General features: G+C 40.5%; 8 protein-coding genes across 11 annotated transcripts; 1 reads left to right on the forward strand and 7 right to left on the reverse strand.

The window, feature by feature from the left end:
- Positions 1 to 23,671: 23,671 nt before the first annotated feature.
- eefsec (eukaryotic elongation factor, selenocysteine-tRNA-specific) lies at positions 23,672 to 35,907 on the reverse strand. Its single transcript, XM_034082240.1, has 7 exons — positions 35,118 to 35,907; positions 33,043 to 33,250; positions 32,690 to 32,786; positions 32,100 to 32,264; positions 29,632 to 30,276; positions 28,022 to 28,178; positions 23,672 to 24,520 (listed from the first exon to the last, which is right to left on the reverse strand). Exons 1-7 carry the CDS (start codon positions 35,419 to 35,421, stop codon positions 24,339 to 24,341), a joined length of 1,758 nt encoding a protein of 585 aa, XP_033938131.1. The 5' UTR covers positions 35,422 to 35,907; the 3' UTR covers positions 23,672 to 24,338.
- Positions 35,908 to 36,058: 151 nt separating this feature from the next.
- Positions 36,059 to 42,708, forward strand: ruvbl1 (RuvB-like AAA ATPase 1). The gene is made up of 11 exons (XM_034082241.2): positions 36,059 to 36,335; positions 36,922 to 37,008; positions 37,382 to 37,514; positions 38,535 to 38,686; positions 38,996 to 39,085; positions 39,668 to 39,817; positions 39,929 to 39,992; positions 40,097 to 40,295; positions 40,409 to 40,511; positions 40,822 to 40,913; positions 42,338 to 42,708. Exons 1-11 carry the CDS (start codon positions 36,195 to 36,197, stop codon positions 42,495 to 42,497), a joined length of 1,371 nt encoding a protein of 456 aa, XP_033938132.1. The 5' UTR covers positions 36,059 to 36,194; the 3' UTR covers positions 42,498 to 42,708.
- A 16-nt stretch (positions 42,709 to 42,724) lies between these two features.
- mustn1a (musculoskeletal, embryonic nuclear protein 1a) lies at positions 42,725 to 46,035 on the reverse strand. The gene is made up of 3 exons (XM_034082242.2): positions 45,079 to 46,035; positions 43,983 to 44,109; positions 42,725 to 43,488 (listed from the first exon to the last, which is right to left on the reverse strand). The coding sequence occupies exons 1-3, from the start codon at positions 45,085 to 45,087 to the stop codon at positions 43,382 to 43,384; spliced, it is 243 nt and encodes an 80-aa protein (XP_033938133.1). The 5' UTR covers positions 45,088 to 46,035; the 3' UTR covers positions 42,725 to 43,381.
- Positions 46,036 to 46,153: 118 nt separating this feature from the next.
- On the reverse strand, positions 46,154 to 50,317 carry rft1 (RFT1 homolog). Its single transcript, XM_034083405.2, has 10 exons — positions 50,052 to 50,317; positions 49,886 to 49,971; positions 49,652 to 49,774; positions 49,144 to 49,435; positions 48,928 to 49,062; positions 48,557 to 48,817; positions 48,338 to 48,482; positions 48,121 to 48,226; positions 46,991 to 47,240; positions 46,154 to 46,505 (listed from the first exon to the last, which is right to left on the reverse strand). Exons 1-10 carry the CDS (start codon positions 50,112 to 50,114, stop codon positions 46,341 to 46,343), a joined length of 1,626 nt encoding a protein of 541 aa, XP_033939296.1. The 5' UTR covers positions 50,115 to 50,317; the 3' UTR covers positions 46,154 to 46,340.
- A 1,195-nt stretch (positions 50,318 to 51,512) lies between these two features.
- prkcda (protein kinase C, delta a) lies at positions 51,513 to 66,944 on the reverse strand. The gene is made up of 18 exons (XM_034084180.2): positions 66,808 to 66,944; positions 63,902 to 64,031; positions 63,576 to 63,775; positions 63,421 to 63,487; positions 62,518 to 62,674; positions 62,015 to 62,046; positions 61,773 to 61,858; positions 61,115 to 61,244; positions 60,932 to 61,032; positions 59,712 to 59,808; positions 58,578 to 58,708; positions 58,161 to 58,334; positions 57,966 to 58,057; positions 55,593 to 55,655; positions 54,645 to 54,783; positions 54,313 to 54,501; positions 52,691 to 52,819; positions 51,513 to 52,568 (listed from the first exon to the last, which is right to left on the reverse strand). The coding sequence occupies exons 2-18, from the start codon at positions 64,008 to 64,010 to the stop codon at positions 52,410 to 52,412; spliced, it is 2,055 nt and encodes a 684-aa protein (XP_033940071.1). The 5' UTR covers positions 64,011 to 64,031; positions 66,808 to 66,944; the 3' UTR covers positions 51,513 to 52,409.
- An 8,317-nt stretch (positions 66,945 to 75,261) lies between these two features.
- Positions 75,262 to 101,350, reverse strand: fgd5b (FYVE, RhoGEF and PH domain containing 5b). 3 transcript variants are annotated; one of them, XM_034084178.2, is made up of 21 exons: positions 101,152 to 101,350; positions 97,651 to 100,186; positions 93,358 to 93,511; positions 92,708 to 92,766; positions 92,580 to 92,610; positions 91,741 to 91,892; positions 91,482 to 91,638; positions 88,956 to 89,040; positions 88,817 to 88,867; positions 87,454 to 87,512; positions 85,717 to 85,788; positions 85,441 to 85,509; positions 84,104 to 84,187; positions 83,787 to 83,866; positions 83,544 to 83,640; positions 82,782 to 82,919; positions 82,530 to 82,632; positions 81,765 to 81,898; positions 81,514 to 81,639; positions 76,753 to 76,907; positions 75,262 to 76,348 (listed from the first exon to the last, which is right to left on the reverse strand). In XM_034084178.2, exons 1-21 carry the CDS (start codon positions 101,159 to 101,161, stop codon positions 76,312 to 76,314), a joined length of 4,389 nt encoding a protein of 1,462 aa, XP_033940069.1. In that variant the 5' UTR covers positions 101,162 to 101,350; the 3' UTR covers positions 75,262 to 76,311. The 3 variants fall into 3 exon arrangements, with proteins under 3 accessions (XP_033940069.1, XP_033940070.1, XP_033940067.1); XM_034084179.2 differs by having other exon boundaries at positions 81,541 to 81,639; positions 88,956 to 89,043; XM_034084176.2 differs by having other exon boundaries at positions 88,956 to 89,043.
- A 16,502-nt stretch (positions 101,351 to 117,852) lies between these two features.
- Positions 117,853 to 123,828, reverse strand: ccdc174 (coiled-coil domain containing 174). Its single transcript, XM_034083100.2, has 12 exons — positions 123,738 to 123,828; positions 122,074 to 122,235; positions 121,770 to 121,877; positions 121,313 to 121,413; positions 121,177 to 121,235; positions 120,947 to 121,091; positions 120,597 to 120,692; positions 120,372 to 120,508; positions 120,164 to 120,258; positions 119,731 to 119,866; positions 119,457 to 119,609; positions 117,853 to 118,695 (listed from the first exon to the last, which is right to left on the reverse strand). The coding sequence occupies exons 2-12, from the start codon at positions 122,113 to 122,115 to the stop codon at positions 118,001 to 118,003; spliced, it is 1,767 nt and encodes a 588-aa protein (XP_033938991.1). The 5' UTR covers positions 122,116 to 122,235; positions 123,738 to 123,828; the 3' UTR covers positions 117,853 to 118,000.
- Positions 123,829 to 130,033: 6,205 nt separating this feature from the next.
- Positions 130,034 to 137,760, reverse strand: tatdn2 (TatD DNase domain containing 2). 2 transcript variants are annotated; one of them, XM_034082288.1, is made up of 7 exons: positions 137,390 to 137,760; positions 135,091 to 135,395; positions 134,566 to 134,958; positions 133,307 to 134,272; positions 133,097 to 133,224; positions 131,073 to 131,256; positions 130,034 to 130,573 (listed from the first exon to the last, which is right to left on the reverse strand). In XM_034082288.1, exons 2-7 carry the CDS (start codon positions 135,382 to 135,384, stop codon positions 130,433 to 130,435), a joined length of 2,106 nt encoding a protein of 701 aa, XP_033938179.1. In that variant the 5' UTR covers positions 135,385 to 135,395; positions 137,390 to 137,760; the 3' UTR covers positions 130,034 to 130,432. The 2 variants fall into 2 exon arrangements, with proteins under 2 accessions (XP_033938179.1, XP_033938178.1); XM_034082287.1 differs by having other exon boundaries at positions 137,384 to 137,760.
- Between the last annotated feature and the right edge of the window lie 5,935 nt (positions 137,761 to 143,695).

Here is a 143,695-nt window from a genome sequence, read left to right on the forward strand (position 1 = left end):
TCAACATCCAAGACGTCCCTTCCAACGTACACAATGGGACTCCATTCACAACCATGGGAGGACAGAGAGAAAGGAGGAGAGGAACGTTCTCTCAGACATCAGACTCCTATCGCTCCATCTCTCCATCATTTCCCCTCATCTGTCTGAGCAGAGCAGACACTGCCCACATCCTCTGACAGTGACCAGACCCCCTGTCTGCTGCCCTTCTCTCAAACAAACCCTCTCAGCCCATATCCCCCTGCTCCACAGGACCAGGTTGTACACTGTGTGTGTGAACCCGTGCCAAAGCACACTGAAAACAGCCAGCAGCGCAGGGCATGTTGAACAAACTCCACCATGCGAGTTTGTGTTGTAAAAACACACAACCCATCTTTTTCCTGAATAGCAGCTGATTCCTAAAGCATGTGTCACCTGCTGCTCTGTGTGAATTCAGCCCGATGCCAGTGATAGAGTGGGGTGGTGGTGGAGGGGTGAGGGAGGAGAGAGTGGACCCTTAGGGCTGGGGGGGGCAGTGGAGGACGGCAGTAGAGGGTGCACAGGGCTGGTGTTGATGGGTGGGCGGGGAGGCAGTGAGGATTTAAATGGAGATTGACGCCCAAGGGGTAACCTGGCAACAGGCAGGAGCTGCTGTCAGATTAGGATCTGAAAGAGAGAGATAACCACTTTACTGCCCCCTGGACTGAGGAGAGCTGGAGGGCTGCAGCGTGTGTGTGATTGTGTGTGTGTGTGTGTGTGTGTGTGTGTGTGTGTGTGTGTGTGTGTGTGTGTGTGTGTGTGTGTGTGTGTGTGTGTGTGTGTGTGTGTGTGTGTGTGTGTGTGTGTGTGTGTGTGTGTGTGTGTGTGTGTGTGTGTGTGTGTGTGTGTGTGTGTGTGTGTGTGTGTGTGTGTGTGTTTATATGTGTGTGTGCGTGTGCTTAACCTGCAGTGTCATGTAGCAGGAGGCAGCTGCAGAGTTGTTTCTAAAGAGCTGGTTAAAATGCCACACAGCAAAGCACATCCATCTATCACTGACTTCTATTTCTGAGATAAATAAAACTTGTATAAAGAGCACACACACGCACACAATGTAAGCACATGGAAATATCTGATTATGTGCATTTGTGATACTTCACGTGCTTGATTAAAACATGGAAGATCATTTACTTATATAAATACAATCTCTGTCTAGAGTTTGACATTATGACAACATAGACAATAGACCACCAGCAGCCTGTATTTACATGACAATAGCCTATCAGCATGGTTTTATAACATCCTAACAACAGCAAAGACAAACAGCAACCTCTTTACGCAGTGTGAAAGGGCAAAGGTCATGCCGTAAAACCCTATTGAAACACTCTCTATGACATCCATAACTAAATTGTATTATAAACATACCTATAAAGCATTATATTCTGATTATAGCACAGTACATATTTTGAAAATTGAAATATTTTAAGAATGATTTGATAAGATTACATTTTAAAGGGACTTTTTTTTATAAACTCTGATATTGGTTTTCCTCTGACTTTTTGCCTCTAGCAAAACTGTGACATTTAAAATGATGGTTTTAAATGTTCTAACAATTATTGGATTGATTTCCCCAAAAAGACATTCATCTTATAAACGTGGTTGATCCCCTGACTTTTCCTCTATCTCCATCAAGTACAAATATTCTACTTGTCCATTTTGGTTTACTAAACTCAATACAGAAAAACAATTGAGTCAACAATAAATGGTGCAGCATATTGGATTTTACAAACCTAATTTACTAAACACTAGTCTTTGTGCAAACTTTTTTTAACTAAGAAAGGAGATAAGATGGATTTATAGGAAGACTGGTCCACCAGATAGACATATTGATTAATTAAGATTGACAAACTGATCAGACAGAGGATTGATGAATGCAAAAAGCTGGCCCAAAACAAACTTGTATCTGATGTTCAATACACTGAGCTGCTCTCCAAAAAAATCCATCAATCGAGTGTGTGATTTTCTCTTTTTAAAAGCAGTGATCAATTAGTTCTCCTCTTGATCCGGAGGACAAACAGCATTAAAATCATCATGAATAGCTATGAAGAAAGGCTGCACACACACACACACACACACACACACACACACACACACACACACACACACACACACACACACACACACACACACACACACACACACACACACACACACACAAACACACACATACACACAAAGCCCGTAAAAGATACTGATGCACACTTCAGACCCGAAGACACACACTCAGGCTCACTCGGGGCCTGCTGGCTGGCGGATTGAGAGGGATTTGTTGGACGGCACGCGACTGTGTCATGGCAGCGCCTCCACCTCCTGTCAGCTGTGTTTGTGCAGCGACTGGGTGGGAGGAGGGGGGGGGGGGTCTACAGAGTAGGACAGTCTCTGTATAAAAGAGCCAGAAAAAAAGCATGTAAATCTTCTCGACAAGGAAGAGGGCTGGAGAAAGAGAAAAGACAGAAAAGAGGGGGCACGGGGCAAAGTTGAAACAATCACTTTTTCTTTTGTGCAGGTGTTTTTGTGTGTGCACGAGGGTAAAAGAGCAAGGGAGAAAAGACGGCTGTGTGGAGGGTGAATGGCACAGACAGACTTAATGGCATTAACCAAATAAGCCGAGTTTCTATCTGCATTCTCCTTTGGTTTAACTTTCTGATGATTTGCATTTGCCCTTTAGCGACTGCTAACACTGAATATATGTGTGAGACTGTGTATGTGTAAAGCAGAGATGAGTTGTTTAGCTTTAATCTTTTTAATGCAATAATTTAAGGCCTTTTTTCTTATGAGGTCGTATTATTTGATTATTCAGAGCTAAACTTGATGATATTTGGATTTGAGGCCCATGTCCTGTAGCAGCTGTTTCATAAAAATAAGGCTGCAATAAATGCCATGTTCATAAAACAATCTCACACACACACACACACACACACACACACACACACACACACACACACACACACACACACACACACACACACACACACACACACACACACACACACACAAAGGCAAAGACGAATCTGAGCCATAACCAACATTACAACCATTAACCAAATGAAGACCAATAAACTAGCAGAGAATCAACAGACATCTTAATAAGAATAATATAGATAAAGTGTTTCATTGTGAGCTATAAAACCTAATTTATGTTTTGACTATAAAACCTAATACACCATCAGAGCCATGACTCTGGTTCGAGAATATTCAAAGTACAAGTTTTATTTCACCGTGTGTCTGTTGCTATGTAACGGTGTACCTTTACAAAAAGGTATCCGTGTGTGTATTAGTGTGTTTATTAAACACAAGTACAATAGTCAATAGAGTGCCAAAGTCTAAAAATGACCCAGCAAATTCAGTTTAATTGGCTAAAATAACTTGAAATTATACTTTTTTGGGACTTCATTGTGTTGTGAACAGTATTGATTAGGAGTAATAGCAGGTATGGATCAATCATACTGTTACCATACATAATCAACGCTGTCTCTTTTGCTACTGCTGTAATCAAACACTTGAACAACTTGTCTTGAATACATAAAGGTTCAGTTCGACTATGGACACAACACAGTAAAACATCTCAAATCAAATTAAGATGCCTTCAAGAGTACTCAAGCACTGTAGTTATGTACAATTCTGACACACTTGAGTATTTAAATGTCAAACTACTTCATACTTCTACAATTCAGAATAATATGGAACTCTTTAACCCTCTCCAGCCATAGGACTTTTCAATGCATAAAGTCCTGCAGTAAATTAAAACAACCAACCACTTCTTTACTAGAGTAGAATGCTATAACCTTACGCATAGTAAATATACACTGCTGTAATGCTGCTTTAACAGAATTAGATAATTGTAACCTCTGATAAAAAACAATATAATCTGACACAGTGATTATAGGCCAAGAAGCTCATTCAGCAACTATTTTAGTCACAAAAACAGTTCAGTTGTTCATGCAATGAATGTGAAAATAAAGTGATTTAGCTCAAAAGGAAGTCACCAAACCAGCTAATACAGTAAAGCGTGTACAACAACTTCATACAAAATATGTGAAGAATAGCATTCATAACAAGATCGTTTGCTGTCCGGTATTTTAAAGACTACAAAACTTAATTCCGATTTACACACATATTGTAATTATCAAAAACAAAATCAAAAAGAAAGGAAGAGAAAGAAAATTGTAATGTGCAACAATTCTGCAGCTCAAATCCCAAAATGTAATGCGAAAGCAGAAAGTATTTTGTCACAAATACAGTAAATAAGGTGGATAATTCCGTCATTTGATTATCAATATTCAGCAGAAAGCAGGGATGGGAAGCAGAGGGTCGTAAAGATGGGAGGATAAAAGAAAGAGAGGCCACTCTGGTTCTCATTTCCAGTCTGTGGACATTACCGCTTCATTAGCAGGCAGCATGTGCTAAATATTATTCTGACTCCGATGGCTATCACACTCCTATGTAATGAGATACAAGCCGTCTGAACACACACATTTTAGACGTTTTCTCTTCCCCTCCAACACCTTCTGACCCTCCTGTTACCTCTGAGCAAGTGTGCACGCTATTGTGTCTGGAGTATGAGAGGATACAGTGAAGGCTGTAGTGCAAACAGCTAGGAAACTTAAGTGGTAGGAGAAGGAAAAAGGGAGATGATACAGATCCCTGAACTCTAATCCATATCATATAGGCTACTACAGTACGTCTTCCCCACTGCGATACCCAGATCTCATTTCAGCTCCAGGACTTTAGGACCTCGCTCTTCACTCTCATATCTCCCTCTGGCCGATTTAGGAGAATTATTCAAATGAAGTAGAAACTTCGTCCGATAAAGAGCCTCAGATGTTCTTTTAAGGACCTTTGAAGGTTGCAGATGGAAAATGGATTCCTCCAGAGTCATTCCCTCATTAAGAAGGATAATTGAGATCTGGATGCGTTTGATATACACCATTAAACTAAAGGTCTGAGCCGGTTACCGAGGGAGAGAATAGTTCAGGGCAAAGAAAATGTTCCACCGTGGAAAAACCTTCTGAGCATTTAAATGATTTCCATTACACTGTTCAACTATGTGCAATATGTTCTACTTTATTACACAAGAAGACAAAATACGTTTGTAATATTAAACAGAAGGTTCTCATACAAATGTATTAAAATATAGATTAATAAATGGCTGTCTTACTAATAATATAATGTACAGCTGTGGATATAGTAAATTCACATACAGGCCAAGGACTGACAAATTATCGTCTCATTAAAACAGTCGACAACACAAAGGACATGTTGGGCTCTGTCTGCCTTACTGAAGAAAAAAACCTGCTGCCTTTAAATTCTCACCTCTTAGTTTAAACTCATCAATGCGTGTCATTTTTTTTTTTAATATATATTTCTTATGTCAAATCGACTAATAACTTAACTACAAGTGTGAAACAAATGTAGTGCATCCTATTTGCTTCTGAAATGTAGAAGTATAGAAAAAGCATACAATTTATAACTTCAAGCTAAGCCTAAAAATGTAAACATCTTGATATTTTTTGTATGTATTTAACTTTTCTTAAAATTATTTTTCAAAAGGCAACATTTGCTGGAATGTCGTCATCTGCACATCTCTCTCTCTCTCTCTCTCTCTCTCTCTCTCTCTCTCTCTCTCACACACACACACACACACACACACACACACACGGATGAACGGACACACACACACACACACACACACACACACACACACACACACACACACACACACACACACTGGGGGAACCATTCTTGATTATTACTTCCCTCTAGAGGTTCATATTCTAGTATAGTCTTAAAAAACAAAAAAGGAAAAAGTAAACTTTCAGTGGTGACAAAGAATAACATTTCATGAGAAATGAGATGAGAGAACAACATGTACAAACAAAGTATTACATTTTGGTGGATTGAGATTTACAGTCAAAAATCTTTGTTCAGTTTGGCTATGATACATTAAGGCTAATACATAAATTATATAAATACGATATGAGCTGTTATAATGAAGAAACAAATCTGATGTAATATAACTTCTATGAGCTGAAAATCTACAAATCAGGGCAAAGCCACCGACTCATTTGGAGTAAGGATATAGAAAATATCTAAGTCAATTAAAGTCACTTAAGCAAAAGTACTGGAATATAAAAAAATACTTCATATAATTCAAAGTAGATGTAATACAAATAAAAGTCTTGAATAAAAAATGGCACCAGTAAGTGTAAGATATTATTTCATATTTATTATGTATTTTAATTAAGTTATTGTAGCATATTACTTGTGTCGTTTGTTAAGGTGGAGCTAACTGTTACTACTTTATATACAGTTGAATAGTTTACTATTTAAATATGCATCATATTGTTTAAGCTTTTCAAATGTTTTGAATGTAAAAATTCTAAAGACGTCAAATACATAACGTTTATTTGTTTATCTGAAATGTTGTCAAGTAGAAATATAAAGTACCACAAAATGTAAATTACAAGTATCTAAAATGTGTACTGAAGGTTACTACAGTTACAGAACAGACACTACTTTACTCTTTATAAAAAGCCACATTTAGTTTATAAACGTATTAAATCTCAGGTTGAGTAAACATTAAAGCTGGGTGGGGCTGTGTACGGATGCAGAGGATGAGGGTCTGGTGGTGAGGGTCAGGATATGTTGAGTATTATCAGTGTGTTGGAGCTGAACTCTGGTACCAGTGTGTTATCAGGCTATTTATGCTCTATTGCAGTGAGGCGTTATGACCTCCCTATCAGAGCCGGGCTCAGAGATAACGTCCAATCAGAGCTCGGAGTGCCGATAAAAGCCAATCAGAGAAGTACAAAGTGATAAGAGAGCAGAGCCGGCCCCGCATGTAAAGAGCTCCGGCCTCAGAGCCATGCAAACCGCATGCAAATAATACACACACACACACACACACACACACACACACACACACACACACACACACACACACACACACACACACACACACACACACACACACACACACACACACACACACACACACACACACACAGAGAGAGAGAGAGAGAGAGAGACACACGCACAGGCAAATCTTTACCATGCATACTGTATATATGATAGCAATATTTAGCATCTTGAATATCATATCCAGGTCAAAGGTTAATGTTTTTCAATCAAAGTTGGTTCAATACAAATATTAAAGTTTGTCCTATGGAAGTAAAATACATTACAGAGTAAAAAGTTTGACTTTTGAATCTGAAATTATCTTTACATGTAAATGTGCTTGACATTTTCAGTAGAACAGTTCTTACATTTAACTGTGATCTTAAATATAATATTTTTTTAAAGTGTGTTTAATACTGAGTCAGAATTACAAAAGAAAACGTTTAACCGTCTCACCATACAAATGTTGTCCAAAACTTTTTTTAGACATTTTAATCCAAATGTCGAGTGTAATGTCGCCTGATGCAAAGTCTTTATAAGTTTTATACAATTTTGATTTGATGAACATTATGAGATTAAAACACTGATTCTCTTTGGATTGGGATTCTCAAACGTTCTTGTAATGTTAAGGAGAAGTAGCAACAGCAAAACAGCATACGCTTAAACCATGACTTTGCTACACATCTCATCGGTTCTGCATGCCTCTGTCTCAGCTAGAACAAACTTACAGCGAAGCAAGTTTTCTTTGGAAAGCTGTGGGACTAAAATATATTCAAAGAGTCTCAAATACCAACCCCCCACCAGTGTACTTCATTCAAAACTTTGGCAGAGCAGCAGTCAGCCAACGACAGAGATGTCAAGCCGAATACAACAACAATCAAACACTATCAATATTGATTCACCGTTTGGCTGGTTACTTATTATTTAAGCTATTTACAATAATGGCGACGTTATGTAAGGTCCATTCAGGAAAGAAACTGATCTTTTCTTTTAAAGTATCAGACGTGAAAGGGTTGAAGGGTGAAAACAGAGTGAAGGAGAACATTTTAAACAACTTTTTAAAAAAAAAGGAAACTCAGCCAGATCACAGGCTGCAATTACCCCTGTGTGCCGCGGTGATGGAGGTGATAACATACGCTCTGGGGCGAACAGAAAGCTGCCACTCTGAACCTCAGCTCACCCCGTCTCCCTCCACCTCGAGCCCAACGCGGCCGAGCAGAAGTCCTCCACTTCTTTCAAAGGGTTTTCCCAGAGGTCAGGCAGAGGTCGTGTACAGGAAAGAGCTGGGAAGTGCACGACGCAATCAGAACATCTAATTGCAAAGCCTGCTTCAGGTTTTTGGGCTTTTCCATTTTAGTTGATTTTTTCTGTTGTTGTTTTGGTGGCTGAGACTTTTTGGCCGAGATCCTCCATGCAAGCTTTTACTGCAATGAGAGGACTACTTTCTTTAAAATATGATCAAAGTGGAGGTCAGTTACAATCAGCTGTTGCAGGAAGCAGATTATCTTTCACAATTTAAAACTATTTTCTGGAAAATGTGGTTAGAATTAAAAAGGGGCTCAAAATGTGTGTGCATAGTGTACGTTAAAACAGAAATCAAAAGGATGAGCCACGACATCATCCATTATGTTCGACTTAATATAAATTAAGGGTGGCATGGAGAGTTTTCATGTATACAAAGTTATGCATACTTTCAGTGTTACTTTTTGTACTCTTTCAGTCTATCTTTGAGGGCTGACAAACATGGTATAATAATAATTATAATAAGGATATGAAGTTGAAACTGTCTTTGTTTGCACCCTACTATGTTTTTTTGCATGGTATCACTGCCAACTGTTAACAACAGGATGGTGCATCACGTCACCCAGCATGTGAATCCTTATGCCTTTATATGATCTAAGTAAAGTGGGATGCACTCCAAAAAAGATTGCAGAACTACCAGTGGTCCAAAACACCAAAGCGTACCTTTAAATACTCCATCTCACCACATGCATAACAACACATACTGTAGATATGGTTTGCCTGTATGTGCACACACACAAACACACACACAAGCACACACTCACTTACAATTCACCTCCCTTTCACCCCTCTTCCCTGGGTGGGAGTCCATTTCCGTCTCCTGATACATAAATAAATAAAGGGGTATATAGTGCCCCAGGACTGGGATGGAAGAGACGGAGTGTTAAAGCAAGAGGGAGAAAGAAAAGAATAGTGGCGGACAGATGGAGGAGGAGATGAGGAGGGGGAGCTGTAATTGTTTCCCAGCTCAGGGAAGTTCAGTCCCGATGCAACCGGGCCGTCTCTCCCCACGGAGCCCACCTCCCCTCTCTCCCAGACACGAGAGGGAGGCCTCAATCAAACATATGAGCCACAGAACATGACCTGGCAAGTTCAGCAGGGAAAGAGGGGAGTAGGAGGAGAGTTAGTGTGTGAATTGATTGAATTACACTTGGCCAAAAACACCATGTGTGGGGCTGAGTGGAGGAACTGCGGCTAATAACAACTCTATACACTGATTAAAGCAGTTGTTACCACCGCTGTTAACATTGATGATACTCTGTTAACAGTATAGCAGTTATAACAGTGTGTGCGTGAGTGTGTTGGATGGAGTCTTCTAGAAATACTGAATTAAGGACGAGAATTGAGGTTAATTTAGTTTGTTTTGTTTGGAGCCAATCTAATGGCGGGTAAATGAAAGCTTTGCCCATCGGGGACTGAAGGAGTGACACAGAAGAAGTGAAGATTTAGAGCAAATACATTTGTCTTCTAGGGATCATATATCCTTTCCCTTTCTCTCTTCTCATCCCTCACTTTCCCATGGAGGAGAATAATAGCTCAAAGCACAACAAATAATTAAGTTTCCAAATGTAATTATCTAATTTAAAATGGCCGTCCGCGCAGAAGCATTGTACATGGTGGAAAGGGTGCTTCATTACGCTAATACTCGCTGTAAGTGTTGTTTGTGTTCGTATCTCTCACAGTCGTATCAGTGTGGGCAACAGAACATGCCAATCATAAACAACCCAAAAGCTACATTCATTAAACAGGATCCATGCTATTCTACATCAGTGAAATACAGTAACTGCATCCATGTCAACACAAAGACTGCACTATAATATATCAAGGTCCCAGAAAACTTCAGATCTGCTCTCAGTTCTTGAAACATTGTGAGTGCAAGTTAAACTTTATAGCTTGCACTGCATTGTTATATCTAATCCAATGTCTAAATGTCTCACCTTCTATTAAGTTGACTCTTTTTAGATGTCCTTCCGTATTATTTTATATATTTTCTTATTGCCATTCTGTCTTAAAGCACTTTGAATTGCCTTGTTGTTGGAAAGTACGATACAAAATATCTATCCTTGCCCTAAATATAATAGGAGTCAACAGATGACGCACTGACTCACACACCTGGAGTATTTGCTTACATTTGCATTGGTCTTATTTTTGGACTGGGACATCTAGACCACATGAAGCCTCTATTGTTCAGGCCGCGGGGTCTGCTGGAAACATACGTAACTGTAAAATAGAAACTGCCGTCAAGCATAAAAGTAAAATTGAAGATTCAGTTTTACTGAGAAGACTGACTTGACTTTTTAAACTCAAGTATAGTGCAACATTAGTGACAGAGTGCAATAGCCTTGTTAAAAACTGGGCCATAAAATATTTTTTTTGTCCTGTAAGAATCTAAAAGATCCAGGCCAGCAGTCATCTCCAAATCTCCAGCATCAGTGGGATATTGCGGTTTGAATGTAATTAGTCTATGACCACTTAGTTCAGGCTGTCACTGCTAAGGTCAAATGAATAAGCCTCCATATTTGTCTCTAATCGAGCCACTAATCTGAAAGATCTCAGAGCCTGAATCAATCCTCCATTCTGCCTCTATTGATCTCATCTCCTCCGTCTACCATTTTCACTCCCGCTTTTTCGTCTCTGTCTCCTCCCCAGCATGCTTTTTGCAGTAATAGATACTGAAGATGTCAGGCAGATTTAACATTTATTGCTTATTTAAAATGGCCTCTGACCCACACACAATACCCTCCACCACGTCCCCGCAGACATGCATTGAAAAGAGAAAGCAGTAAACGTTAAGGGGCTGTCACTCTTGTTGTTGCAGTAGCCATGCAATGATCAAGCTTGGCTAATGGCAGCCTTATCTCTGCACCAGGTTTAATATGGCTTTTCAAAGCCTGCTTCTCCAGGTGGGAGTTATGTCATTAAGCTTCTATATTACACTGAGACAGACCACAATAACCATATGGTCCGAGCTCAGAGCGAGATACTGAAAGGTTTTCAAAGCCCGGAGGCCTGGACCAATGCATCAAAGTAGGACAACCTGATTGTAAATGTCTACATGTGTCCGTTCCTCCCGTGGTAGCAATTATGTGCATGCCTATTTGTGTGTTTACAGTCAGTTACACCCACGTTGCTTCAGCTATTGCCTGCAGTGTTTTCTCAGGCAGCTGTATTGAGTGAAATTATTATTCAACATGTTCTAATTAATCAAATTGCACACGGCTGAACTGCAGCACTTCATTCATATGTATACAAAAGCAACTGAGCTTTTGAAACCCAGGGAGGGAATCATCCATGCTACAGAGAAACAAAATACAGCGGGGGGACAGAGAACGCAGGCCTGAGCCACAGCCTCACTCACACAGCCCAGGACTAAAAGGCGGAGGAAAGAGAGGCACGCAAAGCTTGACTCATAAGGGCAAGTTTGTTGACAACTAGAAGGGATTTCAGTTTGACTCAGCTCTGTTGTTCTTAATAAAATGTAATAAACATGCAGCTAAACAAAACACATGTAGGCTGAACAAAGGTGCATAGTATAAACTATGCTTTCTACCCTCACGCTTCTACTAATTTTGTTTGTTTTTCGGATGTATAAACTGTCTAATTGTTGAAATAGTAGAATAAAATTAAATAAAAAATAAATAAAAAGGTAAGCAGACAAATGTAGCTTTAAAAGTTCTTGGGGTAAATAATGTGCATAACCCTACTACTGTACTGTATATGCATGAGATGATGTGGAGAATGGACATTATAATTCTCACTAGCGAATATAATTGTGTCTTTGAATAAAAACAAGAATGTGAAAATAAATGTTTGACTTTATAATAAATCTTGGACTGAAGTTGAGGTTAAAAAAACAGTTTTCTCTAAGGTTTCCAATACAGAGTTAAAGTGTTGGTTGGAGAGGATTTTCCCACCTGACAGGAATCTGCACTGGACTATAAAAATAAAGTGTTAGAAAAGAAATGAGGCGAAACAGAAAAGGAGGAGGAATTCGTCCACTGACAGAAGAAGAAGGATAAGAAGAAACAGAGCAACACGTTTGCGTTTGTAAACACAAAGAATGAAGAGGAAATAAAATGTTAACAAAGGGAAGAAAATGTCATCTTCAATATCCCTATGAGTCAGTCATCTAACACTTCCCACTGAAATTCCTTCTTTGGAATTCATCAAAGCTTAAGATTCACGGCACATTTGATCAAACAGACTCTGTGATTATAGAGAGAAACACGCAGAGAGCGGTCAGACCTTGACAATGGCCATCATGTTGTGGTGAGTGTGGTATTTACATGAACTGTAGGCATCCAAATCACTGCTGCGAAAACACACAGTGCCAAACAAAAACATACAGAGCTGCAGTGCTAAAACGAAATGTGTCAACCTCAACCGCTCCGAGACGGTGGATGAGGGACAAACTTCAGTTTTCATTCTTAATGTTTACAGAAAACAAAGCCATTAACACAGTCTGTGTACTGAGGGTGTTTTACAGTTTGTATTCATCATGGCAGTGGCAGTTCAGGCCGTTACAAAGCATTCATACTTTGTTTTGCCTGAAAACACACTTTCTCTCTACTTCCTACTACTGTTTGTTATTCTGTGTTAAAGCTATTATTTATTAAGAAATAGTCTTCAATGTCCTTATTGGATGGGTTACAAATCATTTGTTCTCGGGCTGCCACTAAAAGAATACTGTGTATAAAAAATCAAGCAACAGGGGGACTTCTAGTTTTGTTTTGGTTGTCTCTTCTAGTTTTGTCATATTAAAGGTTTAACAATGATGATTATTTTCTTATTTGAGAACCTGAAACTGAAAAATGTCTTCCTTTTTCATTTGGTCAATGACTTCTGATACTTAATGGATTACAATAAGCTTTGATGATTATGTCATTTCGATCTCTTAATTAATGACGGATCTGGGATTCATAAGCTACACAAGTTAGGGGTGAAACTACCAAAAAGAAAAAATGCCAGCCCAAAAATCTTCCTTTCTTTCTAGATGTTATGCAGCTATGCTTCCCAGTAGATTTGCTTGTTGTGGTTTGAGAATGTTTTGGTGTTTCTGTGCTGCTCATCTGTGTCTAAACTTCATCTGCCCTCATCGCTGTGTGTGATAGCTCCCCTCCTCGCCGTCTGAATCACAACTCACATCAAAGATCTGCTCAGAGCATCAATCCTGCCTTGGCGCTGGCTGATAAAGCAACACCTCATCCGTAACTCCAACCACATCCCTCACTTCGGTGCAATCTGCTCGAAACCAGCCTGTACTTGTACGTCTGGGTTTTATTTTTTCATGAAGCAAAACAAAACTGAAGAGCAGTGCTGGAAGGTGGAGAGCTACAGCAGAAAAGAGAAGGCCGGTCAGAGAGTCACACACTGAACTTTCCTGCTACGTCTGTGACATGAAGAGATCCAGTTACATGCTTTAACTTCTGTCTGGGCAAGTCGGAAGCATTCAAGACACTCAACCCCCTCCCAGATATTGCTGATTAAATAAAATAAAAAGCAAGATAATCGAAGCTGCATTTCTATGTATGAAATCTTATTCACAGGCTGGTGTACCGCGGGGGATGATGTCTCGTCCCCCTAAATCATTCCCAAACAGTCGGCCTGACCCCATGCCAAATGCAGAGGGAAAACGGTAAGGAGAAAAATAAATACATCCTCAATCTTAATGGCTCATTTCCGTGGGACACTACCCAGACAACCCCTCAACCCGGATCCTCCATTAAATCTTTCCATCCACACACACTCGGAGGAACGCATAGAATTCAGGAGTGTATCTACTCCGATGTTTCAGACTGACGGGTGAGGGCAGGGCCGGTGAAGCTACCGGCCCAAACAGGCTGAATTCATGATTTGTTATTTCTGTGCTTGCTCGTCTCTGTTTGTTTTTGTGTCTGGGAAAATTAACCGAGAGACTATACAAACTGAATAATTAAAAAACATTTAAAGAGATAAGACGTAACAGTGGTGGTTCATTAATTAGTGTAGCTTTTTTTCTCAATGATGTGATTTAAGTGAGTTTCAATAGTACTTATTTCTTTTGTAAAACTAGTCATAAGTATAATAATTGTTAGTGGACTTTGCAAAACATAAACACAAAAACATCACAAGATCAGTTTATTTTATATAATGATGAAATGTTATAATTTCAGTATTTTTAAGGTACTATCTCTTAAGCACCCTATGAAAGCCATAAGATGAGGTGGAAAGCTTTACAATAATTATTATAAGTGGACTTCAACTTAAGGCGACCTTTTCTTATTAGAAATGAAATCATTTTCTTTAGAAAAAAATTATGAATTTCTTCAGAGTTTTTGACACATTTAGAAACGGTTTAAACCTCATGAACGATTGCACACATTGGTGTAAAGAGAGATTAAAAAATGTTTTCTAAATCGCAGTAAGAATCTGATCATTTCTTTAAGCTATGTTACAATGTGTTATCAAGCACACATTATGGATGCTTTGAAAGGAATTGTTTGAAAATAAAGTAATAAACACCTTAAAATGGCTGTAGATTAAAAGTGTGTCATATAACATGTGCGGCTAGCTTCCAGCAGCGTTAACCTACATTATTGAGAGTTGTAATAAAATAAACATTAGCCATTTGATGCTTCAGGACGCAGATGTGAAATCAGATGAAGAAAATAGAGAGGGGAGATATTTTTCTCTGTGCTATCAGTCACTATATCTGCCGTTCAGTGTCATCCTCCAATGGCCTCTGCTCCTGTTGTCTCCTCGCAATGATGTTATGTACACACACCTGATGATTAATATGCAGCCATGAAGCAGTGAAAAGAGGAGCGATGGGTAGAGAGGAAACAGAGGGGAGAAAGGCCTGATGGGAATCTTTTCGGGACAGTAAACACTGCATGAATTAACCTATCAGAGCTGACAACGTGAGGCGTGATCAGCAAACAAATGGAGAGAGGGCGAAAGGAGAAAGAATATAGTATATACACAGATTATATAATTTACTTAAAAATAGGACAATAGAGCTTTTGAGAATGTGTATATATTTAAATATAGATGTATCCTTTATTGGTTCAGCTTCAGGTCGTTCTTAGTGTTACTGCTATTAATAAAAGTCATTGTTTTCCAAAATGCTGCGTCTGCATGTGTGTAATAGTGTGTTAAGTGCGTACTCAATGTCAATCAAAGCAGTTTCTAATTAAGAGTTGCTGTGCAAGGTTAGCGATTGTTGCCAGGGAAGGAAATCACTATCAGCGGACCATTTTCATATGAATGAGCTTATTTAATTAAACTGAACAGCTAATGAGAGCCTATATCAAAAATAATACAATGTTTTACCAGCCATGTAAGAAGGGAACAAAAAAAACCCTGCGATGGTGACATATAGAACGAAAAGGAGCTGAAGAGAGAGAGACAAACGGAAGTGAAAGGCAGGCAGATTAACTGGTTCTGAGCAGAAAACAGATATCTGTTGTCTTTGAACCTGTAATGTTATTTCTGTGCCGACAGAAGCTCAAAGAATCCAGAGGCCCAGATTGAGTTAGACTTTGGTGCACAAAAGGAAACGAGGAGGAGAAAGAGAGAGAGAATAAATGTCGACTTGCATGTTGTAAGTCTGAACCACGTCGGAGAGCGAGAGAAGCAGGAAGGGAGATCTCAAATGAAAAGCAGAAAAAAAACTCTCTTCCATTGTCGGAGTCTGTGTTGGTGTGTGTGTGTGTGTGTGTGTGTGTGTGTGTGTGTGTGTGTGTGTGTGTGTGTGTGTGTGTGTGTGTGTGTGTGTGTGTGTGTGTGTGTGTGTGTGTGTGTGTGTGTGTGTGTGTGTGTGTGTGTGTGTGTGTGTGTGTGTGTGTGTGTGTGTGTGTGTGTGTGTGTGTGTGTGTGTGTGTGTGTGTGTGTGTGGCTGTCAGGCATGCACGCATACTTGTGTGGCTGCTATAATTTTTCCATTTGAAGGTTAATTAACGCTTGAAGTAAAAGCTACAGGACTGCAAATCAAAGACAGTAAACAGTCTTCCAGCCGCCTCAGGGGATTATTAGAAAAATAAATGAAAGCTGCGTAAAACAATTAAAATATTTGAAATGTGAACTTTTTCTCTCCGCTTCACTTTGATAACACTAAAATGAACAAGGACAAGTCACTGCTCTAGATCAATAAGAAAACAAGGTATACAAAAAAGTGAATAAAGAGTAAACTGCAAAATGATGCGTACGTTACATTACATTACATTTAGCTTTTATCCAAAGCGACTTGAAGAAAACAGAATCATATAGTACATCAGGTTTCATAGAGCTAAAACATTTCAAGTGCTACTCAACTAACTTTAGATAAGCCAGTCCTTTATTAGTATATAAGTGCTTTGTTAGTAATTCTATCGCTCGAAGTGGAGTCGAAAGAGATGAGTTTTCAGTCTGCGCCGGAAGATGTGCTAAGATAGAAGCTATCTGCTGTCCTGATTTCAATGGGGAGCTCATTCCACCATTTTGGAGCCAGGATAGAAAACCCACGTGTTTTTGCTGATGGGAACTTGGGTCCCCTTCGCAGTGCGGGTGCAGCGAGCCGTTTGGCTGATGCAGAGCGGAGTGCACGCGGTGGGGTGTATGGCGTACAAAATTAGATACATTTAAAATATATATATGACAACCTAATAATCATAGAGGTTCCCTTTTTTGATACTTCAAACTGAAAACTACAGATTAATGCAGGAGCCAGTGGGCAAGCAGCAAAAAACACAAGGGGGAGGCACAAAAATGCAATTTAGGCTCCTTGAAAGTAGAAGAAGTGACAAAGTGGGTGTTATGTTAGTGGTTTGGAGGGCAGTGTGTATGTTTGATTTGCGGCTGTGCTGCGTGCATGTCAACACCCTCAATCTGGAAAACCAGAGGGATATGGGCTAATTAAGACGGGAGACAACCGAAGGGGCAAAACAGGGAAGAAATCAAATTAAAGGAAATAGGGGGATTAGTGAGAGAGGGAAAGTGCTTTCTACTTTTTTCTAGAGTTTAGCTCAAACATTTGAGAGGAAAAAACAAAGTGGGGCGGTAATCGGGGAATGAAGTGTTAGATGAGAGCTTTTGCTAAAACTGGCTTTGGAAGTTATTTCAGACCACATTTGCATCACATGAACCCCCCTGCCTTGTTTTTACATTCCCTTTATCTTTTGGTCCCTTTTTAAGTCTCTTTCCCTCTGTCTATGTCTGTCTTTCTGTCTCCTTTTAGTTCTCTCAGAGGAGCTGTCCCTGTCCCAGCCCCGGAGCTCGTATCTGATGGGCAGCGGGCCACTGTTTTCATAAACACAGTTTTTGGAGGGCTAGCATACATAAACAGCAGCACCACAGGCTGCAGTGTCAGATCTCCTCTAAACCTCCGTCACTCACTCTGCTCTTCTAAAAGCCCCATCAGGCAGTGTTTGGGCCAGCCTGACAGTCCCGGGCTTTCAGACGGGTCCCAGACAGAACCAGCGCCATGTTTGGGTCGCCCTGCCGACACTGAGCCCCCCGGCCCGTCAGAACCCCGCCTGTCAGTCCAGGATTAACTCTGTATACACTGGTCCATTACAGTACACACAGCGTAGGCCTCAGGGCACAATAAATAACCTTTAATCTGATAACCTTGTGTTTGCTTAAAAAAGTATAGAGGGCTGTGCGGGTTTAAAATGTCATGTTAGCATCTTACTCTATGAAGAACCTTTACATCTCTAAACAGTTTTTTTTCTGATAAAAAAAAGAACTGTGTGTGGTTTCCTACAGCTGAGAGTCTGAGGTTCCTACGTGTGCTTTGGGTTTTCCGTGGCTCCAAAAACCTCTGTGTGGCAGTGCAGCGGCTGTATAATACATACACACATTAAATGAATATATATTTTGTATATATCCACCTTCATAACAATAAGCCTACAGAACAATAGAATAACTTTTGGTAGGCTTAATCATCCCTGTTTCAAAATCCAATAAAATAATTTGAAGCCGCTATTAATTAGCCATCGTCATTAAAGATGAAATGACAACATTTATCTGTAAGGTTTGGGACAACCAAATAACTATGACTCTACTCTGCTGTTCTGGTCAGCTAATGGAGCTAATCGTTTTTGGCTAAAGCTCAGTTCACCGTTCTCAGTCATTTTTGCAGCAGCAGCTGTTAATAGCACGAAAATAAATCTCTTTAAACCCGATGCATCACAGAGTTTACAGACAAAGTTAGTGACTAGCTGTTATAGAGTGAATATAGTGGATATTCTTTCACTATTAAGCACTTTTGTGTTCGACACATTGACGTGAATAAGACACTTCACTGGTAAATTAAACAAGTCGCTAAATATATTTTAGGCTCAGCGGATTTGGGAAAGCTAGCGATACAGGCTTTAGACACATAAGGAGTGAGTTAGGACTTTGTTTATGACTATCATGTTTGGTCCCTTATCTAAACACAACATCTACCTCTGGGTTGGAGCAGACCAAAAGGACTCCCCTCAAGACATTTCATTAGATTGTGAAACAAGCATGAAAATCCAAGAATAGCTGACATCTCTTTGACATGTCTTAAAGTGGAAGTGACTTTTTCACATGACCCTACACATCTCATGACCCCACCAGCAGCACTTTTAGTTGAACTGCACCCCCAGTTTAAAGCGCACGTCCCCGAAGCAGCCTGAAGTCTCCTCAGCAGTAACACAACGCTCAAAAGGGAACAGCTTCAGGCTTTTCCTTCAAATTCATTACTATGTTGGTTTAGCATAATTATAGCGAAAAATGTTGTGCCGACAAACAACCTCAAACTAAAATACAGTATTTTAATACTAGTTTAAGCTCTACACTGAGCTGAACGCAATCTTGACAGAAATTCAGACAAAGAGAGTATAAGTCGAATCAACTGAATCCTATCGTTTTGCAGACATTTTTTATTTGCTTGGGAAAAAAACCCATTTTGAAAGACTTCAATGATGTTGGCATTTGTTATCTGGGATGTAATGTTTAACTTAATTTACATTCAGATAGTTTTAATAGTTATAAGGGATTATTGGCCATTAGATAAGTGACTATCAGTGTGTAATATGACATAACTGTCCACTTCATTAAATTAAAATAGAGAACAGAGTAATTTATAACATACGACTTGGCTTGTTTGATCATTTAAGCATGTACTTTTCTTTGTTTTCTGTAGTGTGTATTTCTTTGTTCTATTTCATGGGACTAAAAAGGATGTGTTATTATCTGGTGTAGTAGAATAATAAATAAAGGGAGGCTGTAGGAGGTGCTTCCTCACTATTTCGCTAGTGTGAACATTTATCTGTGCCTCCTCCTCTTCTCTACAGTATGTGAAAGTGAGTGACAGGGTACAGGCTGACATTTTTTAAGGTGATGCTGCAGGCGACCTCTGACCTGAACATCTGGACTCTGCTGAGCTCAGCTGTAATGATCGCTATTCTTCCCCCATCAGCCTCTGCCTTTCACTGACTGTCCTCTCGTCCTGAGGTGACGAGGAGAGAGATGAGAGGTTGACAGCAGCAGTGAGAACAAAAAAACAGTCGTGTGTTTGTGTGTGTGTGTGTGTGTGTGTGTGTGTGTGTGTGTGTGTGTGTGTGTGTGTGTGTGTGTGTGTGTGTGTGTGTGTGTGTGTGTGTGTGTGTGTGTGTGTGTGTGTGTGTGTGTGTGTGTGTGTGTGTGTGTGTGTGTGTGTGTGTGTGTGTGTGTGTGTGTGTGTGTGTGTGTGTGTTTCAGGGTATGAAAGCAGAATATCAATACATTGCTTTTATTGAGGTGCCAGCACTAATTAGCATTTTCTTTGTCTGCGTAAATGAGACTAGAATAGAAGTGCAAACAATACAGTGGTTTTGTCTAAAACTAACTGACACACTTTGACTCAAAGAATCTGCACTGATATTAAAAATAGGTTCATTTAGAAATGTGAACAATGCCATAGAGAGACAAGTTCATTTGGAATTTAAATATAATTATAACTAACTCTATTAACGCTGTAATACCACAACTCATCACTAAGTGAGGCAGATTGAGATAGATTTGTCTCGATATTATTTGTATAAGCAGATCTACAATCCATGTCTGACTGTGCAATCTGATCATATAAATGCAAACCCACAGAATGCAGAAAGACGTTACCAGCAAGTGCTATCTGACAATGAAGCCAAAATACATTATATTTAAACAGCATAAAATGTTTTCTCCCAAAACTGCGTGTGTGTTAAATGATATTTTGGTTTAAGTTCAATAGTTTAAAAAATGGTTTGTAAATTGAATTTATTTATTCACATTTTCTGATTTGTGTGCTGGCTACAATTATTCTATCCAATAGCAGTTACAACAACTATAAGCAACAACCTGACCAGCTACACTGCACGCACACAATAAGGCATCAATAAATAAGTGTAGTATCATTAAAATCCTTTTGTTGCTAAAACTTAATGATTACTTTGAATGCAAGACACTTATATTTTTGATGATCTAACAAACTAAAAAATCATTTCAGCAACAGTGAAAGCAAGTCTGACATTGCACATCAATAAAGGTGTTATTGGCAGGCCTGTATTTACGACCAGGATTTATAAAAGGCATTTAAAATTTATTTTTTTATTTTTTAAATTCACAGCTGATGGGGGGTGGGGTAGGAGATAAGCAGTGCCGGAAATGGAGGAGGCGCCTGAAAGAGGCTGTGGCGGTATTAATTAAACAATGCCCTTTTTAATCATAGCTAATTATATTTGCAGGCGAGGGTTGAGAGGAGCGAGGGGGCTGAGGGTGATTCTATCTGCGTCTGTGCTCATTAGCACGGTGGAGCTGTCTGATACAGCTTCTGTCATCATATAATCAGCAATAAACATAATCTATGTCCGAGGTGATACTGTTACAACTAAGACTAACACCTAACATAGCTGGTAAGAGATCAACCACACATATACCACCAAACAATACAAACTGCGAATATAATAGTCTGAAGTAAGACAGGAATATATTTTAGTGATGAGAGCATGTTCGCAGCCTAACCATCTCCCCACTGGTTCAATTGTTAATTAATGTTCCACCCATTTATCAGTCAAACGAGTCTTTTCAATCTCTTCTGCCTTGAACCACAATGTAAACTCTATTCTTGCCCTCCTCCTTCTCCCTGTCAATATTCCTGCCTCTGTTCCCTTCCCTATGTTTCTTTCTGCCTGTTATCTCTGTTCATCAGCGACCGTTTCACATCTATAAACATTCGGGAGCTCAAATGTTGACCCTCGACTCCTGGCTGACCTGGAGGTCACCAGCAAAACGGGAACAGGGGTATTGGAAATAAGTCTTATCTTAAATCTTGTCTTAAAGACTTTTCTTTTTGTCGCTGCTTTTAATTGAACTATTCATATCTTAAACTGCACTGTAACTTTTATCCATGTATTTTTTCTTTTAATGTTTATTTTATTATCTTTTCTTTTTAATGACTGATTTTAAATGCCATTTTCTTAATGTCTTTCATTTTTTGTAAAGCACTTTTAATTGCCTTGTGTTGAAAGGTGCTATATAAATAAACTTGCCTTGCCTATCTCTGGAGTGAAAGAGGAGCCATTTTTAAAAGGAGAATATATGGAGTCTTATGGGGAATGATCTGAATCAAGCCATAAACGCAGGTCAAGATGAGCATGAGGAACAGCAGGTGTGTGATCACGTTCCCATGTCAGGTATAAACCTCTTGCCCTGGCTTGTGTGTGTGTGTGTGTGTGTGTGTGTGTGTGTGTGTGTGTGTGTGTGTGTGTGTGTGTGTGTGTGTGTGTGTGTGTGTGTGTGTGTGTGTGTGTGTGTGTGTGTGTGTGTGTGTGTGTGTGTGTGTGTGTGTGTGTTGAGCCAAGGTGAGAACACACTCCCAGATGCAGTCCCATAGCCTTCCTGTCTTTAGCCTCCTGCCACAATCAGCTACGGCTCTAAAAGCAGCTTATGAACTCACCTAAGCTCGGAGAGACTGTGGTGTCTCTCTCTCCCCACACACACACTCTCACACAGACACAACAGGATTTGCAAGCATGTTAAAACATAGTGGGGAAACGCGGTACACAGCCTTTGTGTTAATGAAACGTGAGAGGATCTTTATCAGACAAGGCGGTGGAAAATCATCATCTTCTTACGAGACTCATTGGCAAATTGATTCAGTGTTTACAGTTATATCAAGAAAGAACTCAAATAAGTGTGTATGAAATATTTTAGTTTTAACATATTCTTCTTAGATATTTGATATTTATTAAATGAATAAATTGTTTTTTTAGATCTAAAATACTTCAACTGACCGTATTGCATCAATGACATCATATATGTATATGTGCATGGTATTATTCTACCTGTGAAATTATGACATTAAGTTAAATATTTAGGAGCCTAAAAGACGATTTATATGACTGTCTCGTGAAGAGACGTCAGGCCAGGAATGGGCAGAGAAAAAGGTTTTAAATAAAAACTAGAGAGAAAGAGAAATTGGAAAGACATAGGAGTAAAAAGCTAAATCATTTTTTTCCCTGTCTGGTTTTCTATAAGAGGAACGAGAGGAGATAAGACTAAAAGGACTGTCACTCAGAGGAACAATCCTTCCAGTGTCCCCTCTTGCTCCTGCGGCTCCTCCCTCTCTCTCCAATTTCCACAGATTCCTGCTAAGATAGAGTCGCTGTTCACAGGGACAGTTTGCTGACATCATCCGCTACATACCGAGCGTCCTGCACTCTCACTGCACCGCCCCACGACACTTCTGAGACAGGATGGACACACACATACACAAAACACTGACACAGGACTGGCTGATGAATAGCCCCATCAATATGTATTTTCATTCTTACATGTTTTGTTACTCTTAACAGTTTTTTCCTTTTTTACTAATTCATACATGGTAAATGAGAACATTTGCAAAACAAGAGGATGTCACGTGTACATAAAACAGCATCAATCTCTTAATACTCCAGTGTACGCTTCATTTATATGTATTCACTCTTCTATAGCCACTTCAAATCCAGTGACAAAATGATTATATATTACACAAAAACTACACAATTACCAGAGATTATTTTTGTAAGACCATGTATTGATCATGCTTTGCAGACCAGCGTAATATCATTCAGTAGTTTCCAACAGCATGCCTCTGTAGTAAGTTCACTTCTTATGGATATTAGTTACCGTTGGGATTGTTTATATATCAAATTGATTCTGGAAAGAGTGTAAGTGTGCATGACTCTCTTAAAATGTGCCCATTATGCTGTAAAGTACAGATGACAGCATTACAGTGTGGGGTTCACTATGAATGGGAATAGTATCTCTTTTGACTGCTGTACATATGCCACTGTTGGTACTGCACCAACAAACTGCAGCTTGCTGGAGTGCTTCATATTTAAAAAGTATATATTTTGTACATAAACACTGTTTTGGGTTTTTTGTGGGGTTTGGGCCACAAGTATCTCGTCCATTTTTAAAGTTTTATTATGCAATATCAATGTTCACACAGAAAATATCAGTCAGAAACACATTTTCAGCAAAGGTTTGTTTTATTCGTTTTTCTGAAATCACTCGTTCATCTTAAGAAACTTCTAGACTGGGATAACCTCTATCCTCGGCCAAATGAGGCTCTACAAACTGTCAGTAAAGTCAAATGAAATGACAAAGGGAAATATTGCAATACGAACAAATCCTTTTGAAATCACACAGTCAATAAAACCCAAAATAAAACATGACCTTTATGTTCATGACCAGAGAGCAAGAAGCGAGTGGAGTGACCTGTGGAAATCCTGGAGTCAGTATTTCTGTAATTCTAGCTGATGTGTTTTTGCCAATCAAGGCTCAGCGAAATCAGAAACATAATGAAAAGTCAATGCTGCAAGTCAAAATAATTGATTCAGACAACACAGTACTGATTGGTTAAGACAACTCAAAAGCATCGGGAACAAAAAAGCTGCTTCCACCCTTGTGATGAAGCAAACTGGATTAAGTCCATCTCCATGAAGGGAGACAGAAAAAGGAATTGTTTCACATGCATTCAGCATTCCACAATCATTGCATTTCAGCAGACTGTCACAGGAAAATTATCATACCCCTGATACAGAGGCCAGTATTCCCTTCACCTCTACATGACCTCTGGGACGGCCCTGTCTGAAGCACTAGGACACCATGACAGGGTGAAGTGAGGGCAACACTGGTCAAGACTGGACCATCTTTTTATGGGGATCGAAGACATACCGCTTAAAATGCAAGTGAATGCTGACCGGCTGAGAATCAGTTTTGGGCTCCTCTTCATTTGCTGCTCCTCCTTTGCTCCCACCCTTCCCTTTCTTCTTAGAGGTGGAGGATAACAACTGCTTGGTTTCTGGGCTGAGACCCTCTGAAGAAAAGATAAACAGGCAGGTCACGTAAAAAGGTTGATTACACAAAAAACAAATCCCCATATGTAATACATCTAGATTATAACTGTCCTACACTATGTGCAGCATTTAGGCCATCTCTGTGCGTATCTCTGATGCTTGATACTGATATTTTCTTCCCCGTTATGTGTGCAGAGGCTAGGCGCTGTATCAGTGGAGCCTGTTCAGTGTGCTGACCTCGAGTTCAACTGATGCCTTCATCCTCCTGATGTAACGGATGAAAATGTGCAGAGGTCTCCTCAAATATCTGCGTTAGTCTGGCTCCTCCTGACTCTCCTCCTCCTCCTCCTCCTCCTCCTCCTTCTCAGCCCCGCTGAGCTGTTCACCTCTATGCCATCACACTCTCTTGTCTTTGTTTTGCACACGGAAAGTTAGAAATGTTAGACTCCTTTACACACTGGCTGTTTGACGTGACGCACAATGGCGCCAGCATTCTTCTTATCGTTATGCCAATGTGAGGGTTGTTATGGTTTCCGCGCAGACAGAAATCTCTTCTTGTTATCTACCATCAGCTGACAATGTCCGCTTACCACCACGGAACACACTCACACACCCAAACTTAAAGGTGGGGTAGGTAAGTTTCAGAAACCGGCTCGAGATACACTTTTTGTTATATTCCATGGAATGCTCTTAACATCCCGATAGCAATGAATATCTTAAGTGCTTTGACAAAAAATCCATAAAAAAATGTCATCTGTGGAACCCGTAATACTGTAAAAAGTACCGGCTAAACGGATTGGATTGCCGCCCTGTCTGTCAGCCTTCCATCTCGTGCACGCACAAATGTATCTCGTGCCCTCATTGGGCGTGCATGGCAGCAGTACTTTAATGACTCGCCAGCAACAGGCGGCCACTTTCACCAGTCTGCTGACGCCATGTGCGCGTTCATGTGTGAGGAGGAGGTGCTCTGTAAGGAAGTCTGAAGGAAGGGGCGGATTCTTTTCGGCTGTGTACTTTCAAACTTTTACTGCACTCGAGCCGGTTTCTGAAACTTACCTACCCCACCTTTAAATGATGCGTGTTCAGATACAAGTGATAACAAGTTCACCTTTACACGTTTGTCCTCAAATAAATTACTTAATACAGGGTTCATACACTTTTTCACCAATGATTTTCAATGACTTTCCATAACCGTTACCTAATTTTCCATGACCAAAGAAATTACTCTTTTCTCAGCGGTACCACTGAAAATGGTTTATTTTAACATGGAACAGGAAAATAAGGTCTGCATATGAAACATGTTGTGCCTATCGAAAACAAATCAAATAGTTTACTAGCTTCTACACGCTAAAGCCACTAAAATCTCTCACCAGCAAAATACCTCGACAGTTAAATGCCATTTTACGTTTCATTACTATACGATACAGTATTTATTATCATTATAGTATTACTATTTCGGCGATTAGCTAAAATATTAATTATATTTGATGCAACTTTAGTTACATTTCCATGACTTTTCCAAAACTTTGGGAAAAATATTTAGTTTTTAATGACCGTAAGAACCCTGTTAATATTTATATATAGAAATGTCTCAGTTTTCTTTCATAACAAGAATACTTTTCATATTTAAAAAGGGAACGGGACTCTGCCTAAAGCTTGATAATCAAGTTAAGTGCATTTGTAGCATTGATCATTTGATTAGAGGCACACTCAAGGCAGTGTCCAAAATATACGATGGTTATAAAATGGCGCTGATTACTTAAGTGGCCAAGTTGGCAGCAGGTTTATTTTGGAGGAGCAATTTCATACCAGGTTTAAAACAGAGAAGAGGAGGGCCTGATAATCTTACTGTCCCTGTAAATCCAGAGACAGAAGATTGCCAAACACAATCTAAATCTATCTTCTCTAATGTGCAGATTTACAGATTTCTTTATTTAATTTTTTGGGTCAAACAATGGTAATGGTATCCCCTGAAGCTGAAGGAAATGTTGGTGAACATTTGTGGACCAAACCATTTTAATTGAATAATAGAGAAAACCAGAAATAATGCAGATATGAGCAGAGTGACAGAAAATCAAGTAAGTCTGCATGAAAGCCTTCAACCTTATGTAAGCATCCTTATTAAAAGACTGAAAGTAAAAGAGAATTGGATAGAGCAACGGGAAGTCAACAGAAACGGGTACTGACAATCAGCAACAAGTCATGCAAAGACAAATATGTATTTATATTTAAAAGGAAAAGCAGAGTTGCAACATGTACATACATTTGAGAAGTAAATAAATTGTAAAGCTTTAAAAATGTCTAATTGCCAGAAAGCAAAACGTCAGAGTTAAAATGCCAGCAGTAAAGGTTAGCTGCACCTAAGACATTATAACATTGACGTTGGTGAAAAGTATTGTAGGATATTAGATATATTGCCATCATTTCACCTATTTTTGCCCCAAAAGGGAGAAACTATGAGGTGTTATGTTTATATAGTGTTGGGCGATATGAGAGGAAGTACTGTGAATAAATGTGTCCACCAGATCAGGCAACACAGTTTCCACAGGGGTATCTATTGTCGCATGATTTCTAAATCTTGCTGATTCACGATGTAACGTGGGTTGAGCAGACATGAGAGCAAAGAGAGGTTGATACAGAGCAGGAGGAGACATCGCACCCAACTCATGATGAGGAGGAACTCTACTACCAGACACACACTGTAGTGTCTTTGACAGTGCGTTCAGAAATAAAGATAGAGCATATCCTGTTACACATTGTGTGAGTTTTAAACTGCACGTTGTAACGTCAGGTTGTTATTTATTTGTAGTTAACGTTACATTCTGTAGCACTGGAAATTATACCTTGTTTTCAGGAAGCCCAAATCTAAAATCCCTAAATATTTGAGTGTTGTCTTATGTAAGCTGGTTTTTTTTGTTTGTTTTATATTGAACGTCCATAAAAACAAAGTAGAAAATATGTTTGTTAAATGAATGTACAGAATAATAAGGCTACTACATTGTGATATGTGACATCTGTAACCTGACATAAAAAAGTATGTTCACGTTTTTGTCAAATCGACTCACCCCATGTTCATGTGTGACGATGCGTGTTAGTATGTTTAAGACTTTTGAGTATGTGAGTCAGTGAAAAGGATGTAGGTGAGGTTCTCTTTCTAGATGTTTTTGTTTTCTCTTCCCTCCCGGTGCGGAGCAGTGGGTCCGAAGCAACAGAAGGTAAAACAAACACGGAACAGACTTCCCCCGGAACACGAGGCAATCCCCGGAGGAATTCTGGGAATGTGGCTCAGGATGTCGGGCCTACCACTCTTACCGCATCCTGAAAAGCTGTCCGCAGAGCCCCCAACGTCCAAGGAAAGATAGAGAAAGTGCTCTCGGTGGGAGTCTTGATGAAGAGGGAGGCTATGCAACATCACCAAAGTCACAGGAGATTGATTCGCCTGACTCCGCCTGCATTGAACAGTGTCAGGCGCTACAGTAGTGGGATTGGTGGTGTCAAGTCTCACCTGAGGTCGTTCTTACCTTGCACTCGAATCTTGAACTTCCCGCTCTGTCCAAACCCACCCTCGATGACACCAGTCTCGCCCGTTGACAGTGTGACCTTTAACCCGATGAAGAGCTGGAGGTTGGTCTCCTTCTTGAACAGGTTGCGGCCAATCACAGTGTACTCATCGGTCACCTGAACACAACAGAGAGGAAGAGCGCTCCGTGAGCTGCAGGACTAATGACAGTGATTAGAAGCACTTGGTGTGGAAGCATGTGATCTAATCAGGGCTGTGAAAATGTCAGGATGTGCTTTAGTTTGATCTCATATTTCCTTCCTCTAATCTGGGTCTTGTGGGTTGTCATGATTTCACTGTGTCAGCATGGCGGAGTGAGGAAGAAGAGCTGATCTTCAGTCCTGTGTCCTCATCAACTGCACCACTCGCCGCAAGCCGCATTCCTCGAAGCTCGCCGCCTGGATGTCTGGCATCCTCTCTTTCATCCCCCCTGCACATTTTATGCTATATTTGTTTGTATTTCTTTCTTATCATCCATCACTAAGTCGATTTTACCCGCCACTAATCTGATAACATGAGGGCACCGCTCTGTCTCCGACTCACCCCCTCGCGCCGGCTCTTCCTCTCTCTACTGCCTAACCCTCATTCATTCTTGAACATTTGACCCCGACATCCCTCAAGCATGACTGATGCGCTGATAAAAAAAAAATACTGTTGCTGTTAAATGTCCAACAGACCGTATGACTTGTGACTGTATGAGCCCGTCATATCTCAACAATGCCAGCAATGTGTTCTTTTACTCAAAGTCTAGAAACATAACTGGCTCTTTCTGAGAGACATATGAAGTACACATGTAACTTACTTTACATGACCGAGGACTGACCTCTTCTCACACGCTGTTTGACTCCTGAGTCACTGACTGGAGCTGTCAACAGTCTGAGGTGCTAACAGCAGGAAACTAGTTCACACACTTGACCCCTGACCTGAGTCTGACCCTGCACGAGGGCGCACAGAAAACCTTAACTGTACAGTGCAGTATGACGAGTCATTACAAAAACATAAACTGGGAGGAGTTAGAGAGTTATAACACATTGAAAAACTCTTATATCTTATGTTGATTTCCAGAAGAAAACAACAGCATTAGATTAGATGAGACATGGATCGGTATGAACTGGAGACAGCAGTAAAACAAGAACAACAAATTACAACGGCGTGTGTAAGAGAGAGAGAAAACGCTGAGTCTGATGGACTCACTCACACAGGCATGTGGGTATTCCTGATACCGCCGCTCAGGTGTGTCCAAACAGTGCCAACGTCTAACCGCTAGACAGGACGAGTGGCGTCAGTCTGCCACCCACGCACACCTCTGTGTCACAGCATCTGCTAAGGCATGCATACACATTCATGCCTCAAACACTGATCACAAGGGCGGTGTGTTGTTTGGGTGCCTGTTTGTGCAATAGGGGCTCTGTCTGAGAGGCACGCTCCATTGACGCCAGCAATGACAAACATCCAAAGAAGAACCAGAGCACTACAAGGTGATAGAAAGGGGCACGGGCAACACTCCGGGGTAAGGAGAGAGGACAGTAAGGAAAAAAAACATTTAAATAAACGTCTGAGAGTTCAACTCACCCGTTCCAGCTGGCCCTCCTTGTGTTTGGTCTTGTAGATGTGCAGGCGAGGCAGGGCAGACTCGGCATAGCCTTTATCTTTAAACCCGTGGAGGAGACGGCCTTGGAAGGCCAAGCGGCATGCATTGGCGTGGATGTCTGTGTCCAGCTTTGAGCCAATCACCAGGCAGAGTAAGGGGCATGTGACTGGCCGCTCAAACTCCAACAGGGCCCATTGCTCTGGGTCACACCCTGGACTCGCCTCTCCCTGAGCGATGACATATTCATCCTGGTGGAAGTACTCCCTCTCGAAGGTGAAGGGTGTATCCAGCGGGCAGGGCTTTGATGGAGGTTGGTTAGTGACTGAGGGGGGCTCTGAGGCACCCAGGGGTGGCAAGCCAAAGAAGGTAACCCTCGCCATGACTGTCTCATGACCCACGGTGATGTGGAACTTGGCTCGGGTGGATAGAGAGCCCTTGAAGTAGCCGATCTTCCTCACAGAGATGAGAGCTGCATAGAGGGTGCGCAGGGACCCCGGGGTGCACACCACACCCCGCTCTAACAGTTTGGGGTCAAACTGTGTCACGCACACACCCACGCGATCCCCCTGCATGGCCCCCGACACCGGTCTCCGAAACATCTGCACCGACTTTATCTTCTTGGTCACCTGATGTCAGAGAGCATAGAAATATAATAAATAATCATATTTTTCATAATCAACACACAGATTTCCAACAAAACTCAGAGAAAGATTTAAAGTAGGTTACATTAAAGCTGCTAAATGTGCAAGTGTTTTTCTGTTCTTTTTGGTTTGAATTCTTTATATTTTCAAAAAAGTAGAAACTGTATCATGGAATTCCGCATAAGATTAAATAACTGAATAACAGTTATACTTTCAATGAAGACCACATCTCTTTAGAGTGGATTAACGTGCATGTATTATGCTTTTTGATTACACTGCATCTACGGTGCAACACATCCATTGTCAAAAAATAAATACATATTGATGCATCAATAATAATGCATGCTTAATCATAATGTTTCATTGTTAGAGGCGGGTAAAGAGCGATGTATTTTCATTAATTTAAAAGCATTTATGCTGCATCATCAGTGACTATTGTGTGTCTTCTTTAGCAATAAAACCCTTAAAAAAGGGACAGCTCACCCTTAAATTACATATTCATATTTTTCTCTAATGTATTTGTGGGTGCTTTGAACCAATGTACTTCTAACAAGTGAAAGCAGACCTGCACGGCCGGTATTTCAAACCCTGCAACTCACATCAACAACAAAATGTTGATCCTGTGAACTGTACCTTTAATGTATACAAATGAAATAATCAATCATTATAGAAAAGCAAGTTTAACAATCTGTATTTGTTCCTTTTCTTACTTTGCATGTATCGTATTGATTCTTTATACCTTAAAGATACATTTCTAAAGTAGAACCGTATACCATTTACCACCAACAATCAAATGAAATGATGAGTTTAAACATTATTAGAGATGCATCAATATGTACTATACTGTTGTAGTTAACACATACAATGATACTTATGATACTGCATAGACTAATATTATAAAATATGTTATATTTATTTATTAATTTTATCAGTTGTATTCCACTCATGGCAATTATTATAAAACAAAACATTGGACACTTGAAGCAGTTTTTTTTGTAGACCATGAGTAATGACGTTCATAGAAAGTGATATGAAAGTATCTCCACTGTACAGAGATGTTTTATAATATATTTAAAGGAAAAGGGGTTTTGAAATTAAATGCACATACTTAAGTTTACACCTAATTAAATATGGACCGCTAGCAGTTAAGCTACGGTACTTCTTTCTTTAAAATATCACAGAACTACATTTCAAAATACTGCATTGCCCATAAATGCACATATTGTTTTGATCAAATTGGTCTTTAAAAATATATTTATATCAAGTTTTGTTAACTTAATTAAAGATAGTGATGTTTTTTTTACTGTACATCCACAAACCTTGTTACGAATGAACGATTTAAAGTTATCTGTCCTGCTACATGTTTATCGTTCCAACTATGACTTGGGTATTTGGCATACCAAAACATTTTCTGTTTGTTTTTGCTGTCCATCAAACACTGACCAACACAGCGGTATCTGCACAGGTTAAGGCTCCCTATCAAATGACTGCTAGTTTAGCCATTTGCTGCCACCTAGAGGTGAACATGAAAACTGCAGACAGTTTTCTGAGCCTGGCTGATGGTGTGCATCTGCTCTGAATTACCAAACTCCTGGGCCGCCAACCCCCCCCAGTCCCCTCATCCTCTCCTCACATTAAACTGACACATCCTCTGCACCCACTCGGACACCCCTCCCTCAGTCTGCCCACTTCCACTCAACTCCTCAACTTCCGAATCTCTGTGGTTTATGGAAAGAATTTCTAGCACTCAGTTACCTGCTTGTAAATATCAGAGATTCAGAATGAATGTCCAAGTTTTATAAACATACCTTTAGTGCTGGGATTTCCACAGTGTCATTGATGGCCAGCGACCCCTGCAGGATGGTGCCTGTCATGACTGTTCCCTGACCACGGATAGAGAAGCAATGGTCCACAGCCATCAGGAGGTCACCTTTGGGGTCTCTCTGGGGGAGGTACGTCTGTTTCTTCAAAAGCTGATACAGACCACCAAGAGGGCAAGAAGAAAAATATATTTGATCACACAAAAGATAACCACTGTCATTATTCTGCAAGGGTACACGATTTTAAATGTTTTTTCTTTATTTTAGTTTGGGTTCTTTAGTATCATTTCCTAAAGAGAATATGAATATATTATATATGATATATAAAACAACAAATACAGTGATTAACAGTTTGCCTTTAACCTCCGCCATTTTTTACTTTCAGTGTTTACTTTGTTGATTGAACAAATAATCTATTATGTTTTTTCCTCTGAGGATTTTCTTAAGCATTGTATCACCAATTGACAATGACATCTGACTCGCAGCACTTGTTCTTAAGTGCATAAGTGAGAACTTATGTGCACTTTTGAGCTAAATTAGTAACAATGGAGGGGGACCAGTGTGTTTCCGGACTTTACCTCTATTAACTCTGGCACTGCTTGTGGCTCCTCTGTGTCAGGAGCCTCCGGGCCCCCAGGCTTCGCTGCCACAGCAATCACTGGACATTCCTTAAATCTGGCCAACAGAAAAACAGTTGTATTGAAAATATTTCATGCTTTGATGTTGAAGTAATGGATAAAGTTTCTTTGAATAAGAAACAAGTGGGTCTGACAGACAGACACTGGAATGCAGGCAGGGAGACAGAATGTGTAATGAGTGAGGAAGTCTGACAGAGATTCAGTCCTGCCGGCCACCGGGAGTACGCGGGATGCCATAACCCACACTTCCACAGAATTCCCCACCATATTATTAAACTTGCATAAATGCAGACCTGGTGTTCTCCAGGGTTTTGTGCAGCCTCTTGGTCATTTTCTCAATGGCACTCTGTCTTTTGTTGGGAGGCAGCAGGTCGATCTTGTTGAGAACAACCACCATGCGAGGGCAGGTCAGTTCTCCTATCAGCAGACACTCTGCAGTCTGAGTCTGCACGCCTTTCACCACGTCCACCACCAGCATCATCAGGTCAATGATTTGGGCACCTAGAGAAGGCAGAAAAAATGAAAAATGAAAAAACAATAATCAATAGGATGTAAGATATAACTGTCTTGGAAGAAAAGCCGCAAGCAACTCTGAAAAGATGTAGGAACTGTGAGTAGAGACTATGAAGCCGACAACAGCAATATAAACAGGAATGGATATAGATACCTAAAAATAACAGTTGAACAAGAAGAGAAATTAGGGGAGGGGTGCACTGAAGCAAAGAGATGAAAAAGGCTAGAGGGTTGAAACCAGAGCTGCAGCTCACTTGGTTGTCTTTCCTTTCCCTGGCACACTCTCTTTCCTGTGTTCTCCTCTTTTCTCTCCTTCTATTTGGCTCCCTCTCTTTCCTGTGCTCTCCCCACTTGGGACAGAAGGGGAAGTTTAATGCATACCCCAATCCCCACACTTTCCTTCCTCCCTAATCTACAGCATGTGCCACCCCACTGGCTCATCGATTTCATTTAGAATGTGTGCAACCCTGCACAGCAGTATGTATTAAGTGCATTTAGTCTGATTTATTACCATGACTTTGACTTATATCAGAGTCTGTGTATATTACACTCTTTAGGTTTTAATAAGTCTGCTTAGAGAAAGCAGGTAATAGAGAAAGTGTCCCTCTGAGTTTGCGTGCTCATTTATCTGCTCTTGAACCCAGTGTAGTTTAGGGCTGCTCAATTATTCATCTTTTAATCGCAATTACGAGTTTGGCTTGCAACGATTGTGAAAACAACACTATCGAAATAAAACGATTATTTATTTATATTTTATTTATTTTTCAGTTGAATTATACTTAAAGTTCAGGGTAATCAACTGTTAAAAACATACTGTTCACATTTTTTTTTTTCAATAAATGGATGTTTTCAAAGTAAATGGATAATCGTGATATCAATTATTGACCCAAATAATCGAGATTATGATTTTTGCCATAATCGAGCAGCCCTTATTTCTAACAATCCCAACATCTAAGTCAATATAGCAGGATCAACCCAGAGGCTGGAAGAGAAAATACTCCCTCTGCTGGATAGGTTCATGTGTGTGTGATAACAGTGAGGAGGATGTCTAAGCACAATGCTACTGTCACCATGACTGCAGCATTTATTAGACGAACACAGACATTGGACATTTGTATTATTTTATGTTCTACTATGATCTGTGATTGACACACTGGTACTTATACGTAATACGAAAAAAGTTTAGGTGAACTTTATAACCTTCACAAAATGTAAAATGTATGTGTTAGGGCTGTTGTGTTGGACTGCATTCGTGTGTACTTAATATACAGTGTGTGGAACTGTGTGTGGAGGGTGAGGTATGGTTGCTGTGGCCTCAGCTTGTACTATATACCACTAGTATCGGTCACCATATCGTGACTTTATCCTATTTGTTTACCATTCTTTTATTTGCTGTCATTAGCAGTCTTGATGGAAGTAGTTAGATGTTTGACTTTAGTGAAACTGAATACCACACGGTGTACTCTGTTGTAAAAAAAGTCCTGCATTGAAAATATAATTTAAGTAGAAGTTTGTAAAAATGTACTAATGTACTTAAAGACTTCAAAGTAAAGGTGGTCAATGTAGAACACAATGAAAATAGTATGTTCTGTTAAACAGCTGGTCGATTATATGACTAATTGTTTCAACTCTACTGGTTTACGATGTAGGTAGTGTAGTTGAATGTACAACAACATCGTAATCTATAAACTAACTAGTAACAAAGTAGAAGTATAAAGTAGAATTGAAATAAAAGGATCAAGTAAAGCACCATACATGTGTACTGTACAGTTCTTGTGTGACTGCACATAGTTACATCCCACAACATGAGTGACATCTAGCACCAACACACTTGCAGAGAATTCAGAGAGCTCACCCCCAATGATAGTCCGAATAAGAGAGGCGTGTCCCGGACAATCCACCAGGGTAAACTGCAGATTGTCATACTGCTTCTGGCCTTCGCTGTCCCGCAGGTGGTCGGGAAGCTCCACCGTGAAGGAGGAGAAGCCGAGGTCAAGCGTGATGCCTCTCTCCCGGGACTGCGGGTTCTTGTCGAAGGCAGCCGTGGAGGCGGTGCTGCTCAGCGACCTGGCGAGCGATGTCTTCCCGCTGTCGACATGTCCGAGAACCCCAACGTTGAAATTCAACGTTTTTGTCCGACTGTCAGCCGACTCTGACATTTCTACACCAGTTGGATGTAATGTTAACCGGCTTGCGAATGTGGTTTACTTCGAGCTGGACCTTGAACTCGGCTCCAGCGTAAACTGAGTTATTTGCTGTCTTTTCATTTGTTGACACACATAAAACACCTTCAACAACACGCTTTTGTAATAAGTATTGGCTTACAAAACATATACAGCTATAAAAAAGACTTTAAAGTTACTATAGCATTCAAACACATGAGATAAACGTCTTCCTCGTTGTCAGTGCTCTCCGTACTCGAGACAACATGCTGAAGCGGAACGGTTGTGTTCAGGAGCAAACAAATATAAAACAGCGGTTAACTGACCTGACATAAAATACACTTCATTAAAACGTCGATGTACAATTTCAATGGTGAGATTGAATCCTCTCTATCAATAAGTTCTGCATTCATTCGAGACTCTTATTTACACTTTGACAAGTTTCTAGCTGTTTCTACTACGACAAAAGCAAGTGAAACACAAGCGGAAATGAAAATGTCGATGACAATGATTGGCGTGGATTACAGCCAATAAATGTGTCGCGTCAGCAGACATCAGCCAATAGTTGTACTTGACGGAGTTGGGCGGGACTTCAGGGTATCACTTCCGCTAACTTTCCCTAGTTACCCACATGGAAACCAATTTCCCTGTGTTTTGAGTTTCGGCGCCGATTGCAGCAGCGATAATTACCTGACTCACGGGGGGTATTTGATTCGCCGTAAGCCAGCCTTACCGTTTTTACTCCTCATATTTGTAAAGTAACAGTAACTATGAAGATCGAAGAGGTAAAAAGCACCACTAAAACTCAGCGGATCGCGACTCACAGTCACGTCAAGGGACTGGGGCTAGACGAGGCCGGGAATGCTAAACAGTCAGCATGTGGTCTGGTCGGCCAGGAGGCTGCAAGAGAGGTAATGTTCATGTTTCACTGCACTCGCTTTACTCTTGTATTGTTTATTGGACCGCCACTAAGAGCTGAGGATATTTTGCAGCAATGATTTTGCTAAGAGCAGGCAGGTGCACCACCAAGCTAGTTCCGTTAGCACTGTGGTGTCGCTGTTTCACACTAAGGTCAGAGGTGAGCGAAAGGGAAAGCACCTTAAATAGAAATCACATTCATATTTTATTATAAGAGAATGCATATACTATTAATAAGTACATATTCTATTTATATAAAGAGCATATTCACAAGTTGTCAACAGATATATAAATCTAGTCATCTTGATGTTCTGATTTCCAGTCTAAGGAGACACCTGACTTCTTAGGAATGCAATGCTGTCTAAAATATAGTATCTCAGATGGATAGATTGGCCAGGGGTTTATTGTACTTTGGGGACAAAGAATACATTTGAGTATAGTATCTAAAAGCTATCAGCTTTGAATTCAATTGTAACTTGACTCAGACTGGGTATCCCACAACCAGCTACTTGTATTACATTCAACTCCTGTTTTCCATTGGATGTCTATTCATTATGTTTAATTGTTTCCACTCTCCAGGCTTGTGGAATCATTGTCGATCTGATCCGTTCAAAGAAGATGTCTGGAAGGGCAGTGTTACTGGCAGGGCCACCTGGTACAGGAAAGGTAAGTGTGTAGTGTTCCTTCAATGGCAATAGTTTAAAGTTTCAAGGCTTTTATTGTCATTTGTGCATAGCTACAGTGTAGTTATGACAATGAAAATCTTAGGTCACAGGCTCCTCCAACAGTGCAACACAATAAACAGATAAAATAGTACAGGTAAATAAAATAGAATATAATAGAAAGTGCAGAATAGTCTATATACAGTAATTGGAATATTGATATATATGAGTTGCAAACAGATGAATGTTATGGATGTTCTTTCAAAAGTTCAGGTGTTTAGCAGTCTTGTGACCTGTGGGATAGAGCAGTATTGCTTAGTTTAATGTTGCCTCTTGTTGCTGCAGATGCTGACTCTTTTTTTTATTTGATCCTCCAGACTGCCCTCGCGTTGGCTATGGCACAGGAGTTGGGAAACAAGGTGCCTTTCTGTCCCATGGTTGGCAGTGAAGTCTACTCGACAGAGATTAAAAAAACAGAAGTATTGATGGAGAATTTCAGGAGAGCTATTGGTGAGTGTCACTTAAATAAGAACTGGCTTATTTCAGTCATCACTTATATCCCCCCAATCAGTCACTGGAACTGAGGGTTTGGGGGTTTGACCCTGATCTGTCGGGGCCTATCAAAAGTCTCATCGGCTGAACACAAGGGCCATTTTTAAATATGGGCAAAGATTTTATCAAAAGCAATAATAGTGCCATCTTAAAGCAAATGTTTAAATGAAGGAAAATGCAGATAATAAACGGATGTCATCTTATCACCAGACTTTCTTAGTCGAAAAAGGTCTAATTTTAAACCACAGCAGGGTCCATGGATTATCCTGACCTCTCCACTTCGTACAGAGTATGACTAGATTACACTCGGATTAACCAAGGTTTATTTTCAATTTACTCTTCCTCTCTTGGTGTCAAACAACTTTATACAGTATGTTTAACTTATTCTTTCAGGGAAGAGTCATTGGGCAGAGAGAGCATGGTGTCCTCCTAACACACACCGTTCTCATCAGCTGAAAGGCGAACTTGGCCGGGTGTATGAGAATGTTGTTGAGAAGGAAGGAAGGCTGGATAAAGGGACGGGGTTGGTCTGACTGCTGATGGTACCTGTCGCAGGGTAGGAAATGGAGCTTAGGTAGAGGGAGCGGTGGTCATCAGCACCTTTTGCTCCTCCCCTAGAACAGGATACAGAGGGGGGTGGGGGTTTCATTTTGAAGTTGTCATCACTCTGCTGATAAGAGCGGACACTCCTCGCCTTACTTTGCTGTGTGACCCTCCCCACAGCAGATCAGCCACCTGTGTGCTGCTCATACTCCGTGCCGGTCTGCATGAAAGAGCAACAAGACTCGGATCACATTACACAAGATGATGCCCGTACATATTAGTGGCACACGCACACATGCTCCCCTCTCTGTAATAAAATGCTTTTTCAGTAGACTGAAGGAAGTGGCGGCTTAGTTGACACAGGAATATAAAGACCAGATTGAGCTCTCACTCTGCACTGCGCCTGTGAGTGACTGTAATGTCGCCCACATTCAGGACTGCGTATCAAAGAAACAAAGGAGGTGTATGAAGGGGAGGTGACAGAGCTGACCCCCTGTGAGACAGAGAATCCCATGGGCGGCTACGGGAAAACCATCAGCCACGTCATCATTGGTCTGAAGACGGGCAAAGGCACGAAGCAGCTCAAGGTCAGACTGGAGCTGTAATCCTTTCCTTTCTTCTTTCTATTTACTGCATCTAAAGCACACAAGATGGTGCACTTATACACCTAGTCAAAGTAAATACATTTATGGTACGTCGTCATTTTTTAAGGTACTTTGCCCATGTGTTTAAGTTGTATATCAGCAATAACATTCATCTTGCAACCAGATTGTGTTCGATTTTATTCTCTCTTCCTCCAGTGGTATAGAGTATTCTTAAACCCTTTTTGTCCCCAACACTGACCAGTTGTTAAGGAGCTGTTTCTTACATGAAAACGTTTTGTCTTGTTTCCTTAGCTTGACCCTAGTATTTATGAGAGTCTTCAGAAAGAGCGAGTGGAACAGGGAGATGTCATCTACATTGAAGCAAACAGTGGAGCTGTCAAGGTATTTGTGATGTCTTTCATGTGTTCATCCCTCCCTACTGCTGTCACACATTTTATAAAAGTAGAAAGAGATGTAAATACAATGCTTTAATTTAGTGATATGCCACACATGCAACATTAAGACATATTTGATCAATTCAAATGTCAGTGTATTCTGTCATCTTGCCTGTCTTCTTCAGTCCTTCATGGTGGTGTCCTTTCATCTCTTTCAGCCCTGCTGCATTTCTCCTGTACTCTGAATCAAGCCTTTCTCATTCCTGCAGCTCTTCATGCTCCCTCTATCTCTCCATCTCCCTCAATGCTTCTTTGACAGGCCACAATGACGGCTCCTTTAGTCGGTGCAGGTGGGCTAGGGGCGCAAGTCAGGAGGGCTGGACAACACATTTGTTACTGTTGAAAGCTGTATCATGAGTGCCCTCTGAAGCCCTTTGATCCCTCAGCTGCTCCTGGCACTGGGTTCAATCATACACCTGCTCTGGCTCCTTCTCTTCTTTCACTGTCCAGAGCAATGTGGCCATTACTCCCTGTGGGTCAAATGTAAATTAATTGTATTAATACATATTGTTATACTGTGTCTTTACAGAGACAAGGTCGTTGTGACACCTTTGCTACAGAGTTCGACTTGGAGGCAGAGGAGTATGTGCCGCTGCCTAAAGGTGATGTCCACAAAAAGAAGGAGATAGTCCAAGACGTCACACTGCATGACCTTGATATTGCAAATGCCAGACCCCAGGTATGTTACTGCAAAAGCCTTGTCATTTACTGTAGCTGCTTACATAAACAAAATAGTACCAGTTTACAGCTATTCCCTACAAGTTTACAAATAATTACTGTTGCATTTCAGGGAGGCCAGGACATTCTCTCCATGATGGGACAGCTGATGAAGCCAAAAAAGACAGAAATCACAGGTAAAGGAAACCTGAACGTGTCACAGTCTAGTCTACACCCCCAGCTGGATTAACGACTAGTTGACTTGTGTTTGATTCATTACCGTTTTCTCTTCTGGTTATAGATAAGCTTCGTAATGAGATCAACAAGGTGGTGAACCGCTACATCGACCAGGGCGTAGCTGAGCTGGTTCCTGGTGTTCTGTTTGTGGACGAGGTGCACATGCTGGACATCGAATGCTTCACATACCTCCACAGAGCGCTGGAGAGCACCATCGCCCCTATCGTTGTGTTTGCCTCCAACAGAGGAAACTGTTTAATTAGGTAGGAGGTCTAAAGCGTTTTAGGAGGAAAGAAACAACATTTTTAAAACACAACAGAAATGATATTTTTTGATGTAAAATGTGTAGTATTCAAAGTGATTTGTTTCTCAACAGGGGAACAGAGGACATCTGCTCTCCACACGGGATTCCTCTTGACTTGCTAGACAGAGTCATGATAATCCGCACAATGTTGTACACATCACAGGAGATGAAGCAGGTGAGTCTTGACATCGAAGTATCTCCAGTTCAGTGTAGAACATTCAGGAAACATTTGGGTAGAAACTTTTTCCCTAACAATAGGGGCGTTTATAAAATATTGGGAATAGTAATTAATACATAAAGTGACTGTTTTTAAATTGAAAGCCCTGATTATTATTAAAAACATAATATTGCTGTTCCAAAGAGAAGTGGCCGGCAATCACTTGCATGTCCGGGAACTTCTAACAAGAAATGTTGTCCCTAAATCACAGTTTTTTGGTGCCTTCTGACATTTCTTAGGGTGTCACTAATGATGTTGTGGTTTGTAGATCATCAAGATCCGTTCTCAGACTGAGGGGATCACCGTTAGCGAGGAAGCACTTACACACCTGGCAGAGATCGGCACCAAGACCACCCTCAGGTAAGACTAAACTTTGCAGAGTGTGTCATAATGGAGTGAAGAAGTTGGCAGCTTTACATTGATTGCCCACAGTGGTTTCATAGAACATATTTGAACACCTGAACAGGCAATTATCAAGTAAGGCATAGTGTTTTTTTTACCTAAACATTTTTTTAAATATACTTCAAGAAACGTTTGACGCTTGATTAAACAGTCTCAGTGTAGTTCTGATGCCTTTGTATATGGCCTTCTGAAGTAAACAAGACGATTGACAATTTCTATATACAGTAGTTATTCTAAATGTTAGTTATTGGTGTCACTGGTAGTTCTGGTACATTCAGATGAAACTCCTTCAGCTAAGTATCATACATTATTATCAGTATCACATTTAGGACCTGCATCTTCTCCTTGAAGTTTGCTTATAGTGTATATCAGGGATGGGCAACTTTGATGGTGGTGGGGGGGCCACATAATTGATGTACTGGCCACCAGGGGGCCGCAGATTCACTTGGAACAGACACAAATTCCATGTGTTGTATGTAATTATTAACAAATATACTAAGTCTGACATCTTCATTGACATTTTACAATCAAAGGGAACATCCCCAACAAATGGGAACATCCCCTAATAAGCTCACTAAACAAATATCAGTTCACAGAAATGTTATTTCATTTTTACAAGTGGCATGTTTGTATTGAACAGGTTATTAAACAGTGGAATAAAACTATTACACTACTAAATGTACTAAATGTACTAAATGTGTGTGTATTGAGATTAACCATTAGATGACATACACATGAAGTCATGAAGACTAACCCAGACATTAGTTGTCTAACTTGAACCTAAAACACTTGTAGCCAGTCTCTGCATTCCCCTTATTCCACAATAAGGGGAATGTCAACACAGACACCTGTCAGCCCGCACTCTGCTGTTCCTCAGCGCCACTCCCCCTCCCTCCCGCTGAAATTATGAATGAAAAGCGTAGTAATCATAGATAACACGGCAGGGTCCGTGACAGTTTGTTTTCATCTGATTTATAAAATTAAAAAAAGTCTTGGTTTTAAGAATATTAAACTTGTTTCGCCAAATTCAGATGATAAAAACAACTGTTAAGCTTGTAAAGGCATAATTACAAGAGGCAACTTGACGTCGCAGCAGGGATAACAACAGCCGGTGTTTCTTGTGAGGGTTTCCCCGGGAAACAAACACAATACACACAAATGCGTCACAGATTATTTTGCGGTATTTTAAATCATGTACGCAGCTCGCGACGTAACTAGGAGTCTAGTGGACGGTATCAGTACTACAAGTAAAACAATTACGTTGTTTATAAATTAATCTGAGGGCCGCAAAAAGGAGGTGGGGGCCGCATGCGGCCCGCCATTTGCCCATCCCTGGTGTATATGCATGTGAGATCATACTGTTATTTCCTGTTTCCTCTCAGGTACGCTGTCCAGCTGCTGACGCCAGCCAGCCTGCTGGGCCGTGTTCAGGGAAAAGAGAACGTGGAGAGGGAGCAGATAGAGGAAATCAACGAGCTGTTCTACGATGCCAAGTCTTCTGCCAAAATCCTCCAAGATCAACATCACAAATTCATGAAATAGACTAATATCATCTTTTTCTTTCACGACTCAAAGGGCTGGTGTTCATCCAGCTGTTAAATGTTTCGCTTTGATTCTTTTTTCTCAATCTTTACCCTCCATATGGCTCATTCTAGAGTTGCCGCCTCATCTACTGTAGTAGTTTTGTTCTAATAAAGTTGTATTCATTCAGTACGTTCATGAAAATATTTTTTGGAATAAAAAGAAAAAATAACTCATTGTCATTTATATGTTTTCAACGGTTTATTACATCAATGGACAATTATAATATTGCTGGCACTTCTTACAATGAAAAGTAGAATGGGTGAGACGGAATGGGAAGTCTTGTCACAACAGATTTCCAAAAAAAGTCTTGCTGTTTCTCTCCTATTTCTCATTATTACCCTGCACCCGGAAAGAGTAGATAAATGCTTTGACAAAAACTGCAATAATTAAAGAAAAAAATTTAAAAATCTAATTATTTATCTTTTGACAAAATACTTCTTTGCTCTTAGTCTTTTAACACGAAGGATTGTAGTAATTCGACAGATCTGAAGTCATCAGAGCAAATGTTAGCATTTAGCTAGCCAGACCCGCCACCGTGTGTCCCTAGGAAAACAACTTTCTTACTAATCTTATTTCTTTTTTTAAATGAGTAGAAGACCACCCAGTAGAATCTTCCTTTGTCTGGTTTATACAAATAAACACGCTGAAAATGTGTTAGCTTTCTCATTAGTTCAGGTAGAAATATTGAACAACTGAAGAAGTTAACTATCACTATTCCATAACCAAACATAATTAAGTGTTTAACACAGGCTTTAGAATATTGAAGAACACAAAAAAAGAAGAGGCTTTTACCGAGGCTTTTAGTGGCCTAAACATGTGTTGTCCAAACATGGTCAGGGAGCCTACTTCTTCTTCCTGATTATTGGTGGACCTGCGCGTGCGTTGAGAACAGTCTCCGTTCCTGACCTCGCTCCACTGAACACAGAGGGAGATGCTTTACCAACTTTCTCTGTGAAGAAGGACAAACAACAATTTCATTGTTAATGTGGGAGAGAGAAGGGCAATGTCATTTTGTATATGCTCTGTATTATCTCACACACACAGTCAGTTTAAAAAAGTTGTTCCCTTGATGCTTTCACGCAGTCAGTAACTGTCGATCAGCAGCTCTTGTTAGAAGCTTTCTTCCAATTCAGTCCACCATTCCATTTCATTTTAAGTGTGTTTCTTTCTGTATTTGGGCAAGAGCCGAGTCCACGATACACACACACACACACAATCCCACTGGGAGACTGTTTGAAAAGAATCTCCCATCATTAAACCCCCCCTGTTCTCTCTGTATATGGAGTGGAAACTTCAGCATCATGAGGAAACGCCTCTCGCACAAACTCACTGCCATGGTGTGATTCAACCAGATGCAGAAAGAGAGCTTTCCATCTGTAAGACTATAGTGTCAAATCATGATTCCATGTGTGTTTATCATGGTGTTTATGTGTGTGTCCTCACCGCACTCCTGCATAACTTCAGTCGTCTTGCTCTTCGCCGGCCCACTTCTGCCAAGTTTGTTTATTGTTTCAGTCAGATCCTCTTCGCTCACCTCAGGACGCTGCATTTCATCTTCTTCCTGCCCTGGCTGGAAGGAGTAAAAATATGAGACATCACATACAGTTGCAAGAAAAACCCTTTGGATTCTCCACACATAGCGTTGTGTGTTCCTTCCAAACAACTCAACTTTGGTTTCATCTGTCCACAGAATATTTTGACATCCAGGTGCTCTTTTGCAAACTTCAAACGTGCAGCAATGTTTTTTCTGGACAGCAGTGGCTTCCTCCGTGGTGTCCTCCCATGAACTCCATTCTTGTTCAGTGTTTTACGTATCGTAGATTCGTCGACAGAGATGTTAGCATGTGCCAGAGATTTCTTTAAGTCTCTAGCTGACACTCTAGGATTCTTCTTCACCTCATTGAGCATTCTGCGCTGTGCTCTTGCAGTCATCTTCACAGGACGGCCACTCCTAGGGAAAGTAGCAACAGTGCTGAACTTCCTCCATTTATAGACACTTTGTCTTACCGTGGACTGATGAACATCAAGGCTTTCAGAGATACTTTTGTAACCCTTTCCAGCTTTATGCAAGTCAACAATTCTTAATCGTAGGTCTTCTGAGAGCTCTTCTGTGCGAGGCATGGTTCACATCTGGAAATGCTTCTTAAGAATAGCAAATTCAAAACAGGTGTGTATTTTCTATAGGGCATGGCAGCTTTAACCAACACCTCCAATCTCGTCTCATTGATTGGACTCCAGGTTGGCTGACTCCTGACTCCAATTAGCTCTTGAAGAAGTCTTTAGCCTAGGGGTTCACCCTGCACTGTGAATGTTTACATGGTGTGTTCAATAAAAACATGAAAACCTATAATTGTTTGTGTGGTATTAGTTTAAGCAGACTGCGTGTGTCTATTGTTGTGACTTAGATGAAGATCAGAACACATTTTATGACCAACTTATGCAGAAATCCAGGTAATTCCAAAGGGTGCACATACTTCTTCTTGCAAGCGTAGAGACTTGTGCAGAAAGTCTTTAATAATATAAGCGAGTGTCCTCCTACCTGAGACATGTTGGTTGAGCAGTTGTAGAAAATATCCTCTCTTGTCAGCTTTCTCTCTCTTTCTCTTGTGAGTCCAGCCCAACACACACACTGGCATATATACACACCCAGGCAGTGATTCTCCAGAGGACAATAAATCTGTTCTTGAGACTAATAAATGACGTAATAGGTGTATACGCTCCTCCTCCTCCTTTCTGTCTCTGTGTGCTCATGTTTCTGCTGTCCTCCCTGCTGCTTCAAAAGGAAATGATGAGATCACTGCTAGTCTGCTACAACCTTTGGCATTACTTTTCCTCAAATAAATCCCAATGATGTAAGAATATGACAATGTCTCACTCTACATTCACCACCTGGTAATTAGCAAGCCAAGCCATTTGGACTCAAAGTTCAAAAGGTATGACTCAAAAGATAAGTAACTTTCTATCAAGCTTCCCAATAAAGTTAGACCATGGCTGACTCAAGTGCAAATACATGTACAAAACGAGCACAGAGAAGAATGTTGTTCGCACCCCTTCCTGCTCATTCTCCATAATTACATCATGATTCAGCCCTCAGGGACCCTTATTTCAGCGGCCATAAGTACAAAGGAAGGATTAACGAGTAACAAAAGGTGTTTCCAAGCAACATGTCAAACAATGGCTGAACTGAAAGCTCTACGGTCCATAAAGTACAAATATGTTAAAAAGCTGGTGCATATTCCCTTACAAAAGATATGTGTAGCAATGATTAACCAACATTCTAACAGTTTAGTGCCATTATGCTTTGTCAGTGGAGTTCGAAACAGATGTCCCCCTGCTTATTTCCCTTGTCGAAAACTAAGAATGTGAGCAAAATAATGGATGTTAAGTTTAAAATAGACTTCCATAGAAATTCAAGGTTGAATTTTACAATATTCCATTCTCAAAATACATTCATCTCATACAACATATATATCACACACACACACACACACACACACACACACACACACACACACACACACACACACACACACACACACACACACACACACACACACACACACACACACACACACACACACACACACACACACACACACACACACACACACACACACACACACACACACACACACACACACACACACACACACACACACACACACACACACACACACACACACACACACACACACACACAAAAAGTTGTTCCCTTGATGCTTTCACGCAATCAGTAACTGTCAATCAGCAGCTCTTGTTCGAAGCTTTCTTCCAGTTCAGTCCACCAATTTCCATTTCATTTTAAGTGTGTTTCTTTCTGTATTTGGGCAAGAGCTGAGTCCGTATGAACTGAATTAGCCGAGTCTCTGTGAGAAGAACAGCCACTAACACACCGAGAAGACACGCTGCTCCAACACTGATATGGACGAGCCTTAGCAACCAGCCGCTGTCACAGCAGAACACGCCCTGCAGCCAGAGAGTAAAGAAGCACAAGTTAGGGCTCTGATTTGCACAGGCTCCACTACAGATTAGGCATAAACAACATTAACATCTCATGTCACGATTATCCTGCCCAAAATAGTTTAAATTCAACATATTATCCGAAATATGCCTACATCTTTAATAATGACCCAATAACTTACTGGAATCATTTGAACTAAGATTTCTGTTAGAAAACAATAATTGAGTATGCTTTTTAGTGAAAAACAATCCCATGGTATAAAAAGAGTATAAATACTTTTCAAAGAAACTTTTTGGGAGTAAGTTCTTTTTTTGGAAACCAGGCTTTACTTTTCGCTTTGCTACCATAAAAGCCAGCTAGACAACTTTATTGCGAATTCCCCAAAAATCATGTATCGTCCCATCCCCAAGAGTGATTATATAGAAGACATAAAACTGAAATGCATTGGTTGATATTAAGAGATAAAACTTGTCACACGACTCTCTCGTACCTCAGACAGCGCTGTGACAACGGCACTGACAGCCAGAGCCAGCAGGAGGAGCGGGGAGGGCAGCAGGCCCCGCAGAGGTTTCCACTGACTGGACAGGAAGTAGCGGTGAATGTAAAGAACACTGTGCAAGATGCGGAGGCCCATGTTAAGGCAGTTTGCCAGTATGAAGCCCACACTGCCAGCCCACCATGTCAGCATGTAGGACAGGAACAGGAAAGACAGGGAGAGAGCCAGCATCACCAAGTTATACCTGAGGACAAAACACAAATAGGGATTTAACTTACAGGTTACATGACAATTTAGAAATACTGAAACCTATGTAATCCCCCTGCATGACATTCAGAATGTAGGAAAATGAGAACACATCAAGCAAAAGCCAAACATAAAAGTAATAAATACATAAGTTAATATAAAAACAAATAACATGCAAATATAGGAGGTGATATCCTCTAGGCCAGTACTTCTCAAAGTGTGGTCCGCGGAACACTGGTGGTCCGTGAGTGCCCCCTAGTGGTCCGTGAGTATATTGGTAACATTTCACATTTGAAATAAATAAATACATTTAAGTTTTCCGCACTCTCGCGGGAATATCTCTGCAATGCAGCGAGCTTAAGTTTCTTTCGATTGCATGATATAGCCCAGCGCAACACCTTCATCACACATGTTGCCACTTGTTTGTACAATTTTCAGGCGATTTGTAATCTGTTCTAGAAAAACGATGTGATTTTGGATATTTGTGGAGTTAGGTGGTCCGCGAGTGTTTTTTTATCGGTTAAGTGGTCCTTGGTATGAAAAAGTTTGAGAAACACTGATCCAGGCAGATGAAACAGATAAACGTGCAAAATATCACGAAAATCTGTGCATCTAAATATTTTAAATAACATTACTAAAACAAATATACTATATTTGGAAATGGCAAGCTAACCTTGAGGGGAAGGCTGTTAAAAAGCAGAAGGCTGATCACCCTTGGTTTCCATTGTGGTCAAGAAACAGCTAAAAGGTTTTGATCAGCTGATCTTAGGGGCTTGGCTGTAAAGTCGGGACATTATTTAATGTAACCGCAAGCTATACCACGGATGGCCATGTAGGTAGTTTATATCAAACTGAATGTATATTTCTACATAACTTACTTGTCAACCTCTCCTTGGCTCATGGCAGCAAATACAAAGCACTCCGTTACACCATTCACAGCGAGAAGGAGAACATAGCTGCTGTAGAATCGCAGCAAAGTGGGCCCTTAAACCAAGAAGAAAAACAAACAGAGAGCAGTGACTAAGAACGCTATACAAAGCTAATTTTGTCACATACTGTATATCCAATACAACGAGTTGGTTGAGGCTCTGTTACCTGCCCCACTGCTTAGCAGCGAGCCACCATAAAGGTCCAGAGCCAAGTGAGAGTAGGCGTAGCCGAACACTGAGATGATCAGACCGACCACCAGCACCAGTTTCAGCAGACACTCCAGGACCTCTGCTGCAATCGCAACGTCTTCCTGTAAAAGAAACCCACAACATCTAAGTAACCCAATGCTTCATTTCTTGGAAGGATCAGAATCTAGAATCACACCTGTTTCTGACTTTTGACATCACGTCCCCGCTCCAGCACTTTGGCAAAGAAGATATAAAAGCTTTCCTCGATAGGCAAGAAGATAAAGCGAGCCACCATGGAGCCCAGATTGTTGACGATATCATAAACTCCCTGGTCTCCGAAGCTGAGGACATTTAAGAAGGTCATGACGTAGCGCTCTCCCTCTGTCAAGATCTGCTTTAAGAAGGACTGCTTGAAGAAGCTCCATGTGAGCTGGGCCAGACTCCAATCAACCAACGGCTATGAACAGAGAACAAGATGAGCATTAGTATTGTATGGTAACTTCCAGGTTGGTTTTATAAAAATAGATTATGAATATTAAATAGTGCTTTATTGTGTTGCCGTACTACCTCTCCTTTTGCTCTACGGGGCAAGAGATCTTTGACACTGTGCAGGGGGAAACCCTTCTCCTCTGCTTCTTTAGAGCCCAAGAAACGAATGAAGTAAACAGCGTAGCACAGCACCAGGAATCCTGTGTACACCAACTAAGAAAAAAACGGTTCAAATCATTGCATACAGAGTTAGTTATTACAGGAATAATGGGTGATTATCAGCTAATGTCTTACGTGAGCAGCAGAGAAGATGTAAAGGCCCCATTCACGGGCAAACATCACCATCACCACAGTTATGCTGCACTTAGCGATCATTGCTAAACTCTCAGCGACCACTTTCAGACGGACAAACATGTGAGCTTGGGCCAGGACCCAGAGGGGCTCGGCCAGGAGCTCCTGCACTCCTGACAGAGCAAATAGCACCACAGCAGGGCCGTAGTAAGGGATGGTCTGGGGGTCCGGGACCTGCAGCAGCCACAGCCATACACAGATCAGCAGGGCAGCCCACAATGCACCAAGAGGCAACCTGAGAGGTAAGAAAGACAACACAAGACACGCAGGAAAGCATCAAAGCTTAATAATTTGTTCTACTTTCAGACATTAACTTACATAAAACACTCCCAATAAGAGGTGAAATTGTATTATCGTTATAATGATTTTGCATCTTTATTATCGTGCAGTAGAACTAAACCAAATACACAAGTTTAGAAGCACTTTACCCATTTCATAAAACCCAACTCACGTCAGCCATAGCAGGTTCATAACTTGTCTCCAGCTGTGGTTCTTCCCAGAAACCCCACTTAGACAGGCTCTTCGGAAAGCTTCTCTGGATAGAAACACTAATGTGGAGTACAGGAGTGTAAGCCTGCACAATAAAGACACAGACACACAATGTTACAGCAGCTGATGCATGCTATTTTTCTTATATAGGCTGGTTGCCCTGTTCTCACAACTCAGCACCTGTCAGCATCCTTACCTGACGTTGACAACACCTATCAGTTCTTTGGACACAAACCGCAAGGTAAATGCATTCAGGAAGAAGGTGAGGACACGGAACATCACCTAAGATAGAACACATTATATTAGTCGTCGGTAAATGTAACACACTGGGCTGATAAATCCCGACTGTGAGCCCCCTGTACCTGTAACAACACATTATACGATGCAAGAGTGGACGCATTCTTCAGCACATCCTGAGAACTCATCCTGGACTTCCTCTGACTCGACTTAAAAGCGTTAAGTCAACAACTTATCTGCTGCTTTCTACAAAGAAAACTCAATATGGAGTCATGCTGTCAACCCCGTCTGTGGTGGCAGCTTTAAAACGTATAATGATAGCGCATTAATCCTAACGAAAAGTTTGAAATGAACAGCAGCAGAGGCTAGAAGCAGCATACTAGTAGTAACATTTCCGTACACATTTTACGGAACTACGTTGCGCGGTGACGTCAGAGAGTGTTACGTCCAATGAGGTGTCGCTAGAGGGCGTAACCTTCCTTTAGGTCAGTGAAGTCTGACAGAAAAGGAGAAATTACTTGATTCTTGTAATAACTTGCAGTGTTGGCTGCTTAATATGTATCTTTTGGGGGGGGAAATAGCACATAAACTTATATGCATTTATGTTAAGCTAAACTTAAATTTATTCACCATTTCCTTTTTATTTATAGATTAATGGCAGACAGTCATGTATTGTGCCTACAATAACCATCCCTTTATTTAAATGTGATCAGTAGAGTTTTACCCAGGTCAAAAAGTAGTATACTTTAGTGTATTAGAAATATAATTTAAGTATACGAACAAGTATACTTTTACTTTTTGTGCTTAATTGAAAGTATGTTTAAAATGTACTTTTAAAAAGAGTGTAATTCAAAATAGATGTAATTTAGTTCAATTTCAATGTACTAAAAATTAATATACTATTTCTGAAATACTTAAAGTGGTATTTCAGTGTGCTTATTAAAAGTGTTCTCGAATCTAAGTGTATTGTGAATTGTAAGTAAGTACACTTTCGCTACTACGTACCAAATCGCAAATACTTATAGTGGTCATTAAGTATACTGATCGAAAGTACAATTATTTTTTTGTATTTTGTTCCTATTAGCATTTTATTCATTATAAGTGTATTTAAGTACTCTTTTAAAAAGTGCACTTTAATATACATTTTTCTTAAATTGTACTTCATTGTACTTTTAAAAAGTATATTAACTTGCAAATACTTATAGTGGTACGTTAGTCTACTTTTGAAAAAGTTAAATATATGCAAGTCCTTTGAAATACACAAGGAGTATCCCACTAATACCAACATTCTATAAATATATTTATAGAATGTTGGATATCTTATTATTCCTACTAAAAATGTTATTAGAGAAATGTTAAACCAACATAAATAATTCTGATATAAATACATTTTACATCATTTTACATTTTTATCATATGCACAATGATATTAAAAACACATTTAAAATGATACCAAAATGAATATCCAAATGGGATTATTAAAATACAACAGTGAGAAACCTTCATATTACGTGTCAGCTTGCACCCTCTGAAGTTGCATCTTGATTTACGGATGTTTTTTATTTCTTTTAAATAGCACACCAGACTTGGGAGTTGATTGTTTTTTAATCAGATGTAAAAGATGGAGACAGTAAAAAAAAAAGGACATCCTTAAGAGAACCAATATACATGTTACAGCAATATACATATACATTGTCTATTTACAGCATTTAAATGACTCCCCACTCATTGTTTGAAGTCACGTACCTTTACTTGACCTTTTGTACCCGACTGCAGCCCCCCTACAATGACAGGGCTTTCAACTCATCTGAGACCAGCTGTTAAAATGTGTTCTTTACATGGCACTGGAGAGTCTACCCTCACAAGTTCTTCTTGTCATTAAGACGTGATTAATCCAGTCAAAGACAAAAATAGGTAACAATCATCATTAATCTGTATGTATAGATTAACAGGGTTTGGTTGCTCTGAGATTTGTATACATGCACTCAACTCATTCACACAAAAAATATCTACATTTTAAGTAAACAGTATAATTTATTCCTATAGGTTTCTATCCCTCAAATACATATGTATTCCCATTCAAGTTGAATGAACTGTTACCAAAAAAAGAACATACAATGGCTGCAGATGATAACGCTGATGTCAAGTGCCAGGTAAGAATTTCAAGGGCAGGAGATTGAACTGAACCTCTTCCTTTGAAATCCTTATATTGCTCATATTATTACTCAAAAAGGCTTTAACGACCTAGACATATAATAAACATGCACACAAACACAATAACATCAATATGCACAGTAAAAGGGCCTCATTTCTACTCTCATTATTTCTACACGTACCCAAGGAGAATAGTTTGTGCTTAAAACAAGGTCACAGAAATACTGATAGTGGAACAGCTCACTGTACTTCTAACAATGTGACAGAACAAGAGGAATGCTCGTAAGCAGGAGCGATGTTACCCAGGTCTGTCAAATGTCATCACAACGTCACTTTTCCAAAAGTTGCTCCATCCTAGGGTTGATGAATGAAAAGCCAGCAAATGCCGCCTGATCCATGGAGTCTATGAAGTTCTTATCGCAGTAGGAGAGACGAGGCTTCTCGCTGAGGAACTCCCGGTCAAAGTTGCTGCAATCATTCGGTGCTTTCTGTAATTTGGTAAAAAATGTTTTTCAGCAAAATATAAAACGGGCATTCATCGTAAAGGATAAAGCACATGATTCATATTTTTTCATAATTGAATCCTCAACGACATGATTCTGGGGCTTACCACTTTGGGTTTGAAGGGGGGTTCAATCTCTCTCTTCTCTAAGGCCTGCCAGTTGATGGTCTTGAAGAAGGGGTGTAGTCGGATATTACCCACGACTCCTAATCTGCGAGTTGGGTCCCTCTCGAACAACTGCAGGGAAACAGAGTCAGTAAAAGTAAGTAACTGTTTTATAAAATAAAAAAAACAGCAGCTTTTAATACATAAATAACAAGTTTCAACAGGATTTGAATAGATTTCTTTAACCAAAGAACTGAAGTATTCTCCTAAAGGGGTAGTTTGGAGTTTTTGAATGAGGGTTGCATGAGGCTTTAATACGTCCTTATTGTATAGTGAAGGGCAGCACGCTTTGAATTAGGAGAAACACACAGTATGGGCAAGGAGCTGAGCACTGTACTGATTTGGACGGGGGCAGCAGCAAAAAGATTTTTAGACAACTAAAGGCCAACAGTTACCTAAAAAAAAAATCAATATCAGTCAAAAACAGTATTTTCACCCGGCAGAACACTAACGGCCCGTCCACACACAGGCATGAAAAAAATCTTTCAAAGCTTCGCCCATTCACTTGAATGGGGTGACGTAGAAGATTTTGAATCTTCGCTGAACTGCATTGTGGGGAGCGGAGCATGGCTTTGCAAGCATCGTGAGCATCAAAAGTTGAGCAATGTTCAACTTTTGATGCTCCCGATGCTTTCGAAGCTGGCATCAGCCAATCAAATCCCGTTTATGCAAATCCCGCCAGTACAAGTGCTAGCCAATCAAACCGCGTGCAAGCTGGGAGAGCTAGACCGCAGTTCATTTCCTCATATTCCAAACGAGAAATTACGGTAGCAAATCACCCGGTTCTTTACGACCAGACTATTTACCGGGATTCAAACCGGAGGAACCAGGCATGGAGGGAGGTGGCAGAGACAGTGGGTGAAACTGGTAGGTTTTCGCCTGTTTGGGGATTTTATATCGAGTTTACTTCGTTTTATTGCTATTGCTTTGTATGTCGGGGGCGGGAGATTCATGTGATTGGTTGTTGGTCGCCTTGGGCGCGTGAAATCGCCAAGCTTCAGACACGCCCAGCATCAAGATTTTTCAAGATTTTTTTCATGCCTGTGTGTGGACGCCGGACGGGCCGTAATGCTATGTCCAAATCTGCCATGAAAGGTTTTTTTTCCGTGATTCAAAAAAATAACTAACTAATCGAGACAGCCGAACAGGCAACTGGTCTGAAAGTGAAATTAGTGGGGTATTTTTGTTAAATGAGTCTGGTAGCTGTGACAAGAACATTGATTGATGTAACAGCTTTAGTTCCCTGTAGGAAAGGAATTGTTTTACAGCTAAATAAAACTGTAGAAATGTTCCTAATAAAGCATACTCTAAAACTAACATACATTTTTGAAAACTTTGCTTAGCTCCCTTAATGTACAACTGTCTGTTTTTGCAAACTGGAGGCTTACTGGCAGCCTTCTACTGTAGGTATTCCAGGTTATACCATAAAGATGGAAAAGCACCTCATACAACCCCATGTCGCTTTAAATCCAAAACATAAAATAATCAAAAATGGAGACGCCAGATTAACCCAGGAGCAGAAATGGTGCCCTTTGACTTCAGTATTGAAAGGTTGTGATACAGACCCGCTCAAGCAGGTCCTTGGCCTCCTTGTTGATCCAGCGTGGATAGTGGGGGGTGTCCATGCGGATGGACTCAAACAGTTCATCCTCGTCATCTCCATGGAAAGGCGACTGACCGACCAGCATTTCGTACAGCAACACCCCAAACGACCACCAGTCCACAGAGAATGAGTATTTCTGTCCCAGCAGGATCTGAGTTGAAACAAAGTATTATAAATAAGAATAATTTAGAAATTCAGTGACACATGTTTTTTATGCTGAATTATGAAACCAAATCAGGTGCACAGTTAAATATGTCAGGACAAGAAAGCAGATCTGAGTATGAAACACTATACCTCTGGGGCGATGTAGTCAGGAGTACCGCAGAAAGTTGTAGCACGATTCTCTCCAAACACGTTCTCCTTGCACATGCCGAAGTCGGCGATTTTTATGTGTCCCTCATGATCCAGCATCACATTGTCTAATTTAATATCTCTGGAAACAAAGAAAATCACATCATGATTGGTAAACATATCAAGTTATTTGAAGATGGTAATAACTTGGTAGTTTGCAATTATATAACGTTCGATATGACAGTTTTGGTTTTATCAGAATTAACTTAAAATGCCACTTAATGGTTGCATCTTTTAAATGGAAAGAGGATTTAATATGGGATAAAAAAAGAGTGCCTAAAAAGTTCAGCAAGTGGGGAATGTGAAATGAAACACCACTTGAGCCAGAAAACCATATCAGTGAGTTTGAAAGTCTTATGAATTAATTGTTGCATTTAATTGACAATTATTTTCAAAGCAGACCTTAAAATCCAAGTTTACATTTTATTAAAAGGCAGCCGCTGGTTTAACTCCTTTTATCACAATTATAAAAATAGAAATGTTACAGACATCTAAATCTTACCTTGGGTAGATAATCAATCAATGTGAATATTTAGACCACTGTTCGTGTTGTTTTTTTACTAGAAACTGTAGAAGTTATTAATGCTCTTACATGTTTATGTGATGTTGAGATAGCTTTTTACTGCAAGAAATGAACAAATTCACAGTTTCCTAAACAGTCCTTGTTCCCAACTGCATGACGACACAACGGTAATGAAACTTTAGAAATAAAATGTGTTAAAATGTGTGGGATTACTTAACAAGCGAGTTTGTAGTGTCCCCATTTACTTTCTCATTGTAATTGTAATTGTACTTTATTATGGTAAAACATGAAAACGAATTAGTGTATGCCCTGTACATCCAGAGTTAATACATGTTTTGATAATAATAATGAATACAGGTATTTCTGACCTGTAGATGATCCCTTTGGTGTGTAAGAACTGAAGACCACAGATGATCTCAGCAGAGTAGAACCTGGGGAGACAAACATGGCGAAGAGAGACAGATATCAACTACTCATCTCTGGTGGAAAGCTACAGGTCCGCGCTGCTGCCATCTCACTGAGAGTTGGCAGCTGGACACTGGTGTCACTGCAGACTCAGTTCAGTGTAGAGCTGAATTATTGAGGAGGACATTTGTATGGAGTAGCAAAGAGGTGAATAACGCTCTGAAACCTGAGAGGCGCGGTTAGAGGAAAGATTAGCCTCTCTCTATCTCTGACCTGCTTCACTTGTCATCTGTGTCAAGGGAAACAAATGAGTCCTGAGATGAGATAGAACAACCTCTGTTCTAACCCTGTAAATCGCTGTTCCTTGTAAATGCACAACTAACAAGCACTTCAAAGTGTTATCCACTGAGTATCTCTCACGTAAAACCCTTTAGAACACGTTAGCAGGTGAACACATATACAGTTCATTGTACGATACGATATATTATCCAAGAAATCACAGTGCTAAATGATATTATAAAATAAAACCACAGAACCTGCGGTCCCATTACACATGTCAACTCCTCTATTTGCTTATTTCAAATTATCTCTCTAATAAAGACTGGCTTAAAATAATGAAATAAACTCACATGATAAACACAAAATGAACACTTGGTCCCCCAAAGTGCTCTTAAACAAAATTAAACATTTGGCAAAGGGGTATAGAGGCCGGTGAGTTATTCTTTGGTCATTTACTGCCAATCCCGTTTCTAAAAGATCTTTGTTAATAAAACTGCAAGATAACAACATATTAGCTATTATATAACAGCTACATATAAGTTTAAAATGAGTTACAACTCCTCTGTCATTCGACCTGAACCCACAATGTGGAGCTGTGGACAATGATTTCATAACGTAAAAATTGAAGGTCTTGTGCATATATTGTACAATGAGTCGATAATGTAATTATGACCTACAGGCCTAGAGGCTGCTCTACCGCCTGAACAACTCCACACATTTAGTACAGAATGTAAAATAAAGTTTCTGTAGTATGCAACTCTCTACAGTACTGGGTCGACAGGTTAGCAATAGCCACTGGGAGAACAGGCACTTTTTGCTGTAAAAGAGGTCATCTGAAACTCTACCGTTCATCACATGCCCAAGGGAAAATACAATATAACCGAATGCATTGGATACTTTCGATTCCACTGCGACAACTTGGAAGCCAGGCACCAACTTCATTATTATTCTAAGATAATGAAGCAGCCCACTCTCTTTCTTCTCACTCACTAAGGAGGAATTATCCTTCCAGGCTGAATACAGTCACTGAGTGAGGAGGATTTTAGCGGATGCCAACACAAGATCAGGTGTCTGTGTTTGCTGAGAGGAGAATTACTCCCGTCATCTCCTGAGCCCAGGACAAAGTTTAACTACAGGGAGGGAATGCAATGAGAAACCCCATTGTAATGTCAGGGTTTAACCTGCTTTTGAAACACAAAGACCAGTATGTTCAAAAATAATACAAGTGTGTAAGAATGATAATGAAACATGGATTGATAGTCTGGACATTCTTCAAGACAAACCACAAGCTTCACAACAGTGAATGCATTGAAGTCTGCTTTGCAATGTGTGACACTAATACAAAGAAAACATCTAGTGTAACAGTTGTACTTATTTGTCTTTCCTTAAGGTGCTCAAAATTATTAAAAGAAATGTCTACAATTCCTCAACAATTGAAAAAAATACAGATGGTAGCACTAATGGTCCTTGAGGTCAACGATTTCTGTTTTCGACAAGGTAAAAGTTGACACTATTTAAGTTGGAAAATGTTACACAATAGTAGGTGTAAAAGTACTTACAAAGAAATATTTCACTTGTAAATGTGAGACTTTTTGAAAACGTACTTGGCGCTGGCACATGTGCCACCAAGCGTTGGGCTTTAACACACTCTTTACCGGTGTGCTATTGTTTTTTTCTGGAGGGATTCCCAGATGAGTAGAGAGGTGGGTGGTAGTAACCGATACCTCCCGATACAAACATAAGAGACTCACTGAGAGCTTCTTAGTCCATACAAGGCCAGTCTGCCAGTGCAGCAGCTAATAGACTCCAGCCCCAGTCCATCAGAGTTCATTATATCATGTAAACTAATAAAAGACCATAATGGGAGAGACATAGAGAGTCACACGAGGAGAGTAAACACAAGTTCTATCTGCTTTCCATCAGCTCAGTGATACTGTTCTGTGGGTCTCTGAGCTCACAGCTGCAGAGACACTAGAGCACTGAGCAATGATGGCAGGTCGTGTGTGTTTTTTCAAATAAAGTCAGTGTGTTAAATCTTTGTGACAGGCGTGACTCACATGGATCTGTAGAGTTCAAAGCGGCCTTTCTCCTGAATGTGAAACATCAGGTCTCCTCCGTTCAGATACTCCATCACAAAGAACAGATGCTCCTGTTGACAATGTTTACTTTGAATATTGAGAATTCAATTTACACTAATGATGATGAATGCAATACATAAACAGTAAGACACTAATAAGATGGAAGTGGACTACCTTGGTATGGAAAGTGGAGTAAAGATGTGTGAGGAAGGGGTTTTCCCAGGCTAATGCCAAGACCCTCTTCTCAACCATAGTGCACTCCACATCGTCATCCATCAGCACGACATCTTTCTTCAGAGCCTTCACTGCAAAGTACTCACCACGACCCTTCAGCTCTGCCAGGAGAACCTGTGAGGTGAAGAGGAGAAGAAAATAATTGTTGACTGTTTTCTGTCTCATTTCAAGCATGAACCTTCTCTTGTCAAGAGATCAGAGTTACATATTTAGATGTATGCTATCATTTCAATTAGAGGTCTATTTTGCCAGTATATGCGACAGTTGCCTGGAGTGTGGTTGATTCACTTCTGGTTATCCTCTCACTCTTTGATTGTTTGTCGAAAAGCAGTCTCACAGTGAGATGGTTTTTAATACCTTTCCAAAGCTGCCTTTTCCCAGGACCTTGTGGAAAACGAAGTCGTCAACATTGATGCGCGTCAAATGGGTAATACGAGACTGAGGCCGTGGGTTGGAGTCCTCCCACAATCTGCCATAGGGAGATCCATCTGATGGAGAAACAATTACTAATTAGCACACATAAAAATGACTTATTCAAATAACTACTTATAAACCGATTTTTTAGCCCAACATCAGTATTGTCTGATAACTGCCTTGATACTGCCATGAGGACATCTACAAAAAGGGGACATTTGCCCATCACAGTGTTATTCTGTTGTGTCCCATCATTTTTATGCAGGGTAAATGTACTTCAACTTAAATGATTTGCGCTTACACTTGGACAAAGCTGGCATACCAAGCTATTCATTTGGAGAATAAGCCAGTGTCTGGGCAAGACTCTGGCATGATGTAATAGAGCCAACTGATGCCACGCACACATGTAGATTGTTTACAAATAAAAATGAAAGAAAATGTCAGTCATGCAGGAGTGTTTCACGCTTCAAAGGAAAATCAGCCACATGCAGTTTCTATGACACCTTTCTATCTATAAATTCGGCGGCAATCGTATCTTGGAGAAATATTCACTTCCATTTTCCAGCACTATGTGCTCTTGCGTCAAAAGGACAGGGAGTGCAGGGAAATAGACTGAGCTGCAACAAGACATAGATGCTCCAAATATCTCAAGTGTTAAGTTGAGTTATAAGTAGTAGTCACAGTATCTCTAGAATGAAGTATATTTATCGATAGTTAGAAAGTAAAGTCATTCTAAATGTAAAAGAAGGCTAAAATAAAGGTGGTTTAATTAATTAGTTTGATCAAATGTGTGCTCATTCAAATATATATAGGGCTAGTGGTTTATAAACGTATTTGTTATATTTCTATAGTTAAAATGTATCAGTTTTTCTAGCACAGAAGGGGGATAGCTCAGAACAAAAACACATAAATAACAAAAACAGAAAAAAAATCATCCCAGTATTTCATAGAATTGGTGCATTTCTACAAAATTATCTTAGACATTGACCATATTTGCATATTATTCTGTAAGTTTATAACTAGTACAAAGCCTATACAGCTAACATGAATGCATGTGACTACAGAGCACTGACTGACCATTGATATCCAGTCCAGAAAGCTTGTTAACTTCATCGTAGATTCCAATATCAGGGAGGTCAGCCAGGTTTGGATCTGAACGTCGTGTGGATGATTTCTGATGCAAAAGAGAAAGTAAAAATAAGCATGAAACAGAAACACAAATAGTTCCCCAGCAACAATTACTCATCTAGCTGTGCTATATCCAATTTGCACAGGATAAACAATGACTGTCTTCTTTGACTGTAAAAAGAGAACAAGGTAACTGAAAGGTTCCACATTGAGCCAGTCCTTAAACACACCAGGGCAGGAAGCTAATATGTTAGCCAGCAATAAACTGATTGTTATGTAATCACTACTAATCATATTGTGTAAAGCCATCTACAGACGTGCTGTGGCTGGGTTAGGACTGGTATTAATAATATAAATAGGCTGAAATAAGTGCTAGATTTAAATGGGGTCAAGGTTACAGCTGGGATAGGGGTCAGGCTAACATCCGGGTTAGGTTCACCACTGACCCTGTGTTGAAGATGTATTTAGGTCAATCACCAAACTATCTCCTAATATAAACATGTTTTATAAACGCATGTTTCCTGTCACACTCTTTTGCTTTATCCCGCACGTGATCTACAGCTTCTTCAACATGCATGCAAAATGATAACCAATCATTTTTGTTACCATCATTTGTATTTGTGCTGGATCTTTTAGCAGATAATATAATGTAGTTATATTGTATGTAGACATGTAGTTGACAGGATGTTTTTAACGTTTCTTTTTTGGGTTTTTTTCATGCACTATAACTTTATCATTAAGAAAACCTTATTATAACTATTGTAGCTTTGTTGGTTTGTTATGTAACACTCTTGAACTCAAGATGCTCAAATTCAGTTTTACCAAGCTCCCTTATACTCTCCTGTACTGAATAGAAAACAATGCAATTGTTTACATAATGCTTGTGTCTTTTTACCTAGGGCAGGCCATTGAAATGTTTTAAGATCTTATCTACAATTGAGTTTAGATTCTGGTCAATAAGTTCCATTAATGTTCCTCAAACTAATCTTGGTATACTAATAGCTGAGTATAATGTTATGAAATATCCACAATATCTTAAAAACATTGGTATGATTATCTGGTATGGTACTTCAGAAAGACTTGTCATTTAAATTCTTTGTATTTTACTTTGACATGAGACTTGATTGAAGCCTTCATTGAATGACTTGTGACAGTCTGCATGAACTCACCTGGCTGACTTGTGTAAGTGCCTCAGCTAGTAGTTTCTGGTTGATACCACAGAGGTTGGCCACCTTATCCTGACACTTGTGATGGACATTCATGGCACAATCTACAAATGGGATAGCAAAAAATTGTTTAAGAAGAAAGTCCACCGACACTCCAACAAAGAGTGCATCATATTGGCACTGTACCTTCACACTTGAGTCCTTGTTTGACAAGACCCCACAGCAGACTTCCACAGTGGTCGCAGAAGGTGGGACTCATGTAGTTGTGGTTCTTGAAACGGTGGGGCATGTCAATTTTAAAGCGCTCCTTCTGGAACTGTGGGGACAAACGGGACACATCATCTCCATCAATAACCCAAGGCAGAGGATTTCTAATTAGTCGCCTGTGATAGCTCGCAGGCCTCCGCACCTGCTTCATTTTCTCTTTCCTGTTTGCTTTATGGTCTGCTTCCCTCTCTTAGCTTGAACTGTCAGAAGTGACTAGACTGTTGGATATGAAGTTCCTGGTTTGTTGCCAGGTCTACCTTTGCACTGATTTAGAGTAGTTCCCTGAGACCACACCCCATGTGTCTGCTTGAATCAAACATTATCTAGATCAGTTGGTCTTTGATCATCTTTATCCAAAAATATTGATAATCATTAAAAAGCCTTCTGATTGGATGTGGACCCTGACTGGTGTCTTCTATTCCATTAGAGGACCATCATCCTTCCAACTGGTATGGTAGAATACTTTACTACAACAACAAAACACCAGAGTGAGAAAAGCCCACACTTAAATGAAATTGTGAGACATATGGAGTACGCTAACAGTACATGGTGTACTGCACAAATATGTGATACGTACCAAAGTATCCCGACTGTTGGCAGCAGTACCGGTACATCTGCCGATGATTTTGTCTATGCATTTCTTATGGATGGCTGCATTGCACTCTGATAGAAAACCAAGATGAAAGAGATTTGTACACTTTGATTCAGGAACATATTGTGTACAATGTCGAGGCAAATGAACAGTAAAGTATGTAGTAGTAGCTTGCCATTTCAAGAATTGCACAGAGCACAGGTGCTTTTATATTATTGTACACTTACGTCTGCATTTATAGCCTTGCTTGTTGAGTCCCCTGTGGGAGGCAAAGTTAGTCAAATAGGTCAGTCTGTAAAGTTGTTTGATCATGTGACTGTGAATGATGTGCTGTTTATTCACTTAGTTAGTGATAATGAACAGCTGCAGTACAACCAAGCTGATTTGTGTCTTAGGGTTTATTTTTTAAATAAACTTCCTCTCCAGATACCAAGTTTAGAAGCACATCTATAGCCATTAAACAATAACAAACCACTTCTAAAACATGAAGAATGGGTTAAGCTCATTGGCTTTATCATTAACATTATTAGCAACCAGTTTGTCAAATGTTCTTCAAGATAAACCAGCCATCGAGTGTTGAATGCCTCCAAATATAAGGAAATTCCTAAATACTGTTAATGTCACTGTGTCCTTCTGTCTGCTCAATCAGTTAATCTCCTCTTTGGTTTACAAGTTCCCCTTTAGTTGCCTTGAAGGTTTGTTTATAGAGCGGGAAGTAGGTTGAACTAACCAGACAAATTCTCGACACACAGAGCAGAAAGTGGGCTGTCTGAAGAACGTGGCGCTGAACTCATGGTTCTTTATTAAGTGGACCTTGGCCTGTTTCATGGCCCCACGTCTGCGATGCAGTGTAGGACCCTCTTCATCCTTGGCAGCCTCCTTACTCTCTGTAGGATACGAAGAGAAACACACATCAGTCGTCCCACAATACTGCAATGGAAATAAACTGATAGCCTTAATGATAACCAATGTGGACCCAGTGAATTGGTCACATATGAAGCCTGTGAATGATAAAGTTGATGAAAGGAAAACACTGACAAATGGCTGGACAGTGTTTGTAAGTAGGGATGTTTAAAAATCAAAGAAATAGCAACTACGATGAAATTATAAAAATAGGCCTGTCGCCGGCGCAAAGCATTTAAAAAACATGAGGAAACCAATGCGTACCCCATACTACCAATCTGGTAACGTGGTAGTAGCTACAAACATGTGACAATAATAATATGTAATTTTGTAAAATGATAGCAGACATCTCCAACTAGTTCCCTAAAAGATTTTGGGTTTAGTTGTTTTTTTTGTAAAATCCTGTTTGATTATCTGTCGTTGAACTAAAATGATTTTTTTAAAGAATCTGATGACATTTGGGAGGTTTTTTGGATATTATATTCTAGAAATGAATAATTATTAAGAAAAAACATGTTGTGTTGTTTTGTAATATTAAAAATGTTATATTAAAATATTAATTAATATTAAAATAGTGTAATAACGGAATAATTAGGATATAAAACCAAACAAAGAGAAGATTTGGTGATTATATTCAAAATGTTAAGAAATCAATGCTAACCAGAAAGCTACAGAAAGTAGCTACCGAAGCAGAGAACAAAAAAAAATGATTCCAATGTATTTCCATTACCTGAATCCACTTCCTCCAGGAAATACTGCACTGCCATCATCACTTTACCAGAAGGATGAAGATCCACCTGAACACAGTTAGACACACAGAAGGTTACACTCAGACAGCCTGAAAGATTGCGCTACAGGAAAAGAGGACAATCTGTAATGACCTACCCAGAATTCAGCGCGCCCGTTGGCTTTCTTACAGCGCTCGGCAAGGACAGACACTCCCACGGTGACCTCAGCCAGCGGCTCCTCTGCTGTCTTCATCAGCTGTATCTCCAGCACACGACCCTCGTAGATGTGGGCATCAAAAAAGGCTTTCCAAGCCGGGAACATGGTGGGTTTCCGCTGTATCAGGGCCTTACCTCGTTCTAGGGAAAGGTAGATAAACACATTGAAAACAAATAAGTATTTTGTTTTCAAATGTAGTAAATAAGAAGGAAGTTGCAGAAATTTCTTCCATAAAAGACGGTGTATGCTAAGGAATAGTTTCTCACCGGTTGTCAGAGCTTCCTTCATCTTGATTGCACAGAAAGGCGGGTCGGCCAGAGGAGGAAGGACGCCCAAGTCGTAAGCATTGAAGGCGATCCTCAAGAAAGGAGCCATGGTGACGACTACCAAGGTCACCTGTTTTTAGAAACAGACAAACACTGCGTTACCCTGGTGACATTTATATATAATCAGTTAAACACAAAGCAAGTTTTGTATCATCTTACCCACTTCTCACATCCCAAACACACACATTACACACAAAAAGAGCTGGAATATATGACAATAGTGACACATTGGCAAGGGATCAATAAAATCATTGTGCCGGGCACAAGCTGCTGCATTCATAATTTGCTGTTTGAAAAGCTCTCATGTGCCACAGATGGAACCACAAGTGTTTATGTAACAGCCTATGCACCACCAGTTTTGTTATGTGCAATGGAAAAGGTGACGCCCATAAGTCTCACACATGAACTTCAATGGCACTTCAGTCGCACCCATGCTGTCTAGCATGTTTTGTGCACATCTTTAAGTATAAAATACAACCACAATGTCAATGTGACAGCCTCTGTTAAGATTCTGTGACTTGTTTAGCTCCCTGTCACTGTGCCTGTTTGACTGTGTAGCTTCTAAAGGCAACAGTGGAGGTGTTCTCCTGTACTACAAAGGCTGAGCAAGCCTCAACATGTCGCTAATCCAAACACAAGCATGCAGTGCACCACAGTAGGCCTCGCTGGTATTCAGAATACTGAACTCATAACCACCCACACTGAGACCAGAAAGGTAAGACACAAAAAAAGCAAGGGAAAAGAAAAGTTTACACAAAGAGTGGAGTGTGATGAACGACCATATTCACTCACTCCCCCACTGCTGCTGTGAGCTGTGATGTCAGGGTTTTGGGAGTTAATCAATAGCAAACCCTGACTTATTGAGGGCGGTAGTGATTGATTTCCCAGCAATCTGTCCATGTGCAGCTTCGATTTGTTCCATCTGTTAAATTCAGTAGTTATGTCCCAGGCACCAGTATAATGTAACTTGCAAACTACTACCTACATTTTGAATGCTCCTTTTAAACAACCTACTAACTGATAACTGCAGTAATTACCAACACAAAAGTGTAAGTAAGTAAGTTGGGGAGGGGACTACATATCCTCCACTGTGACAGGAAAAAAAAGAGAAGTAAACAACAGTAAAAATGAGCGGGAGCTTGTTCAGTTAACTGCTGTATATAGGGTTGTTATGACCACCTCACAGTGTAAGCATGTGCAGTATCACTAACATGACAGCTCACAATATCATAGCACCCCCCTCTCAGACTTGAATATGCACTTTTTCTTCATGACCCAGGATATATAATAAAGGACGTGTCACATATTTTGTCCCATGCAGTAATCAGCTGCTTAACAAGAATTCAGAACCTTTTTAAACTTGTACACAATGTCCTTTATCAATTTCTGACAATATGTTTTGTGAGTTTGTGACATATTATGTTTTGTTCTTGGGCTTGTTAAAAGATTATTTTGTGCTCTCTATGAAAAGCAAATCCCCCAACGGGCAATAAAGATTTCATTCATTCATTAAAATTGCAGCCAGCACTGTTACTGATGGTGATGGAAAACATTTCTCACATGTTCTTTTCTGAGTCAGAGACACATACACACGGTTTACCTCTGCTATAACATATTGCAACAAGTTTTGAAGCCTGAAGACTTAACAACTTTACAAAACAATACAATAGTCCAGAACAGCTGTTACAGTAATTTATACAAACATCAACCAATCAGTGCATCTGATTTTCATCTTGCAACGTTTCTCTCTCGAACGGATGTGGTTGATTGTCACTTTCAGAAGTCACTCAGTTCAAGTCTCAGAAGACAGTTAGACACCTGATTTTTAAGATGCATACCTGTGAATATAAAATGTTATTTTAGGAAAGACTCCGTTTTATTTGCTGTCCAGACCTGCCCACATTCCTCCTCATCTTTGTACTGACAACATTTTCTGTGGCCTGAACTGGAATTACATACAGCTACCGCACAATTGATTACTAATAGTTAACACTGCGTTTATAGCAGTCAAGTTATACTTGTTGACATATTAGTTAGTCAGTTGATTTGTTAAATGACTTTATATACGTTTTCTGTTTTAATTAGGGCTTTTTGATGATTGGGCCAAATCACCCAATGTCGCCAATACTGTTTTAATAGTAACACTTATGGAGTACATGTTTGCCATGCTTCCTATTTTAAAGCATCACAATGCCAGGGGGGTTGGGGCAGACCTGACCTGTCATTATGAAGGGAATAGACACAGATGCAGTAAACACAGATATACTGTAGGCCTATGTGCTGTTAGTTTTACCCAATCTACAAATTACAAATAACTAAGTGTAAAGTGACCCCACATTATTAAAGAAGGGTCACACGTTTTGAGAGCTAGCATAGCATTAAGTGGTGGCCCGTATCGATCGGTTGACCGAGCCGTAACACTTCACCTGTCAGTGTCTGATAAACTAAGAACACTTTTTTTTTTCATAGCAGACCCTGGGACACCATAACACCTGACAGGTAGCAGGTTTTGTCCCATTTCTGTTTATTTTAACGAGACGAACAACGGAAAAACTTGGTCGCAAATATTATTTTATTCAGAGAAACTAGTCTAGTTGGTAAACGTTAGTGACACTGTTCTAATGGCTGTATAATATCTGTTTACATTAGCCTACTGTTGTGTGTAGACGTTACTGTAAGTTACCGAACGTTTTCAGTCGTTAGCGACAACGGTTACAGTTTGTTTCCCCATAGAAATACGAAGAGTGAGTAGTTTGAGCAACTTTTTTTGCAAACTTCAAATATTAAAACAACCCAAATCTTGTCGAAAACTCGACAACATGTAATATTAATAAAAGCAAGCTCACCTCAAACTCGGTGCTGTCTTTATCGTCGCAGCACGACGAAAGTTGCTCTCTCTCTTCCTCTCGTCTTTCGCTCTGTGATTCCGGGGATTGAGGAAGTGTGTGTGTAGCGCGCCCGCAGAGGCTTTCTCCGCAAACTGTGACGTTTACCTGACACACACACACACACACACACACACACACACACACACACACACACACGCACACACACACACACACACACACACACACACACACACACACACACACACACACACACACACACACACACACACACACACACAAAGAGAGAGCGGTATGTGCCCCAGTATTTCCAATGCACCCAGTTGCCCTATTTTTGAATAGAGGCCCTGTCAGTTATTACAGTTCTATTTTCCACTTGAGTTCACCTTTTCCCACAATTAGACTAGGTTTCAGCCACACACATATTATTTGCCATTAAACCCCCTGGCTGATTAACATGTGTGTACATCACTGCAGACATTGCTCACTTCAATTGTTTTATATAAAGATCTGCATTGCTGGTGACGGTGCCCTAGATTACTGCTGCAGCATAGTTTAGTATGAAGGGGAAGATATGTTTTTTTTGTTTTCTTTAAACCTGTTTGGTTGGCAGGGGGTGGGGTCACGTGGAAGTGTGCTCGCTGCGGGGGTAGTTTTGAGGTTTTTGAGCTAGGTTTTTGCCAGCGAGGAGGTGGCAGATTTGGCAGCCAAAGGATATGTTCTTATTCTAAGCCGACGCACTCCAAATTATCCATATCCTTTATTTATTTAATGTTTGCACTCATCTCACAAACACACCCTATACACATAAATGTGAAAGGGCAGCAATTATCATCTGATGAAACTATAGTGAAATGTTGGCACACTACACCGAAATGAGGAATGCAGTATATATTCCTGCAGGGTGAGTCATAAGTAAATATGTATGTGCAGTTTGAAGGTATAATCATGCTGAAATAGTGCAAAGTAAATTCAATGTGAATCCTGCCATGAACCAGCTGACGCTGTGCGCAGGTGTGTCAGTTGACTTGCCTCCTCTGAGGATTTACATAAAGGCACATTTTGAGTCACGTCAGACACAGGATGTCTACAGTGGAAATTAAAAACGACATTCCCTGAATGCTCATCTCACAGACAGATGCACATTAAAAACTCAGTGATCCATATCCCTGCTGTTCCAGGTTCACCTTGAGCACACACACACACACACACACACACACACACACACACACACACACACACACACACACACACACACACACACACACACACACACACACACACACACACGCACACACACACACACACACACACTCACTCACTGCTGAATAACCATGAAGTGAATTGAGTCAACTGCATCTCCAACAACATTGAGTGTCTTCTTAGGTTTAGATGTCTTAATGTAGATATGTATACTGCATTTAATTGATCCATTGGATATCCATCAATATGTTTAACTAAAAACCAAAAATGTCAACCGTGGCACTGGGGGTAAAGTCAAGGAATCACCAAAGTGTAATTTCCTGGGGACTGTAAATGTCTGGAGCTGAGTTTCCTGGAAATATATTTGATTATGATGAATAACTGGACGGACCTTCACGGTAGGCTCCAGACCATGGGGACAGTGACACTGTTAGCCCCCTCACCTGCAAAACGATACTCAAAAGGACATGTAGGAACCAGGAGAAGGGTCAAAATTATTAAATACTTATAAAACAAATTCAAATAGACACAATTAAACTGCAGAAAGAAACAAAAAAACTTCAAGAAGGGACTGAACATCAATAAATAGACACAGAATAACACATAAGCTGAAGCACAGTTAAACAGTATTAGCTTATATGGCACATTTGTAATTCTAGAGAGAAAGAATCCTGCTCTGTTCTGGACATATGAACATGGAACTCTGCTGGATCTCCATACCAACTGAGGCCTCTCTGCTGTTCATTTCACACAAACCTACTTGAGAGAGAGCATTAGAAAACCTACAGAGAAAAAGTTCAAATTGTGAACACTAACATGTCTTCAGGACAACACCTCATTGCTGAGATGGAGCTTGTCCATAATTTATCTAAACTGACCCCAGAGGAGAGAAAGGTGGAGGTCAGAAGACAAATGTATGTGGAGCTCAAAGCAGTGGAGATGGAGCGCAGACAAAGAGCTGCTCTGGAGACCCTGGCAAAAAGCGAGAGGGACAGAGAAGAGACTCAAAAAGTGACAGAAAGTCTCAAGAAAGCAAGCATGGAGAAAGACAGGAGGAGAAAGACGGCAGAACCAGTTGAAGCAAGAGAGGCTTCAGTGGCAACAGGTGATACTGAAGGGAGTCAAAAGCCCAACTCACAACTTCCTCGCTCTGAATGAAGAGCAGGAGAAGAGACGAGAGGAGGCTGACATCCTGACCCCTGACCTGAAGTCACCTGAGAGAAAGAACAAAACTCTCCACAACCACTGGGTTGCAGAGAAAGAAATGCACAGTAGGCCTGTCGTTGATGACGCCACCTATCTCCTGTTTGCTGCCAAACCAAACCCAAAGTCTGATGGTATGTATCATCAGGGTTGGAAGGGATACGTTAAAAATGTAATCCATTACACTGAAAAAACAGAGTATCAAAATGTAAAAGTAATGTAACCTGATTACTTTTCGTTACTTTTGGATTACCTAAATATGAAGTGCAAAGCAAATAAAAACAAGAGAAAACAAACAACAGTAACTTGTTGTAATGCTGTTACATTACAAAAGCTTAATACATTCATCAAAAGCATAGACTGTTTTTTTGTTTAATAGATCAGTTGTCTACCTACTGCATTAAAAAATAAATGTATTTAAAATAAAGAAGAATTAAAGTAGCCTAAATATAATCTACCCATAATATATGGACCTTTATTTCAAAATGTATTGTAACATTTTAATCCTGCTAGTAATCTCTATTTTTTTTAATGCAACAGTTATCTGATTACTTCTATCATATTCCTTTACTGTGACCTTGTGTTTAACTTTTAATTAACATGCAAGTCAACTTGTATCTTCTTTTATCTGAAGGAAAAACAGCTGAGGTCAGAGAGACCCTGCAGTCCATGCAGAAGGACAGACTCTCAGTTGAACACTGGGTTGGAAAGTACCAGCAGAACCACGAGAAGAAGGCCCCCAGCAATCCGTGCTCGATGAACTGTTGGACTGGTACGTCTGCTAAAATCAACCTAAAATCCACTTTCTAACAGATTTGTTTTATTGTTATTGTTATTTACCTTGTTTCATTGTTTTCTTTCTTGTTTGTTCTTTAGTAAAAATGGGTTGAACAAGAAAAGTGTCTACAAAAACTGGCTTGCAGAGACAGAAATGGAGACGAGCGTGTCACTGATAACTCCAACTATCTCCTCCTTCCTGCGATTCCAAACCCAAAGTCTAATGGTATGTCTCATCAGGGTTGGGAGGGTTACTTTAAAATGTAATCCGTAACAATAACTAGTTACACGTCAACAATTGTACTCAGTAACTTAATCTAAGTATCAAAATATAAAAGTTATGTTACCTGATTATATTCCGTCACTTTTGGATTACGTCAATATGAAGTGCAATGCAAATAAAAGAGAAAATAAACAACAATAAGATGATTTTCAATCAAGTGTATGTAACAATGTAACCTAAGAAAAGAGAAACCAAGATATTTCATATCAAAAATGTGGTAACAGTTAGAGTTCACAAATGCTGTTTAAGCTTAATACATTAATCTAAAGCATAGACTGTATTTTCGTTTAATAAATCAGGTGTCTACTACTGCATTCAAAAATAAATGTATTTAAAATAAAGAAGAATTAAAGTAGCCTAAATATAAACCATGAAGACAATTATTTCAGTACATCTACCTATAATATATCAATCGTTATTTCAAAATGTATTGCACAAAAAATGTAACAGTAATCTGATTACTTATCTTTTTAATGAAATTGTAATCGAATACAGTTTAATTTTTTTGGTATCCTGATTATATTATGTCGTTATGTGTAATCCGGTACTCCACAAGCCTGCGTGTCATATTCCTCTACTGTGGCCTTGTGTTTAACATTTAATTAACATGCAAGTCAACTTGTATCTTCTTTTATCTCAAGGAAAAACAGAGAGACCCTGCAGTCCATGCAGAAGGACAGACTCTCAGTTGGACCCTGGGACTGGTTGGAAAGTACCAGCAGAACCACGAGAAGAAGCGGGAGAAACGCCGGGAGAAACGCCGGCTGAAAGCAGCGGCTCAACGCGAAGAATACATCGCCTCCAAGAGCCATGGCCCCCAGCAATCTGTGCTCGATGAACTGTTGGACTGGTCCGTCTGCTAAAAACAGCAGCTTGAAATCCAGATCTAACAGATTTCATTTTTATTGTTATTGTTATTTACCTTGTTTCTTTGTTTTCCTTATTGTTTTTTCTTAAAGTGTTCATTTTAAAACCTGAAATTGTTCTGTCTCCTCTCTTACATAAACGTTGGTTAAGATGTGTGTAAATATACTGACGAGCAGTGGTGGTAAGTAACTAACTACAAGTACTTTTTACTTTTTACTTTTTTAAGTAAAATGTTGAGGTACGTATTTCCATTTAATGCTACTTTGTTCTTCTACTCCACTACAACTCAGAGGTTAATATTGTACTTTTACTCATCTACATTCATGTAGTACCTTTAGTTACTTTGCAGATATAGCTTAATGATAAACAATAAGATCAATACTAAGAAAATCTTTAGATACACCCAGATTGATTTCACACACTCTGGTACTTATACTTTTACTTAAGTACAAGATCTGAGTACTTCTTCCACATCTGCTGAAGTGATGTCTATGTCATACTTTGCGTGGTGATAGTCAGCAGCCTTGAACTTTCACAGTGACTTAAGGAAATTAATGAGCCTTACCAAGAAACAAAATATAAGTGAAATTAAACGCTGTTTTTGTTTGGACTACGCAAAATTAACGAATCATTCGCTTTTTTCAGAAAAGCAACAGCAATGTTTTGTACCTTATTAAATGGAAACAGATTCAATTCAAATGCATCACTCTAAAGTCAATTTGTTTTTAGTTTAACCATTAGAAGCCTGTGTTAAAGATAATAATAACTTAAATTGATATATTAGCTTTCATAAACCACGGACGCTTATAGATGTGATACCAAAGGGACGACAAACCACTTTCTTGATATAGTAGAGGATTCTTGTTTGCTTCAGAAAAAGTCACGGCATCTGGCTGCTGCTAAATTGAAAAGATAATACATTTACAACATAGGTAGTCCAAATGTTTGGAAATGCATGTGTCTGTAATAAGAAGATGAATCCACGAGGATGTAAACAATCCTGTGGGAGCCATCAGGGAAGTAGTATGATGAGAGTCAGGCAGGACCGCAGAGACAGGTTCAGCCACGACTCGAAATCCAGGACTCATGATGCAGGACTCAGGATCCAGGACTCAGGATGCAGGACTCAGGATCCAGGACTGAGGACCACAGTAACATGCACAGCCACGACTCAGGATCCAGGGCTCGCGATCGAGGACTCAGGACCACAGCAACAGAATCAGCCACGAATCAGCCACGACCCCGGCATAGATAGACACCAAAAAGAAATTTGGGGCAAGCTGGGTTATTCGGAACATGAGAGTACACAGGTACAGACAGCAAGAAGGAAGAAGTAAGGTGTCCCCCGACAGTCTAAGCCTATAGCAGCAAAACTAGGGGCTGAATCTAATCAGCCCTAACTAAGCTTTATCAAAAAGGAAGGTCTTAAGCGCACTCTTAAAAACGGATAGGGTGTCTGCCGCCCGAACACAAAATGGAAGCTGATCCCACAAATGTGGAGCTTGATAAGAAAAGGCTCTGGCTCCCATTGTACTTTTAGAGACTCTAGGAACAACCAACAACCCTGCATTCTTGGAACGCAATGCCCTAGTAGGACAGTAGGGTATAATGAGTTCTTTAAGGTAAGATGGCGCCTGCCCATTAAGGGCTTTGTAGGCGAGAAGAAGAATTTTAAATTCTATCCTGTGTTCTATAGGGAGCCAGTGTAAGGCAGCCAGAACAGGAGTAATGTGGTCCCTTTTCCTAACTCTGGTTAGTACACGAGCTGCAACATTTTGAATCAGCTGAAGCGACTCATTATTTTATGTCAGAAAATGTGATTCCATATTTCATTTAGATTTGGCCTAATGAGAAACTTTGCACAGGTGCACCATTACAAGCCAATCAGAGCAGACTGTGTTTTTTGGGAGAGAGGCTCAGAGACACAGACGTTAAAACAGAGCGTTTGAGACAGAGGGAGACTGCAGCTATAATCACACAGATAACCATTGATTTAAGTATTGAAGCTTCATTTATTGAAAGGGCAGATAAAGTGGATAGATCATTATGGATGATTGTTGAGTAATTATTATGAAAAATATAATTACACATCAGGCCTGGCAATGCGATCAAAATGGTCCCCTTGTAATGCTCAGAGGCATGCCAATGGTGTTTTTCAAACAAAAAAAGTTATAAACAGTACATAGCCTATTTAATGGCAAGCATCATGGCAGAGTTGTACATCTTTGGATTGCCTATTACCTCATTGGCCGCCACATTGTGATGTCAGACTGTGTTTCTCCATACATTGATTCTGTTTGGAACTTTCGCAGCAGGCCACTGGAGTTTATTCCCTGGCATTCTCTACAATCCTCATTTTCACTACCAGTCAGTGCACTATTTCTGGTCTTTATGCCAAGTTAAGCTAAGCAGCTACTGCTTTACATTGAGAACTAAACCTATGCCCTAACATTGTTTTCAGCTCTCTGACTAACTCTGTCCTAGCTCATATTCTCCCGACAGATTGTTCCTCCCTCAGTAACAGCTGCTAGTCCTGCTGACACGTGTTTAAACTTCTCTCTCTTCTTATGACAGATTGGTCACAAGAGAATGGAAAAGACGATGCGACTCCATGTTCAGACAGCAGGGATAATAAATGCTCAGTGTGCTGAAGGCTGTGCTTTTTCTCAGTTTATCCTGTTGGGAGAGAGTGGGCTATTTAAAGCTTCAATGGAGGTGGAATAGGTGTAACATTGACTTGGCAGTGGAGGCTGCAAAGAGTTTGCAAAGTGGGACACAAGAGAGTATCCCTCTATTTTTCCTTCCTCTACACTTTTTTTTCTCTATACCTCTCCTCATCTCTGAAGGGCGCAGAAAGAAACAATACGAGTTTCAGTCCCAGAAATGTCAAGTCAATGTCAAGTCAATGTCAAGTGGACACAGCTTTTTTCCCTTATGTGCTATTTATCTGTCTTTTTATTTTAATCTCAAGCTGTTGCATAATAAAGTCTTTCCTTAACCCCTGAGGAGCTTCCACCCACACAACACTGTGAAAGATGAGAAGGCAGCCTGTTGTTACTCACAATCAACACAAATATTGCATCCCTTCTCAGACTAAAACTGTAAGGCCACAATGTGTGTCTCTAAAAGCAGTCCACATGACTCAACTGACAGGGCGTCATGTGTGATAAAAACCATAGATGAGGAAGTTCATTTCAGTTACTTTGGCATCGGCTCTTAATGACTCCTGAGGTTGAGCACATATAACAGAGCTGAATGCATCCGACCTTATTGAGTAGGCTGTGTGTGTCATTGATTATTTGTTTCTCTCTGCATTGCTCCTGCCTGCAGCGATATGGAAGTAAGCTTGGGTTATGACACTGTTGCTGCCCCTCTGAAAAGTGTTTTTCAACTGGACTGTAGGTTAGTATTTACTCTGCACCCTGCTGAAGTCACCATTTTCCTGCTACTTGCTGATTGAAATCATGAGCATCGAGAATGGTGAACATAAACACATGAATGTCCTCTTTAGTGTATTACTAGGCAAATCGTGCATTTTGCTCTGAGCACCAAACAACAGCAAATTAAGAGGGTGAATTACAACAGAACGATTAAGGAAGGAACAAGTGCAGGAAGGGTGGAGAAATAAGGACATTTAAAAAAAATTGTCATCAGAAAAGATTTTTTGTGAATGTGTGCATTGAGTTTTAACCAACAGCAACAAATAAAAGAAAATATGACTCAGATTTTAGAAAAAGAGTTGAGCTACTGAGTAGAAAGAAGGGAAAGTCGGGGCTAGGGGAGGGAGAGCAGAGTGATAAATGATCTGTCCTCTAAATAGAACGAGGTGTCTTTAACTTTTCATGAGCCCCAGAAAGCAAACTTTCTGCCTAACATCATTCTGGGTCAGGTAGCCTCGGGGGGAGATGAGAAGCAGAGCAGGCCCTTCTTTGGCCGCACAGCACAGTGTGTCCCCGAGCAGCTCAACATGTTGTCTGAAACGATCTCTCACTGGCAGTTTCATCAGATCAGGACACACATTTACTACATACGGTATCAGTGCAGACTCAAATGGGGGCAGCTAATGTTTCCATTTTCAATGTATGTACTTCGCTCATGAACAAGGACACAGTGACAGGAAGTCAATGCCAGCCTGTTGTACTTTAATGTTTAGTCCACCTGCCATCTGGAGGACATGAGCAGTATCGAGAGAAAACACAGACACAGACTGTTTCCATCGGTAAAGCCTCCTTTACTTTGCTTAAAAATAATAGTGTTAGAAACTCAAGCTGAATAAATCACCAGTTACGGTACGAAGTCCAAGATGCTGATTATGTAGATCAGTTAAATCAGGGATCCATGGTTCAGTCCAGGGGAAAAAAACATCTGTATTGAGTCTTTATACAAATAAGAATTGACATTCTAACTGTACTAGGTATTTAAACAATAAAGACATAATTGACAATATTGAATATAGTGTGTAGGGTAAATTAAGTACAGTCGCTGAAGCTTTTGGCCTCCATGATGGAGTATACTCGTATTTCTTTTATTGGTTCAATCATTTTTAGTGCAAAAAAGCATAAATGGAAGGACCATCTCCAACAATACAGTGCAGCGCAAAGCCACATCCATACTCTATGTATCCAGTGGAATAATCATGTGTTGAAATGAAGGCCTAACTTAGCTAGCATAGATACCTTTTCACTGAAGTTTAGGGGATTCCACATCTGGGCAAGTGTTCGTATTTTTCCAGCCTCCCAGGAAATTAAGTTTTTGAAATATGTATTAATTGAAAAAGTAGTTAAAATCATAGAATATATTTATTTTCCAAAAATCTATTATGTTCCCCATGATTTGAAGGAATGTCTCTGATGAGCCGCTGGGGGAAATACAGGCCACATCGATGTAATGTTCCACACTGGCAGGTATCTGGGCCAATGCCTCTCGTGGCTCACACCTGCTGTAACAGCAGGCAGGGACACTGGAGGGGGACAAAGTAGGTAATCGTGTCCTCTTTCAAAGAACACCATGTCCTCTTTTTTTCAGTCCAGCCAGACATGTAACATATTGCAGACATAATCAAATGTCTTTTTTATGACTCCCAATCGTCTCGTTTTGGTTTCACAGTCTGTCTGTAGCAGAAGAAAGGTGGAGGACTTCCATATCTGGCAACCCACCCGGAGTGGCTGATACTATAAAACGGTGGCTTCCTCCATGGCATTTACCCACCTGTATGAGGAGAGGATTCAACATTAGAAGAGAAAGAGCATGAACTGCAGTATTTGTTAAAGAGTATTTTCAGTCTGCCTCACAAAGACACTCCCAACTCTGTGCCTGTCAGCATGACATATAGCTACTTTATTAACTGAGCTAATTATAAAGCATGCTGCTGGATTTGAAAAAATATTGTATTTTGTCCTAGAGGAGTACTATCTTTAGATTTTTTATAAACTCCACACATTTCTGCTATCCAATTCTGGCCCAATAAAACAATTTATGACTCACCAAGTGATGTTAAATATAGGAACATGAGCAGAAGATTATCATCAGTAACACAGTGATTCATCAGACTAATATATTCAAATTTTCAATCTTTAAAGATTTAGAAAATAGCGAGAAGACCTTCTTCTCACCTCTGGGCTGTGTAGGTATCCTCAGCTCTAAAGGAGTAATACAAAGTGTTGTTGTGGTAAAGCTGGAAGACGTTGGCCTCCTCCTCTCCCCACTGCTTCTCAGGTAGCTTCACTGTGAATCCCAGCAGAGGTAAACTCTCGGATGCTACTTTCTCCTGCAGGCAGACAATTCATCAGATGAATAGAAAAGGATTATTAATTAATTATTAATGACTGTACAGCGATGTTAGTGTGGACATTTCAGCACTTTTGATTCTGATGACCCTTTGACCTCACTGAGTGAAGTCTGTTTAAAATGATTCCTTAAAGCGAACTTTGTTTTTATGCATGCCTCAACATTGAGCAAAAAATGAAATACGTTTTGATGCATTGAAGTAAAGAAGGTTCTATTTAACAACAGCAAAACTATATCAAAGTGTCCGCTAACAAACCCCTAACATACTGTAACTTGTACAGTATAATTCAAGTCTCATTTGTATAGTCTTGTGCTCAATACACCCAAAAAATATGCATTTTAGCTCAAAGCTTACTACTTAAAACACGCCCCATAGACTCACACCCTCATAGGTGAGCTACTCATCTGTGTGAGTCAAAATAGTTTTAAATAGAAACATTTTTAGCAAAAATGATTGTCTTTGTTAAGTAGAAGAGCATAAGACTATAAAGATGAGCCTTGCAAATAGACATTTTTGATATACACTGAACAAAAATATAAACGCAACACTTTTGTTTTTGCTCCCATTTTTCATGAGATTAATTCAAAGATCTTCTCTGAAGAACCAGCACCTTACCGTGGTAGAGAGGTTTGTGTGCCCTGATGAACCTGGGGGCTGTGTTGTCTGGAACCTTGTGTTCCTGGTAGGGTCTCCCATGGCAAATTGGTCTCAGGCAAGGGGCCAGACTAAGATTGGTTCAAAAGACCTCATGAAAGAAACAAGAACAAGAAGTGAGGATACCCGGCCCGGAGGAAGCCCTTTCTGGAACCAGGCCCAGAAGGAGGACTCGTCGGCGAGCGTCTGGTGGCCGGGCTTGCCACGGAGCCCGGCCGGGCCCGGCCCGAAAAGGCAACGTGGGCAACACCTCCGCTTCTCCGTCCCGTGGGCCCAACACCTACGGGAAACAGCGATGGGGTCGGGTGCGCTGCCAGAAGGGGGGCAGTGAAAGCGGAGGGTCTCCACGGACCAGACCCGGGCGACAGAAGCTGGCTTTGGGGACGTGGAATGTCACCTCTCTGGGGGGGAAGGAGCCGGAGCTTGTGCGGGAGGTGGAGCGGTACCAGTTGGATCTGGTTGGGCTCACCTCTACACACAGCGTCGGCTCTGGAACCTTACTTCTGGATAGGGGTTGGACTCTATTCTTCTCCGCAGTTGCTCAAGGTGTGAGGCGCCGGGCGGGTGTGGGGATACTCACAAGTCCCCGGTTGGGTGCTTCGTTGTTGGAGTTTACCCCAGTGGACGAGAGGGTTATGGGGGGGAAAACTCTGACTGTTGTGTGTGCTTATGCACCCAACAGCAGTTCAGAGTATACAGCCTTCTTGGAGACCCTGGAAAGAGTCCTGTATGGGGCTCCTGAAGGGGACTCTTTAGTCTTGCTGGGAGACTTCAACGCACATGTGGGCAATGATGGAGACACTTGGAGGGGCGTGATTGGGAGGAACGGCCCCCCTGATCTGAACCGGAGTGGTGGTTTGTTACTGGACTTCTGTGCTAGTCATGGATTGGCCATAACAAACCATCTCACCATCTGGTGGTGAGTTGGGTCGAGTGGCGGGGGAAGCCTCTGGGTAGACCTGGTAAGCCCAAACGTGTAGTTCGGGTGAACTGGGAACGTCTGGAGGAGGCCCAAGTTCAGGAGGCCTTCAACTCACACCTCCGGCGGAGCTTTTCAGGCATTCCTGTGGAGGTTGGGGACATTGAACCAGAGTGGTCGGTGTTCAAAGCCTCTATTGCTGAAGCCGCGGCAGGGAGCTGTGGTCTCAAGGTCCTAGGTGCCTCAAGGGGCGGTAACCCTCGAACCTCCTGGTGGACACCGGTGGTCAGGGAAGCCGGCCGACTGAAGAAAGAGGCCTTCAGGGATTTGTAATCCCGGGGGACTCCCAAAGCAGTTGCAAGGTACCGACAGGCCCGAAGGGCAGCAGCCTCATCCGTGGCCGAGGCAAAGCAGCGGGTGTGGGAGAAGTTCGGAGAAGACATGGAGAAGGACTTTCGGGCGGCACAAAAGTTGTTCTGGAAAACTGTCCGACACCTCAGGAGGGGGAAGCAGGGGACCATCCAAGCTTTGTACAGTAAGGATGGGACGTTGTTGACCTCAACTGATGGAGTGTTAGAGCGTTGGAAGGAACACTTTGAGTAACTCCTGACCCCGACAACTCCGCCCTCTATGTTAGAGGCAGAGCTGGAGTATGACGGGGGATCAACACCAATCTCCCGGGGGGAGGTCACTGAGGTCGTTAAACAACTCCACAGTGGCAAAGCCCCGGGGGTGGATGAGATCCGCCCAGAAATGCTGAAGGCTCTGGGTGTTGAGGGACTGTCATGGTTGACACGTCTCGTCAACATTGCGTGGAAGTCGGAAACAGTACCGAAGGAGTGGCAGACCGGGGTGGTGGTTCCCCTTTTTAAAAAGGGGGATCAGAGGGTGTGTGCCAATTACAGAGGCATCACACTACTCAGCCTCCCCGGGAAAGTTTACTCCAAGGTACTCGAAAGGAGGGTCAGGCCGATTGTCGAATCTCAGATTGAGGAGGAACAATGCGGATTCCGTCCTGGTCGTGGAACGACGGATCAGCTTTTTACTCTTGCAAGGATCCTGGAGGGGGCCTGGGAGTATGCTTATCCGGTCTACATGTGTTTTGTAGACTTGGAGAAGGCGTATGACCGAGTTCCCAGGGAGTTACTGTGGGAGGTGCTGCGGGAGTATGGGGTGAGGGGGTCTCTACTCAGGGCCATCCAATCTCTGTACTCCCAAAGCGAGAGCTGTGTCCGGGTCCTCGGCAGTAAGTCGGACCCATTTCCGGTGAGGGTTGGCCTCCGCCAGGGCTGCGCTTTGTCACCAATCCTGTTTGTAATATACATGGATCGGATTTCGAGGCGTAGTCGTGGGGGGGGGGGGGGGTCTGCAGTTCGGTGGACTAAGGATTGCACCACTGCTTTTTGCAGATGATGTGGTTCTAATGGCTTCATCGGTCTGCGACCTTCAGCACTCACTGGATCGGTTCGCAACCGAGTGTGAAGCGGCTGGGATGAGGATCAGCACCTCCAAATCTGAGGCCATGGTTCTCAGCAGGAAACCGATGGACTGTCCACTCCAAGTAGGGAATGAGTCCTTACCCCAAGTGAAGGAGTTCAAGTATCTCGGGATCTTGTTCTCGAGTGAGGGAACAATGGAGCGTGAGATGGGCCGGAGAATCGGAGCAGCGGGAGCGGTACTGCAGTCGCTTTACCGCACCGTTGTGACGAAAAGGGAGCTGAGCCAGAAGGCAAAGCTCTCTGTCTACCGGGCCATTTTCGTTCCTACCCTCACCTATGGTCATGAAGGATGGGTCATGACCGAAAGAACGAGATTGCGGATACAAGCGGCCGAGATGGGTTTTCTCCGCAGGGTGGCTGGTGTCTCCCTTAGGGATAAGGTGAGAAGTTCGGTCATCCGGGAGGGACTCGGAGTTGAGCCGCTCCTCCTTCGCGTCTAAAGAAGCCAGTTGAGGTGCTTCGGGCACCTAGTTAGGATGCCACCTGGGCGCCTCCCTAGGGAGGTGTTCCAGGCACGTCCAGCTGGGAAGAGACCAAGGGGTAGACCTAGGACCAGGTGGAGGGATTATATCTCTTCGCTGGCCTGGGAGCGCCTTGGGATCCCCCAGTCAGAGCTGGTTGATGTCGCCAGGGAAAAGGAAGTTTGGGGCTCTCTGCTGGAACTGCTACCCCCGTGACCCGACCACGGATAAGCGGGAGAAGATGGATGGATGGATGGATGAACTCAAAGATCTAAAAAAAATTCTATATACACAAAATAACCATTTTTCTCAAATATTGTTCACAAATCTGAAAAAATCTGTGATAGTGAGCACTTCTCCTTTGCCGAGATAATCCATCCCACCTAGGGGTAGGGTTAGGGTAATGTTGTGAATCGAGTGGCCCATGGCGGTGGTGGGGTTATGGTATGGGCAGGCGTATGTTATGGACGACAAACACAGGCCACTCGATTCACAACATTACCCTAACCCTACCCCTACCCCTCACACCAGATACTGACTGGTTTTCGGACCCCCCCAGACGCCCCCAATAAAGCAAAACTGCACGTTTCAGAGTGGCCTTTTATTGTGGCCATTCTAAGGCACACCTGTGCAATAATCATGCTGTCTAATCAGCATATTGATATGCCACACCTGTGAGGTGGGATGGATTATCTTCTCGGCAAAGGAGAAGTGCTCACTATCACAGATTTTTTCAGATTTGTGAACAATATTTGAGAGAAATGGTTATTTTGTGTAGGCTATATAGAAAATGTTTTGCGAAAAGTGTTGCGTTTATATTTTTGTTCAGTGTAGTTTTGCCCTTGTTAAATGCCTACTTCAATTCATCAAGACTCTTTCAGGTTATTGATTCTTTCTTCACCGTGGAGGCGAAAATAACAACGTTTTCTTCAAGAGTTCAAGGTAACTTGGGGTCGGTAATTGTAATACAAATGGTAATTTTTGGGTGAAGTATTCCTATAAGTGTGAATTTGTGCTGTTCAGGTTAAAGGGGACTGCATTTTTCCCCTCACCTCTTGGGCTCGGTAGGTGTAAAGCACCTTGTCTCTCAGGAGGAACCAAAGTCTCTTCCAGTTCCTCTTGGTTTTCTTGCTGCGCTGCAGAGCGCCACTGATGGAGCCTTCCTCTGTCACTGTCACCTGCACACAACGGGAGCAAGATAAATATAAATGTTCCTCATACAACATGGCTGTCATCCACATCATCAACTACTCAGTAATCTGCACTGTGCCATGAACATGACCCCTTAATGTTGTGGGCATACCTGGGTAATGGACATGGTGCCTTTCCGATGTCTCCAGATGTTTGGAGGATGGATGTTTTGGAACACGGCAGAGAGAGGACGACTGGAGCGGTTTGGACGAGGGCTACCTCTTACTTCTGCAGACACATCTCCCCCTGCAGAGATAAAAGATGCAACTTTAATCACAGCAGGGACGAAGACGAGACAAAACGCTATACTGAATAACATCATGGCAGGTTAAGTCAGCAAACTCGGTGCCTGTACAGCAGTGACTATATAATGACAATATGCATGAGTAACAATAGAAACAATTGTGGTGACTTTTTTTCCACCACATTTAAACATGTTATTGAGAAGATCTTTAGTTAAAAAATAAACCTCAGCTACAGTGTTTTACAGTTGTCTATATGTTAAAGGCTTACTACTCAAACTGGAGGGAACTCTCAAAACTCAGACATGCAAGACAGGTTTAAATTCAGTTATATATATTTTAGTTTGGGCTTGTTTCATAGCTTTTACATGATCCTTTTCCTATACCCAAAGACTGTTAATGTAAGTAAAGATAACTACTGTATACAAGTACTGTATTAGTAGCCCATGACTTTTCTTTTACAGTGCTAGTTCCTTTTTGTAAATAAATGTTTTCTTATACAATAAACGTTCTGTCAGTCGGATTTCAGTCCACTCTAAGTGGGGCCAAAGAATAGCAATACTGAATGTGTGGGCAGAGTGAAAATCAAAGGGATAGATGAATTGTAAAAATGTATTCAAACAAAGTTTCCCCACCTCTCTTCTTTAGCTCGTTGTAACAGTGATCACACACTTTGGCCATGCGGTCTTTCATGTATTTCAGTGGGTATCTGTTTCTGGAGCAGCTCCGACAAACAATCTGTGTCAAACATAAATTAAACCACAAGGAGATTAAAAACAAACACACATTTAGCACACTCTGGTCAAAGACACAAGTGGTTGCCTCGCCTAACAGAATATTACAACAGATTTTTATAGAGCACTGCGTTTCATGTGTGTGTGACTCACTCTTCCGCAGCCATGGCAGTGGTGTCTGCGCAGAGTGAGGCTGAAATCGGAGGTGCAGTTCATGCACATCATCACTTGTGAGACTGGGACGAGTGTCGGGGCTTTCTCTCCCAGAGTCAGACGCAGACCCTCTCTGGCCTGGAACAAATACACAGAAACAGAGAAACATGTTGGTGGTCATTGATGAAAATGACTTATAACATCAATCTCATTCTGGCTGGGTGAGGATAAGCATGACAAATGTAAGGGAGATGACTTAATGGTAGATACTACAGTTGAAGTGATTAAAACGTTCAACTTTTTATTATCCCCAGGAAACCTCCCAATATCATTACTTACAGTTGCTGTAGTTAGTTACTTTAATAAGAAAAACGTTAGGTCATATTTGCTGAAACTGTTACAATTTCTTGCCCTTACTAATTGAGTCATCATGTTCCTCTGGTGAAACGTTGGTGCATCTGAGTGCTAATAAAGTGGAGTTTACTGGCTCAGAGTATGAAACAAACCCATTTCGAGAAAATGGCCTTTAAAGACATATATTGACAAATGCCAAACATTATGGCAAAGCACAATGCAAAGCATTACAGGTGAGTAGGCTAAACAAATATCTACAGGGATAGATATTACCAGGAATGTCCTCGGCTATATTTCTTACATTTTGGAAATCATTTATTTGATGGTTCTACGTAGTTAGGTTAAATATGCAAATGACACAATTCCCTTTTTCAAACTTTTGGAACATTTAAGAGAAATGTTGCTCACCTCTCCTGAGCAGCGGTTGAAGGCCACAGACCCCCTTTCATGTTCACTCACAGTGCGGCTCAGAGTGTAAAACCAGTCTTCTCTTTCAAGGAAGGAACTGCAAAAAATACACAAAAACATCACCACAGTATATTAAACACTAAAGTACTAAACACACTGATTTTGCAAGTAAGTTTTACATTGTAGTCACTATCATCACAGATACTAGCTATTATTCGAACAGCACACAGTACAGTGACCTACGTTGCAGACAAAGTGATGGAGATGTCTGGTACTTCAATCCTCAGTGCGTTTTGGACATCATCCATTATGGGTTTACTGAGCTGGGAAATCAATAAGCAGCATGTCAAGACCAGGAAGTAGAAGTTTACAGCCTGACAGTTAGAAAATTGCATATGTATTTACCATCTCACATTCCGTTTAAGTACATGAACCTTTATATATAAGTACTTGTATGGCCATAGTTTATACACATGTACTGTCAGATTTAACTGCATATACTTCTGTGGGATTTTGAAAGGATATAAAACAGATCAGGCAAATCAAGGAAAGATGCGGACCTTCATGCCAGTGAGTGGCAGGTTATTCTTCAGTCTGTATTTCCCGTCCTGCTGAGGGTATGTGTACAGCAGCAAATCATTCATCTAAAAACAGACGCAGCAGATAAGCACATGCAGATCAGAGTACATGTTAAGAGGATTAAAAAAGTAAAATAGCTGTAATAGTCAGCTGCTCACTCTATCACGTTTGTACGTGCATCATTTCTCCAGTAGTGGGCACTGTTATACAAAAATATACTTCAGTGAGTTCACAGTTGATTCACTGATTCACCCCCTCCATAAAATAATGATTTTTATACTTCACTTGGATGTTTGAGCTTCGCTGTGCACAATAATGGAAGTGCAGAGAAGGCTGTGTTAAATTCATGCACCGAAGTAAACGATTTTCTTTGTGGGGCATCTATAAAGTGAAAACCCCTAGCTGGAATTGTTACGATCTAACATGAATAGGTTACCTCTGTAAACAAATAACCATGGCACTTGATATCAAACTGGATCATTAATTTCTGTAGCATTGTTACAGTGTGGGTTGTAAGAATTTGTTATGAGACTAGAAGACCATGTTTTATTATTCTGTCTCAAAGATTAACAGCTCAGAAACATGTGATCAGCAGCAGGGTTTATAACTGGCATGATAAAAGTTACGCAGCGCTGATTACCAACATTTCTCCAGAAGAGACATTTACAAGCTTTTTAGTGTCGAGGCGAGACTGCAAATTTAAAAACGCCACAGGAGAGAAAAGCAATGCTCTATGATAATGTGTTATGGATCATTTGCGATGGGGTTTCATTTTTCTAATCTCTTTTGATTTTATAAATCCAGAACGATCTCTAGGTATTTTTAACCATGTGTTTTATTTAATACAGGATGTTGTGATGACCTTGCTGTGACAGGCAGTGACATATGACACAAATACATTGTTAGTTTGAACACACAACATTAAACAACGTTATTGATTAGATCCTTCTCCCTACTGTACAACCCAGTTTAATCTAGCACAGTCAGCTGACTGCACTGTCTTTATTAAGGGTGCTTAAGACACATCAAACTAATAATTAACTAACAGAGTTTAAGTAATAAAAGGTCACAGGTGCACACGGATAAGGAGCTGGTGTTGACCTTCCCTGTGCTGTCAGTAAAGAACTGGCCCAGGAAGTCAGCATTCAGAAACATCCTGCCAGGAAACCTGCTCTTAATAGCTCAGTCTGGACATAGAAACACAGCAGACAGAAAATGCATGACTCTACATTTTACACAGAGATGTCTTAAGAACCCTAAATGACCACTGGCACAGGTGTCTGTTAACTTAAAACTACAAACAGGAAGCAGCATTTACCAAAAACAGATGTCGCGGCTGATGACTCTTCCTGCTGACCTTCATCAAGGTGCCCTCCTTCACAAAGACCTGAACAGAAAAACACAGGACCAGACTGAGCACTTCACGAGTCATCTGACCATGACACAGAGGCCATCTGCGGTAATTAATGTTGTTTTAAATCAGGCTGGGGATTCCCAGCTGAATGATTGTTCAAAGGGCAGCACAGGGTGGTGCAGGGCAGACAGGGTGGGCTGGCAGAGAAACAATACTCTTATCGGAGTCATGGAGTCATACCCTGCCCGGCTGCAGCAGGTCCCGCTGGCCTCGAACACTGTACTCTATGTTGACCAGACGCATCAGGTTCTCCTGACACACAAAGACAGATAAAGAACAGGAAGAGAATTGAGGTAACAAAAACAAAACAATGAAAGAGTACTTAACCTGTCATTTTCCTGTGAACCCTTTATTTTGCTTTTCTGTTTTCTCTACTGTCTTCGTCTGGATATGCAATTGTTATTGCCATATTAATAAGAAAATGTATTCGGTTGATATGTATTCCTATCTGGAATAATTGCAGCTATAAACGTTTTCTCTGACTGTGTACTGAGCTAAATGCAAGGTCAACATCCTAAACCCCCTCAATAAAAACTCTTTAGATACATGCTTATGTTTGTTTGCATACTCCTGAATGTTGAAGGCTCCAAGCTGTGAATATGACCCAATTTAAGAGTGGCAGCTTTGATAAAAGCTAGTCCAGTTTTATGTATTTCTAATGTCCATTTAGGGATGCTATAAAAAATGAGCTCTGACTGTAAATGCAGAGATGTGTGGCATTGGTTAATTGCTATATCCCTGTCCCTATACATTTTAAAATACTTTTTGTAGTCTGAATGGTAAGGAAATGTGCTTCAATGCTTCCTCTCTTATCGCCTTTAGCCTAGGTAAAACTGGACCATCCTTTACGAAAGGAAAGAGATAATGCTAGAGCAACACATCTCAATAACATCCGCTCTTGGATTGGAATAATTGAAAACATCCTTTGTAGGAGTTGTGATTTTGTTTGGAAAGGAATAAGTTGAATTGTATATCAGTGACGACCATATTAAAGTTCATGTGTTTTAATAAAACATCCTTAGTATGTGCAGTCTGTTTCTTTTAGTACCTCGTGTTCTCTTACCCTGAGTCCTGATGAATTCCTTTACAACTTGCCAAAAACTCAACTGTGGTTTCAAAGAAGGTGGATTATCGTGCAAATACTTGCTTATTAGCACTAACTTAGTAAAGCTGTGGTCAATGGTGATGTAGTGAATAGGTTTTAGAACGGCTGGTAGCGCTAAAGCAAAATAGGTGTACCACCAAAGCCATTATGGTTCATCCTCTTGAGACCATGAATGTCTGTACCACATTTGATGTCAATCTATCCAATAGTAATCGAGATATTTACTGCACCAAGCCTTACTAGATAGAAACAGGGAATGGTTATATGGTAAGAATGTAGTGTATGATTTATATTGATATTATAACATTGATATTATAACTTAAGTTTTACTTTGATGAAAATATTCTCATATTTCTCCCTATGTTTATACTTAGTCAAACCTGTACTGTAAAAAGTAGAAAGTGACGCTACATTTACTCAGAGAGCGGTTAACTTTCCTTCATGAATAATCTGTTTGCATAATGACTTAAACTTTAGGGGGATGACTGGGCAGATAATCTGAAAGTTATAGTAGACCTGTATGATATATCTACAGAAGAGTCTTTTGGACAAACAGAAACAACTCATATAAGTACTAAGGTTAGACATTCTAGAGATATGTGTTTACATGTCTGTGTGTTTATAACTGGCCATTGTTTTGGTTTAAAAAACGTGTGTAATTCATCATCATCATCATCTTTATTTAAAGAGACTCTTGGTCCATTATTACAAAACATACAACACTCACACTTGTTATTATTATTATTATTATTATTATTCCTATGTTTGTATGTTGGGTTCAAGAGTTACATATGCCTGCATGTGAAACTTACCCCATGTTTCAGGCTGTCATTCGCTTGATCTGCAATGTCAGACACTACAGCCACAGCAGCTGTAAAAGACAAACAGAGAGAGGGGAATCAGGAAAAGCCTACTGTATATGAACTGCCTTTGTTCTGTTTTGAAATGTTTATTTAGCCCTGTGTTGAAGAATGACAATAAGTGTTCTTTGAAACATTGAGGAAATAAACAAAGAAAATAACTATGCATGAGAGAAAATCTAAATTTCATGAGACAAATTTCCGGGCCAAAATACTTAGAATATCACCACGTGCTGATTATCACCAAAATGTACATAAACATACTAAAATCGCCTAACCTTACATTTTGATAAAAGCATTTGTATTTCATCAAAGACAGGACACATACCTCTTTCACTTCTTGGTAAAAAATAAGGTAATCATAAATCATAATCTGATCGTGAATCCTGTATTTTTCTAAATCAGTCTCAATGTTTCACTCATCTACAATGATAGCGAGCAAGAGAGCTTTTTACAGTTGTTTGTGAATATTTTACCGACAACTTATTGTGTTTTTTTTGATCGTATGTCTCTTTCTTTTTCTTTTCTATGTAGAAGGTCACCAAACATAAAGCCTGAAATGAGAGCCTGGACGGGACAACTTCTCTGGAGTCTGGGGGCTCCCTTATTAGAGATAGGAGACGGGGTTACTGCAACTGGTTTTCTCATGAATTGTATCACAGGCTCCACACAGAAGAGTTGTGAAATGACTGTTTGGTGGGTGTCCACCACAAACAAAACATCTAAACTGGCTCTCTAATGGCCGTCTCTCAATGCCAAATGAGAGCCAATACATTCCCAGAGCACACAGAGTCACACACACAGGCCAGTAAAGCCTTTATTATGCTCAAGCGAAGCACCGTGGGGCGGCCCTTCACAGATGTTGCCCGAGCTACGAGCACACACCAAGGCATGCTTGTTGCAGTATTCTCCGTACGGTGTGTACAAACAAAACATTCTGTGAAGAAGCAGAAGTCAACAAGTGCACAGCAAAATGCCAAAGCGCAAACCTCAATGCTATGGAGGAATCGTATATCAAATATTCATGGATTTACTCTATACAATCAAGAAAGGAGTGAAGCATTATAAAGAAAACAAATATTTGAATCCTTGGGAGGTTGAATATCCTGTATACAATAAGGCAGACATATTAACTCAATTATTGGCTTTCAAGACCTCCTGGATTGAAAATGTTCAACGTAAATTGGTCTCCTTGAAAATTCTGGGATATGTTAACAATAGAAAATAATTAATTATTTAAATTCTTAATTAAAGTTATCTGCTTTGTCAGTAGGTCTGAAATAAGAGTAAACAAGTTACTTTTTGTTGACAGTACCTTGGGTGTCTTTATATTCCTTGGAATCAGGAGAGAGGTTGTTCAGGTAATCTGTAGGAGGAGGTGAGATCAAATTATGTTGAATTAGATTTAGATTTTTTAATCATAAAGTATGCTTAGTCGTTTACAAAAGACTCACCAGTGAGGAGCATGCGGTACTGAGCCACACGCACGATGACCTGCAGCAGCTGATGTTTCAGAGACACTTTCTCCCCAGCTGGACTCTGCTATTGAGGGGGGAAAAAACAATTCAACATTTACACTGTATCACTGCCGCACACACAGTAAGGGCCAGATTTATTGTAGAAATCTACATGGACTTGGCCACAGAACATGACAGATTAACTCAAACAGCCGGTGGTTCACTGTATGTAAAGAAAACGTGGGTAAAGAAAAGAAAAGAGAAGAAAATAATAAGACACTAGAGCTTTAAGCAGAACCATCGCTTGTGTGTGTGTGTGTGTGTGTGTGTGTGTGTGTGTGTGTGTGTGTGTGTGTGTGTGTGTGTGTGTGTGTGTGTGTGTGTGTGGTGTGTGTGTGTGTGTGTGTGTGTGTGTGTGTGTGTGTGTGTGTGTGTGTGTGTGTGTGTGTGTGTGTGTGTGTGTGTGTGTGTGTGTGTGTGTGTGTGTGTGTGTGTGTGTGTGTGTGTGTGTGTGTGTGGTGTGTGTGTGTGTGTGGGTGTGTGTGGTGTGTGTGTGTGTGTGTGTGTGTGTGTGTGTGTGTGTGTGTGTGTGTGTGTGTGTGTTGTGTGTGTGTGTGTGTGTGTGTGTGTGTGTGTGTGTGTGTGTGTGTGTGTGTGTGTGTGTGTGTGGGTGTGTGTGGTCTAGCATTACTATACTTGTGGGGACCTAAATCTGTTTACATAGTCACGTGTGGGGACTGGCTTCCCTTATGGGGACAAATTGGAGGTCCCCATGAGGGGAATCATTAATTTTAGGGTGAAGACTTGGTTAGGTTAAGGGTAAGGGTTAGGGTTAGGGTTAGGGTTAGGCATGTGTTGGTTATGGTTAATGTTGGGATAAGTCTCCAGGAAATGCATGTAAGTCAATGTAATGTCCATTGAAGTGATGTATACATGGTATGTGTGTGTGTGTGTGTGTGTGTGTGTGTGTGTGTGTGTGTGTGTGTGTGCGTGCGTGCGTGCGTGCGTGCGTGCGTGCGGGCGGGAGTGCGTGCGGGCGTGCGTGTGAGAAGGTGTGCATGTGAAAATTAGCACAACAATTATTTTCATTACTAATTAATCTGCAGATTATTTCCTAAATAAATCATTGGTACATTTCAGAAAGAAAGTAAAAACCCAAATTATTTAGTTCAACATAACACAAAAGAAAAAGAAGCTGGAAATATCTAAAAATCTAATAAGAGCATGTTCTGCCATTTCTGAATGAAAAATTGATTAATCAATTATCAAAAAGTACCTTGTTTTTCTAGTGATCAACAAACATTGCATCTTTAGTGAAAATCCTGCAGGTCTCTATGCATCAACACCCTCTTTTTCAAGAATCACTTTATCTTTAGAGCAAACTGCCGAGCACTGCAATTCTTCCTGCCAAGTCTTCTCATCTGTGGTCAATAAAATGGACGGAAAATATTAAAAACTCTTTTGTCACTGGCTGGGTAATATTTGATGGCTCAGTGGATACTGAACATAGCCTGCAGTCTCCCTGTTGAACTGTAAAGCGTAATATTATGAATCCTACTTAATTTAAATGTTATATTGTCTTAATAGCTTCCCTGACTGACTGGTTTTAATTGATGCCAATTCTTTCTCCTCACTAAAGTGTATTGTTTGGGTATGTTGGGGAATGCAACCAACATTATTTTAAGATCCCCCTGTTTTTAAAGAGACGTCCAATGAATGGTTGCACCGAGTGGCTCGTGCCGACATAAGTGGCAACTTTACATCTAAATCTGCCTTCTATGTTTTTCCTTTGGGTGCCATGACTGTTTCTTTTAACACAGTGTGAAGTAGATGTTGCTTTAAGTTAAATCATACTTGTATTCACATAGCTGTCTGCCTTTTGCTTTAACCTTTGCATCGTTTGCTTTAAGTCACAAGTGCTCTTCCACACGCACACAGACCAGTAACAACACTTAGCCATCCCCAATCGTTGCCACAAATAACACACTTTATCCTTGTCATTGCACACAAACAAACACACTGAAATCTGCTGATAAGAGATAATGGGAAGAGATAAGTGAGACTCTTGATGCTATCACAGATGTTGAAAGCATACTGTCAAAGTTATATTTAATAAGAACCTCTGCAGCTTTACACCACCTAGTCAATTGATGAATATTAACATATTTTAACCATTTCAAAGGTTCACAGTACTCCTGTTTTCCTGTTGTTCACACATGTAAGCAGTCTGCAAACATGAACTTGTACCGTATAGTACTGTACAAACATAAACATAGTTAATACAAGTGTAATCTTTTGGTAAGCAGAGATATCCATAATGGTTGTATGCCTTCCCATGAGAAGAGGATAAGGCTTTTCATTTCCAGAGAATATAGATAAGATATCTACTGATATAGTGCTGTTTGTGGGTGTCTAACTTGTAACATTGTATGGTTTCAAACATAGATTTCCTTTGACTGCGGTAAGTGTTTAATTTTGTATTTTGTGATTAGAAAAAGAGAAACACTATGCTGTAGGACTGACCTCAAACTGGTGAACAATGGCAGCAAAGGCTGGTGAAGTTCGGCAGCTGTCGTCCAGCAGGTTCATACTGCGATCATAGTGGCCGATGTAAGTGGTGAAAACCAAGAACTCTGCCTTCCTGGAGAGGTAGATGTCTGCAATCCTCTGGCTCTCCTCCCTGAATGATGGTGACACAGAGGGGATGAGGGAGAAGATGTGTTGAAGGTAATTTGTATTAGCACCTTAGTATTAACAGAGCTGGACAGAGTTCGTGTCTCACCAGTGTCGGATCCGATTCTCCAGCTCGGTGAGGATTCGGCGGTGCAGGGTGTAAACATCAGGCAGCTCATTGAGAATCTCACGAAGCCTCTCTTCGTCCAACACAGGCTCCCCCTCGTCCCCGACGGCTGCACCCACTGCTTCTCGAAAGTCCTGGGATATGGGCAATTGTGGAGGCATGGTTATTTTCTCTGTTTATGTTTAAAATCTCACTAATTTTTGCATTTCTCCCCTGTTTTCCCATCCCGTTTATAATAGTGTAACACAAATATATCTGAGATCAGGAAGTACATGATATATTTTATCGAGAAATGTTTTCACTGGTAAGGAGACCTGAGCTGAGGTGGCATGGGTCAGTGTCTCTAAAATAGGACATTTGCGGAATTGGAATTTGTGGGCCAAGTACAGTATAGCAGCAATACAGCTGATATCATGAATAGTACTGAGTACAACTGCTGTGATATCTAGATACATAGAATAGGGAGGGATGAAACCCTCTTTAATGGTCACACATGCAGAGCACACGGCACACACAGTGAAATGTGTTCTCTGCATTTAACCCATCCTAATACCAGGAGTCTAGTACTAGGAGCAGTGGGCAGCTAGTGGGCAGCTATTGTACAGCGACCGGGGAGCGTCTGGTGCCTTGCTCAAGGGCACCACGGCAGGGCAGGAGGCGAACTGGGACCTCTCCAAGTAGCAGTCCACACTCCATATTCTTTTGGTCTGGTCGGGGATTTGAACCGGCGACCCTACGGCTCACAGTCCAAGCCCCTACTGACTGAGCCACTGCCTGAAGTTATTGAAATAATGAAAATAAAAATATTACAGATCACTTACTTCCTGGAGGAGCTTGAGGGCTTTCACATGTCTGCGGACAGAGAAATAAAAACACAATCAAACAGTGAAGTGTAGGGTACCTGATTAGTTTGAATTAGCAGAGATGTTTCATTTAACATGTTACTTACAATCTTTCTGTATCCACCAGCTCTTTTGCGACGTAAAAGGCTCTGGATCGGCCATCAGGCTGTAAACAGTCATATTTTTAACTTGTTATAAGCCCAGGGTTAGGAGGAGCTGAAGCATGTTGGCACCAGTTCAATCAATATAGCTGGCTCCCCTCTCCACATTGTCTCCAAGGGGCAATCAAATTCTAAATAATGAGGAAAACCTAGCAGTAGCCCATTAACCTCCATTAACCCACACTAAAATCCTTCCTTGTGAGAGCAATTTTGCAATTACCCAAGGTGAAAAACAGTTCACTTTGTTTAACTTGTTTGGTTTTATCTCAAATTGTTATTTCTATCCACCATTTGGAGAAGGGTGACAAAACAAAGAAATAAAATGATCATTATAATAAGTATTATATATTAACACGATCAATTAATCAAAGTAAAAGTATTTGAAGATTTTCATTTCAATTAATGTCTATTATTAAGTCACAATAATTTACTACATGAGGTAACACAATGGATATCCAACCCATGACCACCAATGAAAGCCCTTGCATGTGCATGATGCAAACTTGATGTCTTCAAAATAGGAAATTCAATACAGAATATCTTGAATATTAAAACAGAAATCTAAAAGTCTAAAACATGTTAAAACATGAACCCACCTGTCTGTCATAAAGGCTGTCTGCAACTCCCTCTTCCTCCTCAGAGGTGCGTCCTTGGTCTTCCTCGCCCCCCATCTCTCCCCTGACATCGCGCACTGAGACAGTCTGTGGAGCGACGGCCACTGAACACACGTTGTAGGCTTCTGTGTAGGCACTGGTGACGAAGAAAGGTGCTATGGTGAAATACAGCATGGCTACAAAACATACAAATAGCAAGTGAACAGGAATTGGGATATGTCAACACTGACTCCAAAAACAAACTTCTGCAGTATAATATATCCAAATGTAATCCAGTGTTTCCAAACCATTTCAGCTTGTCAAACTCAAAAGGAAAAAAGGATTGTCAAAAAGGATTGTAGAATTGTTCCCCGTAAATACAGGTTATACCTTGGTGTGGATTTTTCAATTTTAAAGAAATTCTAAAGAAACATTTTGGGAAGTACATTTTCATGCCTTCCTTTGAAAAGTTAGATGAGAAAATGAATGCCACTCCTATGTCTTTGTATAAATATGAAGCCTATTAGCTAGGATTAGCACAAAAGCTGGAAACAGGGGAGAACAGGTATCCTTGCTCTGGCCTAGGGGAATAGATCCATCTTTGAGCACCTCTAAAATTCACAGATTAACAAGAAACCTCGGGAAAAATGTACATTTGTACAAGAAACATACGCAAGGCAAGTTTATTTTTTATTTATGACATAAACATTCTTCTTTTTTTCCTTTGATCAACTTTAAGGTATCAACCGAAATAACCCCATCCCAATGTGACGACCCCTCCACACCACGAGGGGTGCCGTCGGCTGTGTGTGTGTGATTGCAGGATCCAGTGCCTGATGAGCTGCACCTGCCTGATGAGCTGCACCTGCCTGATGAGCTGCACCTGTCAATTTGCATTCAATTATCTTCAAACCCAGATCAAGAAAGAAACAACTATTTGTATGGTTTGGCTCACAGCCAATTATGGCAAGCACTCTTTGATGTATCGTTAGAATGGCCCACTACAACAGTAGCTACAACCAATACTGTAGTTAAGTCAAGCGTGAAGTATTTAATGGAGTTGACGTGACAAGATGCCACCAAAATATTGGAAAGCACAGTATGTCAATATTACATGCTGGTGGCAATATTTTACACAACTAGATTTTCAACTTCTATTCACATGATGGGGATCAAATGAAGCACTCGGTTGGTATTGGTATTACTATGAGAGTACTAGTATAGAATACAATCTCAGTGGTTTAATAATATAAGCTGTGTTCAGCGCCCGAACCTCCATCCATGTGAGAATAAATCAGATGAGTTTCATCCAAACCATCTTTATGGTCCTCTGTGGTTGTCTACTGAAATATCACTTTAATAAACATATGCAGCGTTAGAAGAAAATGTGAATAGATCAAACATTGCTGGTCCTATAAACTTATCATGAAAGGCCTGCAGTGACAACTGTACCCAACCAGGGACGCATATCAGTATTTTATGCTACAAGATTCTCTTCTGCAGGAAGCCATAATGAATATGCTAATAGCTGCGGCTCAGTGGGGAGTGTAAGCTATGCAAATAAAAACACGTATTTAAGTTACAGTAGTGATGTAGTAGTCCTTTATGTGACCGATTGCCTTGCCAATGTTCCTGCCATGTTTTTCTCCGAGCATCGTTGGATTTAACCCCACTGAGATGCAAATGAGATAAGTATGAACAGCATATGTGAGCAGTTCAGATCCCTGCATCACACACATTAGAGCTGCACGGCCCATTACTGTTCACTGGATCAAACTTTGGATGAGACACCAGGGGGTGTTTGAACCTCAAACTACATGGATGGTTTTCTACATTAGGGTTTTCTAAGACTCCACAGAAACTGCCTCTGTAACCCTCGCAGTCCTGCTGGATGAAGGCTCGAGGTGAAATATGTGGAGATATATTACAGTAGGAGATAAAAAATATCCATTTCCTTTTGCCTGAGGTTCATCTGTGACTGTGAGCCTGTATTTCTTCTGATGGCAGTGATGGGGCAATGATCTCCAAACTATGATCAGCTATTATTGCTACTTCAGGCTACTGAACAACAACAGTCTCAAACAGTGACTCTGCTGTCCTCCAGATGTTGCTTTGCTGGATTGCAGGTGCTGTGATTACTGAAAGTTTAGAGTGTAAACTAATTATGATAATTTAAAGGTGTTTCGTAAATTAGCCTGAGAAGCTCAGAGGCATATGTGAGATCTCTTTATGTAAAAGCAATGTTATAAAAATGAGCTACTGCTTAATGATTCATTAAATGTTCTAAAAAAACGTTGACGTATTACTTGAACTAACAGTAGTAGGGGAACATTTGTCAGATTTCATGTAGTCAAGACGGTGATTGTATGCAGAGGAGTACCATTAAAATATGCAATACAATAATGAAAGAAAAACTAAGAGCCAAAAACATTATTTAAAAAGGCACCTTATTTACATTACAGTATCCTGTGAAAAATAGCATGACAAAATAGTTTTCACTACACCTATAATAATTCACCTGCAGTGAGCCCAATTTGAAGGCCACAACAGTATAGTATTTTCATCATTAATCATTTTTACAATATTTTCTGGATTTATCAATTAATCATTTGGTCTGTCAAATGTAAAAAAATAGTAACAGATGACCATCAGAGTTTCCCTACGCCAAAAATAATGATTAAACACAGACAAGCAAACAATCCTCACAACCAAGAACAAATAAAACAATTATAACTTTAGAACCAAAATGATTAATCCCTTATTCGAAACATGTTTCTATGAATTACCTAAATGATAAAACACTTTAAAAACACCAAAAAAAAGTAAGGATACAATGAAGATATTGGTATTATTATGTCCCTTTGAATACAAAACAAAATAGGACATTTTAATATCAAACTAAATGACTTTTCTTCCAGTTTTTTGAATTTGTTTACAGTTTCTTTTGCACATGCAACCACCATGGTAAACATGATGAGAGGGAGCACTGCAGTGAACAACTGCTGACTACAGAACATACTGAGATATTATCTCGGCCTGTTGTTCCTAGAGAAGAGCAATGACTCCAAAAGGCTCCGTCTATTAATCATCCTGAGCGCCCTGTATGATATGGGCACAGCTAACAGGAATGCAGGGGGGGCTGGGTTAATGTCAGCCCAGCATGGCTGATCATACCAACCAAAAAATAACAATACAGCAGGAAGGTGAGAGGACCTGCAGCATCAACAGGGTCCATTTTTCACCTAAAATATGATTTATGAAGGAAACCAAGCACGTTTTCCCTTTGATCCAAAGACCCCCACCTTCAAGTCTACCTCCAGCGTTTCCTTCTCTACCACCCAACATGCCCCAACAACACACAGATGCATCACAACTGAGGCTTCGTACATCTCACTGCATAACATGCGGGAAGCCGCTGCACTGTCCTTCCTACCACTGATCACCACTTCCATGTCTGCTGTGATCGCAGCGTCAGGGGACTCAACATAATAAATAGTTATAAATCCTCCTCCCCATTGTTAAACCCACACAGTGGCCGAGCAGTAATAAAAAAGACTTGTGCTCAGTGTAAAAGATGGCAAAGGTCACTAATATTATATTGAGCTGCATCAATCTACATGACAACGAAATTGCACAAAGACACATGTTTTAGCTTCACTAAGGACATGACAACATAACAATCATTGGATTGAGAGCCATGAAAAAGGCTGAATCCTAATTTATTTGTGATACCTAGAGTGCTTTTCATTACACTAACTTATGCTTCCTCCCGTGACCGGAAAATCATACATTTGAGAGATCAGAGGAGAGAGGAGGCATCTCGAGGAGAGAAAGGAAACATAGGAGTATCCTTTTATCAAGTGGTGTGGCACCTCCACTTGTGAAACACAGCTGTGAAGCAAGTCATAAGTTAGATATTTTTCCTCAGACTGGTTATGGACCAAACTATTTCTCATTTGGCAATTTCATCTCCTCGCTCCTGACGTCTCTTTTTCGTTCTCTCTCACACTTTCTCGCCGGGAGGAGAAAGATGCAAGGAAGAAGCAAGAACAAAAGCAGCGATAAAATACATTAGCATGAAAAGCACCACTAGAATTTCTCTCTAGCACCAACAAAAGATCATCATTTGACTTTGTCCATGCCTTTGGTTGATGATGAAATACGCACTAAACTAAGATGAATAGGTACGGACAAACTGCTGAACATCAGCATGTCAACATTGTCATATTGAGCATTTAGTGTAACCTCACAGAGCTACTATCAGGATTTTAAACTCTTGTTGTTGTGTTTACATACCTTTCTGTTTCCTCTTCAGGAGGCTGAGTTCTATGCTTGAAGCCAGGGAGGCTGCTCATGTCCACGTAACCATCAGTGTCGTTGGCAGAGGACAGCACCCGACTGGGGCGGTCAAAGAAGCCTGTGAACTGCGGCTGCAGGACGGGCCTCCGCTGTGGGACCTGAAGGTTCTCGTAATCCGAGCTGATGGCGGGAACATTCTCATAGTCTGAGGTATCTGTGTTGGGGAATGAGATGGAGCGAGGCTTGGTCAGTGGAAGAGGTGTGAAAGGCACACGGGAGCGGTCCTCAAAGGACTCCACCCGGACAACGCTGCGATTGAGAAAGGCCACAGAGTTGCCTTTTATTTTACTATCTCTGTAGAGCAAGAAGGTTGAGGGCGACTCGGAGGAAACATGAAGTTTACTAGCAGAGCGAGAGGTGAGCTGTGGAGAGCTACTGACGCTGCGTCTATCCAGATCCAGCAGTCTGCTGGGAGTGTGGGGGCTGGACTCTCCTGAAGACCTAAACAGAGACGGGTTGACATCCACCACAGGCTTGCTCTCTGTTTTCCGCCTAAATTTAAGCATCAGGAAACGCTTAATGGAGGATTTATTTTTCCTGTTTTTCTCCGGCGAGTCTCCTTCCGTGAAAAGCGATGGGGAACTCTTTGTGATGGGCCTCTTGGTGATGTAGGCCAGCTCAAACGGAGGAGGGATATCCACTACAGATGTGGGAGTGGACAGGCCACTGGATGACAGAGCTGAGCAGCGTAAGAAGCTTCCGGATGAACTAATGGCACCTCCCTGTCTCGGGGATCCATCTCTGAAGCTGTGGACACCCAGAGGCATGTCCTGCCCCTCCACGGAGAGGGAGCGGGGGTACAGGGACAAATAGTGAGGTTTGCTGTAGCTCTTGTGCCGCGTTGAGCTCATCATGGGGCTGCTGCTCAACGCAGGTTGTCCGAATCCACTCATGTAGGGCCTCTGAACAAACTGCATCTCCATGTTATTATTAATGCGGTGTGACATTGAGCAGGAGCGCATCTCTGTTGTCCTCTTGTGAAAAGGGAACACATTTTCCCCCTCTGAGTAATGCCCTGGCTCCTCATAGAGATGCTCTTCACTAAAGTCCTGCTCCGTGTCAGAGGTGTTGTCTAGAAATGGCACTATGTGACCCTCCAGGTCTTCCTCGAAGACATCTGAGTCACTCGGTGAAAGCAGCTGGCTTTCCGAGCGAGAAGATGTCAGCGAGGTGTCAGTATCTGTTGGCACTGAGATGGATACCAGCCTGAACCTCGGCTGGCAGTCCAAATTATCGAGAAAGTCCTCCACTGTCTGAGTTTTGGGTTCTTTAGTCCCTTTCTGATGTGTTCTCATGTTGTTTTCATCACTGTTGTAGAGGCTGAACTCAAGACTGTTATTTACCACCACGTAATCCTCATTTCCCACTTTCTTCTCATATTTCCCAGTTGATACTCCACTGCTGTTAATAGACAAAAGTGGACTCTGTGGTAGGTCATGAGCTTTTTTGTTCCTTGGCATCATCTCTCTGTTAATAATGTCCTCAGAAGAGACGTAATAAGGCTCATGAGTTGGTTCCTCTTCAAGGGCAACATGCCTATTAGCTGTTCCACAGAGCTGTTTCTGGTCTTCGGGGATAAAGTCATAAAAACGAATGTTCTGTAGGTTGTCGCCCTTTTCCTTCATTTTATTGCCACATCCAAACTGCAGGATGTTACAAGTGATACCACAATCAGGAGCAGATTCCTCTTCTGTCTCCTCTATATCTGTTAGAAACACTTGTTGTTGTGTGTAAGTGTCCTTTGTATTTTCTCTGCTGAAAACATCAGGCTCATCTGTGAGAGATTCACTTAAATCATCAGCTGTACAGTCACCTGTTTCATCCTCCTTGATCTGGAGCATTTCCCGCCTGTCACTCATGTCTCGAGCAGAATAGCAGCCTGCGTCCTCATCAATGCTATTAACAGAAATGTCTCCCACTGAGAGACCATCTGTGTCTGCCAGCGCCTCTCCTGCGTCACAACCGTCAGCGTCCATGTCCTCCGTCACGTCCGTGTCAACCATGTCCACCACGTCCTCAGAGTCAGCAGTGAGTCCGGCATCACTGACCAAAAGTGTTTCCAGGGAGTCCACGTCCTCTGTAAGAGCGCTGTCAGTTAACCTCCAGTCCTCATCCATCTTCTGAATCCCATCGTCTTCCTCTTCCCTTTCCTCCTCTGTCACCTCTCTGTCCTCTGCACCCTGGACATCTTGTAGCGGGGATACGAGGATGTTGCCGTTAAAGTGTTTCTCTGCATCCACCACATTGTTTAGACCGTTTTCTGTCTCGTGCTCTTGGTCGACCTCGCCATAAGAACTTAATAACCCGCCATTGGTGCACCCTCCCTGGTTGCCATTAAGCTCTGGTGTGACTTTAGGTTTGGGGGCTATAAAGGGTTTGGGACCCCTGGCTGCGGACATAAGAGGGGAGGGCAGCTTCAGGCTGGCGTAACAAACAAATCTTGGCTTTGGAGCAACAGAAGGCTTGGTGCAGTCTGAAAGAACAACAGGAAAAGGAAACTGTAAGATTACATGCTTTAAAATAGCTTAGGTCATGTGTATTGTGTCCCTGTGACCTAAAACTGCTTAAACTTCACACATAATATTAAAGTAATAGTGTGTATTAAAGTCACATTTCAATTCATTTGTCCTGAAGTCGCAGTTCTTCACAAAATGTGAATAACATTTGTTGTGAACTAAACTGGCAAAATATCAAATGAATATTAGCTGGGAGTATTCCTTTGTACTTTTCAGTAAGGGCTACTCAAACTTAAATATGGTTATAAAAGGACATAAGAGACTTAAATTGAGTAATGTTTGCTTTTACAATCCTTTGAGAAAGAATATAAAAAAATCTAAGGGATTTCCCTGACTCACTTCCTGTGATTCAAGCGAGAGAAACCCCTCTCAGGCTCCATTTACTGCCTAATAATACAACTTAATCTACATTGACAAAAAGCAACACATGTCATTTATGTACATGTGCCACATTTAACTCATGCACAACATATAATCACTTTAAAATGACCTGAGCAAATAAGGGACATTAGGACCACCATATGAGTATTACTAGCATTGGACCTGTGAATGGCTGGTAGATTATTACAGCCACATAACATTAGCCCACTAGAGATCAATCACTTGGAAAGCTTTTTTTAATGGACCAGAAAGGGAGAAAAAGTGAGTAAGTTGCCAACATTTCCTTACCTCTGCTCTAACATTAAGAAACAACGCGTTTGAACTCTTTGGTTTGTTTCACATCCTGTTGCTACCGCTGGATTCATGTTCTATACAATAATGAATTAAAAAAAATATATATATATGAAGATATGATAACAAATAATACACATTTCCAAATTCATGCTTAATACTCACTTTCTCAAAGTACATTAAATATCGAGCACAAATAGGAATTTAGGCTTTGAAGCAAAATCACTCTTCCGTCTCAAATAAATCTCACCTGTGTTCATTTTTGCGATGCGACCATGTCCAACATCTTCTCCACAAGAGCAGGTTCGCTACACACAATGTTAAATAACGTGTGAAAACGGAGCCAAACTCATCCGAACTGTACAAGCAGAGAGAGAGTCTGAACCACAGCTCTGTGTGATCCTCCTCGAGAGGGAAACGCTGCTCAGCTGATCGCATGTGAGTCCTCCGGCGCGCATGAACGCGACTGGAAACCAAATGGAGAAAAAAAAGGAATCTTGACCCGCTCAACACAGAACAGGATGTTACAGCAGCAGCAGTCAAGTGTTACACATGTTAACACCAACCTACAACTGAGGGATGCTTAATATTTGTAATATACTGCAAAAGAGAACATGTTAAAGGATGTGATGTGGACGTTTTGATGCTATCATATTTCAGATTAGCCTACCCAAGAATGAGTCATAAAACCTGTTCATGGGAATTTTACTATTCACTACAGTATGTGAAAATTAAAATGTGTTTAATAGAAACTAAAAAGACACTTTAAGATAAGAAAATATATTTTGCTTTTATGACTGGGGGTTTATAATAGCTTATAGTTTTGTCTCCAACCTTTAATAAGAACCACTGAATGGTTGCCAGGTTGTGAAAATGTACGACATTCATAACTACAGACTTGAGGGATTCAAATATTTAATTAATTACAGATTAATTCATTAACGTTTTCCTTGTCAGTGTTTCACTACAAAGACTATAGTACATCCGGTCATTATGCATTAACATATTATGCTACTGTGATGTCCATAACAAATTCATATATATTTATTGTTCCACACCCAATGGTGGGAAACCACATTTATTATGGCATGATTAGTTAAAAGAAGCAATAAACAACAGGGGAGCGGTCCTCAACACAGTTTTCTTATGAATTGCGTATAACTGATCTATAAAGCATAAGTAAAATGTGTATTACCCATGAGCAAACATCATGAGTTACAACTTATAAACCATTTATAATTAAACCTTATTAGAAAATCTACCAATATATGTTTCACTTTAAAAACCCTATAAATCAAAGCTTCCCCTCATGCTTACATAATGTCTGGTGACAACTAAATATTCTCAATCCCCACTTGTTAATGGATATTATTGAAAAGCTATATTTATCAATATTACTAATCCTTCTCATTAAACTGTTCCTAAGGCGTGGTTTTAAATCAGCTCTCCTCGAATGATGAACCAGTCTTGTGTGATTGGTGTACAACGGGTTCTTTTCTACATAACAGGAAACTGCTCTCCCTGTTTCCTGCTCAGCCCAGCTTCACATCCTTAGCCGTTTATGGACATCATGCTCACATTTAACCCCTCTGTGAATGAACTGTGACTCACTGGGGGTGAAGTATAAGGGAAGCTATTTTTACTCTCCAAGTGTGATCAGCTGGTGTAATTATTACACTAAAACGTATATTTGCTGTGTGTCACAGGTTCAATATAAACAAACAGGAGCATACAAATGGGGAGTGGCTCTGAGGGGGGATCAGTTCAGAGAAAAAAGGAGTCTGGCTCTTTTTACGCCAAACAAAACACATCAGCAACACAAGAAACATGTTGTATTTGGTGCCATTCTCATTAATGAATGGACTCACCTCACATCTATACATTTCCTTTTTTTTACCAGAGGGTGATTTAGATATAATCCGATTGTTACATATAGTATATTACATAGAGGCTAATCCTGAACAGCGCAGTAAAGGGTCTTCTCCGACACTACACAGAGGCTTCAGTGCTGATGAGTCTGAACAACACAATGATGAATCCCACTTTAGGGTCAAACATTAATCCACAGCTAGACATGAGGAAATCTAGGAACATCAGTCCATTGGCATATGATTGTAAATATGTTGTCTGCTCATGTCTGTTGTGACCCAAACATGATCCAATTTAGATCCTGAGACACATACACCCTTCCATTAGTTTAACAGTGAGGTACCAGAGGGTTTTTTCAGAGTGTTGCTCTTGAGACTCAACAAAGTATTTTCATTGAGTGTTCGGCTCATTGAAAAACATGCGGTTGCACCTTTGACCACCGTTTTGTCCATGCAATAATTGTGTTTTCATATCAAGTCAATAAATGGGAGGAAGGCGGGCTCTGCAGCCTGCATCACATGAGAATAATGACACATGCCCTGACAAACACGGCTGATATGAAATCATGTTTTGGGATGAGGGGAAATCCCCCACACACAGTTAAAATGGCTAGTGCAAACAATGTGATCTTCATCAATACTTAGCAATCGTCTCAGTCTGTGTCTCTTTCCTCTTACTCAAGATGTAATTCTTTGAAAAACTTGATCTAAAATACTCTCTTCTTCCCTGTCTATCTGCAGCTGTGTGTCCAAAAAGTGCCAGAAAACGTGAATGAATACAATTAAAACTAGTATTGGTGTCCATCTTAATCTTAAAGATAAAAATGAATAAATTGCATTTGCTACACAAACTATAATAAAAAAAAGATCAACAGTTAAATAAATATCTTATGACATTATTAGCCATAAATATTTCCTCTTATTATAACCCTTGCAGTGTTTAAGAGCACAATGAGGCTGAATTTTCAACCTGCTACGAAATGTATTATCCATCTCTTCAAATCAAGATTAATGGGTGTATTTATGGATTGTGAGTTCAACACATAATCAATAAATTGTCCTTAATCTACGTGGTTCTCCCTCATAAAGGGTTGGGATGTAGATCCAGGTCAGACACACATGCAGCCATGATATATTGGATGTGTACAGAAGAATATTGAACAATTTCCGTATGTTTTTGAAAACAGATTATAACAACCCTCCGAGCCGTGTGCAGTCTGAGCCCTGAGGTCCATCTCTGTCTGTGTGTCTCCTGTGTGCGTCAGGCGAGGAAAGAGTGCGTCCCCTCCTCTCTCCTGCTCTGAGGTGAACAATAAGACTGGGGCTTGAAAAAGGAACTCCATCTTGATATACTCCTTCCTGTGAGCGTTTTCAAGTCTTTCAGCTCAACTATAGCGCGGAGGGCGTAGTCCCCAGACTAAAGGATCATTCCAGTTATGTTCAACCTGGGCCTCATTGTCCTGCTTTTGACATGAGTCAAATTGTATTTTTACTTGTACGTCTATTATATTAGGAGAATGAGTGTCCATTAACACATGGAGTTACTGTGTTTCCGTAGGCCTAGACAAAGCCCTTTATATCTAAGTGCGTCCTCTTCATGGAGTCCGGCAGTTTGCTATGACATTTCTACAGTAGTTCAGAATGGACAATAGAGAAGGCCTTTTGTGTTGTTATGTTAACTGTAGCCATCAGACGTTTTTGGACATTCTGGTAAAACTACAATTTCGTGGCCCATAAAGTAATGTTTTGTAAGGATGACTTCTGAGCGGGACATAATTCTTAAAAGACACAACGGCCTCAACAAGGTTCTGCAGTCTGATGCTCTTCACAACATGGAGCGAGCGGAGGGGTTAACAATTGGTTGCAATCGGTATATGCAACACTAGATGCACACTGTCCCTTTAATCTTAACCCTAATAATTGTTGTGAATTATTCCAAAGAAGCTGCATATTTTCTTTGTGCATTGCCTAAATGTTTTCTGTATCACTGTTTCAAACTGTATAGTTAATCAATATATTATGTGTAAAGACTAAGTACAATCAAAAATATTAGTTTAAATCAAATCTCTAAAAACTAAAGAACCAAATCGACATCTTTGACATCAAGTGGCAGTTTGTTACGTCCACACCTATTTCCAAAAACATCAAACAGGAATAAAAACAATGATGCACATGTGTGTATCCTTGGAAAGTATCGTTGTCTTGTGTTGTCTTTGGCAACACTTAATCCTGTAAATGTAAGTATTTTAACCAATAATATGCAGGAAAAAACTCTTGTGTCATGGCTGTCTAATTTTAGTTTCCCTTCACATCATGACATGAAGAAAACACAGCTGGAGAGGTGTTTTGTTCTTCTGTGAGGACTTTCTGACGGGTGCACAATGGAATAAGTTCTGACAAAGGAAAGCTGTAAAGATAAGATTTATGTCGCACATTTCTTCACATGAATATGTGTGTGTAGAAATGTTTCTTGTCTTTATGTGTATAACGTTTATTAACCATGATAGGAACAATTAATAGCATATAGCTTTATCGAAATAATAAAGAGTATTTCACCTGTTGACTGCACTCCTACAACGTTGTTTTACCTTATTATTGCCATCAACAGCATTATTATTTCGTAATTTACTCATACGCATTCCTTTTTATGTTAATCATTTATAAAATGTCATGAGATAGTGACAAATGTCCATCTCAGTTGCTAAGATATAAAAGAGAGAGAAGCAGCGAATCTCCATATTTGAGAGGCTGAAGGGATAAACAAAATAGTTGTGGATTCTTTTTCTGTCAATTGACTAATTGATTACTGTACTGATTGTTGCAGCTCTATCACTCACAAAGAAGAGGTAGCAAATTGATGAAACCCTGGCAACTACATTTTCCAAAATGCAACTTGCATGCTGACAGTTCGGTCAAGGATCCTGGTGTGTTGTTCCTATTGCAGCTAATGTAGCCACAATGAGGAAGAATTGTCTAAATAAATCATACAGTGCATGTCAAAGGGGTTTCCTGGAAGCTTTAAGGGGATTTAGGACAGCTTTGATTCAGGGCAGCAAAAAAAGAACAATATGACTAAGCCATCTATGCTGAAAGGAAATCATTTAAGCAAATATGAAACATGAATATCTGTCATTAATGTTTAGCAATACTTCATATTGCCTGTAACACACCTGTGTATTCAGTATTCATACAGTAGCTTTAGCATTTTCTGTGCTGAAGGAATACAGTTGCATAATGCACATTAAACACTTTCTGAGATGTATTCATTTGCTTCGACTTTCAGAAAACACATCACTGTTCATTTGAGTGACAGCTATTAACTGATACAGAAAATACTTCCATTAGATTGTTGTCATGGGAAGCCTAATGACAACACATCCCCGTAAAATAGGATTAACCTGAGTGTATAATGTGTCTGTGTGCCGTAGGACAGCAGCTCAGTGAAGAGCTCTGGATTCTAACATCCAGCAAACCTGCCCCAAAGACACTTTACATTATTGTAATAGAGTGAGTTTATCCCTTTTTGGGATTTTGTCGAAACAATCTTTTAGGAAGGGTCAGGAAGTCACTTTTGTTCCATCTATGATAACGGTTTAAGCACATTAATGTAGTTGACTTACTATAAAAACAATAACTGCATGGTTGATGAAAATGATGATACTGCTGCAGGATATATATTCAGGATAAAATATATAATTAGCTGAGTTCAGCATTAAGACAGTAGGTAACATAATCCGCCTTATAGCCCCTTTAAAGGCAAGTCTGCAATATTTCCACATGTATAAAACCAACTGCCTAATGTTATATATTTTGTTGGTTTGTGTACTTGCATTATCCAAAATGTTACCAACAATACAAAATAAAAGAAGAAGTACAGAATCAATCAAGGTAACGGCCTCTCTCATTTAGCTGCGCGTGGTGTTGTAAGGCCAGAAAACATACATTGACTTTTTGTCCAATTTCAAGCCACCGTTTTACGATCATCAATCATTTTTGATTATATTTGAACTGGAAAAAGGATTTTAGTCATTAGACGTCTTTAACATGGTAACTCTTCATTCAAACTTGACATAAACAATATATAACTCATTGTAGTCTTCGTTCGGTTTTGAACAATCACCTACTCTGCACAAACTCCCAGAAACCTGCAGGTCCGCTGCAACTCTGACTACTTTTAAATCCAGGCTGAAGACTTATCTTTTTGTCGCTGCTTTTAATTGAACTATTCATATCTTAGACTGCACTGTAACTTTTATCCATGTATTTTTTATTTTAATGTTTCTTTTATTAGCTTTTCTTTTTAATGACTGATTTTAAATGCCATTTTCTTAATGTCTTTCATTTTTTGTAAAGCACTTTGAATTGCCTTGTGTTGAAAAGTGCTATATAAATAAACTTGCCTTGCCTTGCCTTACTCTAGTTGAGAGTTTAAAAGAGACAATAATAAAATATTAATAATAAATAACAGTTATAAGGGAAAATTAACCTCCATAACATTTGTATTGTTAACCAATTCTGCTTCCAATGTGTTTGGAAGCAGTAGTCGTTACACACCTGAAAAATAGAATAAAGGACACAGTTTTCCTATGTTTAAAAAAAAAAAAGGAATATATGCACATTTTCGGTGGAAAAAGGATATTTGGGAGCTTTTGAGGTGGACTTTTATTCACCGCCAGGCTAGCTGTTTCCAATTGTTTCTAGCCTGAGTGTTAAACTAAGCTATGTAATGCTGTAGCCCTAATCCTAACCGGACATCAATAAGAGTTTATTAATTTCTCAGCAATCTCTCAAACAAGCAAACCAGTTTGATAGATTTAAATTCCTTAAATTATATTTCACCTACAAAATGCTTCTGTTTACATAAAGATGAATCGTTCTATCACTTCTGTTCTATCAGCTGTGCGTTTGAATTCAAATGTTAACTTTCTGGCATTTACATTTCATTAATAATGAAGGGAGACACAGGGTGGATAGAGTCTGCTTTTAGAGGCGATATAAATCTTCTACTGCAGGAAACATTGAGATGCAAGCCGCAACTTAACAGCCTCTGGATCAACGATCAATACTGGCCATGTGACACCGGAGTGAGCCAGAGTGACATCGCTGCTGTCAAGAAACTAAGCATCCTCGCTTTAAAGCATCTAATTAAGACAAAGTCACTGACGTCACATTTCATTATCAAACTAACCTCAGTGATCTGACAACACTGAGCACATTTTAACTCTCACTTATTATACAGCTCTTCCCTCATATGTGACTACCAAATCTGCTCAAAATAATGTTATTGATTAATAAAGATGTTATGAAAACAATACTCAGGGGTTTGCCCTAAATAGATAGAGCTCTCCAGCTTTTGGTTTGACAAAGATAAGAAAAAAATCATCAGCTAACAATCTCCAGGTGTGCCAGCGGATTACATCTATCAGGCAGGAAATGCCACAAATGTGGGTTGTACAGTAGAAACATCACAATACAATCAATGAAGTCACTGATAAGAATGAGTTATAAAATAGATTGTGTTTAAACGACGGGGATTGTAATAATCAATTATCATTGCAACAACATCAAAATATCAGTGACCAGCAAAAATGATGAAATAATATGATACATGACCTAATAAAATGATGAAATAATTCGATATGATTACTGTTGCAAAGCATTGGTAATAGTGATTATACTATGATTATAAAGTGCTGCAAGACGATTATAATGATTCAAATTATACATTTTTGGATGCATTCGAGACATGGGCTTCATATAATGTGTTACAGGATATTATGAATCTGAGTGCAGGTAGGGTGCATGCTGGGTATTTTTAGTAAGGCAGAGGGTGAGAGTGGACTGCCAATGAGTCTACAGCCCCTTTTCTTCCTTTTTCACTCCATTTCTTCCTTTCACACAAGCAGAATTTATGAGGCCATTACAAGTGTGCATGCAGTGTCAACAGTGCCCGGCTAATACCTTGATCCCGCAGCGTGAGGAGGCTGTCAGACAACACACGCATCGCCATAGAGACAAACTGCCCTCCCAGCGCTCATCCAGCTTAAACACTTAATTCCTTTAACATGCCTCAGCATCTCCAACACCTTAGCTGGCTTCTTTAAGGTAGCCAGCAACTTAAATAATGAATTCTGCCTTAGCAAACACTTATAAAGAACACATTTGTCAGTATAGGAGGAAACTGAAACCTGGTCAGATGCCCAGAGGATTCAAATCAAAACAGTGCCTTTTGCAAAACACCGAGATATATTTAGATGCATGCTAACGAACGCTTAGTACTAACCAACATGTGTCTTTAGCATTTTATGGATATCCATAAAATGCTAAAGACACATGTTGGTATTTATTTTTTATAATCAAATAGTTGTATTTTGGTCACATTCTTTACCATTCAAATAATAAGTTTATACTTTTTTTTTTAAAACAATTTCTTCTCTAAACTGATCTACAATTCCCATGAGAATATACAAAATAAAAATGTGTTAGTTTGTCACCCTATACTTTCTTTTCCTACCGTGTCGGTGGCTCTCAGCCCCACACCTGTTCCTCTGAATTTACAGGTTACAAATATAAAGTTTAGTTAAAAGCTAATGTTTTCCCAACTGGGCACTGTAGTTTGTGGTTAACACTTCTCAAAAAGGTATAAATAGTGTAATTGTTGGGGACTGTTTTCAGATACAGATTTATAATATTTGATGATCTAGTGAGTATTTACAGCAAAAGGGATTGAAGGGAAGTGCCCATTTTCATTGTAATGAGGAAACATTACATTGCATTTAGCTGACGCTTTTATCCAAAGCGACTTACAATAAGTGCGTTCGACCAACAAAATACAAACTTGAAGAAAACAGAATCATATAAGTACATCAGGTTTCATAGAGCAAAAACATTTCAAGTGCTACTCAACTGGCTTTAGATAAGCCAGCCCTTTATTAGTATATGAGTGCTTTGTTAATAGTTCTATCGCTCGAAGTGGAGTCGAAAGAGATGAGTTTTCAGTCTGCGCCGGAAGGTGCTTAAGCTTTCTGCTGTCCTGATGTCAATGGGGAGCTCATTCCACCATTTTGGAGCCAGGATAGCAAACCCACGTGTTTTTGCTGATGGGAACTTGGGTCCCCTTCGCAGCGAGGGTGCAGCGAGCCGTTTGGTTGATGCAGAGCGGAGTGCACGTGCTGGGGTGTACGGTTTAACCATGTCCTGGATGTAGGAAGGGCCAGATCCATTCGCAGCATGGTACGCAAGTACCATTGTCTTGAAGTGGATTCTAGCAGTTACCGGAAGCCAGTGGAGGGAGCGGAGGAGCAGCGTGGTGTGGGAGAATTTAGGAAGGTTGAAGACCAGACTAGCCGCTGCATTCTGGATGTGCTGCAGAGGTCGGATGGCACATGCAGGTAGACCAGCCAGGAGGGAATTGCAGTAGTCTAGGAGTGAGATGACGAGAGCCTGGACCAGAACCTGCGTCGCTTTCTGGGTCAGCTGGGGACGTATCTTCCTGATGTTGTAAAGCGTGTATCTGCAGCAGCGGGTTGTAGCAGCGATGTTTGCAGTGAAGGACAGGTTGTTATCTAGGGTCACACCCAGATTCCTTGCAGTCTGAGTCGGGGAAACAACAGAGGTGCCGATGTTGATTGTTAGGTCAAGAGTGGGACACTCTTTTCCCGGAAGGAAAAGCAGTTCAGTTTTGTCAAGGTTGAGCTTGAGGTGATGAGCAGACATCCACTGAGAGATGTCAGCTAGACAAGCAGAGATGCATGCGATGACCTGGGTCTCTGAGCGGGGAAAGGACAGAATTAATTGGGTGTCGTCAGCGTAGCAGTGGTATGAAAAACCATGCGGGCTAATGACAGATCCGAGTGAATTTGTGTACAAGGAGAAGAGGAGGGGACCAAGAACAGAGCCCTGAGGGACCCCTGTAGTTAATTGACAAGGGTCGGACTCCGACCCCCTCCAAGTAACCCTGTAGGTGCGGTCTTTGAGGTATGAGGTGATGAGGGAAAGTGCAGAGCCTGAAACTCCAAGTTCTTGGAGAGTGCGAAGGAAGATCTGATGGTTCACCGTGTCGAATGCAGCAGACAGGTCCAAAAGGATGATGACAGAGGAGAGGGAGGCTGCTTTAGCAGTGTGCAGTTCCTCAGTGACAGCAATGAGAGCAGTTTCTGTGGAGTGACCTGCCTTGAAACCAGACTGGTGCGGATCCAGAAGGTTGTTCTGATGGAGATAACAGGAGAGTTGTTTAAAGACAGCGCGTTCAAGTGTTTTAGACAGGAACGGGAGGAGAGAGACAGGCCTGTAGTTTATAACATCAGACGGGTTGAGAGTGGGTTTCTTTAGGAGAGGGTTTACTCTTGCCTCCTTGAGACTGTTTGGAAAGTGACCAGAAGTTAGAGAAGTGTTGATGAAATGGGAGAGAAACGGTAGAATATCAGGAGCGATAGTCTGAAGGAGGTTTAAACGGAGGGCGGGCAGAGGTAATGAGGGTAAGAACCTCACTTGGAGAGAGAGGGGAAAAGGAGGTCAGTGTGTGGGTGAAAGGAGGGTCTGGTGACCCAGCGGTGAGTAAAGGTGAGTCAGAAAAAGAAGAGCGAATATCATCAACCTTTTTTTCAAAGTGGTTAACAAAGTCGCTTGACAGAAGGGAGGAGGGGGAAGGGGCTTTGGGAGGGTCCAGGAGGGAGGAGAAGATGGGAAATAGTTTTGTGGGATTGGAATAGGAAGATTGGATCTTATCTTGAAAGAAAGTGCTTTTTGCCTGAGAGATCGAAGCAGAGAAAGAGGAGAGGAGAGCCTGATAGGTTAGGAGGTCGTCTTGGTGTTTGGATTTCCACCGTTTCCGCTCTGCTGCTCGAAGGACGGTTCTATTAGCACGCAGTGCGTCATTTAGCCAGGGAGCAGGAGGGGACTGACGAGCCTGCCGAGATGTGAAAGGACAGAGAGAGTCCAGAGAGGATGAGAGAGTAGAGAGGAGAGTTTCTGCAGCAGAGTTTGGAGGTAGGAGTTGGAACGAGTCAGAGGAAGGGAGGGCTGAGAGCACCGATGAGGCAAAGGTAGAGGGGGAGAGGGAACGAAGGTTACGGCGGACTTCGTACTTAAGTACAATTTTAAGAAAAGCTGGCCGATATATTGAGTATATTATTAGATATTAGATGTAGTAAATACGTATCATGAACATCAATTTTCAATTTGCCACTTATTCTTTTCAAGCTGCAGGCATGAGACTCGTTTTGTCAAATGTAACTATATATTTTGAAAGTGGTCACTTCTTGTTGGAAGACAAAATAGTTTTTGTAAAAGGTGTGTTTTATTTCTCAAAATGGTATATCAGAATCAGGGTTCATGACCAAAGCTGAAACGTTTCAAATGATGTGCAGCCCCAATGATAAAATGAGTGGTCAACAGAGAGCAAAGTGGTGTTTACAACATAAATGCAGCCGCCCCTTGGTGTGAGTTGAACAGCCAAATGCTGTCATTATAGACTCCACGGGGCCTTTGTCCCTCTCTCTGTGATCCATCTGCTGCTGGGGGGGCGCTGCAGCAGGCCTGCCATCACGCTCACTGGCACTAGGCTGTTCTACATGTGGCTGCTTGACACAACACAGCAGGAGGGGCATTATGTCCCGGTGGCAAGAGCAGTTCAATAGCTGCGGCAGCATTAGCTCTCATTACACACACACCAGCTCATTACAGCTCACCGTGGGGTGATGCTGTCAGGGGGACGTGGGCCTCCATCAGAAGAGCCTCACAGTGTGCAGAGACATACCAGTGGAACACGTTATTCACTGATGGACCATTAGAGAAGCCCACTGCAGCTAAACAGGGCTCTCGTTGAGCAGTGTGGGATGTTGAGGCAATAATGTGCTTTAATTGTCTGCCCTATGGACCCTGCTCTGATGTGAAAGCATGTGATCAAATTACTTGTTTTTTTGCCTTTTACTATTATATGCAGTTTTGGTCCTTTGAATATAAATAATGTACATCCAAGGACATGTTTTTGATTGGGGTATAAGGGGTTTATTTGCATTAAATATTCAATATGTTATTTTCTGTAAGTAGGGGTCGTTATCAAAACCATACAAAACGAGTTTGATGCCACTGTGAAGAATCCTGAGTATCTGAGTTTTTCTTTGTGCTCAGTTTCTACCGGGTAGGACTACTAAAAATGACCAAGATTGAAAAAGTGTGTCCTCGAAATGTGGCTTTAATCAGATGAAAAGTCCATTTAGGAGGATTTCTGATAATACATAAGAACACTGTAAGAGTTCACACCTCAAACAATTAAACAACTAGGTCTAGTTGTTTGAGTCACTTTAATGCAGAAATGTTACATATTTCACCTTTAAGTTGTGGTAGAAGTGATAACTGAAATAATTGTGGCAGGAACTGTAAACAATATATGAAAACATTAAACAAACAGTTTCAGAAATGAGCTGTACACATCATTTTCCCACTGCATTTCAGCTACACGAGTTAAACTCCTGCAGTGCTCCACAGCTGAGATAAGCACACAGAAGAACACCTTGCATCCCAAAGCAAGAATCACATCATGTTGAGAGGAAATGAAACAGACCTGCTGTCCATCTCAGGTGGTACAGAGCAGAAGGTGAAATTAATTTAGATGGATAAACATGCTGACATATCAGAAATGAAATGTAATAAGCCCTAATGAATGTCTGATCTTCCACCTGTCTCTCTTTAAGTTTTGCCGGACGACACAAAAAGCCCCCTATTGTTTTATGACTTCACTGAAAAACTAATCTCAAAGTAACTTTACTGCCAGTACAGCAATGTCACCTTGTGCTAGTTAGTGTGTCTTTGTTTGACCTGAATTTTGAATGCTTTGTGATAATTTAAAGTTTCATCAAATTTTTGGAATATCCGGAAAAAAAAGAAACCGAACGAAAGCACAAAAGAAAATGATACTTCGTACAAACGAAGGCAAGTTTTTAACAATAATTGGTTGGGAAGAATTTAGCAACATGGCAGCCATTACACTGTACTACTACTGTACACACATAGAGTATATTTCCATTAAAGCTGTCCCAATGTTTTTTAGCCGTATCATATTCTAGTTATATTTTCCAAGCATTATTTCTCATGCAACAATGTCCATCATTTGTTCCCTCTACATTTGTATTGAATGGGAATGAGTCTCTTTCAAATGTCTCAGAATTAACCCAGGGTATTAAAAGTGTTAATACACTAAATGCAAATGTACTGCTTCACTACAGTATTGTCTCCGAGGAAACATAACGTTGTTGATCTGGACAATTCACATTGTAACTCTTCACCCATTCATTACAGAACCTTTATCCACAAGGGAGAGATTATTGGACTTATGTGTGCATGCATACGCCCCACTCTGCTTTACATTTCCAACATAAACTAACTTTAATTAGGCACATTTCATAGTCTTGTAGAGGGATGATAACATCTATGGAATCATGTAATGAATACATTGCCTATAGCTTCTCTGATGTATCCCTATTGTCTGATGTCCCATGTTTCCTGATCAATTGTACAACCCAAGTCTTATTCAATGCTATCCAAAGATGTTTACATTTGTAATGTACTCAAGGACATATATACCACTGTGACAATACTGGTAGTTGTAGGTACAAGCCTATTAATTTTTTTCTTGATTATTGTAACCTTTCATTTAAGTGTCCACTTTGAAAATATTTCCAAAGATGGCCGTGTCCCTCCAGATTGGAATTCCCTCTTAATCTGTTTAACGAAATAAAAGAAGCCTTCTTCATTCAGTTTAGTCAAATGAAACCTTTTTTTAAACCACTGAGCCCGATAAACTGTATATGTATTTTTATGTTGGTGTTGTAACATATTGATGCATACTTTTGATTATAATGATGTTCTGATGTACTTGTACATGTGCTCGGGTGGGATTCATTCGTCATGTTTTTCAAAACGTTTCTATTATTTATCTTTCCAATTCTCCTGTTTAAAATGTCCAAAAGTTATTTCCTGAGTGTCTGTCCTGAACATATTCTTTGTACATTTGCACCAGTGTTGCAGCTATGTTTTGTTTTTGGAGTATTCAAGTTATGGGTTGTGCATGTAAACATTACATCCTGGTTTTAGAATGGCCAGAAAATTCTTTTGAAAAAACGTACAGTGTCTAACAGCTGCAGTCTCCCTTTAAAGACTGCATTATTTTTATACACCTCTCATTATCCTGCAGTAGTTTTCTACATTTCTTTGTTGACTCAATATGCCTGATTTTACTGAAAAAGCTTTAATGGCCTATTATACTTAATGGAGCCAGTGGTATTTCCTTTACTCCCTTCACTTGTTTTTATGTTAATGTCTGCACTTTATTTTGAGAATCCTAAACTGATCCTATAAGCTCAAAATCCTGGCTTTTTGGACTATTTGTGTCTCTTTTGTTGCATTGTAAAATTAGGTAACCCTTTCAGTTTCAACGATTCCTCCAGCTTAGTGACATAGTTTCAGAATCTGCCCTGAGACTGGAACAATTTATGATATTGAATCCCTTTTTCTTCATGTTGAGTCCAGTCCCAATCGAGAATCTGCATCATAAAAACTGCCTCAATTGAAAAACCCTTTCAGACGAGTGTCTTATCTGAGCTCGTATAAAAAGTTCAGCTCTCAGCCAATAAAAAGTCATAGGAATTTCAAGAGAATGTTTGAGGAATGGAAAATTAGTTTACTTAAGCAAATGAATTCGAGTGATTGAAGAGTTTTGAGGGAAGGATTCGTGTTTAGGCTCATTGTGTTGAGCACCATGAGTTTCTCTAATGGTTTCTACATTACACACATTTAGAGAGCATTCCCTAGAAAATCAACAAATCAATGTGCTGTACATTTGTTAAATGGCATTTTGGTGTTATTTTAATAATTTGTTGGTTATGTTGTTTTCATATCTGGGTGCCAGTCCCATTAAAAGCTTTTCATTTTGCTAGTGCACGGCAACTTTAAAATAAAAGTATCTCTTGGACCAAGCATCTTACTAGTGCTGCTGCTGCTGTGCATGCCTGTTCCTTTTGAAATTAGTCTTCGATGGAGTCATTACAGATTAAATGAAAAATGAGGGCAGACCCAACTAATAACACAAAACCACTGCACTACTTTAGTTAAATGCTCTCTCAGATCAGTGAAGGATGAATTTGATCTTACCATGTATGAGTTTTCATTCTGCTTGTAAACATCAGAGCTTATTGACCAGACCCTTTGTCGCCTTACATCCCAGTAAAGCTGTATTATCAAGAGTCCAGAGTAGACCTGCTCCTCCAGACCTGCAGTGCATTAAAGACGTCATTGACTCCCTGCTCAGGACGTACTGCAGAGCAGAATAACTGAGAGACAAGTGTCAGACCTCATAACCTCCCTCATAAAGGCTCCATTAGCTCCTGCACTACTGAAAGAAACATCACTAAACTGACACCTCCACTGTGTGTGTGACCGGACGTCTGATCAGTGTGTATGTGAATGCTGGTTCAACAAATAAAACTTAAGAAAATAAACTGCTTCTAAAGAAAAATTCTATTATATTATAATGTAGAAAAGTCACATTAGATTGGAAGCGATTTCCATGTACTGAAGGTCGTTTAATTTCCATCATGAAAACAGCAGGTTTTAATTTTCCTCAGCCACAGCAGGATTTTACTGCCAAGAGAGAGGAGGAGTATCTGTCAGAGAGACACTCCCTCCTGTCCATAATAAGTGATTTGATTCGTCAAAGTGGTGAGTCAGCAGGTCAAATTAAGCGTAGAAGATGCACATTGTTATCAAGCCGGTGTTAGTTTTGAGTGCAGAGGTGATTCCACACAGAAGAGGTCTCTTGCTCTTCTCAGTCCGGGGTGGACGTTCAGAAAAATAGCTAAATACTGTATAAAAGAAGCTGCTACAGCCAGAGCCACAACACATAGGCCTACTGTTTAAGACCGTTTCGCTGTCTTAATGCACTGAGGTTACATTGAGTTACACATGAGGTTACAACTGAAACACTGAGCAGTTATTAAATCATGTTCTTCTGTTATTGATTCCCTCTGCATTGCAGTGCTCTTTTAAAAGATAGTCACCACCATCATCATGGCAATACATCACTGCAGGAGACCTTGCAGATGCCACTTTCATTCTGCATTTACTTTCTCTTCTCCAGATTAAGACAGTGTGTTCAATTGATATTATTATTGAGGTCTATTTTAGTGTTCTAATTATTTGTGTCTGTCTGTGCTGTTTATTCTGTGGTACTGTGGCCTGCATGGCTGTATTAATTTGCTATACAAATAAAGCCGAGTTGAGAAGTTTGAAACTCACCAGTCCAACAGGTACTGGGACCTGGTGATGCAGAACACCAGGATGAGTCCGGTCCGGCATCAGGGAGCAGTGAAGAGGTTCAGCTCTGGTGACTGATGGCTTCAGCAGGACGCTACAATCCTCTAACGCATTTCACGTAAAGAAAACATCTCTAAAATCTAAACCACTCACAACCGGTTGCCTTTACCCAGCTGCCATGACTTCATACAGTTTTGAGAAATAAGACACAATGCAAGTATTCGTTACCCGTTTAAAACAATACGTATTGTATCCAAACACTCATAAATATAATCATTTAATACAAAAATAAAATTGTAAATTGCCTTAAAAATAATCCAAACACATAAATGATTTCAGTCCGTTCTAAACTCAGAACGTTTTTTCCAGTTGTGAAAATGTGCTGCTTTTGTTCCTCATGCTAATACACTGAATGTTATTGGGTTTTAGACAGACATAACAACTGTTTATTTAATGGGAGAAATTATCAGCAGATTGTTGTTCATTAAAATAACAGCAGCTGTAGATTAATGTCCTTTCTCAGTTCAGATATATCACTGCTGTACAGTTCGGCCACTTGCAGATATTTTCTCCACATCAAAGTGTACAGTACCATCTGGTGGATATTTTCATACTGCACAATCCTCTCTAGACTTTCAAATATTTAAACCAGGAGTAACCTTTTCATGTTATGCTTTCTCACCATTACAATAGATCCTTAGAAGGCGAAGCTTTATAAGATTTTAAACTGTGTAAACTGAATTAAATTAACTGTCAGAAAAGAAAAAAAACAGTTACAGTATTCCTTGTGTTTATTACATGCTGAAACTGCAAAGATCTGAGGCAATGTGTTTGTTGTTTCTAAAATGTCGTTAAAAAAAATTAGACAGTAGTATTTACACTCTAAATCCAAACTACACAGCAAGTAGAATCATTTATATATTAGGTAATGCTCCTGTAGAAGGACAGCATTTCATCCATACTCTGCTCAGGCTGCTCAGGCTGAGACTGGCTCTGCTGCTGAGGAGGAACCTGGGGAGGAACCTGGGGAGGAACCTGGGGAGGAACCTGGGAAGGAACCTGGGAAGGAAACTGAGGAGCATATTGGGGAGCATAATGTGTTGGATATTGTGGAGGATATTGTGGAGGATATTGTGGAGGATATTGTGGAGAATATTGTGGAGGATATTGGTTGTAATACTGGTTTGGGTACTGGGGGGGATACATATGAGGCGGTCCAGCAAACTGAGGAGGAGGTGGACGAGGAAACTGAGGATAATGAGGGGGAAACTGGGGATTAAAGGGAGGAGCAGACACCGGAGCGGGCTCTGCTGGAGGACCTGAAGGTGAAGCCTGTGATGGAGTCTGTGGCTGTGGAGGAGGTGGAGGAGTCGGGGGAGGTGGTTGAGGGGCAGGAGGTGAGGGGGCAGTTTTTGGCAGAGGAAGTGGCTTCTCTTTGCTCTCAAAGACCTCTTCTGGGCCTTTGCTCCACTTGAAGGACATCTTGGATTTACTCTCCTGAGTTTTAACCTTCACCGATCGCTCTCTCTTCCACTCAGAAAAGTACGCAGTGGGAGGGGCGAATTCTGACTCTCGCTCATCGCGACGCCGAGATGTCCACTCGTTAAACATGGACTCTGGAGGAAACAGGAAAAAGGAGGAGTTAAAGAAGTTACTTACTTCACAAAGTAATACAACTTTACTGAAATCCCTTAAAGCCGACGATAGCATACTTTGTTTATAAAAGTTTGAATTTGTGTTCCACCCATGGCACATGTCAGTATAGATATATATCCACAGCTGCATAACATAGGACTACAAAAAGAGTGAGATCAGTACCTCCAACTATATGACCTTTAACTTAATATTCCACTTGCAGATGTATGCATGTTCAGGGAAGCCCCTGAATTTACCGAGAAATGATGCAGGACACCAAAACAGTACTGGAAAGGGATCTTAACCAGATGGGAAAACGAATGATCTTGTTTGTAACATGAAGTAGGTTTCTTCTAATATAATGCAATGCAAATGTTGTCAGCTTTCCAAAGTCATTGCTAAAAAGGTAAGAGGTTTCCAAACTCTCTGAAGAACTATCTGTTCAGAACACTTAAGTGCAATGTGAAATAATAAGTGTCCTTCTGAACTTAGAAATCTGGGATGTCAAACCCTTTCCCTTTCTTCTTAACTGTGCTCATTGGACTTTGGGTTTAACCTTTGAAGCCGCTGAATGAAATGTAAGCATCATTTATTTGTTGTTCTTGCATCGATGATTTGCCATTGTTTAAAAAAGGAAGTACAAGTCCTACTTTTGCTTGGCACTCACATGTTTTCCCGACAAACCTTAATCGTAGTCCTACATTTTTCTCACTAGAGACCTTTTAGACAAAATTAGACATACCTTTGCCTCTGTCCCATTCCCTGACATGAGGAACTCCTGGTTTGGAGTCCTTCCTTTCCTGGATCTCAACTTCCACCTTCCTCGCTCTGCTGAACTCTGGTACCTCCTCTGGTGGAGCCGGGGGTCCTATCAAGTCGCCTTCGTCATCCCCTCCTAGGACAAACAATTCACAACAATCCCTCATTAGCGTTCATGTGATCTTTGAACTGCAGCATGCATGTAGACTTTATACGCAAACGGCTGGATTTGATGTGAGGGAGTTGAGGATACACACCTTCATTGTCCTCGTCCTCCGTGCCATCCAGCTTGGCCTTCTTCGTCTTCCTAGTCCTCACTTTAGCCAATCGAGCCTTCAGGATGGCCTGCCTCTTGTCCTTCAGCTGTTCCCTCTTAGTGCGCTGCTCGGTTGTCTGAAGGACAAGAACAAAGACTGAGCAAACACTCAAGACAGCATTATTCATTTTTTTAAATAAATATAGATTTGATTAACTAGATACAACAATATAACAGACTTAAAGTGTATAGTCGGCTGAGCAAAAGTGGGTAAACTACAAATACATAAAGTCCATCAAAATGTGGATTTGTGTGCATCTACATACATGCAAGAGTATGCTTTTAGTGTGGGGGACTATGTTATCCATAGAACTTTTAAAATGCCCTCTCCTAATATATATTTATATTTTAACAGGCTAGATATGTGTTCTCACCTGGTCTCTGAGCATGTCCAGAGTTTCTCTCTGCTTCCTGCGCTGCTCGGCATCATGAGCGAACGCAAAGTAACCCACACCGAGATCCCGAGCCTCTGTGAGACAGAACAGACAGAAATATGTGTTTTGAACAGCACAAGACTTAAAGAACACATACCTGTATTTCAAACGTCTGCTGGAAACATTTAAGAGATGCGTTAAAAGTAACCTTGTCCTCTGATATCCTCGTAGTGGATGGGTCCGACAGGCTTCTTCATGGCCTCCTCTTCCTCCATCTCCCACTCCTGCCTCTGCAGCTCTCGGCGCATGTCCTCTGAGAGTAAGGTCTTCTCAGCAGAGGCTTTTCTACATGGAAGAGTGGTATCAATAAAGTTCCCGTCATCAAGGAACCAACTCCTGCACATTTTAAAGGTTTTATCTGTAGGATATTTACGCTTTTCCGTAAAGGTTTTGGTCCAATTTCTCAAACCCAGGCAGGTCTTTCTTCATGCATCTCCGAGATCGGCCCAAAGCATCCTCATAATCCACCCTACAGATTAACAAAGCAGCAGAACAGATTACTAACAGGATATAAAAAAAATGTATATATACACATTTAAATAATAAGTGAAGCATCCTATTGCTATTATAGGTATCACTTTAATGGTACTGGAATTGGTATGAATATCATACTTCTTTCTGACAGCCCTATAGTATTTAACATATGTGCTTTGAAACTAAAATACTAACTGCACTTTACATTTCCTAAATCAAACCCCTACAAATATATGAAAGAGACATTACCATTCCTCATTTGGGTTTTCAGGAGGAGGAACAGGAGACCTATTTCCTCTTTCCTCTCTTTCGCTTTTCTGTGCAAGCGTTTCTCTCTTTTTGTCAATAATCTTCTGGGTGAAATCCACCAGGAACAGTCCTTCTGTCTCTTCATCTGGGGAATACAAGACAAGTTTATTATAAAGTACATTTTGATATGGAACTAAATTATTAGAAGATATCATTTTTACTCAACCAACCTGGAAAGTCTCCTTTTGTCATTTGCTCGTAGAGTTTGGCCTTCTCCTCTAGCTTGCGTCTGTTATTAGAAGATTAGAAGTTTTTGTCATCATTTTATCATGACAGTGAATCTACAATATTATATGTTGAACTCACTTTGAGGTATCCAGACTGCTCTGCTCCTCAGACAGTTGCTCCGCATCTTTCTCAGCTCTTGCTGAAACTCCAGTGTTTTGTTTGATCCAGACATTAGGTTTCTACTCAAGAGCATGAAGACGAAACATCGTTAGTGATCTCACTAACATTTAATGATTATCTTCTTCATCGGTAATGGATAAAATGTCAGAAAATAGTGCAAATGTCCATCCTAGTTTTCTCAATATCTCGGGTTTTTTCGGTACATAACCGGGAGATATTCAGTTAATATGATATACTAGAAGAAGGAGAATATATCTGAGAAGCAGAAAATGTTATAAGCTTTTCTGACATTTATGCAAGAAAATGTACTTTTACAAATTAAAAATAATGAGTCAACCAATCGTTGTAGCTCTAGATCTCTTTCATTAAACAAACAGGTAAAAATAGGCCCCAAAACAAATACCACATAATGTACCTTGACTTTGGCTCTTGATGTGAACCCAGCTCCTGTGTTTTCATGCCCAAGTTTGTCCTGTTTGAATTGTTCCTGCTTCCTGTACAGTTCAGCTTTAAGGTCCACCAGCTGTAAGAAAAAACGTGATATCAGAAATAAAGTTATACTTAAATCAATAGTTATTGTTTTGCTACTAACACAGCTGTAACTCTGTTTATGTGTTAGCAACATAGCCTGAGAGTTAGCTACCGTTAGCTGTTATATTTAACTAAACGCCACACAGCAGCGATAGTAGTTTGTAAAGCTGCTTCTGAATGCCACTCACAGATGAAGCCGTCACGTTGAAGGGTTTCTTCTTTTTATCCATGTTTATCACTTCTTTAATACTCCATGATGTGCGAGCTGCTGCTGCTGAGCTGCTGCTGACTTCTTCTTCTCTCGTTTTTGGCGGATTGCAAATCACTTAAAAGGTGCATACCGCCACCTACTGTACATGAGTATGAATCATCATATCATTCCAACTCTTTAACCTATGATCTAATCAAAATAAATACAAATAAATAAATAAATCAACAAAACCATGAATTAAATAAATAAAAAATACAAATCTATGTTCTTTCCTGACCTAACCTAAAATTATTTGTCCTACCCCATCCACTCAAGAATGTAAACAGTGCCTTTCTGGTAGCTCTTACTCCCTCTCCTTTTGTTCCCAAAACATCAACCACACTCCATTCCCTCTCTGCCTCTAAAACTTTAGCCTTTAATTTTTCTCTTTCCGCTTTATAGATGTCACAATGTAACAAGATATGTTCTACATCTTCTTTTACTCCGCAGTTCCCACACTTGTCACTGTCACTTTTCCCCATGATATACAAAGTCGTGTGATTTATTCTGAGTCTAGCTATCGTGATTTCCCCCCTTCTGTTTCTTACTTTATAAATAAATTGTAATTAGTGCGAATGCTGTTTACAGCATTCCACTATAGTACTTCAAAACTTTATTCTTCCCCTTAAACTTATTATTTCAGCCAATACTTTGGCACTCCATAACTTCAGCTTATTTTCAGCTACAGAAACCATTCAAATATTAAACTATTCAGCCTGTTCAGGAATCGATGGGAAACCGTCAACTTTTTCAAAATATTTCATACTTTTTGAAATATTCAGCTTTTTAAACTCTTTTTTTTTTACAATGAAGTCAATGGGAAGAGCCTTCAAATCAGCCAATACTTTAGCTCTCCATAACTTCAGCTTACTTTCAGCTACAGAAACCATTCAAATATTAAACTATTCAGCCTTTTCAGCAATAAGAAATCTTCAACTTTTTCAAAAATATTTCATACTTTTTGAAATATTCAGCTTTTTAAACTATTTTTTTAACATTGAAGTCAATGGGAGATGCCTTCAAATCCTGTTTTCCTACACTTTGCGCCAAATGCTTCTCCTTCCACATAATTTCAGCCAGACCCTTCATTCCAACTTTCAAATGACCACAAGACCTTCAGCTATTCAAACTTGACTTTTACTTTTGATATCTTTTAAACATTCTGAGATATTGAATTTAGTTTGGAGCTTGGTAGAGAGGCATTTTTCAGATGTTTACATTAGAGTGGATGGAGCAGCTCGTTAACTCTAGAGTGCTTTGATCTCAAAACAGAGTGCAGGACAGCTCAAAATTCTCCCCCAAAAATGTTTTAAACTTGCCATACTTCCCAAACCCTACACTCCTCAGACATATTTTTTCATGGAAAACGTAGGAAAACCTCTCCTAGGTTGTAAAATAAAAATAAAATAAGAAAAAATATTAGACAAAAGGCCTCTTGAGGGCATGAAGTGACAAAAACGTTCAACATTCCTCCATTGAAGCCCATTGTAATTTCAGGCAGATATTTCCTCACGGTAGCAGCCGCACACCTTTAGTTAAACTGCCAAAAAGGCCACATTATTAACCCGAAACTACACAAAAATTACACTTCAGATACTCAACTTCGTTGACATGCTTCACGTTTTGAAATTTCACAGATATCTGTTACGGTGCTTCCACAAAACGTTCACATGTAAGAGGTTCATCTCTCATTCAGAACAATGGAAACCTGTGATCTCTACAGAGCTTGTTAGCTCAACTATAAACACCTGTGTAATGGAACACGATGATGTCATCACTCCAGCTGACATGCAGCAGACTTCAACAGTCCAGCTGTGAAGACGATTCCGGACAGTTTTGAGCTTTCTTCAAATGCCGTTGCCATGGCAACACAATGCTCGCCTTGAAACACGGTTTTCTCATAGCTTCAGTGAAAATACTCCAAACAGCCCAGAACTTCACAGGTTTGATAACGATGCAGCCATAAATGCATCTAAGTGTAGTATGGGGTGTCATAAAATGTCGTTGCCATGGCGACAGACCACTCACCATGAAACACGATGAGGCTGTAAATCCAATCGACACTGTCCAATCGTCGTCCAATCTTCACTTGTATATCACCGGTCCATGCCTCAACAGCTCTACGACAAATCTGAGATCTCACCATATGCCGTTTCCATGGAAACGCATCCCTCGCCATAAAATATGATGTCACTATAACTCCTATGCAAATGTTCAAAGAGTGCTCAAACTTCACATGTGTGCTAACAGTCCAGCCGTGAAGACATCTCCAGGACAGTTTTGAGATTTCTTCAAATGCCGTTGCCATCGCAACACAATACTCACCATGAAACACGGTTTTCTCATAACTTCAGTGAAAATACTCGAAATGGCCCAAAACTTCACAGGTTTGGTAACAATGCAGCCATCAACACATCTAAGAGTATTATGGGATGTCATCAAATGTCGTTGCCATGGCGAAATATCATTCACCATCAAGTTAGTTCAAAAGTTTGCAGTTCAAATATTCTTCTGCTTTCCCAAGCCTTTTTACATTCTTTTCTCATCTTAATAGAAATTCATTCACTACTACTTATATCTGATATTTAACTCCTTCAGCCTATTTTCAGCTTCAGAAAACATTCAACTATTACATTATTCAGCTATTTCAGGACATCAAGGCTATACATGTTGTTGTTTATACCTTTTTTTAAACATTTTCTTTGAAATATTAAGCTTTTTCTGCATTTTTTTTGCTAAAAGCAGCTACCATTCAGCTAATAACATTCAGCTTTTTCTGCATTTTCAGGTAAATTCAGCCATAAATGTTCACAGTTTACAGCATTCGCACGCATTTTCTGCAGGAAATGCATTTTCTGCAGGAAATGCATTTTCTAGTTATTTCAGCTGCAGTGCTGCACTTCCACAAGAGTTTATTGTCCCGTTAGCTCCCGGTTAGCTCACACTGCAGCGGCCGCTCTAAAGTATTCACTGTCTGACAGCTGATGCATATCCCCAGTTCCCCTTAGCCTGAGTGAATGTGTGTCAGTCTGAATTGACGCTGTTTGGTATCACAGCGCTGTTATGAAAGTTTCTCTGGTATAAAACGGGTGATGTTAGCATAGCAACCGAAGCTAAACTGACTACTTGCATCCGATAGCTGCAATAATACAAAACAACACGTCTGCCTCTCTCCACAATGATCGATAACAGTGAACGGATGGTCAAAGTAAGGTACAAATAAACAGAATCACACGAAGCCTGGTTAGTGTTGCCTGACTTTATAAAGTGTGTTTATAAGCACTACTGCTTGTAGGCAGGCATAACAGTCCAACCCAGTCTCACGGCATTTCGTGTTCACCAACACGATTTTTAATCTATTGATTCGTGTTCACCAACACGATTTGCCCCTTTTTTTCGTGTTGCACAGCACGATTTTAAAAGCAATGTATTTCTACTGGTAATGTGTTTCGTGCCTGCAGGCTGCAGCACGTCTTTTTCTCCGGTCGGGTCGTGGAAGACCGGAAGCTGTGTGGTTCATAAAAACATGTTCTTACTCAATATCAAGCCACAGTTATTGCTTTTATTTTAAATCGTATAATTTCGGACTTTTGTTGTCGTCTGTGAGGAAAATAAATGGGGCTCAGAGCCTCAGGATACTGAAATCTGTATTTTTTTTAATCTTTTTTTCCTTCTAATTTGTTATTCTTTTCAAAATAACACACTGTTATTTACCAATAACACACAATTATCCTTGCTTTTATTTATTGGTTTAATTCCATAATCTCGGGCTTTTTTGGCGTCCGTCAGGAACTGAATTTCAAAATAAATATAACCGGAAACAGACGTAGGCATTTCGAGCGATTACCCAAGATCCTCAGCTATGGTTTTAAGCTTGTTGATTGGATGTGTTAGCCGCAATGCATGCTGGGATTTGGTGTTTATATTATATGAAATCCGGAAAACATTTTAAAAGTATAAAATAATACTTAATTCCGAGTGCTCTTGCTTTTCTCTTTGAAAGTCATCACATAACGGCATTGTAATACACGATTCGGCTGCATTACATATTACAGATCTGCCGTAGTTCTTTATTTAGAGAGCCCTGATGAGAAGACCTTTGGAAAAACTGGAAGAAATGGCGCTGAAACTGAATACTTGACGTGGATCATAAATATATCAACAATTAAACAACATCTTCAATTTCTCTTCACACAATACGTCTCCTTGCAGTATCAACACTAATTCGGCTGACTTTTACATTTGATCTAATTCATAGATAGGTTATATTTACACCATAACGGTGCACAGCTGATAGAAAAGGACTGTAGTTTTCAAAGATATTACTGATTTTCTTTGAATGTAAGAATGTAAATACTGAGTCTGAAATAGTATAGCAATATGCTGTGAAATGATGTGAAAGCATGCATAAAACTATACATCTTCAGATGTTGTACATACACACTAATAATACAAAGTTATTATGGCTGTGTGCACCTTGTGTGCACCTCCTAGTGGTTAAAGCACGTTATTGAATTATTGTTTTTATGTGTTATATTTGATTAAAAAAATATTAAGAGTACATACTTTCATAGGGGGAAAGTATAAATATAGAATATAAAAAATCAAGAAGATACTATAAGTGATCTCTACAATAAAACAGTATAGTGCAGGATGTACACAGATATTAATAGGAGGAGGTGCAAAACATAAAAACGGATGAACCTTTATTTAAATATTAAATATTAAGCCTGACAAAGTAATTAATGTCTAATATATTGCTTTCCTGCAATGTTAACTATGTTGAAGCACTTATTTTAACTGATATTATACACATTAATTATACTCTTATGTATGTAGATAGAATAAGAAATGTGCAGAATATGACAGTTTAATGGTGGAGGTACACACATATTGATAGATGTCTTGTAATGCACTGTTGAGGAACCTGTGACCCAAGTTTTTCATTCATTGCATAACTACACCGCAGTTGTGTATGATATGTCAATAAACCTTTGAAAATCTTGAAAGGGATGTGCAAAATAGCCATAATATACAGTCTTTAATTAACTATTAGTAGAGAATAACGAGTAATGAATATACTTTATTACTTGTTTCCATTCATGTCAATTGCCGATACATGTGTAGTCTTCTCAAGCACCAACTATCAAATATCTCTCCTGATTGTTGGCACTTGACAATCACCTTACCTGAATTTTACTCAGGTGTAACTAAAGTCTGATTTAAGGGTTGTTTATATTTCACATAATTAATCAGAATCTGCAAAGTAACTCAAATAAATGCAGTGGAGTAAAAATTCCAGGTTAACCTCTGAATTGTAGTGGAGTAGAATTACAAAGTAGCAATGAGCTGTCATGTGGGTATACGGCATTAATATAATGCTGCGCATTATGGACACAAGTGATTTTCACCCATTTATTAATTATATGTTTTACATTTGATAACACCAATGTGTTTAATAATGGCAACTTCTAATTGTGGGAAAAACGAAAACGTTCAGTAGAGACGTCCCATAGAACATTTTGCGAAACACAATAGCCAGCATGTGTAGTTCTGGAGGGGTGTTCGATTCCAGTTTTGGATAGTCTGGCGTGGTTTCGTTCCATTTCACACAGCTGTTTGACGCTCTGCGTAACCTTACGGGAACTGTAGTCCTAAACGATAGCTGGGGATTGTGGGTAGTGTAGTGTCTTCGGCTATCCTAAACTCAGAAATGTTGACAATCGCAATGATGCTCGAAATGTCGCTTATAGGCCTACGTCTGTTTCCGGTTATTTTTATTTTGAAATTCAGTTCCTGACGGATGCCAAAAAATCCCGAGATTATGGAATTAAACCAATAAATAAAAGCAAGGATAATTGTGTGTTATTGGTGAGTAAATAACAGTGTGTTATTTTGAAAAGAATAACAAATTAGAAGGAAAAAAATATTTAAAAATACAGATTTCAGTATCCTGAGGCTCTGAGCCCCATTTATTTTCCTCACAGACGGCAACAAAAGTCCGAAATTATACGATTTAAAATAAAAGCAATAATTGTGGCTTGATATTGAGTAAGAACATGTTTTTATGAACCACACAGCTTCCGGTCTTCCACGACCCGACCGGAGAAAAAGACGTGCTGCAGCCTGCAGGCACGAAACACGTTACCAGTAGAAATACATTGCTTTTAAAATCGTGCTGTGCAACACGAAAAAAAGGGGCAAATCATGATGGTGAACACGAATCAATAGATTAAAAATCGTGTTGGTGAACACGAAATGCCGTGAGACTGGGTTGAATAATTAAACCCTTTTTTAATATGTGAACATCTTGTTTTCAGAATGACCATCACGACTTTGAAGATCATGCACAGGAATGTAAACGTTGCGGTCCCAAAGCCTTTCAATTTAAACATTATAAGATAGTGATCACTCAGCAATTCATTTATAGACATGATGACAGTCTCATTTTCTTTTAATCTTTGTGTAGTCTTAAACTCAAATCTCTTCAAAACATTGTTACTCAAGACTATGGCCAATTACATTAACAAACAGTCCTACTAAGTCTTTTACTACCTGCTGATGTCAGAGTGATTACAAACTCAATATTGAAAATGTTAATCTTCTTAAACTGTTTCAAATGCGATCTTCAAGATCATTTTGGAGTCCTGCCCCACATCCCAGGATCTGTATCAGTGATGGAGTTGGTTCAGCTTTCATTTTATGAACTCTTCATGAAGCTTAGCTGGTTTTAAAATATTTAAAAACAAGGTTTATAATTTAACAATATAAAACTTCAAATATAAAGATTGAAGTTGACAAACTTCAGGTAAAACTATGGTTTTAGAAGGGTTCCAATCTCAAATGTGTAAAATCAGGTGAAATATTTCTATCATAGATACGCTTCACGTCATACCGTGTTCTGCAGTTTTAATATCTGTCAGTAAAGGACATCTTCATACCCGTGTACTAGTGACCTTATGTCTTTCAGCTTTAAAAAACCACGCACAATCCATTGTTCTTTCTCATCTTCAGAGACCCACATGCTCGTGTATAAATAAAAGCATCAACTAATTGTTTGTCTCCGTCTTGTATCTTTGATCCTAAACAAATACTAACCGGAATGCTTCTACTCTAGCACCTGAGATAGCTAACGGTAAAGCCTCTCGTCCATGATGAGATGAACTATTGTAGAGGTGATACAGCTCGCAGGTGAAATTCACTTTATTTTGTTAACACACAGATACAAAGGAAAGGAAACCAGGTTTAAGATTTGTGAACTATTCCTGATAGTGCTGGGGAAACTCCCTTTACATCGGCAATCGCAGGTTTAAATGTTGTTGAAAGAAGAAATGTGAACAATAAGATGAAACAGAGTGCACACTCGCTCCGATGCTTGCATCTGTGGAGCGCTTTACCTTTTTGCTCTTAATCCCACGGATATAGAACCCTGAAAATAATGTTCTCTGGCCTGCTTTCTGGAGAGGCTCTTAAAATCTTTAAAAAAGCTTTATTAGGAACCTGGGTAAAAAGGTACATGTGTGTATTCAACAGGTCCACTAACTTGGTATAAAAGAGATACTTCTATTCATCTAAAACTACTCGTGTCCTTTGTTGGCATACTCTAACCACCAGAATATGTCACAAGAATCCAGGTTAATCATTCTCAATATAAAAAGCACTCGGGCCAAATGAGTGTGACAAACACGTTGGCATCAAAGACGGCTAATGGACAGTCTTGCAGCCACTTCCTTTCTCCAACAAAGAAACTGCTTTGCTCAAAGCAAATGTGTTTGTGTTGCTGCGTTACAAACGATACAGTATTCTCTTATATTTCTCATCTTTATCTGCTCATCAGTCAGAACTTTTCTGATACAAGTCAGTAAACAAACCATAGCTTAACATTAAAAAACAGGATCAAAGGCTTTGAACACGTCCCCACAGTTTAAACCCAAACTACACAGCACACAAAACAAATATCCAAACAAATGTGAACAAACAGGGGATTCAAAACAGCAAAGACAACAAACCTAAAAAAACGCTTAGGAATGCATTTCTCTGATAAACAATGGAATACAATTTAAATCAGATAATCAATGATATACAGCATCTCCGTCAGAGAAGTGTTAATTTTTTTTTTTTATATTTCTATAGTTTTTCAGATTGATTAAAACGAGACTGATCATCCACATCTCTACACGGAGGACTGGTACATCTAAAACAAAAAAGCCACATAAAATGTTCGTCAAAAACCAGCTCAAGAAATGTTGCTTCCGTCTCCTCTTTCTTGCTAGTTTGTATCCACCACCATCTTTAGATTATATGCCGTAGAGCTGCACGGTGTTGTTCCGGATGGTGCTGAGGACAGTGTCCATGTCCTCCCCCTTCAGCAGGCTGAGCTCCTGCAGCGTGTAGATGCCCATCCCAGGATGAGCGAACTGGCAGACATCTTTTTTAACCTGCCGAAGAGACACACTCATATGTAGTTGAAATGTACTCCTGATGGTAGGGCTACAATGCTGAACACAGTACCATTCTGGCCATTTTGACTTTTCTAATCTAACAAAAAAGCAACTGAAATCATACTTATTCAATAGCAACAAAATAGACAACTTCATTCTTGAAATTAAGATTAAGAGTATGTGATAACATTAGAGGTTCAACATGAGCTGGGTTTAAATTGGACATAAAACATCCAAGAACGAGTAATTCTACCCTGAACTGACACTGTCACGTCTCTTAGCTACAAGGCTGTCTGTGTTTTATTAGCTGTCAGTTGAAAATGCATAAAAAGTACGTTCTTATAAACTGACATTAGCTTCAGTCACATCAGATACATTTAGATGTGTTTAGCTGTAAAAGCAAGCTGGTGGACATTTGAAGTTATTGCCAGTATTAGGAGCTGACAAAAAAAGCCTTGGAACAGTGTTTCTTTGCTAGGCCTCAATCTAAGAGTACCTGTCTTGGGAGGAAATACGGTGCGTCTGTCTCCAACACGATGCGGTTCAGAGGGATCTGGCGGACAGCATCTCGGGCCTCGGCAGCCTTGTAGTAGGTGATCAGTGCCGTAAAACCAACATACAGGTTGGGGAACTCCGTCAGGAAGGGCTCAATGACCGGATAACTGTTTGTGAAACAGTGCCTGGAACCCACATGAGTAATAAGATACCATCAAGAATTCAGTCAATTCAGTTCAGGCTAAAATTGACCACATTACATTTTTTATAAATGACTTATTTCATACATTACTTTATGTATTTGTTCCATGTCCTATACATATTCATGTTGCACTGTTGCAGGGGCGACATAGGTGGTCGCCTAGGGCGCCAGATCTGGGGGGCGCTGCACTGGTAGTGCTGGGAGGGGAAAAAACTTTTTTGACCGTTGTTGGCGCTCATCCTAATTTTTGGCCCTGATGTAACAACATTCTCACCCCGGTTACACTTTTCATTTGCCCTGTACGATGGGTGCTGTAAGTGATGAAAGTGGGGGATGCTGGCTTATCAGGCGCCCGCAGCTCACAGCCAAAGTGCGAGTGTGGGAGCGAGAGAGTGAGCGAGGGAGAGAGAGAGAGGGCACACCGGTACCGGCGCTGTTGTTATTAGAATCTGGTGCTAGCTGCGCTAACGGATATAAGTAGATGTTTCTACAACCAGGGTGGAGGAGAGCTCTCCTGTCAGACTGAGAGGCTCAGTGAGGTAAAGGACTCTTTGAGTGTTTAGATAGTTAATTTTAGTCTAAGTTATCTCAGTGGGTCTCAAACAAATATGTGTTTACAAATTATGTAAACACATATTTCCAAGGCACTACTTTATAATTATTAGGATAAATAAAAACAGGTGTGAAATCATTCCAATGTATACTATAGGACAGTAAACCAAAAATATCGTTTAAAGTTGGAGATACAAAAATATGCATAAATAAATAAAATATTGGTTATGGTCACATACTTATTTGATTATTAAAATGTAAACCGATCTTTTTCATATGGGTGTTTTAGAGTTGTACCCCCTAGATCTAGTCTCTAGTAATTGTGTACTCAAAGTGCACCAGATTGAAGCACTTTACTTTGAAATGTTCAAAAAAATAAAATCTTTGCGGGGGGCATACCCCCGGACCCCCCTAGAGGATGTGACGTCCACCCCCCAATTAAAACAAGTTCATACAATACTGAATACATTTAAAGCCATTTTGACATATATTACTGATGTCAATAAGTTTCTGTTTTTGTAGTGTATTTGTCTTTTGTAGAGATTTTTCATTTATTCTTTATATATAAAATCTCGCCTAGGGCAGCAAATTGGCTAGAACCGGCCCTGGTACTAGGCCTCAAGAGCCTTTCTTGTGCTGGCAGACACATAGGCCTTTTCTCAATCGCGAGTACACAGTATTGAGTATGTAAGTCGCTTTGGATAAAAGTAACAAGTAACATGTAATGTAATGTAGCTACAGTGCACATGACAATAAAGTCTTGAATCTTGAATCCGCCCAGCCAATTAGACAGAGGAACCTTTTTCTCCCACGAAAGTCCCTGCTCTCTAGCAAGGGGGTGAAAAGGTTCTCATGAACTAATTTTAGTTCCGGCTCTTTTTGGTGTGAACGCAACATTTCGGAACTAAAGTGGGGAAAAGTAATGCGGTGTGAACGCGCCTATTGACCAATTACAGGGACATTCTCCCTGGAGTAACTGAGGGCTAAGTGCCTTGCCAAGGGCACACTAGTAGTGGTGTTCCAGGCGGGATTTGAACTTGCAAGTGCAACCTTCCGATCATCAGCCCACCTCACTATCCATTAGACCACAAAAACCCCCCAAAAAAAACATTATTATTATTATCTTTTTTACGAGATCCATTTGTGGCGGACGATATTTAATTGTTGCGGCCCGCCACAAATAAATCAATGTATGGGAAACACTGCATCCAACCATAAAAAGAACACTTACATTTTCTTAAATTGACTTGAACATTTTACTCCACACATACCGGTGTATCTTGTGCTCCCTGGGGACGCACTTCTTCATGATTTCCAGCAGGTCGTCATCAGCGTCCCTGCAATGGATCACCAGAGGCTTCTGCATGGCCACAGCCAAACGCAGCTGGCGCTCAAACACCTTCCCAGAGAAGCAACACTCAATATTATTTTACAAATCAATCAAGACATATTTTTGACAACTTCAGTGTCAAAGACTGTACCTCCTTCTGTTTGGAGGTTTCAGTGGAGTTTTTGTGGGAGTAGTCCAGGCCGATCTCACCAAACGCCACAACTTTTGGATGCCGCATGGCCATCAGCATACTGCGTTCATGGACACTTGAGTAGAATTTGGCAAAGTGGGGGTGGCACCCAAAGGCCCCCCATACCATGTCTTCAGCCAGCAGACCTTCCCACAGGGCCTCCTTAGCCGTGGCCCTTGGGTTGCAGAAGTTGGTGATACAGCCTCTATACTCAGGAGGAAAGCTGCTTCGGTAGTGCCTTTGAAAGCTGCTGAACGTCCCGCGGAATCCAAGCTTTCCATAGAGCATGTCTATGTGACAGTGTGTGTCTATGAACCCAACCTGACTGCCCGGGTAGTTGGTCCCAAAAGGTGCAGCTCCCATGGATCGTCTTCTTTTAGGACGGTCACAATGTGTCAAGGTGTGACGCATGAAGAAGCTTGAATCTGACTTCCTGTGTGTGGCTGTGGAGTTCCACAGTCCTCTTCTGGACTGGAGTGGCAGAGCATACGGATCCAATACATGGGACACAGCGTCGGAAGAGTGGAAACTCTCAGTCCAAACTTTGGATGCCTTTGAAGGGACTGTGTTTGTTTGGTTGGCCCTAAAGGGGACAACAACTGTCCCCTGTGATGGTGAGAAAGGCCTCTCCACAGCGGCCCAAGATGTTTCATTAGGGGATGAAAAGGTGAAAGAGGAAGTTGTAGCTCCCTGGGTATTCAATGGAGGGCTTTCCCATTGATGGGTATCAGGAGAAGCATACTGATGAGGTGAGAAATAACACCTAGAATCTGGGGTATACTCCTCAACATCAAGGGGAGCGTCACAGCATTTGTCTTCCGGTCCATTTTCTGCAGCAAATAACTTGTCCTGAGAGGTTGTTTCTACCAACACATAGTGAGGATCGAAAAACCTCTTCTGTGAATCTTCATCTTTTAGCACCACAGTCTGAAAACCATTCAAAACAAATTAAGTGAAAATATGACAAAAAAAACATTTGCAAGTAAAAATGCAAGAAAGAGATTTCAGGGAAGGGTTGCACTGATACAAACTTGGCATTAGACTATTTTCTTTGATAGTTAAATGGCTTTTGATTTTAATCATCTTTTATAAAAAAATATGTCTTTGTTTCCCTGGCACATGAAAAATAACAAGAACAAAGTAAATAACAAAAATGGTACCAATTGTTTCATTTCTACAAAAAGAAAGTGGTGTAGCCGTATATGTGTGAGTTAACTTACTCTTTTGTCTGTTAATAACTCTGATCCACCACCTTGGGGTTCAGAGTCCTCAGACGATTGAACATTGGGCTCCCATGATTCTTCCTGAATACTACCGTTGTCCTCAGATTCATACACCGGTTTAATTGGGGAACAATGTGTGGGGTTCCTGTCAAGCGATGCCGGACTGAGCACTTGGGTCTTCAGTGGTGAGGTCACAGGGGTATTTGTAGTTCTGCCCCTTTCATTTGAGCTGCCAATGGCTGCTATTAGTGCCCTGCTGTAGATAGCTTTTGATCCTTCCTCTGGTGTTCTCTCTCTTTTTTTCACAAGGAAAGAGTGAAGTGAAGTTGACAATACTTGCTCGCTCTCTGAGGATCCAAGCTGCCTGGATGAGTTTTCTATGGGTTTCTCCTGATAGTAAAAGGTGCACACAGAAAAAATAAAAACAGTAATTACTTAAAAAGAAATAGCATATATAAAACTTGAGCTTTGATTAAACAACATATCAGAGATATAGATAACAGATCTACAAGCAAAACTTACCTCTGAGGTTATGATTTCTTCATAATTTTTCCCGGACAGCTTCCTCAGCTTAAGCTTGCCTAAAGAGGGCGTGCTTTCACGAAGCTCTTTGGCCTTTCTCTTGGGAGTGTTCAGACTCATTGCCCCAAGGCCATCAGGTCCTGGAGAGCTGCAGAGGTTATATGAATCTTCATTCGGAGACATATTCCAGCAAGATGGTGTTCCTGGGCTAGCATCACTATCCTGAAGCTGTGTGGGTGAGGTGATGGTAGTCTGAAGCAGCTTGAACTTCAACTTCTTCCTGCGGCTGTCCATGTCTGAGATTTCTAATACAATACAAAGTAAAGGTATCAACACATCTGTGTAACCCTCCAGTTCATCATGCAGGCAACAAGGTTATAACATGAAAACATCACTGTTTAAATACTTAAAGGTCCCATGACATGGCCATTTCTACTGATCATAATTACATTGTTGAGGTCTACTAGAATAGATTTACATTGTTCAATGTTCCAAAATCACATTGGGTTTTCTCATACAGCATTTCTGTATAGTATGTGTATTCACTCTCTGTCCTAAACGGCTTGTTGGAGCTCCTGCCCCCCCCCCTCCCTGTCAGCCCACTGCACTCTGGTTGGTCAGCTCGCCCACTCTGTTCTGATTAGTCCGATGTTCCGATTACAGCGGAACATCAGTGTTTATGTTTTACAATGGCGTTTGTTAGCAACCAGAAAATGACACCAGTAATGACAAACAGATAAGAATGCTGCGTGGGGTCTGGGTGCCGTGTTGGCGGGACGTTGCGGGGCTCGCTGCCCCTCCCTTTGAGGCTCGAGAAGCGGACAGTGTGAGCTGGATTACTGGTGTTGTTTCCTGGTTGCTGCGTGGGGTCTGCGAAACTCAGCCTGAGCACACACACTCACAGCCTGAGCTTCGAGTGCGTGTGCGTGTGTGTGTGTGTGTGTGTGTGGCTCCGCAGTGTTACGTCACTATGACCAGGAAGAAAAAAATGGAAAAAGAAAAATCTCCAACAAGGCGTTCTGGGGCAGCATAGATAGACAGGTGTTTTCTATGTTAGAGTTTTACTCGCTACAGGTTGTACTTTGAGGGTTTGTGACTTTGCAGACCGTTTACACGAATAAAAAGCTACATAACACACAAGGGGACGGGTAATAACCAGAAAAGCATGATATGGGACCTTTAAGATAAAAATGCAGTTATAATTGCTCCCATAATGAGGAATCATCTTGTGAAAAATTAAGTTAGAAGATAAATAAATCAATGTTCACATTTACAAATATATAGCATATTGCATGAAAATGTATCCTATGGGTTATTTCCTAAGTGTAGTTTTCTGTAAACCCGCAGTTACAAATTATTTTATTTAATGTATCTGGTCATAATCTAAATGTCCTTCATTAAGACAGGTTGTAACTATGTTGTGGTGACCACATTTTCTTAAACATCCAATTCAAGGTCTTCTGAGGCCCAATTCTCTTGAATTTAGAGACCAAAAACAACAGTCTAAGACTAGTTTGAGAAACAGATAAAGTTAAATACAAAAAATACAGAGCATTTTTAAGATAAAAACTAGCAGGCTTTACAGAAGCTAAGAGAAAACAATTATAAAGACAGAGGTGCTTAAATGTGTGAATGTCTAAGAACAGAAATATAATACAATATTTGAAAGATGGACGATAGAGACAGAGATGTATTTCCAGGAAAAACAGCAGCCCACAACAAGATACTGAAGGAACCTTAATAATATACTGGATCGCCAAGACATAACCATAACAATAGTAAGGTTTGACTGTCGAAACCGTATACTTTATTTATCTGATTCTCAGATGTTAACTTAATAAATTGATGTAAAACTACGAAACATATTCTGCGACACATTATGGCTACCATTTTTTTAACTGAAGTTAGCTAATGTTATCTAGCGTCACCTGGGGGTGTGTCAATCAGTTTAAATTGTTAAGATTGGTGAAATTAAAAGTTAAACCTAGGTAACGTTAGCTTTAATAATTTGTAAACAGTATGGCAGTGTTTGTGCAGCGGTCTGCTCTTACCTTGGAGGAAAATACGCTGACACTGCAGTCATTGGAGATGTGTTGCTAACCAACGAGGCCGTTAGTTAGCACCTTTACTACAGCCAATTAACCGTTAGCTAACTGTTTTAAGCGGTTTATTCAAACAGTGACTAAAGATGATTTTCCGTCGTCAAAAATCGGGTTAACAATCACAGTAACTTCTTTATCACGTTTATAGCTAGTCAGTTAAATGCATCGATTCATTTATTTATCGAGCTTACCGTTACCTTTTCGGGCAAGGCTCAGTAGAAGTTGCCAGTCAGTGCAGGAGGTCAAAATAAAACTGCGTCACTTCATCTGCCAGCTACTGTCCGCTCGGTCATTTACACGATTTACCGTTTACACCGTTTCTCAACAAAAACAAATTAAAACAACGCTTCAATGACATTATTAAAAGTTGATTCAACTAAAACATGTGGGTTTCAATTATCCGCCAGATGGTGGTAAAGGTTTCTTATTTGGGCCGTTTGAACCATATAGGCTTTGAAGCTGAGGTTTGAACCTGTTTGAACGTAAGCAAAAGACCAGATTGGTCTACATACCTCGCGACATCAATTATACCAACGAGATTTGACAAAATAGCAGAAAGCACCGCGAAAACAGCATTGACCCCAGGCGGGTGAGCAAGTCAAATGAATTGATAAATACGTCACAATTTATTCAGGTAAAAGTGTTTTGAACACATTTAAAATATACAAGGAAAGCACACATTTAAATAGTCGATGAGATACATTATAAACAATGAGTTTATGTTTACGATTTTAGAGGCAATTCTGATTATGTAAATTCAAAAAACAGACATGACAAAATGAAAAAGATAAACACAACATTCATGAGGCAAAAGAGATTTAAGGAGTGGAAATAAACACTAGATGTAGTTAGCATAATATACAGGATTGACTCCCACAAAAAAACCTGGTTAACACTGCCAGTGAAACTGGATTTAAAGGTCCCATGTCATGGCCATTTCTACTGATCATAATTCCATTGTTGAGGTCTACTAAAATAGATGTATATTGTGCAATTTTCCAAACTCACATTGGTTTCTCATACAGCATCTCTCTGTAGTATGTATATTCACTCTCTGTCCTAAACGGCTTGTTGGAGCTCCTGCCCCCCTCCCATCCCAGAGCCCATTGTGCTCTGGTTGGTCAGCTCGCCCACTCTGTTCTGATGAGTCCACCACCGTTACAGCGGAACATCAGTGATTATGTGTTACAATGGCGTTAGCAACCAGAAAATGACACCAGCAATGACAAACAGATGAGATGCTGCGTGGGGTCTAGGTGCCGTGTCGGCGGGACGTTGCGGGGCTCGCTGTCGCTGGCGCTGCTGGAGCGGACAGTGCGAGCTGGCTACTGGCAGACCCGGCGTCATGGGCGGGCCCATCCAGGATTTGGGCCCGCCCATCCAGGATTTGGGCCCGCCCATCCAGGATTTGGGCCCGCTGTTTTAATCAGGGCTGAATACAACATTGTAATTGTTTTATTATTATGTTCAGTGGCGGCGCCAGGGTATACTGGGGTAGGCTACAGCCATACCAAGAAATGGCTTAGCCCCACCATGAAAAATGATTTTAAAGTAAGCTAAATAAAGTCCGCCAACTCGCGCGGAATAAATTGCACAGACAGCAGTTAGTAAGATTGATTTCAGCAGTCACTTTGTCTGGAAATACCGAAGACTAGAAACGGTTTGAAAAATGTTGTCACGTAGTGATCATCTTCGCAATAGAACATCTTTGATAATGTCTTCTGGCCAATCAGAATCAAGATAACGACGTGGTGTTGTTGCAGGAAGTCCCGACGGAGAATACTTTTGCTGGAGTACATCTCTATATACATCGATACAACATTACGTGTTGATAGAAATCAACACGTAATTAAATAAGACCCCACGGTTTGATGATTGATGTGTGGGCTGTCTTTCATTTTGACACACAGAACAATGGGGGCTATCCACAATGTAAAGTAATTCACACAGCCTCTTCCCTCTTCTCTCTGTGAGGAGCAGCAGGTTCAGCTTTCAGAACAAAGTAACAAAAAACTGAAATGGCATTCATTTTTTTAAATATGTTGTGTAGTAATAGATTTATTTATTTTTCTTCTCAAGAGAGTACCAGAATGTGTATTTTATATTTTATGTTAGTATTTCAAAAAATCTCCTGGGGGAGAATCTCCCCAGACCCCCCCCTCCTGCAGGGGTTGGGTTTTCAGCATGTAAACTCTTTCACCTGTGGGGAAATTGCAGGATTGGAATCTCGAGCGTCTAACCCCCCCCCCCGTTGACAATTCAGTTTCCCCGGGAAATGTAAGTTTCGGGGTGGGCCAGCCCTGGTACATCAAATGCCCGCCCAGAGACGTATGTCTGCCGCCGGGTCTGCTTACTGGTGTCGTTTCCTGGTTGCTGCGGGGGATCTGCGAGACACAGCGAAACCCAGCCTGAACCCAGCCCGAGCGCACACGCGCTCACACACCTGCAGCCTGGCTGTGAGTCTGCGTGTGTGCTCAGAACGAGCACAGGCAGGCCGAGTTCCGCCGCGTCTCGCCGTCGCAGCTGAGAAAAGATTGTGTGTGTGAGGAAGTACGTCACGTTACCCAATACGTCACTGTACTTACTACACTATAAGAAAACAATGGAACAAGTTAAAATCTCCAACGAGGTGTTCTGGGGCAGCATAGACAGGTCTTTTCTGTGTTAGAGTTTTACTCGCTACAGGGTGTACTTTAAGGGTTTGTGACTTTGCAGACCGTTTACATGCATAACAAGCTACATAACACACAAGGGGACGGTTAATAACCGGAAAAGCATGACATGGGACCTTTAAATAAGTAATCTAACAGGTAGGCTACAGCTCTTTATTTGTCCTTTATAATAACCCTTCAGGTAGTGTCTTGACTGCTGAGTCGACACACTGATACGATTAAGAGAGACTTAATTACATTCTAAGTGAAATGATATAGTCCTATTTTTTTTTGCATTCAAAATTCATCATGACAGATGGTTACAAAAATATTCGACAGTAACACATTTTGTCAGACTTTTGGTAATCCCAGTGAGGTCTTGTAGGCACCAAAGCTGTATCCTTTACCTGCAGCAAGGGATGAAGATTCATCAGTCCCTCAATCATAATGTAGTGAGAGACGTATACACGACACATAGTTGTCCCTCTTCAACATGCTTCTTTGGTAGACATTTACAATTATGTGCATCCCTTTTATAAAATACAGAAAAAGGTAATTATTTGTCACTATTGATTATATATTATTAAATAATTTGGTCTAATATGTCCATTTTAGTTTCTCCACATCCAACGTTATGTCTTTGAATGTCTTAGTCAGTCATATTTGAGAGGCTGAAAACATTATTTCCTTCCATTTCCATTCAAAAGTACTGAACTTACTTTTTTTTTAAATAATCACGTACGTTCTACGAGTGGTTAGTTGACTAAACATTGCAGCTTTAGTTCACTGACTTTATAATATATCAAGGTAAAATGAAATGAATGAAAAATAGAAACTCAGCTTTGGACAAATGATGATAAGCATAACACTGAAAGGTTTGACCTTCTGCTCCCCACCATGCACCAGAGTCAGTCAGGGAGATAGCTCTTTGAATAAAAGCTTTAAAACTGTAAAGGTTGAGCGCACAGTGGTTAGTCTGAATAGCAGAATCTGCAATGAAAGTGATTTAAACAATGTGCATGTGCATGCGCATGTCTCGCCGAGCTGACACATAGGTGACATTTGGATCAGTGCTTACATGCTGAGCCCTTCTTTTAGTAGCAGAAGCCCCTCCTGGCACGTTCATTGAACTCATTCCTGAGCCATGGCATGTCTTGAGGTAAGGTTTTTGGTTTGTTATGATGCAAATCTAAAGAAACAAATGGCATATAGTGAATTAGCATGGAGGTAAATAATAAAATGTAAGATATTTAAATTCCTGTTAATATAAGCCTTACTGTATGCTGGCACCACCATGGAGGGAACAGGATCATTAATCAAAGTTGTATCCGGAGTCAGAGGAGGTAGTAGCCGGTTTGGAGCACCTTCATGTGATTGATACACTAGGGCAGGCATCCTCAAAGTCCGGACTCCGGTCCGGATCCGGACCGAACCACAACTGTCTCTGGACTCTGAGCAAATTATACTTTTCATATGTATTATCTGTATTATCTGTGTTATCTGCGAGACATCGCCACAACGCAGTGGCGAGCGGTCAGGGCCCTCTAGGCCCTCTGTGAGGGCCTAAGATATAAAAAATAATATTTAAAAACATTTAAAAAATATATCTTTTTTTTAAATATATATTTTTTAAATATTATTTTTGTTATATTTTTCATTAGTTTTACCGAAAAAAACTTGATTTAATTGTATTTAAAATAACATTTCCAAAGAAATAAATCCTTCGAATCTGCCTGTTCAGTTTCTGTTTGAATGTGAAGGGTTAGCTTAACCGTTACATGAAAAAAGCTCGTCTGGCCCTCTCTGCGATTCACAGAGGGCCCGCTATAGTAAACTCAACGAGAGAGTAATGTCAAGTGACAGTCCAATTGACCAATCATATCTCCCCTCTAAATGGGAGGGCTTTATTATCGCGGACTTTATGACAGGTTCCGCCCGCTGCGCTGCCAAGTTTATGCATGTGATATATCAACGGGTCAAGCTAGGAATTAGATAATTAGCATACGTTCATTCACGATGGCTCACGTTAGTGATAGTGATGACATCGTTGCGAAACTACTAACTGAGTCTTTTTCAAGAATGAGTTACACGGATAAATTGGAGTTAATTACCAAAGGGCGACCAACACCACAGCTTATTTTGGTTCAAAAAACCAAACGGTTCGAGAGGCATTTTAATATCGGCAATTACGCCAGATACAACTGGATGACCGGATCAACCAGGGAACAAAAGCTGTACTGCTGGGATTGCTTGCTTTTTGGAGCGGACAGTGGGTCATGGGCCAAAGATGGATATTCTGATTTAGGAAGTTTATCCAAATCAGCACATCGCCATCAGAATGCTTCAGGTCACCTCAGAGCTACTATTCGGCTTAAAACATTTGGGGACACCAGTATAGAGCTCCAGCTGGATGAGCAACAACGCCGGGGTGTCATCATTCATAATGAAAAGGTGAAGAGGAACCGAGGAATTTTGAAACGCCTCATAAATTGTGTGGTGTACTTGGGCAAGCAGGAGTTGCCGTTCCGAGGTCACGATGAGAGTGTAACTTCATCAAACAAGGGGAATTACATAGAGTTGCTGGATTTAGTGGCAGAATATGACAGCGACCTGCACACACACCTCGCCACATCAACAGTCTTTACCGGCACATCTTCAAGGATTCAGAATGACCTGATCAGCGCTGTCGCAAGTGTAATGACGGATAGCATGAAAGAGTATTATTTACGTTAACGAGGTAAATAGGCTAAAAGAAAAACATGTTTTCCAAATGAACTACGCATCTCTTGAGTGACAATATGCCTGCGCTGCACCTCCAAGGTGCGCAATACATTATTGCGCAATCTATGTCTGTCTGTGTGTGTGCTGCGCGAGCCGAGATGATGTGTGTGTGCGTCGTCTTTTTTTTTAAGTTTGTAGCAAGTAGAAGGCTGTGTGTGTGTGCGTGTGTGTGTGTGTGTGTGTGTGTGTGTGTGTGTGTGTGTGTGTGTGTGTGTGTGTGTGTGTGTGTGTGTGTGTGTGTGTGTGTGTGTGTGTGTGTGTGTGTGTGTGTGTGTGTGTGTGTGTGTGGGTGCGCACGCGTTAATTTGCGTATTGCACCCTGGGCCGCTGTTTTGATATTCCGCTGAAGAAGTATACTATAGGCTGTGACGTAATAACATTTTTTTCAAGGGAAGAGGGGGGGTGGGGTCAGAGGGCCTAGGTAGAAAAGTCACGGCTCGCCACTGCCACAACGCAACGAGTCAAAATGATCCGCTATGTCCATAGACTGCAAACAGCGCTCTGCATGTCCTGTTCCACTGTGTCTGTCAACGCATTGGTCCAATCACATTCAGCATCCCGTCAGCGGTTTTTCCCAAACAATCTGCGAATCAGAGGCACAGTAGGGCGGGTCTTCGCGGAATGCGGGTGGGAAAAATGTGTGTCTGAGTCAGAGCGAGAGTTTAAAAAAATAAATAAAATCAGAGCGAGAGTCAACAGCTCATCTCGTTCCGTCTGTACTGTAGCTAGTAGCCTAGCCTAGTAACCTACCGGGGTGGCCACTGACAGCCTAAAAATAGGCCTTGCCACCCCAGCTGCCACCCCAGTTGGCAGCTTTGTTTTGAAAGAAAAGTTGTGGCTCATCGGACATTTATGAGAGAAAGTCTCTAATGTCTGAGTGCAAGTGAATGCAGCACAAGATGCACGTCATGTAACCCCTCCCCCGGTCCTGGCGCGAGCGTGGCCATATGATTGGCGGTGATTTCATTTGAACGGGATGGCGCAAAGCGAGAAGCATTCGGACCCAAGCGCTGAAGGAATGAGGTATTTGCGGTCTACACTGACAGAGAAGAGACTGTCAGTGTGGCTGCA

Source organism: Pseudochaenichthys georgianus, chromosome 5, assembly GCF_902827115.2.
Source record: "Pseudochaenichthys georgianus chromosome 5, fPseGeo1.2, whole genome shotgun sequence".
Taxonomy (NCBI): Eukaryota; Metazoa; Chordata; class Actinopteri; order Perciformes; family Channichthyidae; genus Pseudochaenichthys; species Pseudochaenichthys georgianus.

Excerpts from the sequence above, each read along its gene's own strand:
- eefsec (XM_034082240.1), bottom strand. The coding sequence starts at position 35,421 with ATGTCAGAGTCGGCTGACAGTCGGACAAAAACGTTGAATTTCAACGTT. Across the intron at positions 32,787-33,042 it reads AAAACCCTGGAGAACACCAG|ATTTAAGGAATGTCCAGTGA; the intron begins GTCTGCATTTAT and ends TCTGTTGGCCAG. Across the intron at positions 28,179-29,631 it reads AGGAGGGCCAGCTGGAACGG|GTGACCGATGAGTACACTGT; the intron begins GTGAGTTGAACT and ends TGTTGTGTTCAG.
- ruvbl1 (XM_034082241.2), top strand. The coding sequence starts at position 36,195 with ATGAAGATCGAAGAGGTAAAAAGCACCACTAAAACTCAGCGGATCGCG. Across the intron at positions 36,336-36,921 it reads GCCAGGAGGCTGCAAGAGAG|GCTTGTGGAATCATTGTCGA; the intron begins GTAATGTTCATG and ends TCCACTCTCCAG. Across the intron at positions 40,914-42,337 it reads GGCACCAAGACCACCCTCAG|GTACGCTGTCCAGCTGCTGA; the intron begins GTAAGACTAAAC and ends GTTTCCTCTCAG.
- mustn1a (XM_034082242.2), bottom strand. Across the intron at positions 43,489-43,982 it reads TGAAGTTATGCAGGAGTGCG|AGAAAGTTGGTAAAGCATCT; the intron begins GTGAGGACACAC and ends CCTTCTTCACAG.
- rft1 (XM_034083405.2), bottom strand. The coding sequence starts at position 50,114 with ATGAGTTCTCAGGATGTGCTGAAGAATGCGTCCACTCTTGCATCGTAT. Across the intron at positions 48,483-48,556 it reads ATGTCAAAAGTCAGAAACAG|GAAGACGTTGCGATTGCAGC; the intron begins GTGTGATTCTAG and ends TTTCTTTTACAG. Across the intron at positions 47,241-48,120 it reads AGCCAAGGAGAGGTTGACAA|GTATAACTTGGTGATGCTGG; the intron begins GTAAGTTATGTA and ends TTTTGTCCTCAG.
- prkcda (XM_034084180.2), bottom strand. The coding sequence starts at position 64,010 with ATGGCTCCTTTCTTGAGGATCGCCTTCAATGCTTACGACTTGGGCGTC. Across the intron at positions 61,033-61,114 it reads ACAAGGACTCAAGTGTGAAG|ATTGTGCCATGAATGTCCAT; the intron begins GTACAGTGCCAA and ends TCCCATTTGTAG. Across the intron at positions 54,784-55,592 it reads ACCAAAGGGATCATCTACAG|AGATATTAAATTAGACAATG; the intron begins GTCAGAAATACC and ends CTTTGTTTCCAG.
- fgd5b (XM_034084176.2), bottom strand. Across the intron at positions 85,510-85,716 it reads ACCTGCTGCAGCCGGGCAGG|GTCTTTGTGAAGGAGGGCAC; the intron begins GTATGACTCCAT and ends TTTTCTGTTCAG. Across the intron at positions 82,633-82,781 it reads ACTGCCATGGCTGCGGAAGA|ATTGTTTGTCGGAGCTGCTC; the intron begins GTGAGTCACACA and ends TGTTTGACACAG.
- ccdc174 (XM_034083100.2), bottom strand. The coding sequence starts at position 122,115 with ATGGATAAAAAGAAGAAACCCTTCAACGTGACGGCTTCATCT. Across the intron at positions 120,509-120,596 it reads CAAAACCTTTACGGAAAAGC|AAAAGCCTCTGCTGAGAAGA; the intron begins GTAAATATCCTA and ends TCTTCCATGTAG. Across the intron at positions 119,867-120,163 it reads TGGACATGCTCAGAGACCAG|ACAACCGAGCAGCGCACTAA; the intron begins GTGAGAACACAT and ends CTTGTCCTTCAG.
- tatdn2 (XM_034082288.1), bottom strand. The coding sequence starts at position 135,384 with ATGGACAGCCGCAGGAAGAAGTTGAAGTTCAAGCTGCTTCAGACTACC. Across the intron at positions 133,225-133,306 it reads AAACCTCCAAACAGAAGGAG|GTGTTTGAGCGCCAGCTGCG; the intron begins GTACAGTCTTTG and ends TTCTCTGGGAAG. Across the intron at positions 131,257-133,096 it reads AGGGAGCACAAGATACACCG|GCACTGTTTCACAAACAGTT; the intron begins GTATGTGTGGAG and ends TGTGGGTTCCAG.